At 42.5% G+C, this 121,896-nt stretch overlaps 4 protein-coding genes and 3 pseudogenes across 4 annotated transcripts; 3 read left to right on the top strand and 4 right to left on the bottom strand.

Annotated features, from left to right (window-relative positions):
• Positions 1 to 713: 713 nt before the first annotated feature.
• On the bottom strand, positions 714 to 1,325 carry LOC118643477 (annotated as a pseudogene).
• A 17,012-nt stretch (positions 1,326 to 18,337) lies between these two features.
• LOC118643973 lies at positions 18,338 to 18,730 on the bottom strand (annotated as a pseudogene).
• A 31,562-nt stretch (positions 18,731 to 50,292) lies between these two features.
• Positions 50,293 to 72,372, top strand: TMEM192 (transmembrane protein 192). The gene is made up of 6 exons (XM_036282277.1): positions 50,293 to 50,319; positions 55,967 to 56,116; positions 57,992 to 58,256; positions 62,710 to 62,844; positions 69,627 to 69,729; positions 70,046 to 72,372. Exons 1-6 carry the CDS (start codon positions 50,293 to 50,295, stop codon positions 70,182 to 70,184), a joined length of 819 nt encoding a protein of 272 aa, XP_036138170.1. The 3' UTR covers positions 70,185 to 72,372.
• On the bottom strand, positions 72,372 to 73,928 carry LOC118616126 (putative tripartite motif-containing protein 75). The gene has a single exon (XM_036241510.1). It carries the CDS (start codon positions 73,855 to 73,857, stop codon positions 72,457 to 72,459), a length of 1,401 nt encoding a protein of 466 aa, XP_036097403.1. The 5' UTR covers positions 73,858 to 73,928; the 3' UTR covers positions 72,372 to 72,456.
• Positions 73,929 to 91,589: 17,661 nt separating this feature from the next.
• LOC118616500 lies at positions 91,590 to 92,045 on the bottom strand (annotated as a pseudogene).
• Positions 92,046 to 97,677: 5,632 nt separating this feature from the next.
• On the top strand, positions 97,678 to 99,048 carry LOC118643581 (tripartite motif-containing protein 60-like). The gene has a single exon (XM_036281698.1). It carries the CDS (start codon positions 97,678 to 97,680, stop codon positions 99,046 to 99,048), a length of 1,371 nt encoding a protein of 456 aa, XP_036137591.1.
• A 9,696-nt stretch (positions 99,049 to 108,744) lies between these two features.
• Positions 108,745 to 110,121, top strand: LOC118643971 (tripartite motif-containing protein 60-like). The gene has a single exon (XM_036282276.1). The coding sequence runs from the start codon at positions 108,745 to 108,747 to the stop codon at positions 110,119 to 110,121; it is 1,377 nt and encodes a 458-aa protein (XP_036138169.1).
• The last annotated feature ends 11,775 nt before the right edge of the window (positions 110,122 to 121,896 follow it).

The raw sequence follows: 121,896 nt of genomic DNA, 5'->3' as shown, positions 1-121,896 counted from the left end.
CTCAGGTACGCCCAGAATAGTCTCTTGGCATGAAAAGGCCCTGGTGGCCTTTTTTAAAATTATTTATTGAGTTTAGAGAGAGAGGAAGTGGGGGGGATATCTAAGAGAGAACATCGATTGGCTGCCTCCTGCATACCCCCCCTGCCCCCCCGCTGGGGATTTGGCCCATAACCTGGGCATGTACCCTGACAGGGAATCGAACCGGCGACCTCTTGGTGCATGGGACAACGCTCAACCAGTGAGCCACACTGGCCGGGCTAGCCATACTTATTAAATAGGATAAAGTATCAGCTACTATGAGCATGAGCTGGGCTTAGCTTTAACCTGTCATTGTTTTATTTTAAATGTTTTTTGTTGATTTTTTTAGAGAGAGGAAGGAAGAGAGAGATAGGAACATTGATGGAGAGAGAAACATTGATCGGCTGTCTCCCTCATACCCCTCACTGGAGAATTGAGTCTGCAACCCAGGCATGTGCCCCAACTGGGAATTGAACCAGGACCTCTCAGTCCATGGGACGATGCTCAGTCCACTGAGCCACACTGGCCAAGCTAACCTGTCATTCTTAACAGGAAGTGTTCAGAGAAGTCCTGGGTTAGGAACTCGGGGGCTGGGGGATGAAGGTGTTCCAGCCTGAGATGAGAGGGCATGTTGAAGCAAAAGTCACAGATAGATCAAATGTGTCAGTGCCTTTGAGTGACATCCATTTTATCATGGAGAAAGCAGATCCTAGAAATGTAGAAGATCCTGGTGCCTTCTAGAATGCTCTGTTCCAACAAGTGAGCCCGGAGGCTTGGGCACAGTGCAGTATGCTGAGGTTCACTCCATTGCTTCAGCAGCCTCCTCATCACCACCATCTGAAAGATCCTCCTCACCTGGCTCCTCCTCTAGTAAACAGCTTGTGACAGACTCCTGGATAGCTTCCCGCTCTCCCTCATCAGTGCAGTTCTGCAACAAGATCAATAGCTGTCTCCTGTTGTTCTGAATCAGGAACTTCTGACATGTTCTAATTGTACCTCCCACATGCAAGGTGTTTAGAAAACACGGGTACCGGTGTCCTTTGTTCTCCAAGTACGTGATGAAGGGAAGAGCTGACCACACTAGCTGGTAGAATTCCTTTCGGCATCGAAGTAGCACTATTCCAGTATAGGCATTGAGGTATCGTACCGCGAAGCCGAGGGAGCAGGCGGGCGCCGAAAGTTCCGTGCATGCGGGCAATTGTGTCCCATACAAGGCCGCCAAGCACTCGGTCATCCAGACTCAGGCGGCAGCAGGGGTCGGCAGACACCACTTCGCAGAGCAGGTACCTGTGCTTGAACCGCACCATGGCGACCTCCCCCTGGTGGCCTTTTGATTTGTCATCTTTAGAGGCCGTGAAAACATACATCACTTACCAGAAAAGTCATCACTTTTTCACTCACCAGAAAAAAGAAAAAAAAGGGAACCGAAATTGCTGTGAGAACCGGCTTAGAACAGATAGTACAGAAAATTGGGGGCATCTGCTTTCCTGTCGCTGATTCCGTGAAGTGCAAAGAACAGAAAAGATTGGCAGAGATTCAGAAATGCTTAATAGGAGCGAGAACATAGGCACAGGCTTGCCTTCTCTAGACCAAGTCTCAACGTTCTTAATGCAGCAAACAGTGAGCACCGCTGTGTGCTGCTGAGCGCTGCAGGGAATGCACAGAGTAAATGAAACGCAGCTACCTTCAGGGGGTTCGTCACTTGACCATTGCCTTTGCGCTCCGGGATGTTGTAGCAACTAAAACACACTCTCCCTATTTCTTGCAATTAGGTCCACTTATTTGTTTTATTTTGTTTGGGTCTCTCACTGTTTCTACCACAAGTTTCTCCAGATATTTGACGAGTGGTAGACTTGATATTTTACTTCAAGTCTCTTACATCTGATTTCCCAGGAGAAGAAAAGGCAGATTAACAATATGTTATCTGTTGGGATCTTTTTTTTTCTTTATTGATCTCAGAGGGAGAGGAAAGGAGAGGGAGAGAGAGAGAGAGAAACATCGATGAGAGAGAACATCAAATGGCCACCTCCTGCACGCCCCACACTGGGGATCAGGCCCACAACCTGGGCATGTGTCCTGACCGGGAATCAAACTGGTGACCTCTTGGTGCATGGGTTGACGCTCAACCACTGAGCCACACCGGCTGGGCGATCTGTTGGGATCTTTGCAGTGACTCATTCCTCAGAGTTTCTGAATTCACAAGGGCTCACTAACAAGTAGAAAATACCTCTTTCTCCGAGCTATTAATTCCTCCTTTAGGTATAAACTATCTTTTTTTTTTTTTTTATCCTCACCCGAGGATATTTTTCCATTTTTTGTACAGATAGAGTGGGAGGGAGAGAGAGGAAGGGAGAGAGAGAGAAACATCGATGTGAAGGGACACATCGAGTGGCTGCCACCCACACGACCAACCAGGGCCGGGGACAAACTGCAACCGAAGTACATGCCTTTAGCGGGAACCGAACCCAGGTCTCTCCGGACTGCAGGCCGACGCTCCAACTGCTGAGCCAAACCGGCCAGGGCTAAACTATCTTTTTTAACACTTAATTTCATAATGAGTTCTCTTTCAGCATAATAATAATTGCAAAAGTTTTAAATCCATTCTTCTTGCTTTTAATTTATTGATTACTTAATTACACATCTGACTACTGTGGCTCTGTGACACCTAGCAACATCACACGAACAGGTTACAGTTGCATCTGTTACTATTCCACTGTCACTCAAAGAGGAAAAAGAGAAAAGCCTAACTCACCTGGCTTCTGGCCTACCACAGGTCCCAGAATTTCTTTCTTTCATTTTTTTGAATCATAGCATGGAGTATGCTCTGAGATAATCTTAAATAACCTTAAATAAATAATCTAGTGCTTGCATTCAAGGAACAGAGAGAAATAAAACAAGTAGATTCATGAAGGTCATTCATTGAAAAGAAGGAAGAAGGGACGACGCCAGGGCACACTTCATTGTTTTCCTGTTCTTTTCTTTCCAGCGAGAGAACACTGTTGCAGAACACCCTTCCCAGCCTGCACACACGGCAGCTGTGCTCTTCAGGGTGAGTCTCTCTCTCCCCAAGCTCGAGCAGGTCTTTGCTGAGAAGCAGCCCAAGCCCAGGACAGGGAAAGGATAGCAAGTGAAGGGGAGCAGAATATGTCATCCTCAAATATGCCGCTTTGGTATGTTGATTAATTTGAACTAAAGCTACGTGAGAAACAGCTGACGCAGGAAACATTCTGACCCTTCTTTGTCCCTCTGAAAGCAGGAGGAGAGAGGCATCCTTATCACCAGACACAGGGAACTTCGGCAGAGAAGGCTGTATACAACCTGTTACTTCCCCGATAATTTATTACCCCAAGCCCAAACCTCTTTGTTTGTCAAGTCTTCATAAATGTATTGTTTCTTTGTCTAAAAAGCATAAAGGCCTTCCTGCTTTGGTCACTTCTTTGAGTCTCATAGTTTTATGGGCTCTTATACATACAAAATTAAATTCATTTTTCTTCTGTTAATCTATCTATGTTAATTTATGTATTAGATCAGCCAAAGAACCTTGAAGGGAGGAAGGGAAAGTTTTGCTCTCCTATATAAGCCAGGACAAAGGAAACAAAAATAACATAATACTGTTGTTCTTTTCAATTCAGACAGAGTTCAGGAATCTCTAAAAATTTAGAGATGAAAGAAACTACTTTTAGTTAGAAAAAGCAAGGAAAGGGTAACCAAGGAGGTGGTTTTTTAATTGAACCTTGAAGGATGGGTAGGATTTCCATGGCAGAGATGATGGATGGGGAGAGATATAGCAACCTGCTTGTGCCATGGTGTCAGCTTGTAACTCCATCTCCCTGAGATCCAGTATCTTTTTCTATACAATGAGGATGTGAGGATCTAGAAGACCCCCCTCCCCCCACTCCTCTTTTTTTTTTTTTTTTAATTTTAATTCAGATAGAGTGGGAAGGAGAGAACAGGGAAGAGAGGGAAAGAAACATCAATGTGAAAGGGACACATCGAGTGGCTGCCACCCGCACGACCAACCAGGGCCGGGGACAAACTGCAACCGAGGTACATGCCCTTAGCAGGAAATGAACCCGGGACTCTCTGGTCCACAGGCCGACACTAACCACTGAGCCAAACCGGCCAGGGCGCCCCCACTCCTCTTACACAACACAGCCGGAGTTGAACTTTGGCCAATACAATATTTGCATGGCTCTTGACCAAGATCTTTCCCACTCACCTCTTTTATGCCCCTTTCTGTCTTTCTCAGTTTCCTCCATTTATGCTCTTTGAGTTAAAAATAAAATATATTTGTCAGTCATTGCCATTATGCTGCATATAAACCACCCCACAGTTTACTGGCTTATGACATTAACTCTCATGCTCACAGGTTTCTGGGGTAGCTGCTCCACCTTGGACTTTGCTGAGTGATTCTGCTCCACCCTCCAACCTTAGTAGGCTCTAGTTTGTTCTCACTGTCACTTCCAAAGAATGCTTTGGATCCTTACCTTTGTCTGCACCATCTCCCAACACCCTGCCTATGTGGAAAAGGATATAGGTACATGTTAATTAGCTAAATCAACCCCAAACCCACAAACATTTCCAGAATCTTGTTTCCTGTTGAATATTCTAGAAATTGCTAAAATCAAACCACAAGGAATTGTCGTCTGGACTGCCTTCCACAAGATTTATGTACATGATACAATTACCATTCTTTTCTTTTTTTTAAATCCTCACCCGAGGACATTTTTCCATTTATCATCAGATAGAGTGGAAGGGAGGGAGAGAGAAAGAGAAACATCGATGTGAGAGAGACGTATCAATTGGTCACCTCCCGCACAACCCCAACCAGGGCCTGGGATGAACTGGAACGCAGGTACGTGCCTCTGACTGGAATTGAACCTGCGACTCTTTGGTCCACGGGCTGATGCTCCAACTGCTGAGCCAAACCGACCGGGGTCCATTCTTGTGTTATAAAAGTAATGATGAGGATTTCAGGACTATCTCACTAAATAAACCTAGTATTTAAGAAGATGGGAAAATTCTAGCATGGCAAGATCATGACCTTTGTCCTTGCTCTAAAGAAAGTGTTTACTAAATAAATTATTACTGAAAGAAAATCCCGAGGAAACTATTACCCCTTCTTGAGAATTCCTTTCAAGCACTCTTCAAATTCTGTGGCAGCATTTATTAGCATGTGAATGATGAACAAATTAAAATGATATTTATTTGTTTGTTAAAACGAATCCAAAAGAAGCTCTCCTTGGAAGTTTGGTGGGAATTAGCCCATACTGTATTCCAAGAGAGCTTTAAAATACAAACTTGAAGATCTGGAAAAGAACTTTATAAATCAGGCTTGAATTCACTTGAGTCTTTCGGATAACTATTCTCATTTAGAGTTTTCAATATGTTAAGCACTTTCACACACCCACTGATGACTTTAAACAAAACGCTTTAGAAGGGATCGAAAATGAAGAATTACTTTGGTTATGTTAACCTAGATAAGTCAGCCCAGACAAAGCTCATTACACAGTGACCGAATTGTACCACACTGGGACCCACCTATAGCACCCTACCTGAAAAGAAAGGTCACAAGAAACACACAAAAAATATGAGCATTATCCTTCCAGGAGTGGTTCTGCTTATGTGTTAAAATGTCTTCCTCCGTGTGATACAGGTGGAATGTCCGGTTTGACCTTCAGAGAGTGCATTTCTCTAACAGTTCAGAGTCATTATTGTGTAGAGAATGGTCAAAATATGAAAACGCGTGTGTGCCTGCCATGCTATTTGCCTCCAAATAATATATGCTTTTGATTACTATTTGTATTTCCAGTTTCTAGCAGCAATAGACTTGTTACCTTAAAATGTTAAATCCCCATGCATTGTAGTGAACAGCATTTTTATTTATTTCTATACCTTCAATTTAATGATGATTTATTGTTAGCGATTTTGAGTTTCTTCACAAATTCAAAAATCAAGTAAATTTTTCCTAACTTTCTCCCTCTCTCACTTCCAGAGCTCTCGGACTCTTCATTTGTTTGGTTTGGTTTTGGTTTTAGTTTTGTTTCTTTCTTACTATCAAGTCTTCCCCTCTTTATTTTCCCGATCACCTTGAGACCCAATCAAAAACCTTAAACTTTTAGAAGTGCAACTTAGCAAGAGTCATATTTACCTGTTTCAGTGCTAAAAACACAATGCCAAAGATTTCAGCTTAACTCTGCCTTTAATCAAGCTAATCAAGTCACAGATTTACTCCTCCAAATTCACAGCTTGCACATCAACTAGACAAATATGGGGTGGGGGAGGAAACTGGAACACTCTGGGTACTGCATGATCCTCCCTGTCCCTCTGTCACCCCTTTTACCAAGAAAATTTTCTTAAGCTCTTAGATAAATGATCAGACTTTTAAAATCCTTCTTTCTTAACAGTAACTTTCAGTATTTGTTAGTGCTTCTCAATTCTTTTTAACCTATACACCTAATTTTTTACATTCTATCATTTTATTACAAAATTGTAGTGTTTCCCCAAGGTATAAAATTATAATACTGAATTCTTTCCCACTCACATAAACCTAGAGAGTGTCATCCATCCCTGAGTGAGGAGCGATGGGGACAGAGGTTGATTCTTGACTCTCCGACATGGTCCTCTTTGAATCACTGGTCCAGCTATACTGCTCCTTGGAATTTGTTAGCAAATCTGCCAAAATTTAACAACAACAACAAAAAAGTTCTAAAGAGAAAGTTGTTCTTGTTGTAGATATTCCAAATTGCATTAAACTAAGCGTTAGGCTATAAATAGTGAATTAATTGGTGCCTGGGTAAAATGTCCTGGGTTCTATGAGGGTCTACAGTTGGTACTAGAACCCTGAAGTAATCACTTTAGGTTTTGCAAGTAATCAAAACGAGCAGCCCACAATAATCCTTGTGCTTCAAATCGTGCTACATGGAATTTAGAAAACTGACTGGTTTTCTACTTTCAATTCCTTTTCCAAAATATCTGGATCTGCATTTCGGTTTTTATACTAAATTAGCTTATGCACATTCCTACAAAAATAATTTAGATCCAGAAGTTAGTGATTGATGAATGGATAAGGTTGAACAACATTGGAACTATATGGTAAGCTTGTCTTCTGTTAGTACTTCTCTGACCTTGGGAACATTTTTTTTCTTTCATTTTTATAAGTTTTTATTTAGCCAATCTGGTGACATGCCAAGGGGCAAAATGTTAAATGCTCCTGACCTTGAGAACTTTAGTGTTTCTAAGCTAAGGGTTTGTTTGTTTTTTAACCTGTCATGGCAAGACACTGAGATAGAATTTGTCTATGAATGTGAATCATTGAAAATATTAGTTTACACATGCTTTTCATCTATGGGACTGTATTTTTCCTTTTAGTTGTCAATATGAAATAAGTATCTCCATAGCATCTTCCCCTTCTTCTTAAAAATGGTTTATTAATATCTCATTAACCCTATGCCCCCCTGTGGAGTAAGGCAATGCCCTCGCCCCCCTCCCCCAAACTGGGCTGACCAAATCTTCTAGAAATAAAGAAGTTTGTCTGAAGTAAACAGTGTAACAGTGATACAACTAGAAATAGAATTAAAAACAGCAGAGTCTAAAATTTTTCAATCGAGTTATAGAATATAAAATTTGACTTAATGTACAGAGGTGAACAAACATAGGTTGACAGTTGTTTGTATGGAAAAGAATACAATAATTAATAAGTAATAAGAATAAACTCTATATTTCAGGTACTCACAACTGTAAACTTACTTTTGCCAACCCCTGTACATAGTGCCAAGGAAGCTTGCTTAAGACAAATGTTTCTTTAGAGTATGCCCATTGGCATCATTACATGAAAAAAATAACTCCTACATAAGTATATTTGAAAATGTATAAGAAATATAAAGCATACATTTATTGCTTTCTATGTTAAAGGGATCTTTTCTAATAGTTGCTGGTGTTCAGCAACTTTCAGGTCAGGGAATAGAAAACGAAATCTACTTCTAAATCTATTCCACTCCCTCTGGAAAATAATACCCTCTCGAAATATATTTGATAGTTCAATTACTAATGCTTGCTTCTTTGCCAGAAATATGTTTCTGCCAATGGTGTGCAATATTTGGCTTTTCTGATACTATTTTTTGGCCTCTGACTGCAAATATTTCCGTTTCCTTCATGGGAGTCAATGGTGCTTTACAATGATGCTTTTCCTGGCCTTGTAAGATATTATTTTCATATATATATGTATATATTACCATGGAATATGTGCAAATTCAAGAAATTTAAGATTCTGAATAATGAATGTAACTTTTGAGTATAAGTGTAATATTTTGGTGGTAGAATGTTTTAAAGGGATGCTTGGATGCCATGTGAACTTTTTGAGGCTGTGTTATTGGGTATGGAATTATCTGACTCTACACGAATCCTGTTGTTTCTAGTGTACTAAATCCCTCCTTAGACTTCCTCTAGGCAGTGAGCTTTTTTACATTTTTCTCTAGGACTGAGGGTGTTTTAGGGGAGAAATGTCCTTGACATGGTTGCTCCTCCCATCTCTGTGCCAGACGGCTAGCTAACACATGCATCTCCATGCTGAGAGGAGGGGCATGTAGGGTCATAAACAACATTCTCATGTGATAGAAAAGTGCAAAGAAGAAAATGAAAACATACCTAAAATCCCATCCCCAGAGAAAACATCTGACAGTGTGGTAATCATCCTTCAGACATTTTTCTATGCACACGTACACATTTGTAGACGAAAGCAATTTTACATAAATCAAATCTTACTGTACATGCTATTCTGAAACATGCTACTTTACAGTCAATTATTTGTCCCAGACATCTTTCCATTCCCTCAATACAGAGCTACTTTCTTGTTTTGCAAGCTACAGTGTATTCTATTGAATCCATGCACTGCAATTTACTTATCTAGGCTGTTTCTGAATTTCTACTATTATAAACAAAGCCACAATGAGCATCCTTCAATTACATCTGTTCTCATTTATTCATTTATTTCTTTTAGATAAATTCCTATATATGGGGTTTGGGATCATTTTATGCATATTGCCAAACTATCTTCTAGAAATATTGTACTAATTTACATTCCCACAAATAGGACATGAATGTATCCATTTCCTGACATATCTCCAACTCTGAATTTTATTAACCTTTTTAATACTTGTCAATTAGCCCTGGCCGGTTTGGCTCAGTGGTCCGAGCGTTGGCCTGTGGTCCAGAGAGACCTGGGTTCGGTTTCTGCTAAGGGCATGTACCTCGGTTGCAATTTGTCCCCAGCCCTGGTTGGGTCGTGCGGGTGGCAGCCACTTGATGTGTCCCTTTCACGTCGATGTTTCTCTCTCTCTCTCTTCCTCTCTCTCCTTCCCGCTCTGCCTGAATAAAAAATGGAAAAATGTCTTCGGGTGAGGATAAAAAAATATATATATATATAATACTTGTCAATTAGACCATAAAATGATATTTCATTGATATTTTATTTGGCTAGTCTTTGTTTTATATTAAGGTTAAACATCTATGCTTATTGATCATTTGAATTTCTTCCTTTTGTAAATTTTCTGTTTATATTCTTTTGCAATCTTTCATTAGTTTTTCCCACATGTATGTGTGTGGGTATGTATATTTTAATTTTTAGCCATTTATTATGAATCATGTTGCAAAACATTTTTCTAATTTCTCATCTTTCTCCCTTCTTTACAGTGTGAGTTATGAGTTCATTTTTTTTTTTTTTTTTTGGTTAGTTGTTTGCAACACAAAAGTTTAAAAAGTCAAACTTGTAAATCTTATCCTTTTGGGTTCCTGAATTATTGTGGCATAGTTTAAAAAGGCCTGCCATATCCCAAAGGGAAACATATTTATCTATTCTTTTTCTTCTAGTACTTCCAACATTTCATCTGTCACACTCATATCTGTTATCCATCTACAAGGTATTTACATGTAAGAGTTGAAATCTTGATCTATTTTGTTTTTTTTCCAGATGACTGACCTGTTGTCCCAAATCCTTACAGTATGAACTCTTTTGAAAACCATGTATTTGAAATGCTATCTTTATCCTGTAAATTAATATGCATGAATATTTCCAACATTAAAGTATTGTAGTTGGAGTTAGACCTCAATAAAGGTTGATCATTTTTTTCACATAGTATTGCTTGCTTAAGTTTTCTTACATATTTTACATTTTTGTTACTATTGAAATTGATGTGTCTGTCAGTATGTTTTATAACTAGGTATTTCCTGTCTATAAGCCAACTATTAATTTTATATATGTAGTTTTAAATAATCTGCAAAAATGATACTTTTGCTTCCTCTATTCCAACTCTTATTTGACTCCTTGGCTTAATATATTAGCACCACCTCTATTTTATTCTGGACTTTAATGAATTAAGGAAATATTCATCTAATTCTACTTTATTAAGTGTTTTCATTGGAAATGGATGTTAAATTTTATTAAATGCATTTTTGGCATCAATCAAGATGATCATACATTTTCTCTCCTTTGACTTAATATGATGAATTATTTTAATAGCTTTTTTTAAACTATACACTACAATTGCATTTCTGGACTAAATCCCACTTGGTCATGGAGTAGTAGTCTTTTAATGTTCATTGGATTCTGTTTAAGATATACAAGATTATTTTTTGCATATATAATTTAATAGTAAACAATGTTTCTTAAAAGTTCCACCATTTTTTCCCCAATATTTTTCTTTATTGATTTTCGAGAGAGAGGAAGGGAGAGGGACAGAGATAGAAACCTCAATGAAAAAGAACATCGATTGGCCACCTCCTACACACCCCCCCAGTGGGGATCAAGCCCACAACCTGGATATGTGCCCTGACCAGGAATTGAACCAGTGACCTCTCGGTGCATAGGATGACACTCAACCACTGAGCCACACTGGCTGGGCAGTCCCACCATTTTTTAGTCCCACTTCAAGTAGTAATTTTGAAGTTAATTAATTTGAGATATTACATGGTTATAAAATGAAAACATGATCACATGTGGATTCACTTCTAGAGAGTGAAATAGTCTATATGAATTTGCTTAAATAATAGTTTAATTACATTAAAATTTAAAACCATAAATATAGCCCTGGCCAGTTTGGCTCAGTGGTAAGAGCACTGGCCCACAGACCACAGAGTCTCAGGTTCAGTCCCTGGTTGGGTCATGTAGGGAGCAACCAATAAACATGTCTCTCGTACATTGCTGTTTCTCTCTCTCTCTCTCTCTCTCTCTCTCTCTCTTTATCCCCACCTCCCTGCCCCATCTAACAATCAATGGAAAAATATCCTCGGGTGAGGATTAAAAAATAAATAAACAGCCCTGGCCGGTTTGGCTCAGCGGTTAGAGCATTAGCCTGTGGTCCGGAGAGACCAGGGTTCGGTTCCTGCTAAGGGCATGTACCTCAGTTATAGTTTGTCCCTGGCCCTGGTTGGGTCGCGTGGGTGGCAGCCACTCGATGTGTCCTTTTCACATCGACATTTCTCTCTTTCTCTCCCTCCTGCTCTATCTGAACAAAAAATGGAAGAATGTCCTCAAGTGAGGATAAAAAATAAAAAATAAAAAAAATATAAAATATAAAATAATAAATAAATAAATAAATAAATAAACCTGCAAATATATACCCAAGAGAATTGAAACAATGGCCACACAAAAAAGTGTACACAAACATCCATAACATTATTCATAATAGCCAAAAACTGGAAACAACCCTAATGTTCACGAATTGGTGACTAGATGAACAAAATGTGTTATATCCATACAATGAAGTATTATTAAGAAATAAAAAGAAATGAAGTACTGATACATGCTACAACATAAACAGAAAATTTAAAAGCATTATGTTAAATATAAGAAGCCAATCACAAAAGACCACACATTGTATGATTCCATTTATATGAAATGTCCAGAATAGGCAAATCTAGAGACAGAAAATAGATTAGTAGTTACCAGGGACAAGGGGAAGTGGGGGACAAGAAGTGACTACTAATGGGTACAAAGTTTCTTGTTAGGATCATGAAAATATTCTGAAGTTAGTAGAGATTATGTTGAATATCACTGAATTGTATGCTTTAAAGGGCTACATTTCATTATGTGTATTATATCTCAATCAAGTTATTTACTTATTTTTATTTTTAAATATGTTTATATTGATTTTTTTAGAGAGAGAGGAAGGGAAAGACGGATAGAGACATTGATGTGAGAGAGAAACATTGATCAGCTGCCTCCTGCACACTCCCCACTGGGGATCAAGCCTGAAACCCAGGCATGTGCCCTCCCAGGACTTCTGAATCCATGGGACGATGCTCAATCCACGGAGCCACACCCATTGGGCTACTGATTTTTAAAAGAATTATATGAGGGGAAAGTACTGAAGCTAGAGCTAGGAAACAATTATTTACTTTTTTTTCTCATTCCAAAGACTAGCCTGTTAAAACTTTGCTTTGCTGTAAGAGGAACAAAGAACACCCTAAATCTCTTTAATGCAAACTGAGAAACTGTAAGCTAGCCAATCACCAACCATAAACCTGGACTAGTTTAATTTTAGATAGTTTCATTTTCCTGGTCTATAAAATTTTGCTAACAAAGGGCTTTACATTTTAGAAGATATGAATTTTAAACACATGCACACATACAGCTGACTTTCTGCTCTTACTACAGGGGTAGTGGCAAATCCACTGGGGGTGGGTTGGCAGGTGGACAGGTGGGTGGGAAGCATCCACAAAGGTAAAAAGGAGGGAGGAGTGTAGGAGAACCATGGCGCGTGTGTCAGAGAAGGGCTCCCTGATCCACAAACATTTTCTTTTTTCTTTTTTTTAAAGTTTTGGGTTTTTTGTTTGTTTGTTTGTTTGTTTTTATTTTTTTTTGTAATCCTCACCCGAGGACATTTTTCCATTTTTTGCACAGATAGAGTGGGAGGGAGAGAGAGGAACAGAGAGAGAGAGGGAAACATCGATGTGAAAGGGACACATCGAGTGGCTGCCACCCGCACGACCAACCAGGGCGGGGGATAAACTGCAACCGAGGTACATGCCCTTAGCGGGAACCAAACCCGGGTCTCTCCGGACCGCAGGCGGATGCTCTAACCGCTGAGCCAAACTGGCCAGGGCCACAAACATTTTCTACAGGTTTGATAGTCTTCTTGGACTATTCTCATACCCTAGACCGATCCTGAGGCAACTGATCCTCACTGCAACCCGTACAAGACCACATCAACTCATGTTAAGTCCCCAGTCAAGACCCATGTTATCCTTTCGCTGTTGTTGTTGTCTAAACAGTCATGTTGCTTTACACAATCAGTTAGTCCGGGTCTGATCTAGAGATCTTTCAGGAGAATGTAATCAAGTGTGTGTTTACTACTTCATTTCCAATCCAGTAGGGTGTGTTAATGAACACTGACTAATTTGGAAATTATGGTACTGTAGGGGACAGTACCACTGATTTCAATTCTCACACAGGAAAAATTCTACCACTGCATTTGCCCTCACCTGCAATCACTATAGATGCAGCCATCTGTCTTTGCAAAACTAGGATTTAATTTCTGAAATACCATTTTCAAGGGTTTTATTATTTACTAGTCGTTAGGGCTGGGTATCTTTGAGAAACAAATAGCACATGGAAAATGCTTGCTTTTTATTAACAGTACATTTCTGTACCACTAATGTTTCCACTACGCGTGGTAGCAGTAGTAGAATAACAAGGACGTGTCCTTGCCCAACACACTTGGAATCCATTATTTAAACCTAAACAAAAGAGAGAGATAGGATTCCTGAGTATCAACCTCTTATATAACAATTATCTCAAAGGGGGAAAATGTTATAAAATATTTCTTCAAGGCTTATGTTGCTCTTTATTCACTATTAGTGGGCAAAAATTTCAAGATTTTTTTTAATAGTGGCAGTTCCTCAAAAACGAAACTTAGAATAACCATACATCCCAGTAATCCCACTCCTAGATAGATACCTAAAATAACTGAAAACAGGAACTCAAAAATATACTTGTTTGCAAATGTTCATAGTAGTATTACTGACAGTACACAAAAGGGGGAAACCACCCACATCTCCATGTGAATGAATAAAAAAATGTGGTATATATATATATTTACAATAGAATAGTATTCATCTGGAACAAGGCATGCAATTCTAATGTACACTACAACACTGATGAAACTTGAAAATATGGCAGTAAGTAAAATAAGCCAGACACAAAAGAACAACTATTTTATAATTTCACTTTTATAAGGTTCCTAGAATAGGCAAAATCACAGTGACAGAAAGTAAAATCATGGTAGTCAGGAGCTGGAGGCAGAAGGGGGTGAGGTGTTCTTGTTTAATAGACACAGGGCTTCTGGTTGGAATGATGAAAAGGTTTTGAAAATGAATTGTGGTCATGGTTGCATAACATCGTGAATGTACTTAAAACCACTGAATTGTGCACTTAAAAATGGTTAAAATGGTAAATCTTATATTATATCTACGTTACCACAATAAAAAAATTGCAAGTGCACAGGAAAAACAGACAGGCAGACGCACACACACAGAGAGAGACAGAGACAGGGAGAAAGATTCAAAAGAATTAAGTGACCTACCTCAGGCTGCCTCACTAACTTGCTGGAGTTGGGACTCAGACCCCAGAGTAGGAATTTTCTGGACTGCCCCATGCCGTCTCCATCTTCTGGTTATCACAGTGTGAGAACTAAAACAAGGAAGAAAGATGCGTTCTTTGACCTTAGCTGGGAACAAGGACAACAGGACTCAACAAGGACTCAAAATTTTCTTTTTTTTAATCCTCACCTGAGGACACTTTTTGCATTCATCTTCAGATAGAGCGAGAGGGAGAGAGGAAGGAAGAGAGAGAAACATCCACATGAGAGACACATCGACTGGCTCTCACCCACATGACCCCAGCCAGGGCCGGGGACAAACTGCTACCGAGGTACGTGCCCTTAACGAAAACTGAACCCGGGTCTCTCTGGACCATGGGCCAATGCTCCAACCCCTGAGCCAAACCGACCAGAGTAAGGACTCAAAATGTTCAAGGCTCTGTGCATGACGGTGAATGGCCATGCAAGTGCCACAGATATTGACTTTGAGTTACTAACAGATTTTAGTGAATAGGCGAATTCACGAATTTGGAACCTGAGAATAATGAAAATGGATGTTTGTACAAAATTGTATTTTTAAGCCTGGCAGGTTTGGGAAGTGATGTCCCAAAGAAATGGGTACACATTTCGGGTAAAGCAGCCAATCTTACTCTGGTTATATTTCCAATGGACCTCAGCACACAAGGTAAACATACCAAACAATTTTTATACCTTTCATGCACATAAGAATCACCTGTGGCTGGCCAGGTGGCTCAGTTGGTTGAAGCATCATCTCGTACACCAAAAGATTGCAGGTTCAATTCTCCATGAGGGCACATACCTAGGTTGCGGGTTCGATCCCCAGGCAGGACACATATAGGAGGCAACCTATCAATGTCTCTCTCTCTCTCTCTCTCTCTCTCTCTCTCTCTCTCACACACACACACACACACACACACACTCATTCCCCCTCTCCCTTCCTGTCTATCTAAAAATCAATAAAAACATATTGTTGGGTGAGGATTAAAAAAGAGAAAGAGCCCTGGCCAGTTTTGCTCAGCAGTTAGAGCATCGGCCCACAATGACCCAGACAGACGCAGGTTTGGTTTCCGCTAAGGGCACGTACCTCGGTTGCAGTTTGTCCCCGGTCTAGTTGGGGTGGTGTGGGTGGCAGCCACTCGATGTGTCTCTCTCGTATTGATGTTTTTTTCTCTCTCTCTCTTCCTCCCTCTCTCCATCTTGTTCTATCTGAAGATGAATGCAAAAATGTCCTAGGGTGAGGATTAAGAAAAAAAGGGTCACCTGGGGAGTTTGTTAAATGCAGATCCTGGGTCTCGACAGAGGTTCAAGTGATCTAGGAATGAGCCAAGGAATCTTCATTTTTAACAGCAGTCTCAAGTGATTTCATTTTGAAAAGAAAATATGTAGGCATTCTAAATCTGGGTCTGCCTGCTGGTGATGCATTGCAGGCAGAGACCACCAGTAACACATGCATAAGTCACACAGATGTGGCTTCACTGGCTGGACTCATCGCAGCCACGGAGACCACACACCTCCGAGGAACTATGGGACATCTTATGAAGAAAGAGTCAGAAGGCCCTGGCTGGTTCGGCTCAGTGGTTAGAGCGCCAGCCTGCGGACCAGAGAGTCCTGGGTTCGGTTCCCACTAAGGGCACATACCTCTGCTGCAGTTTGTCCCCGGCCCGGGTTGGGGTCGTGTGGGTGAGAGCTAGTGGATGTGTCTCTCTCATGTCAATGTTTCTCTCTCTCTCTCCCCCTCTGGCTCTATCTGAAGATAAATGTAAAAATGTTCCCGGGTGAGGATAAAAAAAAAGAAAACAGAGTCAGAAGGAACTTTCTTTGGAAATTTGGCTTGTGTTGAACAAGATATTTGCCATGAATTAGGTGCTGTCGGGAAGTAGGAGCAATTCTACGATGGGGAATCTTTATAATTTTTATCTACAATACAGGAGGAATGAAGTGAGGCTAAAGCTGCAATTGGTAGAGAACCAGAAGTAACTCTGCTAGGACACAGGGCATTTGACCATTTCTATGATTTCACAGTGACCCTGTTTTTTGTTGAACTCAGACTCAGTTACAAAGCTGTCTTGGTTTTGTTTCCCTCCATCACCAGCACAGAGTGACCTCATCTAATACTGGTGCTTCAAGAGTGTTTACACTCAGCGGGAGAACATCACGGCCTAACTCCAAGTGCCATCAACTCTAAGGCCCGTTTGGCAGTACCAGGCCAGCTAACAGCTGTGAAGGGGTGCTTTTTTCTTTCTCACTTTTGGACATCAGATGTTTGTCCTGTTCCCTCCTGCTGCCATGGTCCTGTCACCCCCTCAACGCCCCCCCCTCCACACCTCTCCACCCCGCACTCCTCGCCGCCACTGAGCTTCCCGTGTTTGCCAGTGTTTTAGCAGATTCAAGCTCAGCACTGCAGACCCCGGGAGGAAAGGCCCGTGCTCACCATTTCTTTCACAGGTAGCTTGTGTAATACAGGCATAAAATGTCCCCTGCTCAGGTGGATACCAGCTGCTACATTTCCTGCTAACATTTACATACGATAAGTCAATGCTCCCCAAACACCCACAATAACAGTAAGGTGATGCTTTCAGTTCCTATCTCAAGGGAAGAAATTTTGTCTATTACATAATTCTTCGCATATCACAAATGTTTGGCAGATATGAAATGGGGTATGATAGTGAGCTCGGGGAGAAAAAAGAGGAAGTAGTAGTATTAAAAGGAGTCAGAGCCCAGCTGGTGAGGCTCAGTGGTTGAGCATTGACCCATGCACCAAGAGGTCACCAGTTCTATTCCCAGCCAGGGCACATGCCCAGGTTGTGGGCCCGATCCCCCAGTGGGGGGCATGCAGGACGCGGCCAATCAGTGTTCTTTCTCATTGATGTTTCTATCTCTCTCTCTCCCTCTCCCTTCCTCTCTTTCTAAAATCAATAAAGAAAAAAAATTAAAATAAAAAAAAAGGAGTCAGAGGTGTTTCATCTCCTTTAGGTCTGGCCGGTGTGGCTCAGTGGTTGAGCGTTGACCTATGCACTAAGAAGTCCTGGTTTTATTCCCAGTCAGGGCACATACCCGGGTTTCGGGTTCGATCCTCAGTAGGAGGCAGGCAGGAGGCAGCCGATGGATGGTTCTCTCTCACATCTATGTTTCTATCTCTCTCTCCCTCTCTCTTTAAAAACCAATAAAAATATATACTTAAAAAAAATCTCATTTTGAATTCTCATTTCCTAAAACATGTAGTTTAGACTTTTTAGAAATACAGAATCCACTACTTTTTTTAAAATCTTAAAATGGCCACATTAGATTTTCTTCTGGTTCTGGGTCTGCCTTGGACAGAATGACTGAAGCTGATGGGTTTGCTTGGCAATGCTAATGGTTGGTAAAACCTAGATCTTTGTAAATGGGAAGTGATGTTTACCATAAATATACTAATTCTCGCCAACTATAAATGCTTAACTTCTCAGAATGCTTTTTCTTGTTCAGAATTTAGGGAACAGAAATGATTTGCCCATTGAAAATATTGATTCTTATCATATATTTGGGCAACATTTCCCAGTATCCCATCAAAAACTAAATAAAATCTTCTGAATTATTTCTATAAACCAAGTCTCTGATAGTTCAAAATAATAAACTGAGGGTTTCAGTGCCTGAAGAAGAAAAAAATTTACTTTTTTTTTTACCCAAGCTCTGGCCAGTTTTATTGCAGGAAAATTTTCCATGATTTACTTCTCACCAGTCTGTCTTGGCATGCTTCTAGTGATATCAGAATCATCTGGATCAATGATAGCCAGTGTGGATACTCTGTACTGTTTTCCACCTGCTGTGCCCACTTCAGTATTATCGCCACTGTAGTGATGGACACCAGTCTCGGCCGACACCGCACAGTGCTGTTTCAGATTTCCTCAAGGCTGGACAGTGGCTGGCGAGGATGAGCAGTTTCGCTTTGTCTGATCATCCTGCAGAGTCAGCTTGTACCCCAGCATGTACTTTCCACTTTTCGTAACAAGTTGGAGCCTAGAGTTAATCAACTCCAGGGACTTTTTGCGGCCACCATCTTCCTGCCTTAGGTGGGGGACGGGCCCCAACCAAGAGCAGCTGCCAAGATGGCCAGGCATCAAGACAGGAAGGACTTCTCGCAATGAGAAAACCTACTTTTACCAAAAAAGAAAAAGTAAAGAATTGGGATGAAACTAGCCCAGGGGGAAAAGAGAAATCACATTAACTTGGCAAAAGAAGTAGCTTTGGATAATCTATTTATAGCAGCTCTTCAAATTCTAGGTAATCTTAGTTCCTCTCTGAAACAGTGCCCTCTTTCAAAAAGAAAAGAATTATATTTTCAGATGTAGAATACCTTGCTCTCCTTTACTATCTGTACCTCTTACTTTCCTTACATGTTGTCTGGAAACAGAAAATGTCTAAAAAGAGGAATATCATCAACATGCAGAGAATCTTCTAATTATTTTTTGAGGCTAGATTTATTTCTGTCTTGATAGTTACATGGAAGCACATGATTACTCTACAGATGATCCAAGTAAAATATGTGATTTAAGATCTTTACTGGTGTGTTGACAATATATACCATTTCAATAAAATAGTTTTATAAAAGGAAATTCAGATGAAGTAGACCACTGGTGGGCAAATATAAGTGTATTTTACTTTTGTATCAAAAGCCAAAGTGAGAGAATTGACTATTTACAACATTTAAAAATGAAGTGTGGTCAAGCCTGTGTGACTCAGTGGTTGAGCATTGACCCATGCAACTAAGAGATCGCTGGTTCGATTCCCGGTCAGGACTCATGCCCAGGTTGTGGGCCTGATCCCCAGTGGGAGTCATGCAGGAGGCGGCCAATCGATGTTCTCTCTCATTCATGTTTCTATTTCTCTCTCCCCTCTCACTTTCTCTCTCTCTAAAATCAATAAAGGCAAAAAAATGTTTAAAAATAAATAAATAAAAAATAAAAATGAAGTGTGCACCATATAATTATTTGCCAATTTTCTCCACAAGTAGAAGATTGGAAATATATTCCTTTCATTCCATTTTTCTTTTGTTCCATTTTAGAGATAGGTGTGCAGGAAAAGTAATAACTTTAGTCATCAAGCTTACTTTTTTTTTTTAATCCTCACCTGAGGATATTTTTCCACTTATCTTCAGATAGAGTGGGAGGGAAAGGGAGGGAAAGAAAAGGAGAGAAAGCGAAACATTCAAGTGAGAGGAACACGTCGATTGGTTGGTTCCGCAAGACCCTGAGCAGGGCTAAGGATGAACTGCAACCGAGATACATGCCCTTGGCTAGAATCGAACCCACGACTCATTGGTCCGTCAGCTGATGCTCTACCACTGAGCCAAACTGGCCAGGAGAAGCTTACATTTTAAGAGAAACACGATTAAAGAGAGTCTAGGTGGGTCTAGAAGTGAAGATGCACAGAGCTACCTAGGCTGGGGTACACAGAAGTAGGGTGTGTGGACACTTTAGAAAACATGGTCCTGTCTGGCTTCTGTCCAGTTTCCTAACCATACTTGGACTTGGTCTCTGTCCCTCTGAGCCTTCAAGGTCCTAAGCGTCTTAACTTTCATACAACAAACTAGAGTTCAGGTACTTTATTGTTAAAATATACATGGACTTGTGAATCTAAACTACAACCATTGTTTTCCCGGCATTAAAGCCAGGTGAATTGTTTATGTGATAATTAAAAATGGCAAAATCTCTGTTGAGTTGGTGAACAACAATCAAGAATACTACAAAAGGAAAACTATCTGAATTAGGAGAAGGAGAAGAATGAATAGCTGCTTCAGTTTCAGGAACGTATTGTTGGAGTTTATATATACATAGACAATTTATATATATGTAATTAAGCGATTTTTTCTTCAAGACATACATTTGCAACACTTTTTCGAGAGCAGACACGTTCTGAAATAGCACAATCACGAGAGTGGCATTTAGGTGCATTCTCTTGCAGGGTTAGCACACTGCAGTTTTATTCAGTCTGTTTGTGTGTTCAGTTGCCTTCTGTTATTATTTTTTATGCAAGAAATCCAGCCAGAGTTCAGTGAATTGGAGCAATTATGTTTGGCTTGCATTTCTTTAACTGAGAACAGAGTCTACAAATTGCAATGAAGTCTCCCCTTCGCCATACTTTCACTAAATCTACCTCAGACCACATGTACAGGCAGAATGGAGGGCTTGGGACATTGTTCTGATAACCAAGCCCCCCAAAACAACTTTGAGGGAAAAACACATTTTCTAAAATGCAATATGGTTACTAATTTACACTGATTGGTTTTAGGGGTGCATTTTATTCACCAGTTATTCATAAACAATTGCTCAGCACTTAGGTATTGAATATTCATGTGATTATATGTGGGTGGCGCTCGTTATGAAAATGAAAACAGTGGTAAGAACTACATGGAAAAGACTGAATCAAGTTGATCTCAGTCTTAATATTTGGAGAATGATTGTAATGGTAATTGAGTAGCAGGACCACTCATTTCATGAGACTACTAAATAGTATGGAAAGGCCAACATACTGCAGCCAGACTATAAAACAAACATTTTTGTGTTTCTGATTTTATTAAGTTCATGTGTTCAAGACTAGATATTCTCTTTTCTTTCTTTCTTCAGTTTTTAACTCTGATAGCTATACAGTAATGCTGGCTTCCCCTTTGCCTCTTCATACCAGTTTCCCCCTAGGGCTGACCCAACAGGCTACCCAGATTAGCTCCCAGGAGGCTCCAGAAAAACAGTTGTAGGTGGGCTCAGAAAATGCACAGAGCTTCTAATGGGTCAGAGTTCCTTCTCTGCAGTGATGTTGGCTTTATTTTTGTTTTTTCACTATTTCTTCTCAATAACTATTTTATTTCTAAAATACTACTTATACTCATGCTCATATACTTTACTGTCAGTTTTACCCCACAATTTAACTCCTCAATCTATCACCAATCCTAAATTTATTTATTTGACATAATTTTGTCTCCTTGTAAAAAAAAAAAATCTATTCCAGATCCTTTTATTTAACATTTTATTTAACTTTTTCTCTCTCCTTATCTTTTATTTAGATTGACTTGCCTATTCTGTCAATTTGACGGGGCAAAGAGATGCTCAGATAGCCAGTAAAACATTATTTGTGGATGTGTCTGTGAGTGTGCCTCTGGACGAGATTAGTATTTGAATCACTAGACTGAGTGAAGCAGATCACCATCACCAATGCAAATGGGCGTTGTCCAATCCATTGAGGATGTGAATAGGAAAAAAATGTAGAGGAAGGTTCAATCTGGTCTCTGCTTGAGCTAGGACACTTGTCTTCTCCTGCCCTCAGACATCAGTGCTTCTGAGACTTTCAGACTCAGACTGGGACATCACCTTCCCACATTCTCAGGCCTTCAGACTTGGGCTGATTACACCATCAGCTTTCCTGGTTCTCTGGCTTGCGGATGGCAGATTGTGGCACTTCTTGGCCTCCATAACCATGTAAGCACATTCCTATTTCATATACGTGTGTGTGTGTGTGCGTGTGTGTGTGTGTGTGTGCGTGTGTGTAATCTATCGATCTATTGGTTCTGTTTCTCTGGAGAACACTGCCTAATGTAACAGTGATGGTTACCTCTGGAAAGGGAGTTAAGAATGAGAATTGGGTGAATAGGAACTCCAGTATACTACTCTATAAACTTGTGTATTGTTTGGAACATTTGCAATGAGAATTTATCTGTGTATTATTTGCGCAATTTTAAAAAGAGAAAGAGTGGGGGGAACAAAACAACCCAGCATGGAACTGCTATGAAACCAGCAAAATTTTGACAGATGGTCTGTCAGAACTACTAGGGGGAAAAAAATGCAAGCATTGGGAAAATAACAAAGACGAAAATGTCAGGGAAATATCCTCAGTTAATTAACACTAAGAAAGAAAAAGAAGGGAGAGGTAGAACAATAATCTAAGCAATTAGAATCTAAAACTAAAGCAGGAGATCAAAGAGATCTGGAAAAGCTGCTAACCATGACCACAGCCCACTGCATCTGTGATTTATGAAGATCATTTTGTCAGAATGAGAGCATCACGGGTCTTTCTTACAGCTCTATTTCAGAAAGGCTGAGAGGCATCGTTTCATTTCAACACCCAAGAGGAAACAACCGTGAGCCAAGAAAGATTTAAATATCCACAGAGACAAGAGTTTTGCTTGCCAACTTTTAAGGAGCCAACATTACTTGTCATGATGAACCAAGATACTAAGCAGAGACCAGATTCTCAAGTAAAAGGCAGGGACCAAGCAAAGTGACAACTGCAATTCAGATGATTTTATTCAAGAGGATTTTTTTTAAGTCTTTAAAGTATTTAAATTAGAAAATTATTTGATACATGCTTCCTCAGTCAAAATCAGATCACATGGGCCCTGGCCAGTTTGGCTCAGCAGTTGGAGCATTGGCCTGTGGACCAGAGAGTCCCGGGTTCGGTTCCAACTAGGGGCATGTACAAAAAAAAAAAAAATCAGATCACATGGAGGGGAGAGTGCAGAAGCTTTCTGGATATCTAGCTATCCATGTCACTGAGCTCCCTTATTCTTGCATATTACCTAGCAGTTTATAAAACACTTCCTCGTGCATTCTCTCAGGGGTTTCACAACAAGAAGTCTAGGGCTAGTACTATTGATTTTATTTTATAAGTGAGGAAACAGCTCAAAGGAGTAGCTTCAACAAGGTCACCTATGTGAATGGCAGAGCTCGGATGCAAATCCACGACTGCTGACTCCAGTGCCCACCCCCCCAACATGATTGTGCAGGCAGATATCGCTAATGTATTTGATCTTCCCTTGAACAATGTCTGCGTGTTAGTACAGGAGAAAGACAGTAGGTAGTTTTGGATGGAGTAGAGGAACTGGGTGGCAAAATAATATAAAATAAGCTCAGGGAGCATGTAAAGATGGGAGAGAATGAGCAGTCTTGATTTGGAGGGCTTTTTATCTGTTATGATTAAGCATACCAAATGCCACTGGAGAACTTTGAAAGGGAAAAGCCATGATGAAAATGGTGTTTAAGGAAAACTGGAGAATTCAGCATGAGGAGAAATGAGAATATGGTGTATTAAAAACAATGAGAGTGGGCCTGTATAGCAAAAGATTATGAGAATCAGAAATATCAAGCACAGGAATATTCTTAAGGCTCTGGAAAGAAAAACCATTCGGATTGTGAATGAAGAATGAAGAACGAGTCAAAAGATACATAGGGAGATTTTATATTAAGTATACCAGAGTGACAGTGATGCTAGTAACTAGTGGAAATGTTGAGAGGGTGGGTAAAGATGACCCAGCCAATTACTGACATGTAAAACTTCAAGTGGCGATAATCAAGGGAAACTCCCATCTGTAATATTTTCAACAATAAAGATAACTTTTTTAAAAATCAAGAGAAACTCTTACAAGGAGTTGGTGATATAAATCTGGAAAAAGTGAGAAATGAGTGCTAGATCTCTATATCAGAAAGCCATTTATTTATTTAGGTGATCATGACGATCAGAGGATTAGGGAGTTGCCCAGGCATAAGAAACACTGGAGAGGTTCACCTTGGAGTAGCCAAAAAGGAACTCCAGCCAAGCAGGAGAGATCCAGCAGAAGTGGTGGTTTCAGGAGGCAGAGCGTCAGCCAAAGTAGGAGTGGTATGAATATCTTTGCATCATTCATGTCCGGTCGGTGTGGCTCAGTGGTTGAGCATCAACCCATGCATCAAGAGGTCGCTGGTTCAATTCCCGGTCAGGACACATGCCCGGGTTGTGGGCCAGATCCCCCGTGAGGGCATGCAGAAGGCAGCCAATCAATGTTCTGTCTCATCGATGTTTCTATCTCTCTCTCCCTCTCCCTTCCTCTATCTCTAAAATCAATAAAGAAAAAAAATTTTTTTTAATATGTTTGCATCATTCAAAATAGTTGCATGGCATTCTGTTGTTTTGCTAAGCCTTAATGTTCTTAGCTGTTTAATCATTTTATACTTGATATTTTGATTTTTTCTTTTTGATCTTTGTTTATTGAAACAATATCATAATGAACATACATGTATATACTTGTGTGTGTGTTGGGGATATATTCCCTTTTTAAAAACTTTTAAAATAAAACAAAATACTTGATACAAACAGCCTAATTTGCCTCCAAACAGTCTGTCAGTTTTCCTCCCATCAGCAGAGCCTGACGGTGCCCATTTCAGCACATCTGCCTCAACAATGAATAGTGATCATTTTCCTAAATGTACTGTCAAATTGCTGACCAAACCAACAGTTTTTCTTTATTTTTCATTTGTTACTATTTTTTAAATTTTATTATATATATATATATATATATATATATATATATATATATATATTTTTTTTTTCCCATTGATTTTCGCGAGAGAGAAAGGGAGAGAGAGATTGAAACATCCATGAGAGAGAACATCGATTGGTCAACTCCAGCGTGCCCCTACTGGGGATGGAGCCTACAACCTGGGCATACGCCCATCCAGGAATCGAACTTGGACCTCTCAGTCCATGGGGTCAATGCTCAAGCACTGAGCCACATCAGCCGGGCCAGTTATGTTATTATTAATGAAGTTGCACACTTATATATTTCTTACTGACCATTTGTTTTTCATAGAAATTTTAAATATCATTTTTTAAGGCAAAGTATGACAATCACAAAAGCCTATTTTCAAGGACTATTACTAGAATCTCAGAAAGAATACTTTCTTCTGTGAAATCTTAAGAGGACTTTGTTCTATTTCCTTTCAAGCTTATAGCTGGGTAACAGGAGCATTTGGCTTCAACTCCCAATAGCTCTTCATTATTTACCTGATGGGATGGAAAACTCTTGTGGACATGTGAGACTATGTCAGTAACAGAGCCTTTGTTATCTTCTGATCGCTGTTTTCTAGTCAGTCTGCAATGCAGTTCATCGAAAGGCTAAGTTGAATAGACTCTATATTGTATATTTTACTACTATGTATGATTAAGCACCACCACTTTCTCCATGAAATAAGACATTGGACATTGGAAGTCTTGACTGTAATTTTCAAGCAAGGCAGTAGGTATATTTCTTTTCCCAAGGCCAGTGATAGTAAGAGTAGGAAACTGTAGGAATTTCAAACAGAAACCATCCTACTCAGAGACCTAAAAATTGCTATAGTGAAAACCTATTTCATTGCCCAAATTACTCTTCTTCTGGGAGCTCTTTCCTGCTCTTCTTATTCCTGAAGTCTGTCTAAATTATCACCAACAGATTGGTTCTGCTGTGGACAATTGTCCAAACTGGGCCATTCCAGTCCTTGGGAATTGGAAAACTCTCTCAGCAGGTGGCTGGACCTATAAACTAATAAAATTTGAGATGTTTTGGCAGCCAGGTTTTCTGCTCCACAGAAACAAAGAAAGCTGGTCAGCTCGTAAAGATGGCAAATGAAAAACGGTAAAAACTATTTCCTTGGTTTGTTAGGATGCTGCAGGCTGGGTTCCAGTCCACGGCCATATATCCCTGCCTATATCTTTTTTAAAAAAAAAATATATATTTTTTTTTATTGATTTGAGAGAGAGAGGAAGGGAGAGGGGAGAGAGATAGAAGCATCGATGAGAGAGAACATCGATTGGCTGCCTCCTGCATGCCCCCCAATGGGGATTGGGCCCACAACCTGGGCATGTGCCCTGACCTGAAATCAAACCAGCAACCTTTTGGTGCATGGGTCAATGCTCAACCACTGAGCCACACCAGCCAGGCCCTGCCTATATCTTTATAATGCATTCTCTTTAATTTCTCCATCTCCCTCTCTCTCTCCCTGCCTCCCTCCTTTGTTTCTTCCTCCCTCTCTGCTCCATATCTATCTCCACCTCTCCTCTTAGTTCAAGTTAGGATTGGTTTCTACTGCCCTGCAGAGAAGAGAATTCTAAGTAATACAACCGCAATCCCTTGTTCTACCACCCTACCTGAAAATAGAGAACATACTAATTATTTTATTTTCATTTATTTTTTTCAAATATATTTTTAGCCCGGCCGGTGTGGCTCAGTGGTTGAGTGTTGATCCATGCACCAAGAGGTCACCGGTTCAATTCCTGGCTAGGGCACATGCCCAGATTGTGGGCCAAATCCCCAGTGGGTGGCTAATCAATTTTCTCTCTCATCAGTGTTTCTATCTCCCTCCCCCTATCCCTTTCTCTCTCTCTCTAAAAATCAATAAAGAAAAAAAAAGTTTTTTAAATATATATTTTTATCGATTTTTAGAGAGAGAGGAAGAGAGAGGGAAATAGAAATATCTATGACAGAGAAACATTGATGGGCTGCCTCCTGCACGCCTCTTACTGGGTATTGAGCCCACAACCTGGGCTTGTGCCCTGACTGGGAATTTAACTGGTGACCTCTTGGTGCAGGGGTCAATGCTCAGCCACGCCAGCCAGGCCATGCTAATTATTTTATTTTATGTATTCATTTATTTTTATTTAATTAATTTATTTATTTTTGTTACAGATATTTCTCTTCCCCCCACTGATTCCCGCCTCCCCCTCTCCCCGCCCTGTCCCCAGCTTTGTTCCCAGCTTTGTTGTCTATGTCCATTGTTCATGCACACATGCATATAAGTTCTGTGGTTTATCTCTCCCCCACCATCCCCTCTTCTGGGGATTGTCAGTCTGTAACCCACTTCCATGTCTGAGACTACCCCATTCCTCAGACTGTTATGTTCATTATATTCCATAAATAAGTGAGATCATATGCTACTTGTCTTTCTCTGTTTGGCTTGTTTCGCTTAGGATGACACTTTCCAGGTCCCTCCATGTCATCTCGAAGGAAAAGAGATCTTTCCTTTTTAAAGCTGCATAGTACTCCATTGTGTATATGTACCACTGCTTTTTTATCCATTCGTCTACTGATGAACATTTGGGCTGTTTCCAGATCTTAGCTATTGTAAACAGTGCTGCTATAAACATGGGGGTACATATATTCTTTCTGATTGGTGTTTCAGGCTTCTTAGGGTATATTCCTAGAAATGGAATCACTGGGTCAAATGGAAGTTCAATTTTTAATTTTTTAAGGTAACACCATATTGTTTTCCATAGTGGCTGCACCAGTCTGCATTCCCACCAGCAGTGTATTAGAGTCCCCTTTTCTCCTACCCTTGCCAACACTTGTTGTTTGATGATTTGTTGATGGCGACCATTCTGACAGGTGTGAGGTGATACCTCATTGTTGTTTTAATTTTCATCTCTCTGATGATTAGTGATGTTGAGCATTTCAGCTCTCCCATACAGTGGGTTGCCTTTCCATTTTGATGATTATATCTTTTACTGTGCAGAAGCTTTTGAGTTTGATGTAGTCCCAAGTGTTCATTTTCTCCTCTGTTTCTGTTGCCTTAGGTGATGTATCAGTGAAAATTCTGTTGCGTATGATGTCTGAAATTTTGTTGCCCACAGTTTCTTCTAGGATTTTTATTGATTCATGAGTCACATTTAAGTCTTTTCTCCATTTTGAGTTTATTCTTGTGTATGGGGTAAGTTGATGGTCTAGTTTCATGTTTTGCATGTGGCTGTCCAATTTCCCAACACCATTTATTAAAGAGGCTATCTTTACTCCACTGTATGCTCTTGCCACCTCTGTCAAATATTAATTGAGCATATTGCCTTGGGTACATTTCTGGGTTCTCTATTCTGTTCCACTGGTCTATATGCTTGTTCTTGTGCCAGTACAAGGCTGTTTTGATTTACAGTGGCTTTGTAGTATAACCTGAAATCTGATAATGTAATTTCTCCTACATTGTTCTTTTTTTTCAAGATTTCTGTGGCTCTTCTAGGTCTTTTTTGTTTCCATATGAACTTTTGAAGTATTTGTTCTAGTTCTATGAGGTATGCCGTTGGTATTTTGATGGGGATTGCATTGAATCTATAGATTGCTTTGGGTAATATGGACATTTTAATGATGTTAATTCTTCCAATCCATGAACAAGGTATGTGCTTCCACTTTTTATATCTTCCTCTATTTCTTTTTTCAACGACCTGTAGTTTTCTACGAATTGGTCCTTTATTTCTTTGGTTAAGTTTATTCCTAGGTATCTTAATTTTTTGCCGCAATGGTAAATGGGATTGTTTTCTTAGTTTCTCTTTCTGTGCGTTTATCATTGGTGTATAAGAATGCCATTGATTTCTTAACATTAATTTTGTATTCTGCTACTTTGCCAAATTCATTTATTAAGTCTAGTAAATTTTTGATGGAGTCTTTTATTTTTTCTTCCTGTCTGATTGCTGTGGCTAAGACTTCCAGTACTATGTTAAATAAGTGTGGTGAAAATGGTCATCCTTGCCTTATTCCTGTTCTTAAGGAAAACGCTTTTAGTTTCTGCCCATTGAGTATGATGTTGTCTGTAGGTCTTTCATATATGGCCTTTATTATGTCGACATATGATTCCTCTATTCCCGCATTGCTGAGCGTTTTTATCAGAAATGGATGCTGGATTTTGTCGAAGGCTTTTTCGGCATCTATTGATATGATCATGTGGTTTTTATTCTTCATTTTATTTATGTGGTGTATCACGTTTACTAATTTGTGAATATTGTACCAGCCTTGCATCCCTGGAATGAATCCCACTTGGTCATGGTGGATAATTTTTTTGGTGTATTGCTGGATCCGATTTGCTAGTAGTTTGTTCAGGATTTTGGCGTCTATGTTCATCAGGGATATTGGCCTGTACTTTTCTTTCTTTGTAATGTCTTTTTCTGGTTTTGGAATTAGAATTATGCTGGCCTCATATAATGAGTTTAGAAGTCTTCCTTCTTCTTGATTTTTTGAAGTTGTCTGAGAAGAATGGGTATTAGTTCTTTTTTGAAAGTTCGTTAAAATTCCCCGGTGAAGCCATCCGGGCCTGGGCTTTTGTTTGTTGGGAGAGTCTTGATTATATCTTCAATTTCTTTCGTTGTTATTGGTCTGTTCAAGTTTTCTATCTCTTTCTGGTTCAGTTTTGGGAGACTGTGTGTTTCTTGAAATTTGTCCATTTCGCTTAGATTGTCGAATTTGTTGCCATATAATTGTTCATTTTAATTGTTAACGATCTTTTGTATTTCTGTGGTGTCAGTTGTTACTTCTTCTCTTTCATTTCTGATTTCGTGTATTTGGGTTCTCTCTCTTTGTTTCTTGGTGAGTCTAGCTAAGGGTCCATCAATCTTGTTTATCTTTTTGAAAAACCAGCTCTTTGTTTCATTGATCCTTTGAATTGTTTTTTTAGTCTCTATGTCATTTATTTCTGCTCTGATCCTTACTATTTCCTTCCTTCTACTTGCTCTGGGGTTTTCTTTTTGTTTGCTCTCTAGTTCTTTAAGTTGTGAGGTTAGATAGTCTATTAGAGATTTTTCTTGTTTCTTGAGGTAGGCCTGTAGTGCTATGAACTTCCCTCTCAGAACTGCTTTTGCTGCATCCCATAGATTTTGTGTTGTTGTGTGTTCATTTTCATTGGTTTCCAGGAAGTTTTTAATTTCTTCCTTGATCTCCATGGTAACCCATTTGTTGTTTAATAACATGTATTTAGCTTCCATGTGTTCAAATGTCTTTGCATGTTCTTGTTGCAATTGATTTCTAGTTTCATGCCATTGTGATCTGAGAAGATGCTTGATATGATTTCAATCTTCTTGAATTTGTAGAGACTTAGTTTGTGTCCTATCATGTGGTCTATCTTTGAGAATGTCCCAGATGCACTTGAGAAGAATGTGAATTCTGTAGTTTTGGGGTGTAATTCTCTTTAGATATCTATTAAATCCATTTGGTCTAGTGCTTCATTTAGAGTCTCTATTTCCTTACTAATTTTTTTCTCTAGAGGATCTATCCAGTGATGTCAGCGGGGTGTTGAAGTCCCCTGCTATGATTGTATTGCTATCAATTTTTCCTTTGACGTCTTCCAGAAGATTATTAATATAATTTGGTGCTCCTATATTGGGTGCATATATGTTTACCAAGGTTATATATTCCTGTTGGATAGATCCTTTCAATATTACGTAGTGGTCTTCTTTGTCTCTAGTTATGACCTTCATTTTGAAATCTATTTTATCAGATATGAGAATTGCTACCCCAGCTTTTTTTTTCCTTTCCGTTTGCTTGGAAGATTTTTTTTCCATCCCTTTGCTTTCGACCTATGTGAGTCTTAGTTGTGACCTATGTGGGTCTCTTGTAAACAACATATAGATGAGTCATGCTTTCTTATCCAATCAGCTACTCTGTGTCTTGTTATTGGAGCATTCAATTCATTTACATTTAAGGTGATTATTGATATGTATTTATTTATTGCCATTTTTGTTTAGTGTGGTTATATTTTTCTTCCTATTTCTCCTGCTAATTACAGCAGTCCTTTTAACATTTCTTGTAGTGCTGGTTTGTTACTAATGTATTCCCTTAGCCTTTTTTTGTGTGTGTCTGGGAAGCTCTTTATTTGACCTTCTATTTTGAATGATAGCCTTGCTGGGTAGAGTAGTCTTGGATTCAGATCCTTGTTTTTCATGACCTTGATTACTTTATGCCCCTCCCTTCTGGCCTGTAGTGTTTCTGTTGAGAAGTCAGCTGAGAGCCTTATGGGGTTTCCCTTGTAGGTAACTTATTGCTTATCTCTTGCTGCTTTTAGGATTCTCTCTTTGTCCTTTATTTTTGGCATTTTGATTACCATGTGTCTTGGTGTGGGCCTTTTTGGGTTCTTCTTACTTGGGGCTCTCTGTGTTTCTTGAACTTGAATGCCTTCTTTCTTCACCAAATTAGGTAACTTTTCTGTCTATATTCTTCAAATATATTCTCTAACCCTTGCTCATTTCCTTCTTCTTCGGGGACTCCTATGATGCGAATATTATTCCGTTTCCAGTTGTCCCACAGTTCTTCCTGTTTTTTAACTGTTTTTTCCTTTTGGTTTTCTAATTGGTTGATTTTTTTCTACCCTGTCTTCTAATTCACTGATCCAGTTCTCAGCTTCCTCTACTCTGCTCTTTAGACCTTCCAATGTGTTCTTTATTTCTGATATGTCATTCTTCATTTCTTCTTGGTGGTTTTTAATTTCCATTTGGTTGATTTTCAACATTTCTATGTCTTTACTCATGGTGCTCATCTCTTTACACATGCTGTTGAGCTTCCTCAAGATCATGGCTCTGGATTCTAGTTCCGTTAACTTGTTTAACTGCACCTCATTTTGAATCTCATCTTTGGTAGAGGTCTCTTTCATTTGGCTTTTGTTTCTGTGTTTCACCATTTTGGCTATCACATTTGGAGCCTTCCAAATTTTCCCTGTGAGTGTTGGTGTTCTGCTATTTGTGGCTCCCTCTCATGGGTTTGGATGAGCCAGGGAGGACCCACATTAAACACTGTTAAACACAGCTGTTAAGTCTTACTTTCCTGGTTAGAGTTGCCAGCCCAGTAATGGTACAGTTATCCTCTAGTTTTTTGTCTGGAGGCTATCAGTAAGGTTACTTGAAGAGTTTTGGGATGTCAGTTGAATGAAAAACTCCCTCAGGTGCACAGAGTAAGGGTGGGGCAGATGCTGGTTGTTAATGGGCCTCAATTTGCATTTCAATGGCTACCCGGTGGGGTTGAATCTCCAAGGGAGGGGCTGCTGCCTCTCCCCAGAGCCTTGGGAAAGAGTAAGATGACCACCATCCTGAGTAGCAGCAACTCAGCAAAAGCTCTGAGCGCCCTCCAAATCCCGAGTGTCCCCACACAGTTCCAGTCCAGTCTGCCCTCCCTTGCCGGAGCCCAAGGTAAGTGGCTGTGGCTATTTTAGCCTCTGTCCTGGCTCTGCGCTGTGGAGCGGCTTGGGAGTTTAACCTGAGGGCGCTGCTCCCAGCTAAGGCCACTGCTGTCTTTGGGCTCCCAGCACCCCTCTGGTGCCTTCGCAATCCTACCAGGATCGAGTCAGTGTCCCTGGTTATATGGTCCTCCAAGCTGCTTTTTCCCGATGATTTGTCTTTATTTTAGTTGTAATTCCAGTTTGGTCCTGGGAGACAGTCTGTGTAGCTTCCATTCACTCCACTGCCATTTTGGACTCCCATGCTAATCATTTTAAACTGGTAAGGAAAGGATATAGTTTTCCCCTTCTGTCCTTGTCCCATCTGCTTGCTTTTGTTTAGCAGAGCAAAATTCTTGCAACTTATTTTCACAGTATTCTTGTAAATGTAATCAGTTTAGTTGTAAATGTGATCAAGTCAATTAGTAAATGAAATCAATTTGATTGTAGGAAGGTATTATTGTATGATTGCCTTGAGTATTCCTCTTACTCGAAAGAATTCTAAATCTTCTAAAGGACATTCCAATTAATTATTTGTTCAGGCACAGTCTATGACACAAAGTGGGCATGTTCTGAGACATACTCTTGAAAGATTTTCCTATTCAAAAATATTTTCCCATTTAGGGTGATGAAACATTCTGGAATTTGATAGTGGTGATAATTGTACAACCTTAGAAATATATTTTTAAAAATCACTGAATTATACACTTTAAATAGTGAACTTAATGGTATGTGAATTAAATCTCAACAAAAATTAATAACAACAAAGAAACAATAACAAACCTGGCCACAGTGGATGGCACATGTTTAAATTAGAATATGATGTGCCCGGCCGGTGTGGCTCAGTGGTTGAGCGTTGACCCACACACCAACAGATCGCTGGTTTGATTCCCATTCAGGGCACATGCCCAGGTTGTGGGCCAAATCCCCAGGGTGGGGGGCATGCAGGAGGCTGTCAATTGATATGCTCTCTCATTAATGTTTCTATCTTCTTCTTCCTTTCCCTTCCTCTCTCTCAAAAATTCAATAAAGAAAACAACTTTTTAAATAAATAAATTAAAAACTTAAAAAAAATAAATTAGAATATGATGTAATAAAATTAAAATTTTTAAAATATACATTTTCCTTTATTGATTTTAGAAAGAGGAAAGGAGAGAGATAGAAACATCGATGAGAGAGAACATTGATTGGCTGCCTCCTGCATGCCCCCCACTGGGGATTGGGCTCACAACCTGGGCATGTGTCCTGACCAGGAACCTAACCAGTGACCTCTTGGTGCATGAATTGACGCTCAACCACTGAGCCACACCAGCTGGGCAAGAAATTAAATTTCTTGATGATACAATACAGAAAAAAAAATCTCTCCCCAATTATTACGCTAACATTTCTCTAATTCTATTATAAGAGAAATTGCTCCTTTAGTTATGGAATTGTCACTTCTGGACAATCCTATTTATAAGCAGGTACATTTTTCAGAGCTATATGTATATTTAAAAAAAGAAAAAAAACACACCAGTTTTGCCCTGGCTGGTTTGGGTCAGCGGTTAGAATGTCAGCCTGTGGTCCAGCCTGTGGTTCCCGCTAAGGGCACGTACCTCGGTTGCAGTTTGTCCCCGGCCCTGGTTGGGTTGTGTGGGTGGCAACCACTCGATGTGTCTCTTTCACGTCGATGTTTCTCTCTCTTCCTCTCTCTCCCTCCCACTCTATCTGAACAACAACAACAAAAAACACCAGTATTGCCCAGCTGGTGTGGCTCAGTGGTTGTGCATCAGCCCATGCACCAAAAGGTCGCTGGTTCAATTCCTGGTCAGGGCACATGCCCAGGTTGTGGGCCTGATTCCCAGTGGGGGCATGCAGGAGGTGGCCAATCGATGTTCTCTCTCATCGAAGCTTCTATCTCTCTCCCCTCTCCCTTCCTCTCTCTCTAAAAATAAAATAAAATAAAGAAAAACAAACACCAGTATTGGCCATTCACTCCTTTAGTTAACTTATGCAGTGAGCTATAAGCTCTTATCAGGACCCTAGGAGAGATCACATAGTGGAAAGAATGCACTATTTTCAATGTGGACAGTTGATAGAGGAAGGCATTTTGGTGAGAAGGTGGGCAACAGTCAAGGAATGGACTATGTGATGCAGAGTTCTGAGCAACTAGAAGTTAGCATTAGTGTTTGGGGTCATGATAGAGCAATAGCGGATCAGACTGAGGAGTAGGCAGAAGGAAGAAGAGGAAAAAGGGGTGTAAAAAAGAACAGAAGTCCTCAGAGGGGCTTAGAAAAGTACTTAAGCCACATTTCACCTCCCTTATAATTGCCCAGAATGGATCCAGCCTGTTATCTTCCTTCCCAGAATTCGGTACTTTCTATGGAAATGATGTGAAAGACAAATCTGAGAATAAAACTAAATTATTAATGGTCCCTGAAACAAAATGGACTTTTATCTCTCTGACAACACCCTTGTTCTTTTTTACCTATTAACTGCTGATCACACAGCTTACATTTTGCTTTGTTGTCCAAGTGGTACAGGAACTTTTTGAATTCTTGCTATATTACAGAAAGACAGGATGGGGTTTTCTAAATGAGGTGTGATGGGTAAGTCTTAGTTACACGCACAACCTAGCACTGAAGTTTCCACCTTGTCAGGCACTATTTTTTTTCTTCTCAGTAGAGTTTTATTTTTTCAATATTTTTTATTTATTGATTTTAGAGAGAGAGGAATGGAGAGGGAGAGAGAGAAACATCGATGAGAGAGAACATCGATTGGCTGCCTCCTACATGCGTCCCACTAGAGATGGGGCCCACAACCTGGGCATGTGCCCTGACCTGGAATCGAACCAGCAACCTCTTGGTGCATGGGTCAACACGTAACCAGTGAGCCACACTGGCCAGGCTGTCAGACCCTATTTCAAAGATTCTTTCAGAAAAACACAATGAAAAATAATTTTTTGAAAACAGTTTTGCCCAGTCAGTAAATGGAACTAGCTACTGCTTGAGATAAATTATATTCCATGAAGACAATGCTGATGGTTAGGTCCTGAGATAGAGTTGTTCTAATAATAACATCTAAAATTTACTAAGTATTTACTGTGCACTAGGACTTGTTCCAAGCATTTTACACACACTAATTCATCCAAAGTTTTATCACAACCCTGTGAGGTAGGACTATTAGTATCTCCATTAAGAACATGAGGAAACTAAGGTTCCAGCATGGTGGTGGCAGCAGTAAAATAAATTACAGGAAGATCCCAAATTTAAAGTAAAATTCAAGGAAGCAGATGGGTTTTGTTAGTCATCCCTTCTCCCTAGAAATTCTCCTTTAAGTGTTAAAACTTGGAGGTTTGGGGTTCTGTCTCATCATATCAATTCTAAGGCATGTTACCTTAAATGCCTTGTGCAAATGCCCTAGAATCATCAGGATTCTGTATGAATGCTGTGAGTATAGATGTAGAATCTCCCGGACTTAAAGAGAACTCGGACACTTTGCTCTTCTTACCCAAGTGCCATGGGAAGGGCTTCTGCCTTATTCAGAGTGAGAGGGCAAGTCATTTGAGCATTTGAACAGAGAGGTGTCGTGGTTTTATCTTTGCTTTTCACAGATCACTCTGGTTAGTATGTAAAAAATAGACTGGGATGAGGACAAGGATTGAAACAGAGAAACTAATTAGAAAGCCACTGAAACAGTCCGGGTGCCAAGAAGTCATGGTCTAGGTTAGGGAGGTGGGAGAGGATGCAATAGGAAATAGATTTTAAAAAATAAATTTTATAACTAGAACAATTAAGACTTGCCAACAGCTTCATCGTGGCAAGTTTCTTTGCCTTAGAAACAGGTTGAAAGGCAGTTTTTCTGGCCTAATAATATGGAGAAATCCATGAGGAGAAGGGTAGAAAATCAAGAGTTCTTTTTTGGGATATTTTAAGTTTGATATGCCCTGTCGACATTAAGTGGCAATATGTAGATATTTAAATATATGAGTCTAATTTACAAGAAAGGCACCTAGATGTTTTGCCTTCCTCCTCCTACCATGATCTAAGGCAGATTTAACTCATAGCAATCTACAAATTATGGTGGACATTTATATATCCTCCCACTAGAAATAGTTTAATTTTAATAAGGGACAAAGTATTATGCCATTTTCTGGTGGCAAAATTTCAGACATTCATATTACTCCAATTTGGAGTGAATAAAAAGGGCATCTAGGTGCTGCTTGGGTCAACTCTCATTAGTAGGAATTTATAGTACTTTATAGTCGAGCCTCATGATAATCTCAATGTTCAAGAAGCAGACACTCTTATAGAAATGTCAATGAGTACCTTGACATTTACCACTTTGCAAAATAAATTTCCTAGCTTAAATATGTTCTCAGATTAAACAGATAGTTGGTAAAATTGTGCTTAAAATAAACTCATTTCCTTTTGCTCATTAAACATTAGTTATTTAATATGGATGAAGGAGAGAGGTAGCTAATATTTCACAGGCTGAAACTTTATCAGGAGATACATAAAGACACAAAATCACAGCACCAGATCAGAATATGTGACAAAAAGACAGCAAATACAAAATGTTTTCAAGTCAGGTTTCTTTACATGCAAAAAAGCCACAAATTTTCTTTGTAAAGTACACTTAAAATTAACTGTATTTCTCAATAGTGAAATGAAATTTCTGTAATTGGGTTTAAAGCTGCGGGATGGGGTTGGGCTGGGATGGGGAGGGAACTTTCTCCAAAATGGTCCAATAGAAAACACTGCTGGAACCACTCTTACTTTATTTTTATGTTATTGTTTGTTATTCCCAAAGGTTCTTCAAAATAAAAACCCTTATCTTGCCCTGTCCAATTTGGCTCAGCAGTTAGAGCATCGGCCTACAGATTGAAGGGTCATGGGTTTGATTTCTGGTCAAGGGCACGTACCTGGGTTGCATGTTTGATTCCTGGCCCTGGTCAGGCTCATGCAGGAGGCAACCAATTAATGTGTCTCTCTCACAGCGATGTTTCTCTTTCTCTTCCCCTCCCTCCCTTCTACTCTATCTAAAAATTAATGGAAAAATATCCTCAGGTGAGGATATAAAAAAAAAAAAATGATAAAATTAAATTTAAAAAAAAGCAAACACCCTTATTTTAGTATATCTTGCACTAAAATAAAAAAATAACTAATAACATAAAAATAATTTAGCGTTGTGTTTAACTATTATGTATAAGACAACACTTTATAAAATATACTACACTGTATTTGTCTAGTTGATCTCTACAACAACCTTTTGTTTTTTTTTGTTTTTTTATCCTCACCCGAGGACATTTTTCGATATTTTGTTCAGATAGAGTGGGAGGGAGAGAGAGAGAGAAACATCGACGTGAAAGTGACACATCGAGTGGTTGCCACCCACACGACCCAACCAGGGCCGGGGACAAACTGCAACCAAGGTACGCGCCCTTAGCGGGAACCGAACCTGGGTCTCTCCGGACCGCAGGCTGACGCTCTAACCGCTGAGCCAAACCGGCCAGGGCTCTACAACAACCTTTTGGAGCAAGTGTTATTAATATCCCCATTTGTAAATGAGAAAATTTGAGGCTCAAAAAAGTTAAATGATAAACCTGAGATTATATAATCAGTTGATGGTTTTAAGGTAGTCTATAGTTCAGTTCTTCAGATTCCATGTCATGCTGCTTTGCATTTTCCCTCCTCTCAGCCCACAATACCCATTCAAATTTGACCCAATTTTCTCTGCCTTGAAACATTAACTTTTCTATCAATAGAAGCCTTTCCCACAATGCACTGCCCTTGCCAAGATATTTATCCTTGACAGGGGTGAAAGGACAATCAAATGCTTTTATGAGCCTGACAGAAAAGGGGAGAACTTGTCTGTGTATGACATCGTCCCTCTTTCTCCCCTATTTTCTTCTTCTACCTACAAATGTTATCCAGATCTATAGTTTGAGAATATTTTCATTTATCTCATTGGACATGGTTAGTATAGCTGCTTTAAAGCCCTTGTTATTCCAACATCTAGATCATCTCATAGTTGACCTCTGTTGATTGTCTTTCCCTTGAGAATAGCTCTTATTTTCTTGGTTATTTGTATGTCAAGTATTGTATTATATCCTGGATATTGTGGATGTTATGTTCTAGAAACTCTGGATTCTATTATACTTCTCTGAAGATTGACAGTTTTGTTTTAGCACACAGCCAACTTGATTAGACTCAATGCAAATTTTCTCTCACCCGTAGTGGGTGGCAGCTCAAATCTTAGTTCTTTTCTTTTATCTTTAGCCTCACTGCTTGCAGTCTGACACCATGCATACATAGCTCAGGAGTCAGCTAGTATCTTGAACAAAGTTTACACCCTAAATTTTTTATTCCCTTCTCTATCTTTCCTCTCTAGGATTCCTGTGTCATCCTCTGACTGTACCTACTTGCATCCAAGCTTATTCTTCAGATCAGAAGGTTAGCTTACTTTCCATTGGCATTTTAGCTTCTCCGTGCCCAGCTATGGCCCTGGTCTACACTCAGGCAAAGCTGCAAATAAAAAGAAAAGCCACCCTGTCACATAGTTTGAATTCTTCTCCAAAAACTCTCTGGTTTTTCCAGTCTACGTGACCCTCAGGTGGTTGTCTTTTCCCCCCCAAGTTTATAATTGTTATCTGTAGGAGGTTTGATCTGTGAGCCACACCTGAAATAGAACTCTTCTTATAGACCTCTGTTTCAGTTATCTGTTGTAATTATAACTAACTACCCAAAACTTTGTGGTTTAAAATAACAACTATTTATTTGCTCACCATTCTGCAGTTTGGGCTGGACCTAACTGGGTGTTTCTTCTCCATGCAGTGTCAGATGTGGCCGTTTGGAGGCTTGATTGAGACTGAAGGTCCAGCTTCTCTCATATGCCTCACACCATTCCTCTCCTCTCTCCCCCTCCTTCCCGTATCTCTCTTTCTAACCTTCTTGGTTGTATTTATCCCACTCCCCGGCTTCCATTAGTCCCTTATTTTACACATTTCCCCTCATTTCTCTTCTACTGAATTCAACTCGACTACTATTTGTTGCATGTTCAATTCTGGGCTATACGTAATGGGTTACACCTTAGAATGTCTGAGGTTTAGTTGGGGAGGGTAACGCATAACCATGAAACTTCTAAAGCAAAAGAGCACATTTGTAACACCTTTATTCTACATCAGCCTTTCTGATTGATTTCATCACTCTTATTTAGTTGATGGAGCCATATACTTGAAATAGTCACCGAAATTGCTAAGGATGTCTAAAACATGCATCAAATATCCACAAGTCCTTCAGGCACCCAGATGTAGCATGAAAGCAATGAGGGAGAATAAATCATTCTAATAACAATCAGTTCAGCTCTCTTGTAGGAAAGAACTTCTGTTCCCTCAATAAGCTGAAGACAACCTGATGCAGAGAACCAAAAGTAATGATTCCTCTATTTTCATTATGCTGCTGTTAGCATGTCAAGTTCATTTAATCTCTCCCCAGAGAAAAAAATTAACCTCCCTAAAATTTACAGAGTCTATTTGAACATGATATCAGCTTGAAAATTAGAAGAAGAGCCCTGGCCAGTTTGGCTCAGCGGTTGAGCATTGGCCTGCGGACCAGAGAGTCCCGGGTTCGGTTCCCGCTAGGGGCACATACCACCAAGAAAAAAAGAAAAAGAAGAAAACACTGGAAATCAAAGTCTGCAGTGAAACATTTTTTTTTAACTTATCTTTATTGTTGAATGTATTACAGATGTCTCCCTTTATTTCCCCCATTGACCCTCTGCTCTCCAATGCCGTCCCTCTCCTGCCGTCCCCACACTATTGTTGGTGTCCACTGGTTATGCATAGATGCACAGACGTTCTTTGGTTTGTCTCATCCCCCTCCCTCCCTACTCACCTTTGAGGTTCATCAGTCTAACAACCAATTTGTACTTCTTAATTCCTTCATCTTTTTCGCCCATCACCCCAGGCCCTACCTATCTGGCAAGCAACAAAAAGTTCTCTGTATCTAGAAGTCTGTTTCTGTTCTGCTTGCTCATTTTGTTTGTAGATTCAGTTGTTGATAGCTATGTATTCATTGCCATTTATTGTTCATATTTCTGTTCTTCTTCAAGAAGACCCTTCAACATTTCATATAATACTGGTTTGGTGGTGATGAACTCCTTTAGCTTTTTTTTGTCTGGGAAACTCTTGATATGTCCAAAGATTCTAAATGATAGCTTTGCAGAATAGAGTAATCTTGGTAGTAGGTCGTTGCTTTTCATCACCTTGAATATCTCTTGCCACTCCTTTCTGGCCTGCAAAGTTTCTTTTGAGAAATCAGCTGACAGTCTAATGGGAGCTCCTTTGTAGGTTACACACTGTTTTTCTCTTGCTGCTTTTAAGATTCTCTCTTTGGCCTGGGCCCGTTTGGCTCAGTGGTTAGAGCGTTGGCCTGCGGACCAGAGAGTCCTGGGTTTGGTCCCTACTAATGACACATACCTCGGTTGCAGTTTGCCCCTGGCCCTAGTTCGGGTCGTGTGTGTGTCAACCAGTCGATGTGTCTCACATTGATGTTTCTTTCTCTCTCTCTTCCCCCCTCTCTTCCTCCCGCTCTATCTGAAGATAAATGCAAAAATGTCCTCGGGTGAGGATAAAAAAAAAGATTCTCTCTTTGTCTTTAACCTTTGGCATTTTGATGATGATGTGACTTGGTGTGGACCTCTTTGAGTTCTCTTGTTTGGGACTCTCTGCACTTCCTGGACTTGTATATCTGTTTCCTTCAACAAGTTAGGAAAGTTTTCTGTCATTACTATTTCAAATAGGTTTTTAATTTCTTGCTCTCTCTCTTCTCCTTCTGGCACCCCCATGATGCAAATGTTGGCATGTTGAAGTTATCCCTGAGGCTCCTTACACTATCCTCATTTATTTGGATTCTTTTTTCCTTTTGCTGTTCTGATTGGGTGTTTTTTGCTTCCTTATATTCCAAATCGATGGTTTGCTTCTTGGCTTTACCTACTCTACTATTGATTCTCCATAACTTATTCTTTATTTCAGTTAGTACATCCTTCATTTCTGACTGGTCCTTTTATATGTTGTTGATGTTCTCACTACATCACTACTGAAGCTCCTTCGAGTTCTCCTTAAGTTCCTTGAAGTTCTCACTATGTTCCTTGAGCATCTTTATAACTAGTGTTTTGAACTCTGCATATGATTGATTGCTTATCTCCATTTTGTTTAGTTCTTTCCTGGAGTTTTGTTCTTTTCTCTCATTTGGGACATGTTTCTTTGTCTCCTCATTTTGGCTGCTTCCCTGTGATTGTCTCTATGTATTAGGTAGAGTTGCTATGTCTTGTAGGCTTCGTAGAGTAACTTATTATAGTAGGTGCCCTGTAAGATCCAGTGGTACAGCCTTCCTGATCACCCCAGCTGAGCCCTCAAGGTGCACCCTTAGTGTGGACTGTATACCCTTCTGTTGTAACTGATTGCTGCTGGGTTGTCAATGGGAGGGATTGACTCAGGCGGATCAGCTGCAAGGACTGGCTGTGCTCACTGACCACTGGCCTCTGACTACTTTGGAGAATCAGCTGTGTAGGGGCTCAACACACAGAGCAAGACTTACTTCAGCAGGGTTCTGGTACCCACTGAGCCCACTTATTGAGTGTGTACTTGTGGAGGTGGTTGGATGGTGGTGTTTTGATGTGGTCTGAAGCTGTCCAGTGGGTGTGCTGTCTCTGGGGCAAGGTCAGCCCCTGCCTGTGTTCTATCTGGGCATAAGCTACAAAGTGATCTGCAGATGGCTGCTTCTTGTGCTGGGCTTGGAGGTACCCAGGAAAAGCCAAGTTGTGAACCAAGGCTGGCTGCTTCTAGTGCAAGGCCTGGGGCCACTTAACAAGAAGTATGAGGCTCGCTGAGACCAGATACTGCTTGTTTGAGAGATTTTAGGAAACTCTGAAGCAGGATCCAAGACAGGTCAATCCTATGGTAATGACTTTGGAAACAGCTTGGGTGGGCCTGAAAGTTGGGTAGGGCAGGGCCTCAGGGAATCACCAGGGTGGGGCAAACAGTGTGAGCCAGGTTGCTGGAGTCCCAGATATGGTGCACATCTGCCGGCCCCATGGGGTAAGGGCTCACCAAAGGACCAATGGCCTCTACCAGCATGTCTATTTGGAAGAAAGCAGCTCCTCCAGCTCTCACCCCAATGCCAAACAACTCAGTTCTTCCCCATATGTCTCTGGTGCCTTTCAAGCTGCCTCCCCAACACTGGAGCCTGGAAGGAGCAAGTCCGAGTAAGTCCGTGCGCGGGCCCCTTAAGAGGAACTGCCTGGGGCTCCAGCAGCCTCAGCCTCCCTCAGCCTCAGTTCCTGTTGGTTTTTACAGCCCGAAGTTATGGGGCTGTAAAATTCTCACTATGTGGACAGCAAAGTTATCTCATTAAATCACAGAACCTTATGAGATAAGTGATATTATGGTCATTTTATAGAAAAGGAAACCAAGGCTCAGATAAACCAAATGACTTGACCAAAGTCACACAGCCACAGCAAGGTATAAACCCAAGTATATGTGTTCCTCGCACTGGAACCCTGAGCTGGATGCCTGGTGTGGGACAGGGACCCTTCATTCCTTAGGGAGGACCTTCCCAGGCGAGCTATCCCTCCTGATTTTTATCCAACACACGTGGGTGTGGGACCAGCCCCTCCGCCTCCGCCCCTCCTACCAGTCTGGATGTGGCTGCTTCTTTAATCTCGTAGTTGTAGGACTTCCATTCAGCTCGATTTCAGGCAATTCTGAATGATGGCTGTTCTGTAGCTTAGTTGTCATTTTGATGTGGTTGTGGGAGGAGGCGATACCACATTTACCTACGCTGCCGTCTTGACCTGAAGTCCTGCAATGAAACAGTTTTATATGCTTTGCATTTAATTTAAAATCCTCAATCATCTAAGAGATCTAGAAAGGTAGTATTGAAGAAATCATTTTAAAAAAGAATGAATGGGCAACATTGATTTCTAGACTACACAGAAACTTTATTCAAGTTTCCTAATGTCGCAGTTTAAAAATAATTTCAGAAAACTGAATACGTTCTCTCCCATCAGAAACATCTGCATTTCCTTTTGTTGTGTGTGTGTGTGTACAGTGAAAAATCATGACTTTGGTGTCACATATACTTGAGTTTACACCTTCCTGAGGCTTTGTGACTTTGGTCAAGTCATCTGGTTTATCTGAGCCTTGGTTTCCTTTTCTGTAAAATGACCATAATATCACTTACCTCATAAAGGTATATGATTTAATGAGATAACTTTGCTGTCTACATAGTGGGAATTTAATAAATATTAATTTCCTTTTCCTGCTCTCCTCCTTGAGAAAGGGAAAATAAAGACACTCAATGTCTCTTCTCAAACTCAAAGTTACAGAATTTTGGTTGTTACCTGGCTTCACGTCCCTGCCGCCTGCACAAAGAGGGAGTACTCAGGTATACAGCCACAGCTTAATGAAGTACTTAAGAGTCTGACCTTAGCGATGATGATGATGATGATGATGATGATGATAGTTAGTTAAGGTCTCACTTTTTTTTAATTAATTTATTTTTGTTACAGATGTTTCTCCTTTTTTCCCCATTGACACCCTCCTCCTGATCCCTCCCCCCATCCCGTCCCCAGCTTTGTTGTCTATGTTCATCGGTTATGTGTACATGCATATAAGTTCTATGGTTTATCTCTTCCCTCACCCCCACCCCCTCTTCTGGAGATTGTCAGTCTGTACCCTACTTCCACATCTCTGGGTCTAAGGTCTCACATTTTTAAATTCTGTCTTTAGACATTCAGGTTTGTGAACCTTGGCACAATGCCTGAGGCTATTCAAACCATAGCCCACTTATTTAGCATCCACTAAAGAACCACTTCATACATGTCACTAAAAGGAAACATATCTATTTTTTAATGCTTAGCCAGAAACACTAGATATTTGTTCCTTTTGATGAGAAAGATTATGCCTCTGGGTTCCCTGTCTCCATCTTATTAATAGAGGAACAGCACTGCTCAGTGGACTAGATAAGAACTGCACCTCCAAATGCAAGTGTGTTCTGGGGGAACTTAAAACCCAATTGTTTAGCTATTATGAAACAAGTCAGTTCCTTTAAGCTTCTGGAAAGCTTGCGGTCCCAAAAGCACTGGGATGGGCACTCCATCCTGCCCAATGGTGTGGAAGTGAAATAGGAAGAGGTGATAAGGTGGAGATTTGCCAGGTAGATTTCTGAGTTTATTTGGAAGAAACACTTTCATGAGCTGCTTGGGGAAGAAAGTGGGACATCAAGGGCCTGCTCAAGCAACAAAAGATGTAAGCTGAATGGATATGCATGAAACAAGGAGAAACTTTTTTTTTTTTGATCCTGAGAAGGAGGGAAAACCAGAGGAGAGGAAAAGGGCTGAGTCAGTAGGACAACAGAAAGCCCTGCACTTCCCCGCAATCTCAGAAAATTCTGCAGCATTCACAAACACCTGGTGTAAAACACAGTGAAGGGAAAAAAGCAGAGGTCCCAGCTAACATCTGCCTTTCTTCTGAAAGCCTCATCTCCCTAGCTGACCCTGTCTTCCTTTGGAAGGGTGGGTGGCAGTAACAAGTCACAGCTCACTTCATCAGTCTCTCTGACTAGCCCCTTGCTTCTCAGTCTCTGCTTCTGTTACAGCACAATGTTATTGACTAAAAAGTACACCTCGGCCCTGGCCGGTTTGGCTCAGTGGTTGGAGGGTCGGCCTGCAGACCAGAGAGTTCTGGGTTCAGTTCCCGCTAGGGGCACGTACCAAAGAAAAAAAAAAGAGTACACCTCAAATTCTAGGCATCTGACTGTCCAACGGCACTGAAGCCAAGTTGTGAGACAGGTGTGTAACTTATCATTCAGTTTTTGGGAGAAATGAATTGGAATATCATTATGTGATTTTCCAAAACAACACTCTGAATTTAGCCTTGGTGCCATCTGAATTTCTGCCAAGGAAAAACATCTAATCAGGGTGATTGAGCAAAGTGCTTTTTGCCTGCAATGATGCTGCTGAACTTAATCAAAAAGCATTTATTAGATACTTAATTACATGCTGTGCGGGATGCCCTCGGAAAGAACTCTGTGTACCTGGCCCCTCCTCTCCAGCCCATTACAGTCTGGAGTGGTGGAGAGAGAGACCCAAGTGCCTCATTTGTGCCAAGTCCCCTGCAGGGATTCGACATGTGATTTAATACTTACAGTCACCTTAGGAGGTAAGTATCATTTTATAGATAAGAAAAGTGAGGCTTAGAGGGGTAAGTTGTAGAACCGGAATATTCCAGCTGCGTTTTCTCACTCCAAGTCTCTTTCCCTACACCACATTCCCTCTGGGAGGACAGGCTGACAAGGGAAAATGTGCTCAGAACAAAAGAACTTCTTAAAACAGTAAGACGACTTCCAAGCATTTGAGGATGGAAGGAGGAGCTATGTCCATGTAAGTCAGACAGCTTGGGATCAAAGAAAGTATGCCTTGTAGACATTCTGAAAAAGACTTCCTAATTCAGACCCCCAAATCTGATACAAAACACTTTGCTTATTATCTGAGGCTCGGGGTGATCCATTAAGCAGGGGCCTAAGGAGTGGTGACCCCTTTGTCTCCCCCCCTCTTTCCCCATTTAGAGATTCTGGGATTGCCCTTGGGGTTTAAAGCTTATATTTCAAACAGTGAATCTGCTGCAGACTCAGGGGCATTCTGGGAGTAAAGCTGCAAGGTTCGGGCAGGATTCACAGCAAACCTACCCAAATGAGACATCTGCTCAAATGAGATACCCACTGCTGTTAGCATCCTAACAATGTGCTCAAGACCTAGCCGAGGATCCTGCCATCCATGGAGCCATTTGCTCAGTGCTTGGTATAGCTCTGCCACTCACTGCCAGCATAGAATGCCTGTGTCTTTGGTGCCTCCCCTGCTCTGCCCCAGGCTCCTTATACTATTTACCTCCTGGTGCCCCCACCAGCCCTGTTGGTGTTTCACATACATTTTATTACCCATATCTTGATCTAGTTAACAAAAAGCATGTGTGACTGCCCAGTCCAACGCTCCTCACGTCTCATACATCTCTCCTCAACTTTGACAAGTGCGCTTTTCTGTTCTTCCTGCATCTCTCTCCTCTCCCCTCCTCCTTCCCACGTGTCTCCTTCTACCATAGCCTTCCTGCTCTATTTATCTCACCCCCACCCTCCATTAACATCTCATTTTTATACCTTTCCCCTCATTTGCTGCATGTCTGCTTCTGGGCTGTGATGGATTACACTTTAGAGTGTTTGAAGTTTAATTGGGGGAATAAGGAATACCCGTGAAACTCTTAGTGATGACAGGAAATAATTGTTACTGAGAGTCAGTCAGGAGAATGGTATGAACTAGGATCTGAACAGGTGAGAAAGGCTTTTGTCTTTGTGTAATCTTCTAAAGTGAGTACCTAGCTTAATCTTTGCTCATTTCTCAATTACTAAAGGATAAAGGTCAATTAAAAAATGTGAATAGTATGAAAAAATAAAATAATATTTTAAAAATTCAGGGTGGTTACAGCCCTGGCGTGGTAGCTGAGTTGGTTAGCATGTTGTCCCGATATGCTAAGGTTTCAGCTCCATCCCTAGGCAGGTCGCATGCAATAATCAACCAATAAATGCATAAATAACTGGAATAATAAATTCATGTTTCTCTCTCACTCTCTCTAAAAATCAATCAATAAATAAAAATTTTAAATTTTCTCTCTCTCTCTCTTTCTTTCTTTCTCTTTATTGTTGAAAGTATTGCAGATGCCCCCCCTTTAAAAATTATTTTTAAAAAGTAATGGATAAACTTTTGGTCAAGATGGCGGCATAGGTAAATGCAGTGCTCACCTCCTCCCACAACCACATCAAAATTACAACTAAACTACAGAATAACCATCATTTAGAATTGCCTGAAATTGAGCTGAATGGAAGTCCTACAACTATGAAATGAAAGAAACCAAATCAAGACCAGTAGGAGGGGCAGAGGTACGACGAGCTGGTCCCACACCCACGTGTGACAGATAAAAATCAGGGGTCACCTCGGCTGGGAAGGTCCTCCCTGAAGACTGAGGGGTCCCCGTCCCACACTCAGGGTTCTAGTGCCAGGAAAGAATCCCCATAACTTCTGGCTGGAAAACCCAGCGGGAACTGAGGCTGAGGGAAGCTGAGGCTTCTGGAGCCCCAGGCAGTTCCTCTTAAAGGGCTGCTCATGGACTTACTCGGACTCGCTCCCATCAGGCTTCAGCATGGGGGAGGCAGCTTAAAAGGTACCAGAGATATTCTGGAAGAACTGAGTTGTTTGGTATTGGGGTGAGAGCTGGAGAGGCAGCTTTCTCCCAGATTGACATGCTGGTGGAGGCCGTTGTTCCTTTGGTGAGCCCTTCCCCCACAGGGCCAGCAGATGTGCACCATATCTGGGACTCCAGCAACCTGGCTCACACAGTTTGCCCTGCCCAAATTTCAGGCCCACCCAAGCTGTTTCCAGTGCTTTTACCATAGGATTGGCCCGTCTTGGATCCTGCTTCAGAGTTTCCTAAATTCTCTCAAACAAGCAGCATCTGGCCTCAGTGAGCCCCACACCTCTTGCTAAATGGCCCCAGGGCCAGCATTAGAAGCAGCCAGCCTTGGTTCACAGCTTGGCTTTTCCTGGGCACCTCCAGGCCCAGCACAAGAATCAGCCAGATCACTTTGTAGCTTATGGCAGTGGCTGACCTTGCCCCAGAGCCAGCACACCCAGTGGACAGCTTCAGACCACATCGAAGCACCACTACCCAACCACCTTCACAAGTGACACACTCAATAAGTGGACTCAGTGGGTACTAGAGCCCTGCTGAAGTAAGTCTTGCTCTGTGTGGTGGGCCCCTACACAGCTGATTTTTTTTTTATCCTCACCCGAGGACATTTTTCTACTTTTTGTTCAGAGAGAGGAAGAGAGAGAGAAAGAGAGAGAGAAAGAGAGAGAGAGAAAGAAAGAAACATCAATGTGAAAGGGACACATCAAGTGGCTGTCACCCACACAGCCCAACCAGGGTCAGGGACAAACCGCAACCGAGGTACGTACCCTTAGCAGGAGCCGAACCTGGGTCTCTCTGGACCGCAGGTTGATGCTGTAACCACTGATCCAAACAGGCCAGGGCCTGATTCTTTAAAGTAGTCAGAGGTCAGTGGTCAGTGGACAAGCCAGTCCTTGCAGCTGATCAGCTGAGTAAAACCCTCCTATTGACAGGCCAACAGCAATCAATTACAACAGAAGGATATACAGTCCACACAAGGGGTGCACCTTGAGGTCCCAGCTGGGGTGATCAGGGAAACTCTGCCACTGGATCCTACAGGATACCTACAACAATAGGCCACACTATGAAGCCTAGGAGACATAGAAACTCTACCTAATACATAGAAACAAACACAGGGAGGCAGCCAAAATGAGGAGACAAAGAAATATGTCCCAAATGAAAGAACAGATCAAAACTCCAGGAAAAGAACTAAACAAAATGGAGATAAGCAATCAATCAAATGCAGAGTTCAAAACACTGCTTATTGATAAAGATACTCAAGAAACTTAGTAAGGACCTCAAGAGCATAAGCATGGACCAGTCAGAAATGAAGGATGTGCAGTCAGAAATGAAGGATGCACTAACTGAAATAAAGAATAATTTACAGGGTATCAACAGTATAGTAGGTATCAACAGTATAGTAGGTAAAGCTGAGAATCAAACCATCGATTTGGAATATAAAGAAGCAAAAAACACCCAATCAGAACAGCAAACAGAAAAAAGAATAAAACAAAACAAAACAATGAGGATAGTGTAAGGAGCCTCTGGGACAACTTTAAGCATACCAACATTTGCATCATGGGGGTGCCGGAAGGAGAGGAGAGAGAACAAGAAATTGAAAACCTATTTGAAAAAATAATGACAAAAATTCCCTAAGCTGTTGAATGAAACAGACATACTAGTCCAGGTAGCACAGAGTCCCAAACAAGATGAACTCAAAGTGATCCATACCAAGACACATCGTCATGCATGAACAGTCTTTACTGTAAGACTGTGCTAATTTTTATCTAGAACTTCTGTTGGTTTATTTTTATGTTTAAATCTCTGAACTATTAGGATTTTACTTTGGCTTAAGGAATGTGGGAGTGATCCAGCTTTATTTTCTTTCAAATGGCTAAATGGTTTTTCCAACATCATTTGCTAAATAATCGGTCAACTGGGGAGTACTTATAGAAGAAATATAAAGTTCAAGTTGAAAAAGGATAAAACGTTTTTACTCCTAGAAGTGTTATATAAGCAAAGACTCGGACCCAGGAGAGTCTCCTGAAAAAGAGTTTAGCCTACTTATTCAGAACTGATTCAGAGCCAGATTAGCGAGCTACTGATCAGCATCTGTGAGGCTGGCTTCTAATTTGGTCTCATTACTCACGCCCATTGGTGAAATCTGTAAATACGTCACGGAGATTCGAATCTTTATTTTGCTCCTGTCCCTCTGCTGATGTTTTCAGTTAAAAATGGGAACCCTAAAATTCTAACGCTTGTTCTACTTATGCATGGAGCCATGCCTGCAAACAAAAACTAAGGAAGACCGGAAAAAATTACCTTTTTTTTTAAAGCAACTGGCCGCCGAAAACAGTTAAAGTCTTGGACGTGGAATGAATCCTTTAATGCCCAAGTCTCTCGCCAATAGCGGACCTGAGCAGGGAGGGAGGAAAACCCCAGGAACCAAGATGCAACTGAGGCCCACTGGTCCAGGCTTCAGGGCAGGGCACGCCTTGCCTCTGCCTCGACCAATCGGAAGTAAGGAGGCGGGGCCCTGGGACGACCAGGGGCGGGGCGGGTGCCGGAGGGGGTGTGTCTAGAGTGGGGGCAGGCCTATCCCTGAAGGTGGAGAGTTCCGTGGGCCCACGGCGCCTGGAAACAGGTGGAGGGGCCCGGCCAGCCCGGGCCTCGGCCTACGCGTCGGGAAATGGCGGCGGGGGGCAGGCTGGAGGATGTGAGTGCACGATGGCGGGCGGCTGGCCCCGGAGTCCCCTTCTTCCTGTACTGGGCGCGCTGGGCGGAGACTGCGCGGGAAGCCACCCTCACCCTGGGCGCCTGGGCGGGAGGCGGTGCTTTCTGGCAGGGCTGGCCCCGGCGCGGGGCTGTGGGAGAAAGCACCGGGGTGGCGTGGGGTGCGGGACACTTCGGCAGCTCCGGTCTGACTTCCCCGGTCTCTGCCGGGGTGGGCTGCTGGGCGGTGGCTACGCGGGTGTGGGGGTCCCAGGCCGGCGCCCAGCCCCCAGCAGTGCGCATCTCTGATCCCGGAACTGAGAGCTTCACGTGATGTGCGCTGGCCTGACAGCCCGGCTCCGCGTTCCTGGGCGCTGGGCCCAGGACTCCGCTCTGTGGCCCCGAATCTGCCCTCGCGGGTCCCTTGCCTCGGCTTGGAGCGCTGTGGCCCTGGAGCGGCTGCCCCACTGCAGGCCAGCCGCCGGCCCTCGGGCAGACCTGTGGCCTTCATCGCCCGGAAACCGACATTGGAGAACAACAGTGTCGTGATGTTTTGAATCTAGGCATGGTAGCAATGAAAGGATTTTTAAGTCTCCTTTCTTAGATGGATCCAAATCAGATGACTGAAAAGCGAGTACCCTATTTTACGTTGTACGGAGTGATAGCATAATTGTAAAAAATCTTATTCTTAAGTCTATTAAAATATTTTTAGGAGAAATAATACTTGTGCCCAGAATTAACTGAGTTTCCCTATTGGCACAAAATAAAATGATTGCCTTGAAAAATGCAAAGTTGAGCGTGGCCAGTGTGGCTCGGTGGTTGAGCACTGTCCCATGCACGAAGAGGTCACCAGTTCAATTCCTGGTCAGGGCACATGCTCTGTTTGTGGGCCAAATCCCCAGTAGGGGGCATGCAGGAGGGGGCCAGTCAGTGTTCTCGCTCATGGATGTTTCTATCTCTCTGTCCCTCTCCCTTATTCTAAAATCAATAAAAGAAAACAACTTTTAAAGAAAAATGCAAAGTTGACAGTTACATTAAAACATTAATTTGGATTAATAAGTTAATAGAAATATTACTAAGATCCTATCACTGAATGAAGTGCATCAGACAAGATACATGAAACACAGTTCCAACCCTGCAAGAGCTTATTAGATTCTTAGGTTAATAGTGACCATAGTTAAATTATCTCGACAAATAAAGACTGAACGATTTCTAATAAGATTAAAAATTCCTCTTTTGTCCCCTGTGGAGAACATGGAACACTAACTGTAAAACCTGGAAGTAGATTTGAGACTTAAATGTTTAAAGAAAACTTGAGTGTTTCTAAAACTTTAAGGGGGAGATTCATGAACTGACAATGGATGGAAAAAAAATGAATAAGTAAAATGAGAAACAGAAAAATTCATGCAGTAAGTGCTTCTTGGTTGATGCTAAGCTACCCCAGGATCTGTAGCTTTTAGCTTTAGAATGAGTACAACCCTAGAAATCTGTTTCAGCAATAATTGCGTAGCTAAATCACTTTCAGTCTGAGTAAGTTGCCTGCTTTGGTATATTGTGGGTATAAAGTCTACCATTTAGTAAAAAGCTAAGAATTATTGTCCTGACCGGTGTGGCTCAATGGATAGAGCATGGGCATGGGCCTGTACACCAAAGGGTCGCAGGTTCGATTCCTGGTCAAGGGCACATACCTGGGTTGCTGGTTAGTTCCCCAGCCCCTATCCCTGTTGGGGCATGTGCAGGAGGCAACCAATTGATGTATCTTTGTCACATCGATGTTTCTCTTTCTACCTCCCTTCCACTCACTCTAAAAATCAATGGAAAAATATTCTTGGATGAGGATTAACAACAAAAAAAGATCTTTGAGAAAAAAAAACTAAAAATAATCTGTCATGTCATAGGCCCAGACACGTCAATGATGTAAGAGTCAAAGGCTTTTTGCCTGGCAGGTGTGGCTCAGTGGTTGAGCGTTGACCAATGCACCAAGAGGTCGCTGGTTCGATTCCTGGTCAGGGCACATGCCCAGGTTTGGGCCTGATCCCCAGTGGGGGGCATGCAGGATGCGGCCAGTCTATGTTCTCTCTCATCGATGTGTCCACCTCTCTCTCCCTCTCCCTTCCTCTTTCCCTAAAATCAATAAAGGGGAAAAAAAGACTCAAAGGCTTTTTAGTTAAGGTTAATTGTTTGCAAGCAGTGAAACCAACTCTGGCTATTTTAAGGAAGATAGGGATTTATTTGAAATAGGGTAGATGGCCTGGCCAGGTTTCACAGTGGTTAGAGCGTCATCCTGCAGACCAAAGACACCTGGATTCGGTTCTAGCCAAGGGCACGTACCTCGGTTGCAGTTCGTCCCCAGCCCTGCTTGGGGTTGTGCAGGTGGGAACACAATCGATGTGTCTCTCTCACTTCGATGTCCCTCTCCCTCCCACTGTATCTGAAGATAAATGTAAAGAAAAATGAAATAGGTCAGATGAACACCAAGGCCTCTGAAAGGACCCAACAAGGGCAATTCAAGTCCTTTCAGAGTCTGCCCTGGAATAAATCTGCGTTAACCATGGTCTCCCTCTGCTTTGCTGCTCACAGAGAGTTGGATTGCCCAGGTCTCTGGTTCCATGACCACCCTTAGGCCAGAGGAGGGTGAAGAATATTGAAAGAGCCCTGGCCGGTTTGGCTCAGCAGTTAGAGCGTCGGCCTGCGGTCCAGACAGACCCGGGTTTGGTTCCCGCGAAGGGCATGTACCTCGGTTGCAGTTTGTCCCTGACCCTGGTTGGGTCGTGCGGGTGGCAACCACTCGATGTGTCCCTTTCACGTCGATGTTTCTCTCTTTCTCCCTCCCACTCTATCTGAACAAAAAATGGAAAAATGTCCTTGGGTGAGGATTAAAAAAAAAAAAGAATACTGAAAGATGTTCCCATTGAGACAATGTAGAGGTAGGTGGTGAGTCCCCAAAGAAATTGGAATTATTGTCACAAAAGAAGAGGGAAGAGATGTGGCATGGGCAAAAACAACAGATACCTTCTACAGGTAGTAATATAGTTATTAATAGTGAAAATGCAGAAATTCTTTGTATTCGGGAGGCATCTTCTCTTCACCTTTTATGTGTATATTGTGAGTTAGAGAATAATGGGATGCTGTTTGTATGGTCTTACTATATTTCCTGTAGGATCCATTGGACAGTGTATTTGATATAGCCATCAAATACATTATATTTACTGAACATCTAATGGGTGACAGAGAGAAGAAGCTGTATTGTAGGCCCCAACCCCTTCAACAGAGAGACGAAGTAGCTTGCCCACAGCTAGGAAGCAGTAGAACTTATATTTGAACCCAGGCAGTTTGTCGTAGGAGCCTGCCTTTAACCACAGCACTTACTGCCTCTGGTCAGAGTTGATTGTCTCTACAGCTCTTGATAGTCTCTCCTGGTTATGATGATAGGGAAACTGCAGGGACAGGTTTGAAACCTTCATTCACTCAACACATGTTAGCTGAGTGTCACCATGAGTCACTGTTGGGCACTAGCATTACAAAAACATAGGAAGTAGGGAAGCAGTGGGTCTCATAAAGTCTACTGAGGGGAAGATAAGTAAGAAGACCATCTCAGGATAGTATGATAGAGGACGTCAGCACCAAATACTTGGGAAGATGTGGTGAGGGGTGGTATGATCCAGATGCTTGGCTGCCCAGGAAGGCTGCCTGTAGGAATTGCCCCAACTGAGCCTGGAAGGCTCCTGGACTAGCTAAGGGAAGAGTTTTGGAAGCTAGGACGTCTACTGACTGAGAAAGAGCTAGGGATAATGGAGTCTTAAAGAGAACAGAAATAATCAGAATCACACCATGAGTTCTGGCAAACTAAACAGGAAACTGTGTAGGCATTGAATTTAAAAATTGCAGAGCTGTGCCCTGGTCAGGTGTCCCAGTTGGTCAGAGTGACATCCCATACAACAAAAGGTTTTGGGTTCGATTCCCAGTGAGGGTCTTACCTAGGTTGTGGTTTTGGTCGCCAGTGGTCAGGGCACGTACAGGAGGCAACAAATCTACGTTTCTCTTTCTCTCTTCCTCCCTCTCTCTCTCAAATCAGTGGAAACATATCTTTGGATGAGGATTTAAAAAAATAATTTTAACTTTATTTATTTTTTTGGTACTTGCCCCTAGCGGGAATCGAACCTGGGACTCTCTGGTCTGCAGCTCAACACAACGCTCCAACTGCTGAGCCAAACTGACCAGGACTAAAAAAATAATTTTAAAAATTTCAGAGTAGAACTGAATGCCTTAGATTAGAAATCAAGGACCCCACCCCAGATCTGTATCATGCCCCAGATTACTGAATTATCTATATAATCCTAGTGCCCAACACACCATCCTCTACTCCTTCCAAAGTAAAAAACCCTTATCCTCTGTCTCCTAGTCCGATTCCGAGGCCTCCCTTTTGTGCATTAAGGCTTCATTTCCCTCTCATTCTAGTACACCTAGTTAACCTAAATTGTTGCATAATCCGTGCTATTCATTTGCTAATTTATTATTACTTTCTTATAGTATCCCATGCACTATATTCTGTTGTGTGTTATTTAGACTTGCATATACTTATCACTGACTCCCCCAATGGAAATGTAATCTCCTTTTGGACTGTGTCTTACGTTCTTCAGTCTTGGGCAAAGTGCCTAATATATAACAGTTTTCTGTAAGAATCTGAGATTGAGAGATTGTTGTGTACACCAGAGACCAGAAAGTACTGGTCCTGCCTGTCACGGCAGCACTGTTAAACATGGCTAACTAGATTTTAAGTTGCAGCTGAACTTTGCCGGCTACTTCAGTGACATCGCAAGTAGTTTTCATTGAGAGTTTGACTTCAAACTGAATTCTCCTCGAAGTCTATAATGGGGATCTGTTTCTAGTAGTACTCTAAAATATTCCTATCATAACTGAAAGTTTGTTTTAAGACTTCCCAATAGCCTTGGCCACTTTGGCTCTGTGGTAAGAGCATTGGCCCTTGGACCAAAGAGTTGAGGTTTTGATTCTGGTCAAGGGCACATGCCACGTACTCGTACCTCATACCTCGGTTGTGGTTTGGTCCTAGCCCTGGTCAGGGGTTGTGCAGGAGGCAACTAATCGATGTCTCTCTGTCTCTTCCACCTACTTTCCAAAATTTTATGGAACACAGAGACGTGGTTGAAGAATTGCAACTGTATGTAATTATTTCATCAATAATATAAATAATGTTAAATAAATCAATATCAAAGTTTTGAGGGCTTAAAGAAAATTATTTGTTTTAATCTCATTATGTATTGCCTTGTTTGAAGATAAATGAATTAAGACATCTACCTGTTTTACTAATTGTTATTTTCACCAATTTACATACAGAAGTTATCTAGAAGCTTATGGTATATTTTCAAAATTGGCTTTAGGTAGGGAGTATGGTTTTTTTTTGTTCTAACTTGTGTAATGCTTTTTATTTATTTTATTTTATTTGTAGAGACAGGCATTATAGGAGTGATTAATTTTCTTCACATTTTCTGCAATGCTCAGGTCTCATTTTTTAATTAGGGGAGAGAGAGAGAATGTGTAATGCTTTTTAAAGCTTTATAGTTTAGTAAATTTGTATTAGATGCATAATCCAGAAAGTGATAATCATAGCTTGCTTCCTTTTTTCTGCATAGCAGGGTTCCTTGGATCCATCCCAGAGTATTGAAGATGACCCTCTTCTGGACACCCAGCATCTTTCAAATTATTCATTGCATGCTAATTTTAGACCCAAATTTCATCCTCTTCCCACGGTCATCATAGCAAATCTTCTCCTGTTAATACATGTAAGTTGGCTGGGAGAAAGTGACCCATCTAGAGGTGATGTTCTTAAAAAATAAATAAATTCTTTGGAAGGCAGTTCGGCTATATTCATCAACATTTAAAATGTGCATACTTTTTCATTCATATCTCTGTTTCAAAGAATTTACTGTAGTATTTATTATCCATACTTGCAGTATTATCTAATTTCTTTCCAAATCAATGGGTAATACTGTACTTATTACTCTGCCTCAGTGTTGCTCAAACTTCAGCATGGATCAGTCTTCCTGGCAGGCTTGTTGAGCTACAGATTGCTCAGCCACACCCCCAGAGATTTTGATTCAGTCAGTAAGGGATGGGCTCTGGGAATTTGCATTTCTAACTCAATCCCTAGCGATCCTGATGCTGCTGGTCTGTAAACCAAACTTTGAAAACTACTCTGAAACTTATTTCTTTTAATCTTAACATATCATAGATATCCATCCAAACCAATACACAGAGACTGAATTAATTCTTTTATGGCTGAAAAACATTCTATTATATGGGCAGATGTAACTTAATTTATTTAAGCATTCTGTGGCTGGACAGTTTTGCAAATATGCAGAATACTGCATGAAATATTCGTATCCGCCCTGGCTGGTTTTGCTCAGCGGTTAGAGCATCGGCCCACGGACCAGAGAGTCCTGGGTTCGGTTCCCGCAAAGGGCACGTACCTCGGTTGGAGTTTGTCCCCGGCCCTGGTTGGGTTCGTGTGTGTGGCAGCCAGTCAATGTGTCTTTCTCACATCAATGTTTCTCTCTCTCGCTCTTCCTCCCTTTCTCCCTCCTGCTCTATCTGAAGATAAATGCAAAAATGTCCTCAGGTGAGGATAAAAAATTAAAAAAATATTCATATCCATGCATATTAGGTACTGGTGCTTTTCTTCCTGAGGGATACAGTCCTTAAGGTGGGATTTCTGGGTCAAGATAATTTCCAAATTATTTTTCACAGTAATTCTCAGACCGGTCAGCAATATATGAGAATGTCCATTTGCCTGTATTTTGGCATTAATCTTTAAAATTTTTGTCAATCTAATTGGATAGTTTGTGTTGTTCTCTTAACACTAAAAGTAGAAATAAACTTATTTTATTTATTTATTTACTTACTTATTTATTTATTATTTTCCCTTCTAACTCCTGGAACTTGAGAACATGCTACCTTGCATAGCGATAGGGATTCTGTAAAGGTGCTCAAGTTAAGGATCTTAAAATGGGGAGATTATTATGGATCGTATGGTGGGCCCAATGCAATCCAGTCTTTGTGAGAGGGAGACAGGAGGGTCAGAGACAGAAAAAGAGAAGTGACCATGGAAGTAGAGGACAGAAAGAGAGATTTGAAGATGTCACACTGCTGGCTCCAAAGAGAGAGGGAGAAGCAGGAGTCAGAGTATGCAGGCGGCCTCTCAGGCTGAGGAAGGCCCGGGAACGGGTTCTCTCCAGAGCCTCCAGAAGAGCGCAGACTCACACCTTGATTTTAGCCGGAGAACACCCATAGGAATGAATGCTTCAAACCATGATTTTTACTAGTTACTTTTACTAGTTACTCTTCGGTAAAAGAGAAGTGGGCAGGAAACTGTGTTTAACATTAAATACCCATTTCTATTAAGATCAGAGTTAGGGTGATTTTTTTTTTTTTCAGTGAGTGATATTATTTTTTCCTATTTGTGATTGTATTTGTTTTCCCAGTTATCTGCAAATTTTTCTTCAAATTTTGTTTGAAAAGTTTGTAAAAATATGTTTTTAAATTCATTTATAAAAATTAGACAGCATTAGTCATAGGCTCACAAGCATGTGCTGGGATGGTGATAATGTTTCTTCAATCCATATATTGAATATTAAACCTACTGCTTTCCTTTCCACCAGGTTGTATTTGTTATTTTAGCATTTGTAACAGGTGTGATCTGTTCTTACCCTAATCCAACTGAGGACAAGTGCCCAGGAAACTACACCAACCCACTGAAAGTTCAGACGGTCATAATCCTTGGAAAAGTCATTTTATGGATTCTGCATTTCCTTCTTGAACACTACATTCAGTATCACCACAGCAAAGTAAGAAACCGAGGCTATAACATGATCTACCGATCCACCAGGCATCTTAAAAGACTTGTTCTAATGATCCACTCCACAGGTAAGCCCAGTTGTCTCTTTCGGCTTGTCTGCAGCTTGGCTGCAGCTTGGCCGAGTAGCAAAAATGACAGCAGAAAGAAAATGTGAAAATTGATTTTACAATCAAATACAGCAGGCCCTTGAATAATGTCGTCTCATTCAACATCATTTTGTTAAAAGTTGATGAGCCCTGGCCAGTTTGGCTCAGCGGTTAGAGCGTTGGCCTGCGGTCCGGAGAGACCCGGGTTCGGTTCCCGCTAAGGGCACGTACTTCGGTTGCAGTTTGTCCCCGGCCCTGGTTGGTCGTGCGGGTGGCAGCCACTCGATGTGTCCCTTCATGTCGATGTTTCTCTCTCTCTCCCTTCCTCTCTCTCCCTCCCACTCTATCTGTACAAAAAATGGAAAAATATCCTCGGGTGAGGATAAAAAAAAAAAAAAAAAAAAAAAGTTGATGGGATGCCGTAGGAACTTAACTTTGGTTTTATCAATAGCCGATGGTCAGATTGGTTTCATTGCATGTGGTTTCTCTTCAAGTCATAGAAACCTACTCATGACGTTAAGTCAGAACTTACTATAGATTCTCTCATTTTTGTGAGACTAATATGTGTTGTGATGACTAAAATTTGGATTACCTAAATGTCGTGAAGCTTTTTTTTTTTCTTTATTGATTTTTTTAGAGAGAGAAGTGAGAGGAGGAGAAAGAGAGAAATATTGATGAAAGATAACATTGACTGGCCGCCTCCTGCACGCCCTCTACTGGGCATACCTCCTGTATTCGTGGGAGAGACCCAGTTTAACTGTGCAAAGCCCCAAGCCACCACCTTAAATACTATTTCCAGCAAAAGACAAAAAAAAGATGTTGGGGTTGGGAAGGCAGTTATGGGAGGTTACCAGGAAAAGCACAGTAAACAAGGGTAAGGTTGTTAAGCAGATTTAAGAAGGTGCCTTCTCCACTGGTAAGAGTTTCTTGAGATTTATTTTTTATTTATTTATTTATTTTTAAATGTATTTTTTTTTAATTTTTTTTTTTTTTTTTTTTTAAATCCTCACCCGAGGACACTTTTCCATTTTTTGTACAGATAGACTGGGAGGGAGAGAGAGGAAGAGAAAGGAAGAGAGAGAAACATCGACGCGAAAGGGACACATCGAGTGGCTGCCACCCGTACGACCAACCAGGGCCGGGGACAAACTGCAACCGAGGTACGCGCCCTTAGCGGGAACCGAACCCGGGTCTCTCTAGACCGCAGGCCGACGCTCTAACCGCTGAGCCAAACCGGCCAGGGCAGAGTTTCTTGAGATTTAGAGTCATCCTTATCTTCCTGGTAGAGAAGGAGACACTTTTTGAAATGGATAGCTTCTACTCAGTTTTCAGAGCTGTATCTTTAAAATAATCACCCTAAAATAATCCTTATGCCAAAGAGTTATATTTTGGGTGGCATTTTCTGCTCCCTTCATTATGAACACGATGTGCATGTATTTCTGTGTGAAATGTAGGATTTCCCCTCTTTTCTTTATTTATCTCAAGGAGATATAAATGCTGCTGCTATTTGATACTTATAAGAAGAAAGAATTGACCCTGCCGGTTTGGCTCAGCGGTTGGAGCATCAGCCCGCAGACCAGAGAGTCCCAGGTTCGGTTCCCATTAAGGGCACGTACCTCGGTTGCAATTTGTCCCTGGCCCTGGTTGGGGTTGTGTGGGTGGCAACCAGTCAATGTGTTTCTCTCTCTCTTCCTCCCTCTCTCCTTCCTTCTCTATCTGAAGATAAATGCAAAAAAATGTCCTTGGCTTAGGATAAAAAAAAAGAAGAGGGAATTGTTTTATTTTAAATGAAGCTTGGTATTTTTCTTGCAGTAAGAGAGACTTAGTAATAATTTGTATTATCCAAAACAAAAAGAGAAAAACAAATTAAGAAGGCATAATCAGAAAGTCCACGCAGGATTTAGAACGCCTGAGTGCCTGCTTTTCTTTACTGTTGTAGATGTTTGAAAGGCTTAATGAATTAAATTGAACTTCTTTAGGTAATTTTGCCTTAGTGTTATTAAAGTTTCTATCATTTTAAAAGACCTTCTTTGAATGTGAGTCCAGAATCTTTAAAAATTTTGAAACCAGATTAGAAATGAATATTTTTCGCCAGAAAAACAGCTCTAAAAATTCAATTTTTATTTTTCTTCTGTGTTCTGTTAGTACATTTCCTTAAGGGCAAACTGCCAGTGATGTTTTTAGTGGAAAATAGAGGGCTATGGTATAGCAGAAAAAGCAGCATTTTATACAGATGGCTTACTTGTACTCATCCAGAAGGGGGCGACATTTACTGCTTCTTCCTGAGAGGAGCTTGGTTTTATATATTCAATTTTTTGGTTTTTTTTATCCTCACTTATCTCCAGACAGATTAGGAGGGAGGAAAAGAGGGAGAGACAGAGACAGAGAGAGAAACATCAATGTGAGAGAGACACATTAACTGGTTGCCTCCGATGCGACCCTGCCAGGGCCGAGGACGAACCCAAACCGAGGTATGTGCCCTTAGCCAGAATCGAACCCGGGTCTCATTGGTCTGCGGGCCGACGCTCTAACCACTGAGCAAAACTGGCCAGGGCTATATGTTCAATTATTGATGTGTAGTATTCTCTCGGCCAGATGTCATTATCATCCTTTCCTGGGGGTGACAGAAACCTATTTTTTTGTTTGGTTTGTTTTATTTGTTTTTTTATCCTCACCCGAGGACATTTTTCCACTTTTTTATTTAGATAGAGTGGGAAGGAGAGAGAGGAAGAGAGAGAGAAACATTGACGTGAAAGGGACACATCAAGTGGCTGCCACCCACACGAACCAACCAGGGCCGGGGACCAACCACAATGGAAATACATGCCCTTAGCGGGAACCGAACCCGGGTCTCTCTGGACCGCAGGCCAACGCTCTAACTGCTGAGCCAAACTGGCCGGGGCCAGAAACCTATTTTTTAATTACTGAAAGATCTTATATGTTCTATGACCAAAATAATGATTGATTATAAGTGATTTCCTGGAAATAGTCAGTTTGAGGACACCAAAAGAGTATCTGACTTTACCTGTCCTCTGACTTTCAAATTCTTGTTAAACTTGTGACCCTTAATCATAATCTGTTTCTAAACAATTGGACCCTTAGTTTAATCACAAATAGCATCACTTGTATGTTGCTTGTATAAGGACTCAGAAAATGAAAGAATTGGGGGCAGGTATTTACCTTGTTTCTGTTTTTTTAAAAAATATTATTATATGAAATTTGTATTTATATTTTTTAAAATAGTTTTTATGGTTTTTTTAGAAAGAGAGGAAGACAGAGACAGAGAGAGAAACATCAATGTGAGAGAGATGCATCATTGGCTGCCTCCTGCACTCCCCCCACTGGGGATCCAGCCGGAAACCCAGGCATGTGCCCTGACCCGGAATCTAACCAGGACCTCCCAGTCCATGGGATGATGCTCAATCCACTGAGCCAGACCGGCCTGGGCTATTTCCCCAAATTTAAATAGGAGAAGTCTGGGGTCAGAGTGAGTTAATGGCTTTAGTTCATAAACAGTATCAAAAGGAATAAAAAAAATTTTTTTTAAATGAAAATAAAGCATAGCACTTTGAGGAAGGTACAGTTATCCCCTTTTTTCAGATAACAAAGTCGAGGAGCGGAGGTAGTCACTTGTCCAAGGTTAGCAGCGTGTCCCGGATTTCCATCCAGGTGTCCGGAGCATTGCAGCGCCCCTAACGGTGGTGCAGGTCTCCATGAGCACATTTGTGACCTGAATGGGTACTGGGGTCCGCAAGTGCCCATGGATCCCAGAAGAACTGGAATCTGGAGGTTTCTAAAATCTCCATCGTTTTTTTTTTATCCTCACCCGAGGATATTTTTCCATTTTTTTGTACAGATAGAGTGGGAGGGAGAGAGAGGAAGGGAGAGAGAGAGAGAAACATCGACGTGAAGGGACACATCGAGTGGCTGCCACCCGCACAACCAACCAGGGCCGGGAACAAACTGCAACCGAAGTACGTGCCCTTAGTGGGAACCGAACCCGGGTCTCTCTGGACCGCAGGTCGACGCTCTAACAGCTGAGCCAAACTGGCCAGGGCTGCATCGTTTTTTTAAACACACAAAGGACCCAAAGGAAAGTCACTGTTAATAATTCTATAAAGCAAAAAGTGATTCCTCTGTTGTTTTTTTGAGGACTCTCTGGTCCGCAGGCCGACCCTCCAACCGCTGAGCCAAACTGGCCAGGGTGATTCCTTTGTTTTAATACAGTCTAGTTTTCTATATATTTGTATTATGAGACATCAGTAACTCTTTGATGTTTTCTTTTTGTCCCCCCGCCCCCCAAAAAAAGATGAGCAGTGTTTTTGGTTTTTGCCTTGAACGTCCTTCACTGCTGGGCAGACTTGGTGTGGGAGGTGCAGGGCCTTGTGGTGTGAGCTGGGCTCTGGCGGACACTGGTTCTGTTCCTCCCTCTCAGGCAGCACAGCACTCCTCCTCATCCTGTGCATCCAGCATTCCTTCCCGGAGCCCAGCAGGCTGTACCTCGACCTCATCCTGGCCCTGCTGGCCCTGGAACTGTTCTGCTCCCTGACGTGTCTGCTCATCTACACAGGTGAGGAATACAAGCAGGCTGCTCTTACCAAGACCCGCTTGCAGCCAGCCCCTTATCTTGGCAACATGGAAGTTCTCTAAGATTTTACATGTAGCCCAGAACCTGCTGAGCACCGACACCTCTCATCTTTGACATGCAGACTTCTCTCATTTCAAACCAGCAGGAAGATAGCAGAGAGTCTCCTTTCTAAATTTGTGTCATCCACGAGTTTTTTGTCAACTAAAGTGAGGCCTTTCCATTATAAAACAACAAATCCAAAAAGTCCCACAAATGTTTGATTCTTCAAAGGCAATTGAAATGTAAATCTGACATTTAAAATGAAAAGTGACAGCCCTGGCCCGTATGGCTTAGCGGTTAGAGTGTCAGCCCTCGGGCTAAAGGGACTCGGGTTCAATTTCCAGTCAAGGGCATGTACCTGGGTTGCTGGCTCCATCACCAGCCATGGTTGGGGTCCTGTGGGAGGCAACTGATGGATGTGTCTCTCTCACATCAATGTTTTCTCTCTCTCCCTCCCTCCTTCCCACTCTCTAAAATCAGTGGGAAAAGATCCTCGGGTTAAAATTAACAAAAAAAATAATTATGCTGTGAATAAGGTAGGTAATGTTAAAAACAAAAAGACAAAAACCTAAGACCAATTAAGAGAAGGCAGAGGAAGCAGAAGTTCGAAGTATTCTGAGAGGAATTAATTTGGGGCACAATTATATTAGTTACATGATATCTAAACTTGAACAAAAAGAGAATTTTTCTTCATCATATACCATTGTCTTTGTAATTAGAATTGCTTGAATCTAAAGTCAGACTTATAAGCATATTTCATCTTTATTTACATTAATAAAAAATTTTTAATCCAAATATATTACTAAAAATCATCCTTTTATATCTCAAATTAACATGCTTCCTATATTAAGAAAACCTGGTGCTCTGACTGGTGTGGTTCAGTTGGTTGGGCATCATCCTGTGCACCAAAAGGTCGCTGGTTCAATTCCTGGTCAGGGCCCACGCCCAGGTTGCAGGCTTGTTCCCTGGTAGAGGGCGTGCAGGAGGCAGCTGATCGATGTTTTGCTCTCACATCTTTGTTTCTCTCTCTCCCTTTTTATTCCTCTCTCTTTAAAAATCAATAAAAAATAAATAAATAAAAACTGGTAATTGGTAATTCAGGCTTGCAAAATAGATGATTTACATAGGGAACGTTTATAATTATAGTCATCAGTTTACTCAGTACAGGGTTTCTGCAAATGCTGAATTTGTTTAGAAAGTTCTAATATAACTGTTTACCCTCCACATCCTCAATAATAGGCCTATTTTTTAAATTATATTATTCCTTTAAATGTACCATATGCTCTGAAAGATTTAGGGAATCGCTTCTAGAGACAGATGTTGCTTTTGTTCAGTGTCACAGAAAATTTAAGGATGGTTCCCTGATAAATGCATTTTTCTTGCTTCTCTATAATTTTTTGGTTTAAATTTTTTTTTTTGTTATTGATTTTAGAAAGAGACGAAGGGAGAGGGAGAGATAGAAACATCGATGAGAGAGAACATTTATTGGCTGCCTCTTGCATGTCCCCCACTGGGGACTGGGCCCACAACCTGGGCACGTGCCCTGACCAGCAACCATTTGGTGCATGGGTTGACACTCAGCCACTGAGCCACACTAGCCGGGTGCTTCTCTATAGTTTTAAAAGATAGCTAGTTTTGATCAGTGTTGACAGTAACTATTTGGACATGATTCTTTGATACTCTAATTCTGACCTAACCTTGACTAATTTATTTACATTGCAAGTAGTTAATTTCTAGAAACCAAGATGGACTCTTATGGAGCACTAATTTGCTTGACTGCCTTTATGAGGAAAATAAAACTTGAAATCATTGTGAGATACTAAATTTGATGCGTTCTCCATTTATTTATAAATAAGCAAAAGATTCAGTAAAGGCCATTCAATTATCAGCCTTCCAGTAGCCGGAAAAGTCCTCTAGTAATTATGTTTTATACATATAACTTTGATTTTTTATGGAGAGAGAGATAGAAACATCGATGTGAGAGAGAACCATCAATTGGCTGCCTCCTGCATGCCTCTGGGGCACAACCTGGGCATGTGCCCGTACCAGAAATCGAACCAGGACCTCTCAGTCCATAGGACAATGCTCAGGTCACTGAGCCACACCAGCTGGGCTCTATTAACTATTCTTGATTTTGCCTACATGATTGTATTTATAGGTAACACTGATCATTAATAACTTTCCTGTTAGTTTTTTAAGGGCATAAAGAAGAAAATCTGAAATCTTAGGGTGACATAAAAGGCTCTCCATGGTCCTGGCCAGTTTGGCTCAGCAGTTAGAGCATCAGCCTGCGGACCAGAGAGACCCGGGTTTTGTTCCCATTAAGGGCACATACCTTGGTTGCAGTTTGTCCTCGGCCCTGGTTGGGTCATGCGGGAGGCAGCCACTCGATGTGTCCCTTTCACGTCGATGTTTCTCTCTCTGTCTCTGCCTCTCTTTCCCTCCCACTTTATCTGAACAAAAAATGGAAAAATGTCCTCAGGTGAGGATTTAAAAAAAAAGGCTCTGCCCTGGCCGGTTTGGCTCAGCGGTTAGAGCGTCGGCCTGCGGTCCTGAGAGACCCGGGTTCGGTTCCCGCTAAGGGCGCGTACCTCGGTTGCAGTTTGTCCCTGGCCCTGGTCGGTTGTGCAGGTGGCAACCACTCGATGTGTCCCTTCACGTCGATGTTTCTCTCTCTCTCTCTGTTCCCCTCTCTCCCTCCCACTCTACCTGAACAAAAAGTGGAAGAATGTCCTCGGGTGAGGATAAAAAATAAATAAATAAATAAATAAATAAATAAATAAATAAATAAAGGCTCTTCATGAACGGGCTCCTACCCATTCCTGCTCTTCAGGGATGATGATGGGATCCTTTCAATGACTGCCATGTGCTGTCGGGATGAAATTCAACTGCCTTAGCATGGCACGCTAGCCGCTCACGTCTTCCCAGCCCATTTTTCCAGCCTCACCCATTGTGTCTTCACCCCTACTCGTTGGTAATAAGAGGTCATAGTTGAATGATATACAGTAGTACTATAACATAAGTCATTTTGCTTCAACAAATTTATATGGCCAATGACTGCTTGGTTCATTACCTTTGTAGGGCTTTTGTCTTACTCTGTGTGACCATTACTTTGGCGTGTGTGTGTGTTTTCCAGATAGAGTGGGAGGGAGAGAGGGAGGAAGAGAGAGAGAAACATCAATGTGACAGAGACACACCGACTGGTTGCCACCCACACAACCCCGGGGCTGGGGACAAACTAAACCTAGGTATGTGCCCTTAGCGGGAACTGAATCCGGGATTGTGGTCCACGGGCCAACTCTGTAACTGTTGAGCCAAACTGGCCAGGGCTTGTGACCAATACTTTGAATGTCCAACAATGAAACACACACAATACAGAACCTATTCCCTTAACCCTCCTGCACAATACTCCTGGAAGCGCTCACTGAGTTCTTTGTAAATATTTTTAATTTTTATTTATTTTTTTAATTTATTTTTGTTACAGATGTTTCTTTTTCCTCCATTGACATCCTCCCCATCCCCCCCACCCCATCCCCAGCTTTGTTGTCCATGCCCATCACTTATGTGTACATGCATATAAGTTCTGTGGTTTATCTCTCCCCCCCCACCCTTCTGAGGGTTGTCAGTCTGTACCCTACTTCCACGTCTCTGGGTCTATCCTGTTCCTCAGACTGTTATTTTTATTATAGTCCACAAATAAGTGAGATTATGTGATATTTGTCTTTTTTTGCTTGACTTGTTTCGCTTAGGATAATACTCTCCAGGTCCCTCCATGTCGTCTCAAAAGATAAGAGATCTTTCTTTCTTAGAGCTGCATAGTACTCCATTGTGTACATGTACCACTGCTTTTTTATCCATTTGTCTACTAATGGACACTTGGGCTGTTTCCAGATTTTAACTACTGTAAATAGTGCTGCTATAAACATGGGGGTACATATATTATTTCTGATTGGTGTTTCAGGCTTCTTAGGGTATATTCCTACAAGTGGGATCACTGGGTCAAATGGCAATTCAATTTTTAATTTTTTGAGGTAACACCATAGTGTTTTCCATAGTGGCTGCACCAGTCTGCATTCCCACCAGCAGTGTACTAGAGTCCCCTTTTCTCCACACCCTCGCCAACACTTGTTGCTTGATGATTTGTTGATGGCGGCCATTCTGACAGGTATGAGGTGATACCTCATTGTTGTTTTAATTTGTATCTCTCTGATGATTAGTGATGTTGAGCATGTCTTCACATGTCTCTTAGTCATTTGTATGTCCTGTTTGGAGAACGTAAATATTTTTAGTTCAAGCTGATCTACAGTGAGTTTCTCCAGGATTGCAGCATCCAAGCCCTTACTCTACCGAAAGTATCATCTTGACTACCCCTTTAAGTCAGAGGAGATGGAAAACTTAGGACACTAAGACATTACATTGTAAAATAGCTTGTTTTATGTTTCTGTGTTAAAGCTAATTGCCTCAATGTAAATTTTAAATATATGTATTTTTTTTTAGAAAACACACATATACCCTCCCTCTCTCCCCTTCTCAGGATCCTAAGGATTTGTTCCAGCTCTCCCTCACGTAAAACACCTCCAATCTGCTGGTCTGTGATTAATTTCCTGTTTCCGTCAAGATTCATTTTAACTCAAGCCCTACCCTCTTCCTCCTCTCTGAACCTCCCCCCACATGAATCCCACCACTGCTGAGTAAGGGGCTGCTTTCCAGGGGTGTCCTAGCCCCTGTGCAAGCTCTGGTTTATGGTCTTTTTTATAGTGTCTTGGTCTTTGGCTTATTTATATTTTTCCCTGGACTAGTAGCTCTTTTTATTTATTCATTTATTTATTTAATCCTCACCCAAGGACATTTTTCCATTTTTTGTTCAGGTAGAGTGGGAGGGAGAGAGAGGAAGAGAGAAATATCGATGTGAAAGGGACGCATCGAATGGCTGCCACCGGCACAACCTACCAGGGCCAGGGACAAACTGCAACCGAGGTACACGCCCTTAGCGGGAACCGAACCCGGGTCTCTCTGGACTGCAGGCCAACGCTCTAACCGCTGAGTGAAACCAGCCAGGGCTAGTAGCTCTTTTTATAGGGTAGTGTCCAGAGGGTTTGGAGCCCTGCTTCCTGGCTACTTGTCTAGCTTCCTGGGGCTGTACTTTACTTGACTGTAGAAAATAAGGGGTAATAAAAGCACCCACCTGGGGGGCTGGTTCTGAGAACTGAATGACTTCCATGTAAAACAGTTCACTTGTCACTTGATGTGTCTCTCTCACATCGATGTTTCTCTCTCTCTTCCTCCCTCTCTCCCTCCTGCTCTATCTGAAGATAAACGCAAAAGTATCCTCGGGTGAGGACAAAAAAAATTTTTTTAAACAGTTCACTTGTGTCTTGTTTTTAGTCCACAAAGAAATGATACCTGGCCCTGACCAGTTTGGCTCAGCAGTTAGACTGTTGGCTCATGGACCGAAGGGTCAGCAGTTCAATTCCCAGTCACAGGCATGTGCCTGGGTTGCAAGTTCCATCCCAACCCTGGTCAGGGTTGTGCGGGAGGCAACCAATCAATGTATCTCTTTCACATTAATCTGTCTCTCTGTCTCTACCTCTCTCCCTTCCACTCTATCTAAAAATCTATGGGAAAAGATCCTTGGGTGAGGATTAACAAATAATAATAATGAAAATAAAAAATATAAAAATAAAATTGAGCCTTGGCCAGTTTGGCTCAGAGGTTGAAGCATTAGCCTGCAGACTAGAGAGTCCTGGGTTCAGTTCCTGCTAGGGGCACGTACCAAAAAATAAATACAGTGATACCTCGGTTCTCGAACATAATTCATTCCAGGAGGACGGTCGAGAACCAAATTGTTTGAGAACCGAAGCAATGAAACCCAATAGGAAATAATGGAAACTAGATTAATTCGTTCCAAGCCCCAGAAAATGCCTATTTACTGGCCTAATTTGTATATAATATGTAGAAAAAAATAAGTCTCAACAAGAAATAAAAGTGTACAGTATGTCTAAGGGTTAAATTCAGTGTAAAGCGTGACTCTCTCCACAAAGCGTGACTCTCTCCACAAAGCGTGACTCTCTCTCTGCACTCACACTGATGACGCAAGCAAGGCGCGCTGGGCCGAATGAACGCCATTCGGCTCAACTCGGCTCATCGCGGAAGTTCGAGTTCCAAATATTTGTTTGGATTCCAAGACAAAAGTTTCTCGAATCTCCTGGTCGAATACCGATTTGGTCGAAATCCGAGGCGTTCGAGAACCGAGGTATCACTGTAAATAAAATAAAATTGAGCTCAGCCAGTGTGGTTCAGTGGATTGAGCATCATCCCATGGACCAAGAGGTCTGGGTTTAATTCCTGGTCAGGGCACATGCCTGGGGTTGCAGGTTCAATCCCCAGTAGGGGCGTGCAGGAGGTAGTTGATTGATGTTTCTTTCTCAAATAGATGTTTCTACATCTCCCATCCTCTCCCTCTAAAAAAAAAAAAAAAAAAAAATCAATAAAAATTGAAAAATAAAATAAAAATGATACCTGTTATTATCAGTAATAGCAATGATCACTGTGTTCCTATCGCTTAGTAAGGCTTGGCATATGGTAGACTTTCAAATGTTTGAGTACATCAATAAATGGACCAGTTTATTCTCTTTATGAGGCATTGTTATGCATTTTACCTTGAAGAAATGGAAATAGAAACATTTTTCTAGTTAGATAACCTGACAATGACTTTATTGTTTTAGGGAAGATTCGAAAATTTAATAAAGCCAAACCACAGCCTGATATACTTGAAGAGGAAAAAGTCTGTGCTTACCCCAGCAATATTACTTCAGAGACTGGATTCAGGTAAGCTTTGGGTGGGAAGTAAAAGTTGGGAGAAAGAGGATTCCCCCTGGAAATCTAGAAACCATCGTGGTTGGAGATCATGACTGCATCTGCGCCTTTAGAATTAGGTTTGATGCTACTTCCTTGGCTGTGGTGAAACCCAGTAGAATGGAAGAATCTTATTTTGGAATACTGCCCTGGCTTATAATATCTACGAGAAAGTATCCCATGTAACATGCTGTACTTTCACCAGTTTTCAACGGGTAGGGACCCATTTGCAGAGATTAATGAGTATTGGTGAATATGTGTAACCCATTAATATTTTGATTCTTTGCAGGACTATTTCAAGCCTAGAAGAAATTGTCGAAAAGCAAGGAGACATAATAGTATACCTGAAGCGACACAATGCGCTGCTGAGTAAGCGGCTGTTGGCTTTCACTTCCTCGGACCTAGGCTCTCACCCAAGTAGAGTGTGAGAGTTCAGTGTCAAGACAGCAGCTGCAGAGGGATCCAGACTAATGGAAGACTGAACGTCCAGCAAGCTGTCTTAGAAAATGGCAGCTTTTGCCAAATAACATTTTAGTTTTGGTTGGAAACCTGAATTTGGTTCTCACCTGTGTGGCTATTTGATAGGGCTTGTGGATCATGTGAAGGTGATTGGTAGAGCCTCGGTCACTCAAGAATGTTTGTTTTGCATTTTGGAATGACTTAACTGCCTGGTTTATCCTAGGATCAAAGGTAGAGTTGATCCAACACTTCTTTTCTTCTACAGGACATAAGAACCCTGTAATAATTTGGCTATTTATAGAGGGAGGCTTATGTGCCAATGATTTCAGAACAGGAATTTGATCAAGTAAGTTCTTCCCCCTTTTCAACTGCTGAGGGGAGTCATTTATGTTGTTTCTTCCGATGGAGCCTTATCTATATTTTATATGCTTGTGTGGTATTGAATGGCAGCTTGGCCCCTGTAGCTTTTATAAAAAGTTTTCTCACTATAGGATCAAATTCTTACTAAATGATTTACTATGAACACTCCTACAGTTTTCCATTCTTCAGAAATAAGACAAGATGACTTGGATCAGTGTTGCGCTGACCAGTTAGACATAACCATAGTGGCCCGTTCCACTACAGCACCTTCCACTTCAACAGTGTAGAAGACCTCAAACTTTATTTTTGCCCTTCAAGAACATGCCATGCATTTCAGTATTGACTATATACCTTCAGTGGATCAATAACCTCAGTGATAGGAAAGGCATCTTCTGTGGCTTTTTGTCTCAAAAGAGAAAAAGGACACCTCATTTAGCCTTGGATTATAAAAATGACGATGGGCATAAAAAGCCCTATGAACTGCTATACTGATATGAAACATCCAAATCTCCAGATAAAGGGAAGCATTTTTATGAGTAAATGGCATTCTACTGTAGTTTTCCTACTGTGCTCCTTTATCAGTTTGCTCTTGGCGCCTTAACAGGCTGCCTTAGAAAGACTTGGTTGAAAGATGAACGCAGGGAGGGGATATCTGTAATAATCTATGCTACTAATTTATTTTATTTATTCTTAAATTTTATTGTATTTAGCTGAACAATCAATATTTGGTTTAAAAACCCTTAACCTAGACATGACCATCTGGCAAAGGATGTAGTCATGTGGTTACACCCACTGTTACTTAAGAAGGGCAAACACCTGTTTGGCTACGGCCATTGTGGGGCACTCTGAGAGGTTTCTACTAAGGTGAAGGTGATGGTGTGTCATCTGCAGGCATAAGTGCCATTGAGTCCCCAAAATGATAAACTCACAGACTAAAGCCAAACTGTATTTTTAACATTCAAGTCATCCCTAAGTTTCCTGACCCCCCCCCCCACCTCAACCCCCCTTTTATTTCTTCCTTTTTATTAAGTATATCTCGAAACCATTGCCTTCTCTGGAAATCTGTCTCTGTTCTGGAAGAGTCTGTAAACTTTGCCATCAGCTGTTTTTGATTTCAAAAGAAAACAGTGATGGTAGATGTTTAATTCTTATTTATCTTTAAATTCAATTTGGAGCTAATCAGTTTCTAAGGTTTATGAGATGAACTTTGGTTTACAGAGAAAAAGGCACAGTTAAAACGTTAGCATACTCAGGTTCTATTATGTCAGCTAGGTGCCTGCCAACACTCTTTTTAAACTCAATAATGAACATTGCAAACAATAAAAGAAAATAAAACTAAGTACTGACCCAGCAAAACAGAAAAATGATCAAAGTAATTTCCCTGTTAAGTGTGCTATTAATCAGGCAAATACTGTGTTAGCATCATGGGTACAAAAATGACTGGCAGACCCGGGTTAGGAGCCTAAGAGGACCAGGGTTTCTGGGCCTGGCTCAGTGAAATGATGGAAGTGAGTCCAAAGTTTCTGTGGGAGCTCCAGGTCAGAGCACCTAGAGGGGAAGGTGGCTTTAGGAATTCCAGGCAAATCCATGAGTAAAGAAAGCAACGGAAGATCATGAGAACTGTAGAGCTTGAACCAAGTTTGTGGCAGGACGTGGGAGAAGAGGTGGACAGCCTCAGCTCCTGGAGGACTGCCGCTGTCTGTCCTGTGTTGTTGAAACATAATGAAACTTTCTTCTTGAGGGGAGCAACTGTGAGGGGGAGTTAGATCTACTGTCATATTAATACAATACTCATCGTTGTATTAATACCCACCTTCCATTAAAAAAGCAAACAAAAAAAGACAACTATTAAACTGGTCCAGTCTATTAGAAAGTGTTCATTCAGTCTGTTCCTGCGCAGATTCTGAGAGGTTTTGAATCGGGTCCTATGTAGAAGTAAGGCCTGAGAGGTCGATTGAAAGTGTCCGTGAAACTATAGATATGAGATTTGTCAGTCATGTTGTAAAATGAGATCTCGCCCATCTCATAGTCCAGGAAAATGCCAATGCTTCTAGGCTTCTCTGCTGCCAGGAAGCGGGCTGTGCCAGCTCTGGGCACGTCATAGCCAGCTCCCTGCCACTGAACCTTCCAGCAGCCCCGAGAGGCCGACGGGCTCCTCCTCGACCTTGTGGACAGAGAGTCTCTGCAAACCCCGACAGCCCACTTGGATTTCTCTCCCACGTCCACCTCCCAGAAGTGCCTGCCGGAGTGAAAATACGGAAAGCCCAGGACAACTGTGTTGACTGTAAATCTTTTTGGAAAATCAGGAACGTTTTGTTTTCTCTTTGTATATTTCACACATTTTTTATCCTCAGAGACAATCAAGTGAGGGTGTGCCGTTTCAGGGTCTAGAATTACATCTACTCTAAATGTCTTTGTGATTTTCTGCAAAGCAGAATACTGGAAAGGAAAACTGCAGCCGTCTCTCCTTAACTGAACGGCAAAGATCGATGGGCTGAACTGCTCCGAGTTCTTGTAGAAATCTTTCATTTGTAGCAGCAGTTCCACTTCCGGCAGCACGCTGCTCTCGATCGCCTTACTTAGTAGACCTTTGAGTGTGGAATTGTACTCTGAAAAGGCGGTTATATTAGCGCTGAGTTTCTTTTCAATAGCCTTTTCTTCATCAGCTAACCTTGACAGAACTACTTCTTGATCACGGTCTAAAAACCGCCTCAGGTGCTCAAATTCAGAGAGTAATTCCAGCCTTTGGTTTTCCACCTTCTCTCTCAGTTCTAAGGGTTTTTTGTTTTGAATGCTTATTAACCTCTGAACGTCTTCCACCTGCTTCTTCAGGGGCTCGATGTAACTGCCGAGCCTTTCCCTGTGATGAGCGGCAGCCTCCTCCACGGGCCTCACCTGGTGGCCCTGGTGGTCAGGGGGCTCAGTGCACAGGGGACACAACACCTCTAGGTCCTCCTCACAGAAGAGGGTCAGGACCTGGCTGTGCTTCTCACACAAGTGCCTCTCTTGCTGACGCTTCTTCTTGCTCCTGGTGATCTGGAGGAGCTTGGCAATGTCGACCATCCTTCCCAGCTGGGTGTTGCTCCTCAAGTGCCTGTCCTGGCACGGGTGACGGCACACAGGGCAAGGGAACCTGTCCTGTAGGTCAGCCCAGGACTGCTGGATGCAGGGGCGGCAGAAGTTGTGCCCGCATTCGATGGTGACAGGGTCTCTCAGGTCATCCAGACAGATGGGACAGTTGACCTCTGCCCGGAGTCCTGCCAGAGCTGCTTCAACCGCCATTGGGCCCTCAGTGAAGGACTGGACTGAGGTGGGCCTTCTTCAGGGAGCTGGGCTCTGCAGTGAGAAGTAGAGACACCCCAAAATCTCAGTTTTCACCTTGCTGGTAGCCTGTGCGTCCTGTGAGCCTGCCTTCTAGTTCCTCCTGCCAAGAGGAGCCCTTGCCCCAGCCTGCAGCCAGTCACAGCTCAGCTGGACAACCACTCCAGGTTTGGAAGTTCTGGGAAAACCAAGCCAAGCTAAGCAGCTGTCCTGGTCAGAACAGTCATTACCTCAAAATCAATAGTGGCTGTGGGTGAGAAGATATTTCTTCCTTAAAACGAACCAAACAAACAACAAAATCCTGGGTTTACTTCAAGTCCTGCCCACTACCACATTCCAGTCAAATACGGAGTACCCTCTCCTAGTCCCAGTCCTTCATTCTCACGCTTCTATCATGGTGCCCCATCTACTCTCACCCACTGGGCCCCACTGTCCACCACTGTCCACATCATCTATTTTCCATTCACCCCACCTGGGGCAAGGGCAGGGCACAGGCTCTGGGACAGATGGAGGTACCACACCCAATCTGCAACACAGCCTTGGTTCCCGAGCCGTGTAGCTTGGGAGAATTTGTTTTACATCCTGAAGGAGTTCAGAGTATGACACCCCCAATATGCCATTTTGGATGTTTATTATTTTGTGCTGAAAGTAATGAAGACCCAGTAGACCCAGGAAAACCCTTAAGCTCCTCCTTAGCTACCCCCAAAAGTATAAATGTCCCCATTTGTAGGTGGAATTAGCAATTATAAAGGACATTTACACTGGAAATGGGGCTTTTCTAGTGGGAGGAGAACTATTACCAGAGATAACTTTTTCACCTACAAGACTTATCTGCTTAATAGGACAACCTTTGTTTACCAAACGTTTCCTCTTCTTCCAGTGAATTGCTTTCCCCAACCCCAGAAGCCCCCGAGTCCTAGCCCCTTACTCACCTCAGGATGGTATAGCAATGTCAACTGGCCACCCGTGGAATCTCAAATCTGTGAAATTCCTGCATGTAAAAGAATAATTAAAATGCTTATTTTTCTCATTAATGTATTTTATGTCCATTTTAATTCTTAGACCAGCCACAGAACCTGGAATGGTAGAAGGACAATTTTTCCTCCCCTACAATCCCAAACTGTTAGAATCAGGTATATATGAATAATAATATCACTATAAAATTTTTTTCTTATGAGTATAAGTTAAGGAAATCCCCGTCAATTTTGAGGCTGGAAACACAGTATTTATGATGGCTCAGAATTCACACTTACCATATTTAGTTTGCTGTTTTTCATTCTTACTCCTCTACAGTATATTCTATAAGGAAATACAACTGTCCCTCTACCCTCCTAGGTTCTTAGTTATTGTAATAAAAAACAGTAACAAAAGAAAAACAAGTTTAATAACATGTATACCTCCTATATACATAGGAGAGACCCAGGACACAGAGTAAGTCCCCAAAATGGCCTAAACCATCACCTTATATGTCTTCAGCTAAAGACTAAAGGAGAGATGTTGGGGGTGGGGCAGTTATGGGAGGGTATAAAGCAAAGCAGAATAAACAAGGGAAAGATTGTTAGGCAGATTTAAGTGGGCGCCTTCTCCTTTGATAAAGAGTTCCTAGAGCTTTAGATTCTTCTTCCTGGTAGAGAGAAACACCCTACAAATAGATATTCCCTTATAAATGTAAATCTCCCTCACAAAGGGCAACTTCTACACTGTTTTAAGAGATTCCCCAGCATCAGCCTTTCAAAAATAATCAGCCCCAATTAATCCTTATGCCAAAGAGGCATCTTTTATGGTGGCATATTCCCTTCCCCTTCACAACACTTAAGTGCTACAGAAGCTTCATTTGTGAAATAGATGCAGACAATAATTAACATCTGTAACATACAAATGGAATATAAACAAAACCAGGAAAAACTATTTTCAGTATTTACTAGTAAAATATAATTTCTAAGTAAAGAATACCTACAATAATGTAAAACAAAAAACAACTTCCTGTGTAGAAAAAGTGGAGAGGCAGAAGTCATAAAAAAACGCAGAAACTTATTAATAATCTAAGAATGACAAATTTGCCCCTTTTGTATTGGTAAGACTGAAAAAAAGTTTTGACTTGGGGAGGTAGTGTTGTCCATACACCAAAAATCTCTTTCCTCTCTTCTTTTTTTCTCTTTCTTTTATTTCTCCCCCCTTCCTCTCTCTAAAATTGATTTAAAAAGAAAAAAAAAGGCCCCAAAAGAATTACTTATGGTAAACCTCAGGTCATCAAACTGAGAAGTAATTAAATTCAGCTTTCCCAGAAGTAGAATTTTAAACCAGCCAATCAGGAATCATCTGATCAGCACCGGTGAGGTCATCTGCTAGGACCCAGCTTTTGCAAGGGAAGAACCCTTGCAAAAACTGACCAGCTTTTTGGTCTATAACTTCCCGCTCCCTTCTACCTATAAAAGCCTTTCATTTTGTACAGCTCTTCCGAGCTTGCTTCTACCTGCAAGACTGAATGTTGCCTATTGAATTGTTGAATAAAGCCAATAATATCTTTAAAATTTACTCAGCTGTACCCCGCCAGTGTGGCCCAGTGGATTGACAGTCATCCCACGCACCGAGAAGTTGCTAGTTCGATTCCTGCTCAGGGCACATGCCCAGGGGGCGTGCAGGAGACAGTGGCTCAACTTTCTCTCACATCTGTGTTTCTGTCTCCCACTTCCTCTCTTCTGAAAAAAATAATAAAAATATATTTTAAAAAATAATAAAATTTACTCGGTTGAATTTTTTCTTTAACACACATATAATTTGAACAAATATTCAAAAATATATACAGAAAAAAAGACATACAAAGATGTTTTCTTCAACACTGGTTTAAACTTCAAAAAAATGCGAATATTGGGTATATTCATGTCAGTACTGACCAATTAAACTACATTACAAATGTCTTAAATATATTCTGTTCAAGAGGGAACAAGCAGAGTTTTTAAAATAATATATTTTCATTGATTTTTTATAGAGAAACATTCATGTGAGAGAAATATCGATCAGCTGCCTCCTGCACGCCCCCTACTGGGGATTGAGCCCAAAACCAAGGCATGTACCTCTACTGGGAATTGAACCAGGATCTCTCTGTGCATGGGACAAGGCTTATCCACTGAGCAACACCATCAGGGCCACAACAGATTTTAAAGAAAGGTGGTAGTGTCAGTGTAAGAAACGTTTAGCCTGGCCGGTTGCTCAGTGGTTAGAGCATTGGCCCGCGGACCAGAGTCCCGGGTTCGGTTTCCACCAAGGGCATGTACCTTGGTTGTCCCAGGCCCCGGTTAGCATCATGTGGGTGGCGACCACTTGATGTTTCTCTCTCTCTGTTCCTCCTCTCCCTCTCTCTCTATCTCAAGATAAGTGCAAAAGTGTCCTCGGGTAAGGATTAAAAACAAAAAACACAAAAAACGTTCAGCCTGGCTGGTGTGGCTCAGTGGATTGAGCTCGTCCCATGGACTGAGAAATCGCTGGCACATGCCCAGGTTGCGGGCTCGATCTCTGGGGGGGTGGGGGGGCGTGCAGGAGGCAGCCAAGCAATGTTTCTCTCTCACATTGATGTTTCTCTCTCTCTCCCTTCCTTTCTCTCTAAAAAAAAAAAATCAATAAAAATATATTTTTAAAAAATGTTTAAATCGGTGAATTTTGTGAGTTTATTTAAGCCAAACTGTGGACAAATGCAGGAAACAAAACCTTGAGGCCTTGAGATAATGCTCCAGAGAATGGCAGTTTTGCACCTTATTTTAGGCATTACAATCAAAAGAGAAGGCTTAAGAAATCCACTGGTGATAGATTAGGGAGGTGGGAGAAGCAAAACTGGGAATTCTCCGGGATTGGATAGAGAGTAAAGTGATAGACATACTTCTTTTACAAAAGTCGGTACACTTAAAAGTCAATGATTAACATGATAACGAAGAGGAGATTTGTGGTTTCCATGCTGGAGCATAGATTGTGCCCTGAGGGGTCTGGGAAAAAAGGAAGTTACCTCACTTTGCAAAGGTACGTTATCTTAGATGCAAAAAGACAATAAGCTCCATTAAGGTGAAAATTGACCTTTGTCAGGGAAGATGTCAGCCTAGGACATCACTACCTGCCAGGAACTGCTGTTATTTTAAAAGTTTACATTTCGAACCATCCTTTGTGGTTACTTTAGGTCTTTGAGTTTGCAAGGCTGTCAGGCAGGTCTTCCCAAGCTTGTCAGGTCAGCATGTGGCCCCTTTTGGTCCACAGTAGCACCACATGTACCAATACAGAAATGGGCACACAATACATTGTACACTGAAAAAAAGCAGATAGCCCTGGCTGGTTTGGCTCAGCGGTTAGAGCGTCGGCCTATGGTCCAGAGAGACCGGGGTTTGGTTCCCGCTAAGGGCACGTACCTTGGTTGCAGTTTATCCCTGGCCCTGGTTGGGTCATGTGGGAGGCAGCCACTCTATGTGTCCCTTTCACGTTGATGTTTCTCTATCTCTCTCTCCCTCCCACTCTGAACAAAAAATGGAAAAATGTCCTTGGGTGAAGATAAAAAAATAAAGAAAAAAAATCAATAAAGAAAAAATTTAAAAAGAAAAAAGCAGATAACTTCCCACTTCATTCCAGTCTCAGCCCCCTGGACCACAGGACTACAATAATCATGGAGCAGAATGCACCTGTGTTAAAACCAAGTGGGCTAACTAAAGTCTTATAGCTGCATGTTGCCCAGCTGGTGTGGCTCAGTGGTTGGGTGTCAACCCATGCACTGGGAGGTCCCGGTTCGCTTCCCGGTCAGGGCACATGCCCAGGTCGTGGGCCGGGAGCATGTAGGAGGCGGCCAGTTGGTGTTCTCTCTCATCAATGTTTCTCTCTCTCTCTCTCTCTCAGATCAATATAAAAAAAAAAAAAAAGCTCCATGTCAAGTGATGTTTCGCCAGATACGTTTTACACCCAATTTATAAAAAAACTTGTTTTATAGCCGTTTGAGTTTCAGACTTGTGGGCTCTGTAGGATGATCCTGGACCTGGGACTCGTGTCCACCAGGCCCCTGCCATTCCTGCCTGTTTACACAGGTATAGGACTGGAGGGTGCCCAGATTTCTCCAGGTCCTTCACCAAGACTCATGGCTGGTCCCTCATCTGGCACCGAGGACACTCCTGGCTGGCTTCAGCCTGTTTTTCCTTCACTTTCTCCACGTTGACCTACCTCTGGCCCCAGAGCTTTTTTGGGGCAGTGGGGCTTGGGGGGGTTAGAAACTTTTTATTTCAATTGTCCTCACACATTTCTCTAGGCAGCTTGCAAGTACCACTCTTTTTATTTTATTTTTTCAATTGAGATATAATTGACCACAGGGCATTTGATTTTGTTTTGTTTTGGTATGTGCCCCTAGCGGGAACCGAACCCAGGACTCCTGGTCCGCAGGCCAACGCTCCAACCGCTGAGCCAAACCGGCCAGGGCTGTGACCACAGGGCATTTGAACAGTGCTGACCTGGAGCCCAGCAAAGCCCACCGGCCCCAGCAGTCTCCTTCCTTAGCTCCTCTTCTTCCAGAGCACACATGTCCCACCCTCCAACACCCATTTTGAAGGTTCAGTATCACACACACAACTTCCATAAAACTTAGTCATTGGAGTCATTTTTTGAGGTCCAGATCTGCCTCCACACTAACCGTGGAGACACTGAGACTGTATCCTTCTTTCTTATAACTGAAACTTAAACATCCAGCTCAGGGCCTGGCACCTAACAGGAACTCATCAAATATTTGTTGCCTTTGATTCCTGGTGCTCCCTTATAAGCTCTGTGGCTTCGGATCTACCACTTAACCTCTCTGAGCCTTAGTCAGCCCTGTATAAGAAAGCAGACTTGTTAGATTAAGGAAGATCAAGGCCATACAGGGCCTGGGGGTCAGAGATAAGGGCCCCATAGATCTCATCCCTCATCCCCCGACCTACACAAGCCTCCCCTCACAGAGACATGCTGGAGTGCAGGGCCTAGTCACACAGATATTATTCCTCTATAGGACTGGGTGGCATCTGGGTATCTGCATTTTTAACAAACATTGCAAGCGATTCTGCACAAAGTTCTTTTTTTTTTTTTTCCTCACCCGAGGATATTTTTCCATTTTTTGTACAGATAGAGTGGGAGGGAGAGAGAGAGAGAGAGAAACATCGATGTGAAGGGACACATCGAGTGGCTGCCACCCGCACGACCAACCAGGGCCGGGGACAAACTGCAACCGAAGTACGTGCCCTTAGCGGGAACCGAACCCGGGTCTCTCCGGACCGCAGGCCGATGCTCTAACCGCTGAGCCAAACTGGCCAGGGCTGCACAAGGTTCTTTGAGGGATCAGGAACCATAATACATGGGATGTGTTTAGAAATAAACCAAACTCGTCTACGGCCATAACACTCTGAACGTGCCCGATCTCGTCTGAAATAAACCAAAACCGAGTTTGGAGTCTCTGGAGGGGCACAATCTCTCTGGGGCACCAAGTGCCTCCTCAGGAGGACAAGCCTCTTACCACGCTCCAGCCTCCTGCACCCACATCCTCCTACCTCCCTGCTTACCTGGGGCAAGGAGGCTCAGGGACAGATGCTCTCTCAGAGTAAGAAGACACAGACAAGATTTCACTAGAGTTCAGGTCAGAGGTATGGCTGGGAGAACTCCACCCCTCCACCCAGCAAAGACACAGCTTCTCCAGGAAATGGGAGTGGCGAGGGTGGGGGGAGGTTTCTCCAGTGATTACAGTAAGCACTTAAGTGTCCTTGGCCTTGATCTCAGAACTCTGGAGTCTCTTTATCCTAACCCTGTAGCACTGTTTCTGTTTTTATTTACAGTTTTTGCAATGAGTAAACTAAGGAACAGAGAAATTGAGAAATTAAAAAGGGATGTCAGCCCAGAGCCTGCCAGCCAGGTTACTGTTGGAAGATACTGACAGAAACTTACCACTGAGAGTGTCCATATGAAACAAGCAGTAGTTCATAGATGCCAACTGAATTTATAAGGATATTCTTGAGAGGGAAACTATTTTCTTTTTATCTCATACATAGAATTTTAAAGTGATTAAGTTGTTATATTAAGAAAGACTCTGGGAGGTTCATTATCCTATTATCTCTACTTTCTATAAACTTTTAAGTTAGCATAGCAAGGTTAAAACATTTTTAACAGCCTGGCTGGTGTGGCTCAGTGGTTGTGCATTGATTGACCCATGCACCAAGAGGCCGCCGGTTCGATTCCTGTTCGGGGCACATGCCCAGGCTGTGGGCCCAATCCCCAGTGGGGGACAGGGAGGAGGTGGCTGAACCATGTTCTCTCTCACTGATGTTTCTATCACTCTCTACCTCTCAGTCTAAAAATAATAAATAAAGAATATACACTTTATTGGTTGTAAGGATATGCATGTGGCAAACCTACTGATAAAATAAAGGCAATTATTAATAAAGATACTAGATGCCTGTATGAAAATTTTTTTTCCTTCATTGCTTTAGAGAAAGAGGATGGGAGAGGTAGAGAGATAAACATCGATGAGAGAGAACATAAATTGTCTGCCTCCTGCATTCCCCCTACTGGGCATTGGGCCCACAACCTGGGCATGTGCCCTGACCTGTAACTGAAACAGCCACCTCTTGGTTCATGGGTCAATGCTCAACCACTGAGCCACACCGGCCGGGCAGATACCACATCATTGTAAGGTAGCCAGGTGCCGCCGGTGGGAGGTGGGAAGAAACCAGAGAGCCAAACAGCCGAATAAGCAGAAATCAGGCTTTATTGGGTACACTCCGGGCGGGTTCACAGACTCGGGGGGTCGAGTCCGAGAAGCCGCACCCGATGCTGGGGTTTGTGATTTTTATATCTGCGCCTGTGGCAGAGGGAACTTGTTGTTAGGTTAGGTCCTGAGGGGCTACGCATGGGGGCCCCTGGAATGTGAGTCTATTGTCCCGGAGCGAACATTTCCTGGACTAGGACAGGAGAATGGGACAGGAGTTGATCTATGAGTTTGGGGCAAACAGTTCCTGAAACAGGGAGGGAGTTTAGGTTGGGTAAGCGAGGTAACGGCTGAGCAGTTTGCCTGGTGCCAGTTCCCAGGCTCTCGGACAATCATCTCATTTATTTGTGGAATATAGTGGACAAAATAAGCTGATGAACAAAATAGACCGAGAGACATAGAAAAAAGTACAGTTCAGTCCGACAAACCTTAGAGGAAGGGCACGGAGGGGGGTGGGGAAGGGGTGAGATAAACCAAAGAGCTCATAGGCATGTAAGCATAACCAACGGACATAAACAACAATGCTGGGGGGCAGTATAGGGAGGAGGGTGTCTATGGGGGAAAAAGGAGAAACATCTGTAACAAAAATAAATGAATAAAAAAAGAAAACAAAAGAAACTGGATGTCCCTCAAGGGTGAAGAAAAGGAGGGTGATGCAGTGTGGAGGTGTCCACTGGGGCTCTGAACTACTGTGCAATGTTGTATTTCTTCATCTAGGGGTTTTATATGTAGATATTAATTTTATTATTCTCCTTTAAATTGTAACTATATATATATATATTTTTTTATCCTCACCCGAGGACATTTTTCCACTTTTTTTTTGTACAGATAGAGTGGGAGGTAGGGAGAGGAAGAGAGAGAGAGAGAGAGAGAAACATCGACATGAAAGGGACACATCGAGTGGCTGCCACCCGCACGACCAACCAGGGCCGGGGACAAACTACAACCGAGGTACATGCCCTTAGCGGGAACCGAACCCGGGTCTCTCTGGACCACAGGCCGATGCTCTAACCGCTGAGCCAAACCGGCCAGGGCGTAACTATATGTTTTAATCTATTATTTTCCATTTAAAAGGTCTCACATTTATTACTGAATGTACCTACTATTGCAGAAAAAAAGTCAACAGAGAAAAATCAATCTTCCAATAATTTCCCAACTACAATGCCCAACTGTCCAGACAGTAGTGATTCTTTCAGTGATTCGGGTTGCAGGCAACTGGATACAGCATAAATCTGCAAACGTTCTCCTGTGTGACTCCTAGCCCCAGCTTGGCTCTTCCCCAATTCTCCTCTGGGAGTTGTACCTGATTGTGTTACCAGTTTTCTCTCAAATCCCCGGGGGAAAGGGCCGATTCTGCCTTTGTTCCTTGGCCAGGAACCTCTTGGTCCTGAAAGTCTTGTGCGACACGGCCAAGGAGAATCAACCTTGCACACCATGATGACGGAGAAAGAGAGCTTTAATCCATTTTTATATGTACCACTTCTTTTTATAACGTTACAACAATAATAAGTGCACCACACTCAAAACCGAAATAAGCATGTTTGTAAACCAGAAATAAAATAGAAATACGTTTAAATGTTAGAACCAGTGGCAACCAGTTAACCCAGTGAAGACCTGGAGTCAGAAATCTCCCCAGTAGTGGGAAGGAAATGGGAATCTTCTGCTGACTGAACTGTTCCAAATTAAAAAATATCTCATTTGGCCCTGGCCGGTTTGGCTCAGCGGTTGGAGTGTCGGCTTGCGGTCCAGAGAGACCCAGGTTCGGTTCCCACTAAGGGCGCGTACCTCGGTTGCAGTTTGCCCCTGGCCCCGGTTGGGTGGTGCGGGTGGCAACTACTCGATGTGTCCCTTTCACGGCGATGTTTTTCTCTTTCTCTCCTGAACAAAAAATGGTAAAATGTCCTCTGGTGAGGATAAAAAAAAAAGAGAGAGGAAAAAACAACAACTACCATTTGTCTTGTGGTCCCGCCCACTGCCACACCTGAAGCTGCCACTGATTTGTCTCCACCATCACAACCCACTAAACCCAAGTCATCTACAAGGATGCTGTATGAGACTGTGGCAAGTGTACGGATTTGAAACTAGATCACCAGTACCTGGGTCAGCTTCCAGGCTTAGTGACCTACCATCTGGGAAACCTGGGGAAAGTCACGTAACATTATCTTTAAGAGAATCTGGTAAACAAGAATAAAAATCACAACTCCAATCATTTCAATCTCGTGAGAAACCTGAGAAAAGGATTTGCACTATTTTATTTATACAGGTTATTTCTGATATCACTGAATTCATAATGCATCAAAGCTCACTTGTTTCTTTAAGCTTCTCAACTGTAGGATACATCCAACTACATCCAGACAAGTGGATGGGATTTGGACTAGATTGGATTACCTGTATAATAACTAAACCCTGCCCCAGTCTGGGTATTACATTAAAACTGGGTTGTGTGGGTAACCTACTTAAACACTCAAGAGTGCCTGTAAGCAAGCCGATGGCTGGATTTAGGAAGAGCAAATCCATACAGGATTTAAGGACTAGCACAGGAGGGCTCCCAGGTTCTGATCTCTCCACACCCGGCCTATCAACAACCCGCCCTGAGACATCCCTCAGACCAGAACCTTTCATTCCCGTACTTCAGGTTGGGATATAGTTTCTGTATTTAGCAGGCATTTGGATGACTTCAGACAAGACTCACTAAGGGACCCGTACCATAATAAAAGCCTGTGTCATAATAACCTGATCCAGGTTAGGATTCCTATGGGAAGGGAGGTCAAGGCCCTGCAAGCACATGGGCTCAGGAAGCCAAGGCTCCTGCCTCCTGCACCCACACCACCCCTCTCAGCTCACCTGAAACCAAGTGCCGTGGGTGCAGCTATGAGGGGTCTCTGAGGACACCTGCCATCACTTTCTCACACACAGATACTTACATTTTCGACCTCTCAAGGGTCAGATCTGAGGCAATATTTATATTTTTAGCGAGCATTTTGGCGGCTTACGAGGAGGCTCCGGGAGGGCCCATGAAACCATAATAAACCTCATACTTATTAAAGTAAGTTAAACCCGGCCCTGGACGGGCAGCTCAGTTGGTTAGAGCATCCGGATAACCAAGGTTGAGTTTCATCCCCAGTCAGGGCACATGCAAGAATCAAGCAAACAATGCATAAATAAGTGTAACAAGTTGATGTTTCTCTATTTCTCTCTCTCCCTTCCTCTCTATCTCTAGAATCAATAAAACAAAATAAATAAATAAATAAATAAATAACCAACCCTGGCTGGTTTGGCTCAGCAGTTAGAGCAATGGCCCATGGACCAAGTGTCTTGGGTCCGATTCCGACCAAGGGCACATACTTCGGTTGCAGTTAGGTCCTTGGCCCTGGTCAGGGTTGTGTGGGAGGCAACCAGTGGATGTGTCTTCTCTCACATCGATGTTTCCCTCTCTGTCACTCTCTCTCCCGTCTACTGTATCTGAACATCAATAGAAAAATATCCTCGGGTCAGAATTTAAAAAATAATAATAAATAAATAAATAAAGTAAGTAAGTAAGTAAGTCTAACCCCATAGGAAATATAGTCAATAATGTTGTAATAACTACGTATGGTGCCAGGGGAACTACATTGTGGGGGATTACTTTATAAGGTATATAAATAAAGACTACTATGTATACCTAAAACTTACAGTATTGAATGTCAACTGCAATTGAAAAATATAAATAAATAAAATAAACCAACCTTGTGTTTGGATTCCCTTTCGAGGTCTGATGTCTCCTCAGCTGGGTACGGAGCAGGTGCTCAGGAAGCCACCAGCCTTACCTCCTGCAGCCAAATGGTCCCATCTCTGGACTCATCTAAGCTTCAGGTCTTGGGTGGGTCTAAGTCTGGTCTCCCAGAGAGGTCCTTGAAGCCAGTCTGCTATCAGATTCTGTGGTCTGCAATGTGACCTTGACATATATTTATAAACTAGTCGGAGGGTGGAGCTGGGACCCAGGCCACACCTCCTGACACAGTTGGCTCCTCCCTGCAGAGCGAGGGTTGGGCAGGATGGGGTGAGAGGATGTTCAGAGATGCTGGTTGGTGAGGAGAGGCTCTGTGATTCAACCAGCCCAGTTTAAATTCATAGGCATAATCTCATTTGTAGGTTGTAAATCCTCACTTCATCCACTCAAAGCCATTTAATCCCATCTTCCCTGCTGAAGAAACAAGTCTGAGAGGATCAGTGAGGCCTGCTCCCTCTCTCACCCGGGAATGTGTAACTCTGGGCCCCCAATGTCACCTCTTCTTCAGGGTGCAGTCTCGGCACTGTGCATACGAGGAGTGGGGGACTTGGCCCTTCAGTTTTAGGGGTCAGCTTTAAGTCCATCCCTTGTTCCCTGCATCCTCACAACAAGCTGTAACGGGTTCCCCCGACTGCAGAATCCCCCCACCCCAGATAGGGGCCGTCTATACAGATCCACTATGGACCTGCCTGGCACACAGAACCCATAATTTGAAAAGTTTCTTCTCTTGGCAAACTCTTTTTTTCCTTACTGATTTGAGAGAGAAAGGGAGAGGGAGAGAGATAGAAACATTGGTAAGATGCTTGGCCACCTCCAGCATACCCCCACTGTGGAATCGGCCCACAACCTGAGCACGTGCCCTGACTGGGAGTCGAACGGGCTACCTCTGGGTGCATGTGTGGGCACTCAACCACTGAGCCACACCTGCCAGGCTCCTAGCAAACTCAGATTGTTCCAGGTCACAGTGTAATTCCCTCATTTGATTCTCCACCTTCAAAAGCAATTCAGGCTGTGTTTCTAACTCCTTTGCAGCCTGTTCAAACTGCTCTCCCTGGGGCTCAGTGGCCTTTGAGCCTCCCCTTGTGACTAGCCCGCAGCTTGCTCAGTGGGTCTCAGGGGCTGATCTTGGTGGTTAGAGGAGGAGACCCTACACTGGGGACACAACAGCTATGGGTCCTTCTGACAAAACAGGGCCAGAACCTCATGGGTTTTCTCTTCCTCCTCTTGGACGAAACCTGCTTAACAGTATCAATCATGTGACATATTTGGGTGTTCCTCTTGAATTTCCTGTCACGAGGGGGCCTAGGATACTGCGTATCCTGTTTCTGGATAACTCTGATACCGCCCCCCCCCCCCACTACATCCTGAGGCCATGGTGAGGTCCACTTGCCAGGTCACCCCATTCCCAGCCCTGGGCACTGGCTGTGGTCATCCTGCTGAGACTACACAAGAGTCTGAGGCTCTGACCCTTTCCAGAACCCTGCTCACCTGAGGCTGTGGGGTGCTCGGCCCTGGTCTGGGTGCTGCTGCAGGACCACCCACCTGGTACTGACAGCCCCTCCCTTCCCTGTGGAGCTCACTGGTTGTTCATGCAGAAGGTCAGAACCTTGCCTGGTTCCCCTTAAATTCCTGTAGGGAGTGAGTTTTCCTGGGGCCTTTATAGAGGTCAGGGGAACGAGGAAGCTCTGGCAGGGCACAGTGAGGGAAGTGTGGCAAAGCTGACTTGTGTAGAGAGAGGTTAACTGAAAGTTGAACTTATGGAAGCAGGGTGCACACTTTTCAAACATTCTGAGGTATTGCAGCATCCTGGGTAATCTCAAACCCAAAGTACTCTTTTCGGCTGCTCTAAGTGCAAAAGCCGATAAAACTCCATTGTCATCCCTGTGCTTTGTCTGGAGCTTCTTATAGATCAAGTCATCTCCTTATTGGCTCCTTCACTGAGCCCTCCACTCATCACGCTTCATTTTATTTGTTTTTGCAATGTATATTCATTTATTTTTTTTACAGATATTTCTCCTTTTTTCCCCTTGACACTCCCCCACCTCCCCCCTGCCCAAGCATTGTTGTCTATGTCCATTGGTTACGTATACATGCATATAAGTTCTTTGGTTTATCTCATCCATCCCTCCCACCCCCCTACTTTGGGGTTTGTCAGTCTGAACCATATCAGCAAACTTTAAGTACGCACTTAACAACTTAATCATTAGAATCCTGGAGGATGGAGACAACAGCCAGCATCCAACCCAGCACCTGACCATGCAGGGAGAAGAGACATTCAAGAGCAATGCAGATTTTGCCCTGTGTTAGTGTGGATGACTGACCATTTTATTCAGGAGAGAGGATAAGGCTTTTCTTCAAGAACACCAATTGCTGTTTTCCAGACCTGTGCATTGAAGGGTGTGTGGCACCATCTGCTGGAAAATGTTTGAACAATCACAGTGACAAATATGGTTATAAAACCTCACATAGGTCAAAAATGATGCAGAGATATTGGTCCTCTAGTAGCCACTGCAGCCCATGTCTAAGGTCACGCAGCTATAAAGTTTCTGGCTCTTGGTCAACCCTGGAAGTGGTCTGTGTACAAAGACATGTGTCACCCTCTCCCTTTTAACTACAAATGAGCAGACACATTTTCTTCAACTTCTCTCACCCCTTTTGTTCACTTAACATATGCTCTTAGAAATTTTCCTATATCAGTACAAATATTTCACTTTTTTTGGGTTAAATTTGAGCAAAAACATTATATTTAAGGTACAAAAAGAATGTCTTTAAAGAACCAGTAAGCTTCCCTGGCCAGTTTGGTTCAGTGGTTAGAGAGTCGGCCTGCGGTCCAGAGAGACCCGGGTTCGGTTCCTGCTAAGGGCACGTACGTACCTCGGTTGCAATTTGTCCCCGGCCCTGGTTGGTCATGTGGGTGGCAGCCACCTGATGTGTCCCTTTCACGTCGATGTTTCTCTCTCTCTCTTCCTCTTACTCCCTCCACTCCCACTCTATCTGAACAGAAAATGGAAAAATGTCCTCGGTTGAGGATTAAAAAAAAAAAAGTTGGCAGGAGTTTTCATTTAAAAAAAAAGAACCAGTAAGCTCGCCCAGGTCTGTGTGGCTGAATAGGTTGCGCTCCATTCTGTGCATTTGCAGGTTTGATTTTTGGTCAGGTCACTTACCTAGGTTGTGGCTCAGTTCCCAGTAGGGGGCGTGCTGAAACAGCCCATCAACGTTTTTCTTTCTCCCTGCAATCAATAAAAACATTTAAAAAATACCCTGGCTGGTGTGGCTTGGTGGTTAAGTGTTGGCCCATGCATTAAGAGGTCACCGGTTCGATTCCCACTCAGGGCACATGCCCAGGTTGTGGGCCTAATACCTAGTGGGGGCATGCAGGAGGTGGCCAATCGATGTTTCTATCTTCTTCTCTCTAAAGTCAATAAAGGAAAAAAAAATTTTTTAAATAAAGAGCAAGTAGGCTGTATTTTCTTCTGGGTCAGTGTTTCCTCTGGTATTTCCCCCTCTCATTTTCAAGTAAAAGCTACCATTTACTGAGTACTTGACTCTATCAGAGGTGCTCTGCTCTATGTTTTACTCAAGAATCCCAGGGGAACTTCTCAAGAATGCTGTATTGCAGAAAGAATTGTCTTCCACAGAGTGTTAGGGGAGACTTAGAATGAAGACCTTCTGGGGCCACAGGGATGGAATGTCGCTTCTTTGTGCTGCCACAACAGCTTCTTTTAAAATGCTTAGAGATCTGTACTTTTTGTTACTGTTTGACGTTTTAATTACCAATTGAAGAATCCTATCCCCTAAAATAATCAAACAAGAAGAAATTTGTGATTTATAAGACAATTTCCATGCAAGCAATTATTATCAAATGGAAAGATTAGAAACAGCCCCGGCTGGTTTGGCTCAGTGGTAGAGCATCGGCCCACGGACCAATGAGTTGCAGGTTTGATTCTGGCCAAGGGCAGGACCTTCAGTTGCGGTTTGTCCCAGCCCTAGTCAGGGTCTTGGAGGAGGCAATCAGTCCATGTGTCCCTGTCACTTTGATGTTTCTTTCTCTCCCTTTCTCCTCTTCTGTCTCCCTTCCTCGCTATCTGAAGATAAATAGCAAAATATCCTCAGGTGAGGATTAAAAAAAAAAAAAAGAAAGATTAGAAACAAGCCAGGTATAGGGTAGTCTTAAGGAGCCTGAGCAGTTATTTAGTAGCTAGGTGTTCTAGGGAAACTTACTTAAATCCTATGAACTTCAGTTTTTTCTTTTTTTTCCTTTATTGATTTTAGAGAGATAGGAAGGGAGAGGGAGAGAGAGAGAGAACATCAATTGTTCTCTCCTGCAAGCCCTCCACTGGGAATTTGGTCCATGACCTGGACATGTGCCCTGATGGGGAATTGAACCAGTAACCTCTCGGTGCAAGGGTCAACGCTCAACCACTGAGCCACACCAGCCCGGCCTTCAGTTTCTTTTTATGCAAAATAAATGTAAAACATGTCATGAAATGACTAAATCTGTAAATAATCTTTTTTTCTTTGTAAAAAGTTTTTATGAGTTTATTTGAGTCAAACTGAGGACATATGCTTGGGAGCGAGAACTCAAACACTCCACAGAATAACAGTTTTGCAGTTTCATTTATGCATTTGAAATTAAGAGAGAATGTAGGGAAAATTACTTGAGGTGGGATTGAAAGCAAGGTGGGGACTTCAAAGGTGTGTTAGCCTAGATGCACAGAAACAATGGACAGGGCTTGCTTAGGGCAAAGATAAGCCTTTTAGTAAAGCAATTATATGCCTGGGGCTTTACTACTTTCCATAACCTGCCCCAGTTAGGAGTTTATGATCAGATAACCCTGTGAAGTTAACTTTCCATAGAACCCCCTTTTTCCCTCCACAGACAAAAGTCACAGTGATGTTTATAATAGAAGAGGATATATATTATCTTAGTAACAGACACAAAATATTCTATAAGTGATACTAGCAATAAATCAGTGCCCCGCAACAAGCAAATGAGTAAGGAATTAGTAGATCCTAGCAGCTCAGAGTACAGCCTGACCAGTGTAGCCCAATTGGTTGAGCATCGTCCTATGCACCAGGAGGTCACTGGGGCTGAGTTTCAGGCTCTATCCCCAGTAGGAGTCGTGCAGGTGGCAGCCAATTGATATTTCCTTCTCTCCCTCTCCCTTCCTCTCTCTCTAAATCTCAATTTAAAATATTTTTTAAAAGAAATAAAATGATTTAAAGTAATACATAATATTCATTTCTCCAATTCTCCCAAAGCTATGCTGTCCCTCCCCACATTTTTGTTTTTCACGAGATTGACTTTTAGAAAGGCTTCATGTCAGTTGTATTTTCATTAGTGAGTGAGTTTGGGTGGTGCCAGACTGAGAGCTCAATGGTATAGTTCTCAACAGAGGTTCTAGTGAGTTCAGTAAGGTGATGATGAAAAAATGTCTTAACAGTGGAAGAAAGAAGCAACATAGTCATTGAGGATAATACCTTTTAGAAAACCCAAGAAGCCCAGCTGGTGTAGTCAGTAGTTGAGTGTTGACTCATGCACCAAGAGGTCACTGGTTCTATTTCCGGTCAGGGTACATGCCCAGGTATATTCATACGAGTAAAAAAAAAAAAGAGCCCTGGCCAGTTTGGCTCAGCAGTTAGAGCGTCAGCCTGCAGACCAGAGAGTTTCGGGTTTGGTTCTTGCTAGGGGCACGTACCAAAAAGAAAAAGAAATGTTTAAAGTGAATCTCTTTTTTTAATTAAGAGTTGACAGCCCAGCCAGTGTGTCTCAGTGGATTGAGCATCGTTCCATGTACTAAGAAATCCCAGTTCAAATCCCTGTCAGGGAAAATGCCCCAATTCTGGGCTTGATCCCTTTTAGGGGCGTGCAGGAGGCAGCCAATCGATGTATCTCTCTCACGGTGATGTTTCTATCTCTCTTTCCCTTCCTACTCTCTAAAAAATAAAAACATTAAAAAAAAAAAAAAAAAGACTTGACAATTTTATTTTCACATTTCACAATACAAATGAAAATGGCTGTTTTGGTCCCACTACTCCTCTCCAAAACTGTTCTCTTTGATAGGAAGAGGGAATAAAGCTTCCTTGTCATGCTGTTAGAAAACACCCAGAGTCCCAGCATCACTATCTCCTGGTGAGGTAGAACAAGTCACTGGTAGAGAGAGGTGCCCTTCTTCCTTATCTGTCTGGTCAAGTCATTCCTGACCGAATGGGCACCGTCATGGGACAGTGGAAGGTCTCTTCATTGGGGGCCCAGACATCATTGGCATGTGTCCTCCCACGAGCAGGTTCCATTGGCATCATCCTAGGAGGAGGACCCATTACTGGCATCATGGGAGGGTCCCCGATATGGGGTGCTGGCACCATACAGGGTGAGGAGGACTCCGAAGACTGGCAGAGGTGGGATCATTGCCCCTGCAGGAGGAGGAACAGAGAATGGAGTAGGAGATTTCTTTCCTGCTGAAATGCTGCGGTTGCTTTTTCAATCAGGCTCTGAGCCTGCTCTTCCATCCACTTCTCATAGCAGTCTTTCATGTTCTCTTCGTGTTTCCTACCACTGCAATGTGTCTGTTTCACAGATGGAGAGTCATGGGTGAGGTGTGTATTGCAGTCCTCATAATAATACTTGGGCATGTTGTTCTGTAGGCATTGGCCACTCCGTTCAGCCTAAAATGAATCTCATAAAATTGTATCAAAATGTAAAACAGCTAGAAATGAACCTAAGATTGAATATGCAAGAGTATTGGGATCCAATCATAAACATTGCAAAGTTTCTTCTTAAACTCAGTAAGAGATTAGAAAACCTTTGTAATGTAAAAGTATAATACACATGCATGGATGGTAAGATAATATAGCAAAGGTGTCGGTACTGTCCAACTTGGATTACAGATTCAATGTAATCGCCAATAAAATACCCAAGGACATTGCTTTAATAATAAAATATGATTATTTATTTTACTGTGTATATGTTCAGAGAATAAACAAGATAGGCGAATACATAATGGGAATCATTAATCTAGAGAACATCTTCAGAACACATCTATCATCTTTATACTATTTCACATTCCATTTTTTTCTTAAAGAAGGGATCACATTTAAAACAATGTGATGATACAGGATGAAAGCATGTGAAAAACATTGGCAGTTGTAGAATACCTATTTTGCTCCCATTTGGAGATATAAAAGGAGAATATTCTGTATACAAACATATATAAATATAAATCACATCAGTGTTTGGTTTTATATGTATAGACGATCTGGAAATTTCTTCAAAAAGTCATTCAATGGAAATTCCCCAAGAAAGGCAAAGAGAAGAGAAGGAGTCTCTGTGTAACCATTCCACAATGGGAGTCTTTACCGTAATACACAGGATATCATTCTGTGACCGTGAAGGGGATCTGGCCCTTTGGGGGTCTGCCAAGGGCCCACGGTAGTGTGTGGGTTCTTGACTTATGCAGGAAAAGTTTCATAACACAAGCCCAAATGACTATGAGGAAACATTTATTGAAGGAAAACAAGGAAGAGTTTGGCATAGAAAAAGCAAAAGGAGAGCCTAGGCTGGGCTGCCTTAGCTTTCTGGGAAGTCGGAGAAAAGTGGTGTGATCCTTGTTCCAGGCTCTAGTCAGAGTCCATGGACAGTGAGCCCTCTAAATGTGCGATGGGGGAGCATATGAATGGTTGGGCTGTCAATGAAAGAAATGTCACGTAGATAAACAGAGCCTGGATATGGAAATTCAAATTTACTGAGGAACTTACAAAGGTTAGAAGCACAAGGAGGATTTATTTAGTAACAAACAGCCCTGGTCAGTGTGGCTCCGTTGGTTGGATGTTGTCTTGGGCACTGAAGGGTTGCAGGTTTGATTCCCGGTAAGGACACATGTCCAGTTTTCTTTTTTGTTTCTTTTTAATCCACACCTGAGGAGATTTTTGTCTTTATCATCAGGTAGAGTGGGAGGGAGGGAGAAAAACATCCATGTGAGAGAGACACATCGACTGGTTGCCTCCTGCGTGACCCAACCAGGACCTGAGACGAACGTCAACCAAGGTATGTGCCCTTGACCGGAATTGAACCTGTGACTCACTGGTCTGAGGGCCGATGCTCTAATGGCTGAGCCACACCGGCCAGGGCCAGATGCCTGGTTTTCAAGCTCAATTCCTGGTGAGGGGTGTGCAGGAGGCAGCAGATCTGTGTGTTGCTCTCACATTGATGATTCTCTCTCTCCCTTTACTTTCCTCTCTCCTAAAAAAAAAAAAAAAATCAGTAAAAATATTTTAAAAACAACCAAAAAAACCCAAATAAATAAATGTATTAAATAGTCAAAGGATTCAGAACCCAGATCCCTGAAGGACTAGAGGGGAGACTCAGCGCAGGTGAAAGGAGGAGACTCAGAAGATGCCACCGGAGGGACAGACCGGGTGTCATCAGGCCAGTGACCTCCACACGGGGCCCACAGGGTGATAACGCCAAGCCGGCCACACATCCACCTTCTTTCCCCCTTTATAGATTTTAGAGAGAGAGGAAGTGAGAGGGAGAGAGAGAAACATCCACGAGAGAGAACATTGACGCCTCCTGCACGCCCCCCACTGGGGATCGGACCCAACACGGGCTTGTGCCCTGAGCGGAACGGAACCGGCGACCTCCTGGTGCACGAGTCACTCAACCACTGAGCGACACGGCCGGACCACACCCCGATCTTACCGGAGACCGGAAACTGGGGCTGTGCTGGGTCCTTTGACCTGGAAGGGGATGCCCCCCCCCCCCCCCGCCACTTTGAGAGGCAGGAAGGAGCCGGCAGCGCCCCCCAGGCCCTGAGGACCCAGCCCCCTCGGGCCTCAGCTCAGAGCCAAGGCCAAGGCCAGAGCCAGGTGAGCGCCGCCGGCCGGGAGCGGGGCTCGGGAAGGACCAGGCCCGGGGCTGGGGCTGGACGGAGCGGGGACAGGGCGGCGGGGCTGCGGCCGCGCGGGGCCTCCTCGGGTGGGGGAGGCGGTGGCGGGAAGGCCGGGCAGAGCGGCCTGGGCAGCGGGAGGGCCGGCGTGCTCCCGGGCTTCGGAACAGCTTTTCCGGGGGCAGAGGGGGTGCTGGGTGGGGACGGAGGGGACGGTCCTACTAGGTGCCCAGGGGACCTGACACTGTCGTGCCCGGACCACAGCGGGAGGAGCGGCGGGCAGGTCCCGGGGCGCCGGGGGGACCTGCTGTGTGCCAGGCCCTCTGCTCCTAGCTGTTCCTTTGCTTTCTCCTCGTCCCCCCTGTTTGAGGTGTTATGTGTGTGTGATGACTTCATTGAAGATTACACATCTACCGGTATTTTAGCAGGTACAGATGTTCCCTTTCTACTGCCACAAACTGTGGGATTTGTTTTGGGTTGCAAGGACTTCAGAGTGAATTTATACATTAAATGTTTTTTGACAGTGTTGAGAAAAATCAGCAGGCCAGCAATTAAACCACCTGAATAAGGACGATGCACCAACTAGCAAACCTCCCGTGAGCAGCAGACACTGACAGGGTGAATTTGAAATCATCTACCTAGAGACAGAGTCAGACCCACAGCACCTGATCCCACAAGACTGGCCCCACTGCAGAAGCCCATCCAAAGTCCAGGTTGTCACCTGTACTTCTGACCCACTCGCTATAAATCAGAGGTGCCCACGACCCCCTCTTTGGGTTCCATTAATTTGCTAGTGGGGCTCAGGGAACTCAAGAATTGACTTAGGTTGACCACCTTATTATAAAGGATACAGATGACAAGCCAGATGAGGTACAAAGAGACGGAGGGATCTGGAGATGTGTTGAGGCCAGGAGCTTCTGTCCCTGGGGAACCGGAGTGTGCCACCCTCCTGGCATTCGGACATGTTCCCCAACACAGAAACTCTTCAAATCTCCTGTTTTCACAAAACTTAATCTCTAGCCCCCACCTGCCTTCTCAGAATTCGGTGGGTGAGGCTGACCGTTCTCACCTTCTCATCAATCGGTCTTTCTGGTGACCAGGCTACTGTGTGTCCATCTTACCCCATGCTGTCGCATCACTGGTATAAACTCAGATGTACTCAAAGGTACTCTTAATAACTACTAAAATATACTCCTATCACTCAGGAAATTTCAAGGGTTTTGGAAGCTCTGTGCCAGGAATTAGAGAAAATACCAAGTGTATTTGTTGTTATACCACAGAGGAGAAATGGAACTACTATGCAGAAATTCTTAAGTTCTGTGCCACACATATTCTTATTGTTTAAAACCAGAGGTTCCAAGAGGTTTATTTAAATTTATGTTTATGCTGACACCATACTGAAAGGGAAGGTGAGTGTGATTTTTTCCCCCCACAGATCCCTGTAGGAATAGGGGATCAAGGAACCCATCCCCAATGACACAGGTAGTCTGAGATCAGATTTGGCATCCAAACCACATAACATAGAAGCAGATGGAATTTTAATGCCTTTGTTGTCTTTTCTCAGTCTCAATTTATTGCAGTTTGGGAGATTTGGTGTTTGTGGATGGGAAGTGGGAACGAAGAAGATGATGGATTTACAGTGGAAGAGAAAAGGGGCCAGTTTGAAACAACTGTGAGGAAGAAAAGGGATAGAATGGATCTGAGAGCTTTGAGATGAAGGGAAAGAGGTTTAGAGAAGGGAGTAGGAGAAACTGGCTAGACTAGAACAAGGAATCACAGAAATATAATTAAACAAAATTTTTATAATCAAAGACTATTTTAGGTACCCATAAAAGGAGAGACAATATTATAATGAACCCATATATGAAGAATCTAGGTCCTATAATTATACATTTTTGCCACTCCTTATCTATAGTCCCACTGACTTCTTGCCACTTTTTGTGAAACAAATCCAAAGGTAACATAGGATTTTACTTGTAAACTTTACACTATATATTTCTAAAAGAGACTTAATTACAAACTTCATTATCTCCACCTAGCATAATTGTCATTCATGTTGTTTACCCACAGATATCCAACTTCCAAATTAAATTTTGATCTAGTACTTCAAGATGAATTGAAATTAGGTTTATATATTGTAAATGGTTAATAAAGTATGTTCTTTACGTGTACTTTAATTTCTGCATGCTTCCTTCATCGGTTGTTTATTTTCTTTTTGCATTTGTGTCAAAAAACGTGGTTGAATTTTCAGTAGAGTTTATCATAGTCTAGATTATACTGATTGCTTAGTCAGTGTATTACTAATGGTTGATCAGAGAAACAGAGCCAATAGTAAGTATCTAGAAAGACATTTATTAAAAGGTATTGGCTCACAAGGTTATGGAGCCTGAGATGTCCCATGATCTGCAGTCTGCAAGCAGGAAACCCAGGAAAGATGGTGGTATAGTGGAAGGCCTGAGTGTCTGAGAACAGATGGTACAGATTCCAGTCTGGGTCTGAAGGGCTGAGAATCAGGAGTGTCCAGGATAGGAGGTGGATGTGTTAGATTATTCCATGCATAAGAGAATGAATTCAACATTCCCCTAGTTTTTGTTCTCTTCAGGCCCTCAGGGGTTTGCATGATGCCCACTAATGCTGGGGAGGGCCATCTGCTTTGCTCATCTACTGATTTAAATACTAATCTCTCCAAGAAATTTCCCCACAATAACACCCAGACTAGTGTTTCACCAGTGATCTGGGCATCCAGTGGCCCAATGAAGTTGACAGGTAAAATTAACCAGGTTCTCCTGCACATATCTCTCTATGCCTTAAATTTTCTGTAAGTAGGTAGTTGGAACTGTGTTTGATAACATTTTACTTCATTTTTCTGGCAAAACTTCATAGATGGTGTTATGTAATCCCTTCAACAGTTCTATGGTATCTGTCACTATTTTGTGATAGTTGAGGCCAATGATAAATTTGCCTAGAACAATTAATTCATTTGGAGTTGCAAAATAGATGATTTTCTTCATTTCTAACTCATTAATATTGTCATGGTAAATAATTTGGTTTACCGGAGGTACTTTTCATTCAAGGATGGAAGAATTAATTGCTGATTGAACTGTTGTTTAAATGACAATATTGTTCTGTTCACAGAAACCACATAGGGCTTGGATTGTGCTGGCTATTTTTTACCACAAGGAGTCCACAACCAATATAAAATTGGGAAAAAGGCATTAAATTCAGGAGAGGGAGACAGGAAAACTGGACAACAGCTGGCAGCTGGGACTCTTCTTGGAAGCTCCTACAACCTTCCACCGAGAGCGAGCAGACCTCAGCTTCTCACCTTTTCTAGCTCCTGGAGGATCACACCGACTGAAGAGAGACAGCTTCACGGCACAATGGACTCTGTGGCCTCCCTGGCTGAGCTCCAAGCAGAGGCCAGCTGCCCCGTCTGCCTGGATTACCTCACAGACCCGGTGACCATTGAGTGTGGGCACAACTTCTGCCGCTCCTGCATCCACCAGTGGTGGGAAGATCTACAGGACATCTTCCCCTGTCCTGTCTGCCTCCACCACTGCCCTGACAGGGACTTCAAGAGGAACACCCAGCTATGTCACATGACTGATATGGTTAAGCAGATTCCCACCACAGGGAGCCAGAGGAAACTGCAGGAAGAAAAACTGCTGTGTGAAAAGCACAATGAGGTTTTCACCCTTTTTTGTGACAGTGCCCTGGAGCTGTGGTGTCCCCAGTGCAAGATCTCAGACCACCAGGATCTGCCCCTGATACCCATTGAGGAAGCTGCAGCTAGTCACAGGAGGAAGCTCAAAAGCTACATTGAGCCCCTGATAGTGGAGTTTGAAGATGCTGAAACGGAATATGAAAACCACATTGCAAAAACTTTTGAAGTGCAGAGAAAGATGGAAAATTGGAGGAGAGAATTGTACTATGAATGTAAAGAACTTAAGCATTCTTTGGAAGTAGAGCATGATGAAATCAATGCCAGCCTACTTATAGAAGAGAAGGATGTTGAAGAAAAAATAACTGAAAATGGAAGGCAAATTTCAAACCATATGTTCACACTAAACAATCTGTTACGTGAAATAGTAGAGAAGTATTTGCAGACAGACCTGGATTTACTCACAGGTATTGAAAGTACCCACAACAGGTATGAGAACCTAGAGACCCCAGCAGTCTTCTCCTATGAATTAAAGAGGGCGAGTTTCACTCTCCCCCCACATTATTTTGGCCTGCATAAAATGATGAGCACATTTCAGGTAGATTTGTCACTGGATCCTGAAACTGCCCATCCAAGTCTCATTATCTCAAGAGACAGAAAAAGTGTGACATATAGGATACCAGATGGTCTTCATAATCCCCAGGCACTTTCGTCTTACCCAGCTGTCCTGAGCTCTGAGGGCTTTGCTGCTGGCAGGCATTTTTGGCAGGTAGAAGTAAAAGGCACAGGTGAATGGTCCTTAGGTGTGTGTAAAGAATCTGCCCTCCAAAATGCTCTTATGTCACCATCCCCAAGCCGTGGCAGCAGGCACATAGAGCTTTGCGCCAGTATATGCGGAACTTGCCCTAGAGGACATGTCATGCGGGTTGGCATTTTTCTGGACTATGAGTTGGGAGAGGTTTCATTTTATAATTTAAATAACAGGTCATACTTGTATGGATTCACTGATACATTTACAGAAAAACTTATGCCTTATTTCTCTAGTGCACCTTCTTCAAAATCTCTTACAATCAGTGTCAGAGATGAATGATGAACAACTTGGAGAAATTTTATATGTTGTTATTTTCTTGTTATTGGAAGAAATACTTTTTTGTTTATTTGTTTGTTAATCTTTTCCTAAGGATGTTTTTCCATTGATTTTAGATACAGTGGAAGGGAGGGAGGGAGGGGGCAGGAGGAGAGAGAGTGAGAGAGAAACATCAATGTGAGAGAGACTCATTGATTGGTTGCCTCATGCATGACCCAGATCATGACCAAGGATGGAACCTGCCACCAAGATACAAGCCCTTGACTGGGAATTAAACCCGAAACATAGCCCTGGCTGGTTTGTCTCAGTGATTAGAGCATCGGCCTGTGGTCCAGAGAGACCCGGGTTTGGTTTCCTCTAAGGGTATGTAGTTTGTCTCTGGCCTGGTTGGTTGTGGGAGTGGCAGCCACTCCATGTGTCACTTTCGCGTTGATGTTTCTCTTTCTCTTCCTCTCTCTCTGTCCCACTCTATCTGAACAAAAAACAAAAAAAATGTTCTTGGGCGAGGATAAAAAAAATAAATAAATAAACCCGAGACATTGCTGTCTGAGGGCCGATGCTCTAACTGCTGAGCCAGACTGGCCAGGGCCAGTCTTAACATTTGAAAGGAATTTGGGATGGGTTCACCTGGTCACCACTTTGGCATTGTGAGCAGGATTATCCAGATGTGAGGCACACCACCAGGGGCTTCTCCTCTGGCTGCTTTGTGTTATGCCATGTTCTGGTTCCCTAGGCAGCCGTGCCCTTTCAACTTTGTGCAGCATTTGCTAAGTTCTACCAGGGCTGTGTTATAGATTTAACTGACTTAAGTCAGTTTAATAAGGAACATATTCTGTTTACTTATTATTTTTCATATAAATTTTTGAGAATTCTGATTGTTTTACTTTTGTCTTGTGTTTTATAAAACCATTGTCATACACGGGTGAGCAAAAGTAGGTTTACAATAATGATGCAAATAATACAATAATTTATAAAAAATAATATAAGAATAAACTATTTTATGTACTAACCACTGTAAACCTACTTAAACAAAATTCTCACCTGATGATACGTTTATTGATATATAGAGAGAGGAAGGGAGAAAAAGAGAGAGAGGGAAACATCAATGTGAGAGAGAAACATCAATTGGTTGCCTCCAGTACTTGCCCTGACAGGGGATTAAACCTGAAACCTAGGTATGTGCCTTGACCAGGAATCGAATTGCAACCTTTTTGATGTGGGAGATGATGCTTTAACGAACTGAGCCACCCAACCCCTGTATAACGTCCTACTTTACAAACTTGTTTGAAATATTATGTGAAATTGACAACATTTTACAGCATGCTTCTCTTTGGAAGGCTGTATGTGTATTGTTTACAAGGTTTGGAAATAAAGTTTTACTTTGCATATCTCTGTATTATTAGTCTATTTCCATAATTTGCAAAGATGCTCAGCAGAGCATTCATTGAGGTAGGAGGGACCCCTGCATTGATCAGAGCAGCCATGCTAGGCTGTGGTAATCTCAGTTGCTTACTTAGCAAGACAAGTTAGTGCTTATTCTCGTAAAGTGCAGTGTAGGTCAGCAGGGGACTGCTCTAGTACCCACCCAGGAATCTAACTCCCTCAGGCATAGGTTGTCACAGACCAGGTCAGTACAACTAGAGAAAGGGAGCATTAAAGGGTCACACTGAGCCTTGAAGGCCAACACCAGGAAGAGACCCACATTTTCTCCTTACTTCATCTTCTGAAAGTAATTGCAAGACCCACCATGTCTGCAAGGGGTGAAGAAGAATGCATGCACTGTGAGAGGAAAGCCACTGTTTGCCATAATCCCTGAATCCTATTAGTCATTAGTAAAATGTACTTTAATGATGAGTGCTAGAATTAAAAGTCTGTAATTATAACTTGTAAAAAGATTAACATTGACATTTATAATAGTTTGACTTAATTCTATAGCAGTTGTTCAATAACTTCCCCCAATAAAGAAGATATTTAAGTAAAATAAGCCTTAAAACACTCTTTATTTGGTAGAAATATAAAAACTATTATTTTGAAATTTTGGCGATTCATTAGGAAATGAGTCATTGAGGCTAAAGTTATAGAGAGGGGGACGAATGGGAAAAAACTCAGTTGGGAGAGACTAGGAGATACTTTTTAATTAATATATTTTTTTTTGGATAAGAGGGCAAGGGGATCAATTAATTTTTAAATATTTTTTATTGAGTTTTTAGAGAGAGGAAGAGGGAGAGAGTGTAGAAACATGGGTGTGAGGCCTGGTTGGTGTGGCGCAATGGATTGAGTGTCGTCCCAGGGACTGAGAGGTCCCAGTTCGATTCCCAGTCAGGGCAGCTGTGGAGGTTGTGGGCTTGATTCTCACAGGGCATGTGCAGGAGGCAGCTGATAGGTGTTTCTCTCTCAAATCAATTCTATATCTCTCTCCCTTTCTCTTTCTCTGTAAAAAGAAAAAAAGAAAGAAAATCAATAAAAACATTAAAAAAAACAACATCAATGTGAGAAACATTGATCATCTGCCTCCTGCATGCCCCCTACTGGGGATCAAGCCCACAATCTGAGCATGTGCCCTGACTGGGAATTGAGCCAGGACCTCTCATGGGGATATGCTCAATTCACGGAGCCATAGCAGCCTGGCTAGGAGCTACTTCAAAAAAAAAAAAAAAGTTCTGAGGATTTATTTATTTATTTATTTATTTAATCCTCACTCAAGGACATTTTTTTTGTTTTGTTTTTTGTTTTTTTGTTCAGATAGAGTGGGAGGAAGAGAGAGAGAGAGAAACATGGACATGAAAGGGACACATCGAGTTGTTGCCTCCCGCATGACCCAACCAGGGCTGGGGACAAACTGCAACTGAGGTACGCGCCCTTAGCGGGAACCGAACCTGGGTCTCTCTGGACCGCAGGCCGATGCTCTAACCCCTGAGCCAAACCGGCCAGGGCCTGAGGATCTTTTTTAAAAAAAAATTTTTTTTTAATTGATTTGAGAGAGAGAGAAACATGAATCAGTTGCCTCCCATATGCACCCTGACCTGGAGTTAAACCTGCCCTACCCATCCTGACTTGGGATTGAACCTGCAACCTGGGCATGTGCCCAGACCAGGAATCAAACTGTTGACACTTTGGGGCATGGAATGATGCTCAAGGTACTGAGCCACACTGGCCAGGACTCTAGGAGCTATTTACAAAACTGATGAAAGCTAGCAGTAGCCTTAGGGTGTGTTTAGACCACAAACTCACACAGGCAATTCACACTTTACAATGTTCCAATATGGACAAAATTCAGTTGCCATGGTTACTTATAACCCAAGTACCCCACTGGTTTAAATATCAGTTAAATACAGTATATGAACTGTAATTATTTTTTTTAATAGATGAAAAGACATTATTATTTTACTATATGACATAATAATGAATATAATATATCTGATTGTATTTTTTTTTTTTTATCCTCACCCGAGGATATTTTTCCATTTTTTGTACAGATAGAGTGGGTGGGAGAGAGAAGAGGGGAGAGAGAGAGAGAAACATCGACGTGAAGGGTCACATCGAGTGGCTGCCACCCGCACAACCAACCAGGGCCGGGGACAAACTGCAACCGAAGTGCGTGCCCTTAGCGGGAACCGAACCCGCGTCTCTCTTGACCGCAGGCCGATGCTCTACCCGCTGAGTCAAATTGGCCAGGGCAATATATGTCTTCTCTAGGCCACCGAATTTGTAATGGTCTCACTGTTGGGCTGGTACATCCCATTTCTATAAGTAGTAAGGGTCAGAATACATAAATACTCTGTGGAGAAAAACACCATCCTGATGGAATAGCCTTAAAGAGATAATTGGTTCACATTGCTTGAAGCTTTTAGCATAGACAGTTTCCAGAATGTACGGGTATCTTGGTGTCCTCCTCACACTTTAAGCAACAGCAGTCTTACAACTGAGCTTATAACTGCAGTGAAACATTTTTTAGTGATTTCACTAGTCATGTGGCAGCAAAGTCACTTGAATACTATTCAGTCTTTATTTATGTCTCTTTGCCTAACAACTCTGTTCTTGGCAATGAGATATATAAGACTTAACTGGGATTCCTATTTGGCTTTGTAGGATATACTGTTTAATAGATTGTTAGCAATCTGTAATCCCTTTTAAAACAAAAGAGAGCCCTGACCTGTTTGGCTCAGCTGTTAGAGCGTCGGCCTGCGGTCTGGGAGAGACCTGGGTTCAGTTCCCGCTAAGGGCTCGTACCTCGGTTGCAGTTTGTCCCCAGCCCTGGTTGGGTGGTGTGGGTGGCGACCACTCGATGTGTCCCTCCCTTTCACGTCGATGTTTCTTTCCCTCTCTCTCCCTCCCACTTTATCTGAACAAAATATCGGGAAAAAAAAAAAAAAAAGGCTTTCTCACACATAATTTACAACACAGAGATTTATTTAAAAAAATAAAAATTAAAAATTAAATCAAAATAGATTTTTAGCATATAATAAATGTTTGGATATTAAGGAATGTGGGCCCTGGCCAGTATGGCTTAGAAGTTAGAGCGTCTGCCCACGGACCAGAGTCCCAGGTTCGGTTCCTGCTAAGGGCATGTACTTTGGTTGCAGTTTGTCCCCGGCCTCAGGTGGGGTTGTGTGGGTGGCAACCATTCAGTGTGTCTCAGTCACATCGATGTTTCGCTCTCTTTCTTCCCCCTCTCTCCTTCGCACTCTATCTGAAGATAGATGCCAAAATGTCCTCTGATGAGGATAAAAGAAAAAAGAATGTGAGTGGTATCAACCATGATTGAAAAGAAATTAAAAACAAAAAGAAACTGGGTAAAATTTTTGGCAATTAATATGAATACTAATTTCCCTAATAAACAATTCTCCCATAATAAATTGTGATACAGAATTTTAGAGTTCAAAGAATGCTTCTCAGTGAAAGTAACAACCAGGCTGGGATGTGAAGAAAGAATGCCAGTACTAGGGGTAAACGCTGGATTTGGGGCAAGGGGCTGCCATGGACAAAACCTGCCTGTGCAGGAGTCCTGTGGCAGACGGGGGATGTCCTGAGAGTGGAGGGAGGGGAGGACCGCCCAGGGCTGGAGACCACAGGAGGCCGAGACTGGTGGGCTCAGAGTTACACATGCCCAGGTGAGGAAAGAAACAGGCCTTCCTTAGCCTTTCAGACTTCATTTCCTTCATCAGCAAAGATGGGATTAAAGGGCATTGTGAAGGACCAGGGGGAATTTCAAAAGTACAAATGAGATCATGCGTATTAACAGTCCTCTACTGACTTGATAAAACTAAAGGAGATCAATTCTCCTCATCAGCCAGCACTTCTGAACATCCTCTACCCCCACCCTGGCGAGGGAGGAGCCAGAAGTCTTTGATGAGCAAAGTCCTAAGGGTTCCACCCCCTAGTGGTATATAAAAGCCAACTCACAACAGTAGCTCCACTCCTGGTACAAGACTGCCTTCGGAGACCCTTCCCGGAGACTCACTTCACAGACTCGCCCAAGGAAAGCTGGTACCAGGTGAGCTGGGAATCCAGAGGAAGTGGGCGGGGACCTGAGTGCACTGAGGGAGCCCTGGTTTGCTCTGAGGCTGCTCTAGCAGGGCGTGGTCCCCACAGGCAAGCGGGCCCTAACTGGGATTCAGGTTATTTATTTATTTATCCTCACCTGAGGCCATTTTTTTGCATTTATCTTCAGATAGAGTGGAAGGGAGAGAAGGAGGAAGAGAGAGAGACACATCGACTGGTTGCCACCCACACAATCCCAACTTGGACTGGGGACAAACTGCAACCAAGGCAGGTGTCCTTAGCGGGAACTGAACCTGGGACTCTCTGGTCCATGGACTGACACCAACTGCTGAGCCAAACCGGCCAGGGCTGCATTCAGGTTATTTTAAGATGCATGCTTTTATTATTGTTCAGGTCCCTATGTGAGCCTGTCCTAAGTCACATAAATGCTCGCTAAGACTACAGATGCCATGATCCCAACCTGAGCTAAGGGGTGATTAACATCTGTGTGTGAGAAAGCACCCAGAGGTGTTGGTCAGAAGGCTCGTGTGGAATAGCTTTCCAGAGTGTCTCGTGTGTGTAGTGTTAAATTCTTATTGTTGAAAACCAGAGGTTCCAAGGGGTTTATTTAAATTTCTGTGTATACTGACACCAAACTGAAAGAGAAACTGAATGTTGTTTTCCTTGTTCCATGTGTCTCTGAATGAATAAGGGATCAAAAAACCCATCCCCACTAACACAGGTAGTCTGAAATCAAACCTGGAATCCAACGCACATAAGAACAAGCAGATGGCACGTCACTGCCTGCCTTGGTCTCTCCTCATTCCCTCACTGGGAGATTTGCTGGGTGGGGATGGGAAGTGGGGACAGGGAAGGAGACGATGGATTTGGAGTGGGGAGAAAGGGGGCCAGTTTGAAACAACTCTGAGGAAGAAAATGGATGGAATGGATCTGAGAGCTGGGAGATGAAGGGAAAGAGATGAAATTTAAAGGGAGTAGGAGAAACTGGTTTGGCTAGATGAGAGCAGAGAGACACTGACATAGAATTTAAATGGTAAACATTTAAGGAAAAATATCTTTTCCAGTCAAAGAATATTTTATGTGTTCATAATAGGAGAGAGAACATTATAATGAACCCTGGTGTGAAAAACCCATGTGCTATTACTGTAAACTTCTTGCCACTCCTTATCTATAGTCCTACCAACTTCTTCCTACATTGGTCGATTGATTACCTTCCATTCTCCATGACTGGAGATTGAGCCCAAAACCTAGGTATATGCCCTGACCGAGAATCAATCCCATGACCCTTCAGTGCACAGGCTTATGCTCTAACCATTGACCAAAACCCACCAGGGCCCAACTGATTTTTTTTTTTTTTTATCCTCGCCCGTGGACATTTTTCTATTTTTTTGTTCAGATACAGCGGGAGGGAGAGAGAGGAAGAGAGAGAGAGAGAAAAATCGACGTGAAGGGACACATCGAGTGACTGCCACCCGCACGACCAACCAGGGCCGGGGACAAACTGCAACCGAAGTACGTGCCCTTAGCGGGAACCGAACCCGGGTCTCTCTGTACCGCAGGCTGACGCTCCAACCGCTGAGCCAAACCGGCCAGGGCCCAACTGAATTTTGATAAATATTTCCTAATGCAAAAGAATTAGAGGTATACTTAATAATTGATTAGTACGGCTTTTTTATGAAAGTATGTTTTTTTTTAATTGTTTTTATTTATTTTTAGAGAGAGAGAAAGGGAGAGAGAGAGCAAGAGATAGAAACATTGATTAGCTGCCTCCTACACACCCCCTCCTGGGGATCGAGCCCAAAACCCAGGCATATACCTGACTGGGAATCAAACCAGGGACCTCTCAACCCATGGGACGACACTAAATCCACTGAGCTACTGGCCGGGCTGATTAGTATGGCTTTCAAGTCTACTTTAATTCCTCCATGGGCTTTTTATTACATATTATATTGACTTTAAGTTACATTGGTTAATAAAATTATATAGGTTTAAGGTGTACAATTCTATAATACCTCATTTGTACATTGTATTGTGTTTCCACCACCCCAAGTCATGTCTCTATGCATCACTCCATGGGTTTTTAAAATTTTCTCTTTATATTTGTGTTGAAAAAATGTGGTCAAATTTTCAGTAGAGTTTATTATATTGTGGAAGGTACTGATTGCTTACTCAGTGTATTATCAGAGAAAAGCTCTAATGGTTTATCAGAGAAAGAACCAATAGTATGAATGTAGAATGAGATTTATTAGAAAGTATTGACTCACAAGGTTATGGAGCCTGAAGTGTCCCATGATCTGCCGTCTGCAAGCAGGAGACCCAGGAAAGACGGTGGTTAGTTGGAAGGCCTGAGAAGCTGAGAACACATGTTACAGATTTCAGTCTGGGTCTGAAGGGCTGAGAACCAAGAGTGTCCAGGATATGAGTTGGATGTTGTAGTTTCTTCCGCCCAGCAGAGAAGAAATTCAACATTCCTCTAGTTTTTGTTCTCTTCAGGTCCTCAGTGATTTGGATGACATCCACCAACATTGGGGAGGGCCATCTGTTTTGATCATCCACCATTATTTTTTCTCAATTAGTAATAATGACGCTTCAGATAAGACACATTGGCCACTTACTGCCACTTCTCAAAGCTCCCCCACCAATTTAAATACTGATATCTCCCACAAATCTCACAGTCTCACCCAGAACTAGTGTTTAACCAGCAATCTGGGCATCCAGTGGCCCAATGAATTTGACACATTAAATTAAACCGATCACCCTTCACAGGATTCATCAACCTTTGTTATTTCCTATAAATAGGTGGTTGGAAGTCTGATGAGATTTAGTTACATTTTTTCAGACAAAACTTAACCAAGTGTTATGTAGTCCTTTCAACAGTTCTATAATATCTGCTTGTCACTCCTGTTGTGATGGTTCAGGCCAATAAAAAATTTGCCTAAATCAATTAATTGATTTAGAATTACAAAATATATGATAATCTTAATTGCTAACTCCTTTTTTATTACATTTTATTTATTTATTTATTTATTTATTTATTTATTTATTTATTTATTTATTTATTTATTTTGTTGCTTTTAATCTTCACCCAAGGGCATTTTCCATTTATTTTTTATTTTATTTTATTTTTTGGTACGTGCCCCTAGCGGAAACCGAACCCGGAACTCTTTGGTCCGCAGGCCAAGACTCCAACAGCTGAGCCAAAGCGGCCAGGGCTCCATTTATTTTTGATAGTTTGGAAGGGAGGGGAGGTGGGAGAAAGAGAGAGAAACATTGATGTGAGAGAGAAACATCAATTGGTTGCCTCCCGCACAACCCCGACAAGGGATGGAGATCAAACCTGCAACTCAGGTACATGTCCTTGATTGGAAATCGAATCCATTGCCCTTTGGTTCAAGGGCTGACATGAACCAAACTGGCCAGAGGTGCTAGCTTTTCTTTAAATATAGTCATGGTAAGTAACTTGGTTTACCTAACATACTCTTCACATAGTGGAAGAAGGATTAACACTGATTGAACTGTTCTTTCTTTCTTTATTTTTTTAAAAGAAACTTGGTAGATTTATTTATTTATTTCTCACCTGAGATATTTTTCTACTTATTATCAGATAGAGTGGGAGGGAGGGAGAGAGAGACAGAGAGAAACATCGATGTGATAGAGCCACATTGACTGGTTGCCTCCTGCACGATCTGACCAGGGCTGAGACGAGGGCAGGTTGGAACTGCAACCAAGGAATGTGTCCTTGATTAGAATGAAACCCACGACTCATTGGTCTGTGGGCCAACAATACTCCAACCGCTGAGCCAAACCGGCCAGGGCTGAACTGTCCTTTACTTTTCCATTCATGTACTTTATTTTTATTTTTGTAGGTTTTCTTTTTCTTATGTCTAATTTTTTCTTTTTATTTTTCTGAACTGTCCTTTAAATGGTAATATCTTTTTGTCCACAGAAACCACATGTGACTTGGATTCTGCTGGTTCTTTGACCGCAAGTATCTTCATCACTGGAAGCAGGTGGCATTAAATACAGGAGAGGGTGACAGGAAGACTGGACATCATCTGGTGGCCAGGAATCTTCTTGCAAGCTCCTACCGCCTTCCATAGAGACCAAGGACTGAGCAGACCTCAGCTTCTCACTTTCCCTAGCTCCTGGGGAAACACTGACTGAAGAGTCTCTGCAGACAGACACCTTCACGGCACAATGGACCTTGAGGTCTCCCTGGCTGAGCTCCAAGCAGAGGCCAGCTGCCCCGTCTGCCTGGATTACCTCACAGACCCAGTGACCATTGAGTGTGGGCACAACTTCTGTGGCTCCTGCATCCACCAGCGGTGGGAAGGTCTACAGGACATCTTCCCCTGTCCTGTCTGCCTCCACCACTGCCCTGACAGGGACTTCAGGAGGAACCCCCAGCTACGTCACATGACTGAGATGGTTAAGCAGATTCCCACCATGAGGAAAAAGAGGAAAAGGCAAGAGAATCCCCTGTGTGAGCAGCACAAAGAGGATCTGATCCTGTTCTGTGAGAAGGACCTGGAGCTGTTGTGTCCTCAGTGCACGGACTCCTCCGACCACAGGGGTCACCCCCTGATGCCCATTGAGGAAGCTGCAGCCAGTCACAGGATGAAGCTCAAAAGCTACCTGGGGCCCCTGAGAGAGCAGATGGAAGATGCGGAAAAGGGGTTGAAAATGCAAATCTCCAAAGATTTTGACTTGAGATGGAAGATGGAAAATCGAAGGAGTGAATTGTATTCTGAAGCTGAAATATTTAAGCATTTCTGGGAAAAGGAGCAAGATGCAATTCATGTTAGTTTGCTAGCTGAAGAGAAAGGTATTCAAGAAAAAGTAACTGAAGGGAAAAACCAAATATGCAACCACAGTTCCATATTAAAAAGTCTCCTTAGTGAAATTATCAGTAAGTGTTTGCAGACAGACCTGGATTTACTCACAGGTGTTGAAAGTACCCACAACAGGTATGAGAACCTAGAGACCCCAGCAGTCTTCTCCTATGAATTAAAGAGGGCGAGTTTCACTCTCCCCCCACATTATTTTGGCCTGCATAACATGATGAGCACATTTCAGGTAGATTTGTCACTGGATCCTGAAACTGCCCATCCAAGTCTCAGTATCTCAAGAGATAGAAAAAGTGTGACATATAGGACAGTAGATGGTCTTCATGATCACCAGGCCTTTACTCCTTCCCCAGCTGTCCTGAGCTCCGAGGGCTTTGCTGCTGGCAGGCATTTCTGGCAGGTGGGAATAGGAGGCCTAGGTGCATGGTCCTTAGGTGTGTGTAAAGAATCTTTCCCGAGAAATGCTCTTATGTCACCAACCCCAAGAAATGGCTGCTGGCAAATTGAGCTCCTGACTAGTCCATTTGGCACATGGGATTCAGTAAACCTTAGACGGATTGGCATTTTTCTGGACTATGAGTTGGGAGAAGTTTCATTTTATGATTTGAAGAATAGATCACATTTGTATACATTCAGTGACAGTTTTGCAGAAAAGCTTATGCCTTATTTCTCTAGCACACCTTCTTCAAAATCACTTACTATGAGGATAGTCAGAGAAGAATGCTGAACCACCTTGTAAATTTGTATGATTTACGTTCTTCCTATGTTAATAGAGAGTACTTGTAATAAAAAATCCAAGTTTATTTTTGATGTTTGCTGATGTCTTTTTTTAAAAATATGTTTTTATTGTCCTGGCCAGTTTGGCTCAGTGGTTAGAGCGTCAGCCTGCGGACGGAAGGCTGGTGGGTTTGATTCCAGGTCAATGACACATACCTGGGTTGCAGGTTTGATCTTCAGCCTTACTGGGGGCTGTGCAGGAGGCAACCAAGGATGTGTTTCTCAAATTGATGTTTCTCTCTCTTTTCCTCCCTTCCTCGCTTCCACTCTAAAAAGCAATAGTAATGTATCCTTGAGTGAAGATTAACAAAAAATAAATTTAAAAAATGTTTTTATTGATTTTTGAGGAGAGAGAAAGGGAGAGGTAGAGAGATAAAGATCAATCAGCTGCTTCCAGTACACACCCATCTTGAGGATCAAACCCATAACTTGGGTACAACCTGGGTATATGCCCTGACAGGGAATTGAACTGGTGACCTTTCAGTGTATGGGGTGACACTCAACCAACTGGGCCACACTGGCCAGGGCTTTGCTGATGTCTTTTAACCCTCACCCCTCTGTCTTCAGCCTTTGTCCCCCATCCGATCAAGCCGTTAGGACAGGCTGAGTGCTCCTTCCCAGGCCGAGGGGCAGTTCTAATCCAGACCCTGCCTGCACAGGAACTGTCCCCTGAGAGCCTCCTCCACCCACCAAAAACCCCAAGCTAGTTGCTTTTGTCCCTTCTCTCCAGCTGGTTTGGGACCTGTACCCACCCCGCTCTCCACATAAAGCCTCATGAAGTGAGCAATACGCCATTTCATACCCCCTTGGTGTGTGTTTGTGGTGGTGATAAGGTTGACACCAGAAGCAAACTGAGTGGCTTGGGTTTTGCCTTTGTGGTGTGAACATAACAGTGTTGCTTAGAATGTCACATGATCCCAGATATTTTATTTAAAAATTTTTTTGCTTTATTGATTTTTAAAGAGAAAGGAAGGGAGAGAGAGAGAGAGAGAGAAACATCTGTGAGAGCGAACAAACATTGTTGTGTGCCTCCTGCCTGCCCTCCACCAGAGATTTGGCCCATAACCTGGGCATGTGCCCTGACGGATAATCGAACTGGCGACCTCTTGGTGCAGGGTCGACACTCAACCACTGAGCCATACTGAACAGGCTATTTTATTCTATTAAACAAAATATGTGTTTTCATGATCTCACTTATTTGTGGAATATAATGAACATAACAGTGCGAGAAATTGGGTAGACCCAGAGACGTGGAAGTAAGGTACAGTCTGACAACCCTCAAAAAAGGGGGAGGTGGGGGAGGGAAGAGATAAACCAGAGAACTTATATGCATGTACCCATAACCGATGGACACAGAAACAAAGTCGGGTATGCAGTAGAGGGGATGGGGAGGAGGGTGTCAATGGGGAAAAAAAGGAGAAACATCTGTAACAAAAATAAATTAATAAAAAATAAAAAAAATTAAATGTGTTTTTATTGATTTTTCTTTTAAATGGAAGGGAGAAATAGAAATATCATTGTGAGGGTGTGGGAGGGGTGGGAAGAGATAAGTCAAAGAACTTACACGCATATAAGCACAATCAATCCACAGGGACGATAGGCTGGGGAAGACAGGAGGGGGGGAGCTTGAAAGAAGGGTCCATGGGGAAAAATGGGGGCATCTGTAATACTTTCTACAATAAAAAAAAATTGCCCAGCCGGTGTAGCTCAATGATTGTGCGTCGACCCATGCACCAAGAGGACTCCAGTTCAATTCCCGGTCAGGACATATGCCCAGGTTGTGGGCCAAATCCCCAGTGGGGAACATGCAGGAGGCAGCCGATCAATGTTCTCCCTCATCAATGTTTCTATCTCTATGTACCTCTCCTTTCTTGTCTCTCTAAACCAATAAAGTAAAAAAAAAAATTTAAAAAGGTAAAAAGAAACATTGATGTGGGAATCACCGATCAGCTGCCTCCTGCACACCCCTACTGAATGTTGAGCCTGAAACCCAGACATGTTCTCTGCCTGGGATTCAAACCGGGACTTCTCAGTCCAAGGGACAATGCTCAATCCACCGAGTCACTCTGGTTAGGACAAGTTGATTTGTATTTTTCAAATTACAAGAGAACATTTATTTAGTAAATCATTAAGGTAGAAGAAGTAATTTAGAGAAGAAATGAGATTAGGAAACAAGTTATGGAGGCAAAGGAAGGGCCCTTGGAGTTTGGAAGTGAGGAAGCTCAAGGTGATGCACCCGAGGGGAGGGTGAAGGGAGAGGGGAGAGGAATCGCACCCGTGTGCCCCCAATGCAGTGTCCTCACAGTCCTAAGGGCTTTCAGGGTGGAGTTTAGGGGAGGTCCCAAGGGAAGATCTCAATAAAATATTCAGCAGCTTGCCAGGTGTGCCCTTTCAGGTTCTAGATCTCCCCTGATTGATTGGCTGGAGCCAGGGCTGGGGTGATTCTATGCAGCTGGGCCTGAAGTCAGCTGTGGTGTTGCTTGACTGGTTTTACAGCTTTTCTGGGCCTAGACCAGCCCACAGCCCTTACCCTGCTCCTGTCTTATTGAACTGCCTTCCCCAAAGGAACCCCTTGTACTATGTGAGGACATCCTGCATAGGAGGGGTGGCCTGTCCCCTCACATGGTCACAGTTTAATTCTTGGGATATTCTGTTCACAGGAAGCATGGTGTATTTGTGCTTGTTTTCTAATTGTCATAAGACAGGGGCTTTATCCTTTATTTTCTGAAAGTATTTATAACATTTTATTTGTGAGTCCCCTTTTCACCTGGGAAAGGCATGCAAATCTATGACAAATTCTTTGCAATTATACTATTTACACATGTTTAGAGAGAGAGGCCCAGGAGAGAGAGAGAAACATCAATGAGAGAGAACACTGATTGGCCACCTCCTGCATGCCCCCCACTGAGGATCAGGCCCACAACCTGGGCATGTGCCCTGACCGGGATTCCATAAAAGTATTACATCACTGGTCCTCCAACAAATAACTCTCTCTCTCTCTCTCTTTTTTTTACATTGAGGTGACAGTGACTATTTAAAAACAATACATGAAATAAATCTACATAGAAAACATGAAAAATATCTCCAGATATACTTAAAAATTTTTTAAATTGATTTTAGAGAAAGACGAAGGGAGAGGTAGAGAGAGAAATATGGATGTGAGAGAGAAACATGGACCAGTTGCCTCCCGTATGCACACTGACTGTGGATCAACCCACAACCTGGGTATGTGTCCTGACCAGGAATCGAACCTGCAATCTTTTTGGGGTATGAGGTGATGCTCCAACAGACCGAGCCACCCAACGCGTATATAACCTCCTATCTGCACATACTTGTTGTAACATTATGTGAAATGGGCCACATTTTAGAGCATGCTTCTCTTTGGAAGGCTGTATGTGTATTGTTCACAATGTATGGAAACAGTTTTACTTTGCATATCTCTGTATTATTCGTCTATTTCCATAATTTGCAAAGATGCTCAGCAGAGCTTTCATTGAGGTAGGAAGGACCCCTGCATTGATCAGAGTAGCCATGCTAGGCTGTGGTAATCTCAGTTGCTTACTTAGCAAGAAATGTTAGTGCTTATTCTTGTAAAGTGCAGTGTAGGTCAGCAGGGGACTGCTTTATTATCCACCCAAGAAACTAACTCTCTCACGTGTGGGTTGTCACAGCACCCGGTCAGTAGAACTTGAGAAAGAGGGAGCATTAAAGGGTCACACTGAGCCTGGAAGCCAACACCAAGAAGAGACACACATTTTCCCCTTACTTCATCTTCTGAAAGTAATTGCAAGGCCCACCATGTCTGCAAGGGGTGAAGAAGAATGCATGCACTGTGAGAGGAAAGCCACTGTTTGCCATAATCCCTGAATCCTATTAGACATTAGTGAAATGTACTTTAATGATGACTGCTAGATTCAAAGTCTTTAATTATAATCTGCAAAGAGATTATCATCAACATTTATAAGTTTGAGTTTATTCCATAGCCTTGTTCAATAACTTCCTCCAATAAAGAAGGTTAGTAAAATTAGCCTTAAAACACTACTTGTTTGGTAGAAATATAAAACACTATTGTTTTGAAATTTTGGTGATTGATTAGAAAATCAATCATAGAAACCAATGCCTAAAGGCAGTGGAGTGAATGTGGAAAAATCTGAATTGGGAAAGACCTCTGTGGATAAGTAGCCTAGGAGCTACTTTTAAGTAATTAATTAATATATAATTTGTTTCTATTGACATTTTAGAGAGAGAGAGGAAGGGAGAGAGATAGAAACATCGATGTGAGGCCCAGCTGGTGTGGCCCCATGGATTGAGTGTCTTCCCACAGCCTGAGAGGTGCCGGTTCTATACCCAGTCAGGGCACATGCGTAGGTTGTGGCTCCATCCACACTAGGGGGTGTGCAGTAGGCAGCTGATGGATGTTTCTCTCTCACTTCAATGTTTCTGCTCTCTCTTCCTCTCTCTCTCTCTCAAAAAAAAAAAAAAAATCAATAAAAACACATTTAAAAAATTAAAAACAAAACAAAACGTCATTGTGAGATAGAAACATCAATTTTCTGTTTCCTGCACGTCCCTGACTGGGGATCGAGGCCACAACCAGGCCATGTGCCTTGAATGAGAATTGAACTGGGATCTCTCAGTCCATGGGCCCATGCTCTATCCACTGAACTACACAGGCCAGGCTAGGAGCTACTTTTTCAAAAAATAGTTCTTTAAATATTTTTTAAAAATATAAATATTTATTGATTTGAGAGAGAGGATTGAGGGAAAGAGAGAGAAGCAGCAATCTCTTGCCTCGCGAATGTAGCCTGACCTGGGGTTGAACTGGACCTGCCAACTCTGACCTTGGGTTGAACCTGCCCTATCCCTCTGACCTGGGTTTGAATCTGCAATCTGGGCTTGTGCCCAGACCAGGAATCAAACTGACATCCTTCCTGGGCATGGGACAATGCTCAGCCAACTGAATCACATTGGCCAGGGTGCTGGGAGCTACTTAAAATACTGATGTGACCCTGAAAGCCAGCGGCAGCATTGGGGAGTATTTAGACCCGAAACTCACACAGGCAATTCACACTTGACAATGTTCCAATACGGACACAATTCAGTTGTCATGGTTACTTATATAGCCCAAGTATCCCATAGGTCTAAATTTCAGTTAAACATAGTACATTAACAGTAATTCTTTTCTTTTCTTCTTCTTTTTTTAATAGGTGAAAAGGCATTTTAGTATTATATTACTATATAACATAGTAGTGAATATAATAAAGTTGATTGCATTTTCTCATACAGTAAATGAGACAAAGGATGGTATTTTTTTTTGGGATACTGATATATATATATTTTTTTATCCTCACCCGCTTACATTTTTTCAATTTTTATTCAGACAGAGAGGGAGGGAGAGAGAGGAGAAGATAGAGAGAAACATCGACGTGAAAGGGACACATCAAGTGGCTGTCACCCGCACGACCGAACCAGGGCTGGGGACAAACTGCAGCCCAGTACATGCCCTTAGGGGGAACCGAACCAGGGTCTCTGTGGATCGCAGGCTGTTGCTCTAACCACTGAGCCAAACCGGCCAGGGCTGTTACCTAAAATCATAGTATCATCTGTCTTTTGGAGGACTCAGTATCTAACAATGTATATCTCACTGTCCATGAGGATACCAATTGTGCTTAATAGTAAAAAACATTTTGCTAAGTTGTTCTATCATGTGTCCTTGCTCAACATGTTCATCTTTTCCTTGTAATCTGGTTTCCAGTACTTGATCCTGTGTTTCTTCATAATGATGCACAGGATCTGGCTGAGGGATAGGTTTGGTGTGTTTCTATGAAATGTCCACAGAAGGATGGTAGGAACGACGACCATCGGATGTCAAAGCAAGTTCTACTTTGCAGTTATACTCATCTATTTTCATCCCTTGACAGCCGCCCAGCACTTGCCCGCCACCCTCCCCCCATTAACTGTAAATCTTAAAGTCAAACAGGTCCTGCTGGACCTCACCAGGTACATGACTTATAGAATCTGCTTTCCACACAACAGGAGCACATACTTCAGCTACTACATTCTAAGTTTTCAGTCACTATATAACATAGTGCATGTTTGGCTTAGCGGTTAGAGCGTCGGCCTGTGGTCCAGAGAGACCCAGGTTTGGTCCTGCTAAGGGCACGAACCTCGGTTGCAGTTTGTCCCCGGCCCTGGTTGGTCGTGTGGGTGGTAGCCACTCGATGTGTCCTTTTCACGTCAACATTTCTCTCTCTCTCTTCCTCTCTCTCCCTCCCACTCTATCTGAACAAAACAGGAAAAAATGTTCTCGGGTGAAGATAGAAAAAAAAAAAAAAGAATGTGGATGATGTCAACCATAATTGAAAAGAAATCAATAACCCAAGTGGACTGCTGGTGGGAATGCAGACTGGTGCAGCCTCTATGGAAAACAATATGGTGTTTCCTCAAAAAATAAATAATTGATCTGCCATTTGACCCAGTGATCCCCCTTCTAGGAATATAACCTAAGAAGCCTGAAACACCCATCACAAAGAATATATGTACCCCTATGTTCATAGCAGCACTATTTACAATAACTAAGATCTGGAAACAGTGTCCATCAATAGACGAGTGGATAAAAAAGCCGTGGTACATTTACACAATGGAATACTATGCAGCTGTAAGAAAGAGAGATCTCTTATCCTTTGAGATGACATGGAGGGACCTGGAAAGTATTATCCTAAGCAAAACAAGCCAAGCAGAGAAAGAGAAATATCACATGATCTCACTTACTTCTGGAATATAATGAACTAAACAAACAAAATAGACCCAGAGTCACAGAAATAGGGTACAGACTGACAATCCTCAGAAGAGGGAGAGGAGGAGGAGGGAAGGGATAAACCACAGGACTTACATGCATGTACGCATAACTGATGGACACAGACAACAACGATGGGGACTGGGTGGGGCAGGATGGGGAGAAAGGTGTCAATGAGGGGAAAAAGGAGAACCATCTGTAACAAAAATAAATTAATAAAGTAAAAGAGAAATAAAGAAAAACAGAAAGTGGTTAAAATTGTTGGTAATCATTTTGAATCAATTCTAATATTGCTAATAGACAATCTTCGCAATATAAATTGTGATACAGAATTTCAGAGTTCAAAGAATGCCTCTCATAGAAAGTAATAATTAGGCAGGGATTTGAGGAAAGAATGCCAGTACCAGGGGTGAATGAAGCATTTGGGGCAAGGGGCTGCCATGGACAAACCTGCCTGTGCAGGAGTCCTGTGGCAGACGGGGGATGTCCTGAGAGTGGACGGAGGGGAGGACCGCCCAGGGCTGGAGACCACAGGAGGCCGAGACTGGTGGGCTCAGAGTTACACATGCCCAGGTGAGGAAAGAAACAGGCCTTCCTTAGCCTTTCAGACTTCATTTCCTTCATCAGCAAAGATGGGATTAAAGGGTATTGAGAAGGACCAGGGGGAATTTCAAAAGTACAAATGAGATCATGCATATTAACAGTCCTCTGCTGACCTGATAAAGTTAGAGGAGGTCAATTCTCCTCATCAGCCAGCACTTCCTAACATCCTCTACCCCCACCCTGGCGAGGGAGGAGCCAGAAGTCTGCAGAGCAAAGTCCTAACAGTTCCACCCTCCTAGTGGTATATAAAAGCCAACTCACAGCAGTAACTCCACTCCTGGTACAAGACTGCCTTCACAGACCCTTCCCGGAGACTCACTTCACAGACTCGCCCATAGAAAGCTGCTACCAGGTGAGCTGGGAATCCAGAGGAAGTGGGCGGGGAACTGTGTGCACTGAGGGAGCCCTGGTTTGTTCTGAGGCTGCTCTAGCCGGGTGGGGTCCCCACAGGCAAGCGGGCCCTAACTCGGATTCAGGTTATTTATTTATTTATTTATCCTCACCCAAAAACATTTTTGCACTTTTCTTCAGATAGAGCAGGAGAGAGAGAGAGAGAGAGAGAGAAACATAGATGTGAGAGAGACACATCGAGTGGTCTCCACCCACACGACCCCAACTGGGGCCTGGGACAAACCACAACGGAGGTAGGTGCCCTTAGCAGAAATCGATCCTAGGACTCTGGTCTGCGGGCCTATGCTCTAACCACTGAGCCAAAACCAGCCAGGGCTGTATTCAGGTTATTTTAAAACGCATACTTTTATTATTGTCCGGGTCCCTTTTGAGCCTGTCCTAAGTCACCTAACTACTTGCTAAAACTACAGATGCCATGATCCCATCCTGACCTAACGGTGATTAACATCTGTGTGTGAGAAAGCACCCAGAGTGTTGGTCAGAGGCTTGTGCGGAATCGCTTTCCAGAGTGTATTGTGTGTCTAGAGTTCAATTCTCATTGTTTAAAACCAGAGATTCCAAGGGGTTTATCTAAATTTCTGTGTATACTGGCCGTGGCCGGTTTGGCTCAGCGGTTAGAGCATCGGCCTGAGGACCAGAGTTCAGGTTGGGTTCCCTCTGAGGGCACGTACCTCAGTTGCAGTTTGTCCCTGGCCCCACTTGGGGTAGTGTGGGTGGCAACCAGTCGATGTGTCTCTCCGACATCGATGTTTCTCTCTCTTCCGCCCTCTCTCCCTCCCGCTCTATCTGAGTATAAATGCAAAAATGTCCTCTGGTGAGGATAAAATAAATAAAGAAAGAAATTTCTGTGTATACTGACACCAAACTGAAACAGTAGCAGAATGCTGTTTTCCTTGTTCTGTGCGTCTCTTAAAGGATCGGGGGGGGAAACCCATCCCCTGCGACACAGGTACTCTGAAATCAAACCTGGACCCCAACCCCCATACCAACAAGCAGATGGTACTTTGATGCCTGCCTTGGTCTCTCCTTAATCTCGATTTCTCACAATTAGGCAGATTTTTTGAGTGGGGATGGGAAGTGGAGACAGGGAAGAAGATGATGGTTTTGGAGTCGGTGAGAAAAGGGGCCGGTTTGAAAGAGCTTTGAGGAAGGAAAGGGATGAGACGGATCTGAGAGCTTTGAGATGAAGGGAAAGAGAAGTTTAAAGGGAGTCGGAGAAACTGTGTTGGCTAGAAGAGAGCAGAGAGACAGTGACATAGATTTTAAAGGGTAAATATTTAAGGATATGTTTTCCTAAAATATCCTTTTTAATGCAAGGCTATTTTACGTATCCATAATAGGAGAGGGGACATTATAATGAACCCATGTGCTATAACTGTAAACTTTTTGCCATTCCTTTTCTATAGTCCTACCAACTTCTTCCCTTTTTTCTAATCCTTACCAGAGTGTACTTTTATTGATTTGAGAGAGAGAGAAAGAGAAAGAAGGAACATCGATGTCAGAAATATCAACCTATTGCCCTCCATACTCCCTGACTGGATATTGAGTCCAAAACCTAGGTATGTGCCCTGACGAAAAATCAAACCCATGACCCTTCGGTGCTCAGGCTGACACTCTAACCATTGAGCCACGCTGACCAGAGACCAATTGAATTTTGACGAAATATTTAGAAATAGGGAAAAAAATTAGCTTTATACATAATAATAGATTGTGTGGCTTTTTGCCCCCCCCAATACAGTTTTTTAAAAAAATGTGTTTGAATTTATTTTTATAGGGAGAGAAAGGGAGAGGGAGAGAGAGAGAGAGAGAGAAATCAATTGGCTGCCTTCTACATACCCCCTCCTTTGGATTGAGCCCAAAACCTGGGCATGGTCCCTGACCAGGCATCAAACCAGGGTGCTCTCAGCCCATGGGACAACGCTCTATCCACTGAGGCCCACTGGCCAGGCAGATTAATATGGATTTTCAATTTACTTTAATTCCTATCATCTCCCTCCATGGGCTTTTATTATATATTTTATTGAATTTATTTGATTTACATTGGTTAATGAAGTCATATAGATTTAAGGTGTACAATTCTACAACCCATTGTTTGCATTTTGTATTGTGTTGTTTTTTTTTTTATTTAATTTTTCCATTTTTTGACTAGATAGAGTAAGAGGGAAAGAGAGAGAGAAACATCGACGTGAAAGGGACACATCGAGTGTCTGCCACCCTCATGACCCAACCAGGGCCGGGGACAAATCGCAACCAAGGTACATGCTCTTAATAGGAACCAAACCAAGGTTTCTCAGGACGACAGGCTGACACTCTAACCGTTGAGCCAAATTGGCCAGGTCTTGTATCGTGTTTTCACCACCTCAAGTCATGTCTCTTTGCATCCCTCCATGGGTTTTTTAATTTTCTCTTTGCATTTGTGTGGAAGAATTGTGGGCAAATTTTCGGTGGAGTTTATTATACTCTGAATTTTACTGACTGCTTACTCAAGTGTTACTAATGGTTTATCAGAGAAAGAACCATTAGCATGTATCAAGAAAGCAATTGGTTAACAAGCATTGGCTCACAGGTTATGGAGGCTGTTTGTCCCACGATGTGCCGTCTGCAACCAGGAGACCCAGGAGAGACGGTGTGTAGTTGGGAGGCCGGCGAGGCTGAGATCAGAAGTACAGATTCCAGTCTGGGGCTGAAGGCTGAGACCAGGAGCGTCCAGGATAGGAGGTGGATGTGCTGGTTCATTCCCCCCAGCAGAGAGCGAAGGCAACATTCCCTAGTTTTAGTTCTCGTCCAGCACTCAGTGGTTGGGATGATACCCACCAACATTGATGAGGGCCATCTGCTTTGCTCATTGACCATTTTTTAAATGTTTTTTTCTAATTAGTAATGTTCCAGTCTCAGATTAACCTCATTGGCTACGATACTGCCCTTCTCAAAGCTCGTCCACCGATTTAAATACTAATGTGTCACAGAAATCTCCTCACAGTCATCCCCAGACCTAGTGTTTCACCGGTCATCTGGGCATCCAGTGGCCCAGTGAGGTTGACGCAGTGAATTAACCAGCGTATCCTTCCCACGTTTCCTCATCCCTTGTTATTTCCTGTAAATAGGTGGTTGGAATGCTGTTGTGGGCATTTAGTTATCTTTTCTGGCAAAACTTCACAAAATGTTATGTAGTTTCCTCAAGAATTGTATAATATGTTTTTGTCACTGCTTTTGTGATGTTTGAGGCTAATAATAAGTTTGCCTAATAAATTAATTCATTTAGAATTTCAAAATAGATGATAGTGTTAATTACTGATTTTTAATATTATCATTGTATTTATATAATTATTGGTTGATTTTTTTAATTTTAAAAATTGAGTTGAGAGAGACAGTAAGGAAGAGGGAGAGAGGGATAGAAACATCAATGAGAGAGAACCTGGACAGGCCGCCTCCTGCATGCCACCCCCTGGGGATGTGGCACACAACCTGGGCATGTGCCCAGACCAGGAAAGGTACAAGTGACCTCTTAGGGGTTGATGCTCAACCTCTGAGCCACACAGGCCGAGCTGTTGTTGGTTTTTTTGTTAATCCTCACCTAAGGGTATTTTTCCATTGATATTTATTCATTTATTATTTAATTTTTATCCTCACCCAAGGACATTTTCTGATATTTTGTTCAGATAGAGTGGCAGGGAGAAAGAGACAGAAACATTGACGTGAGAGATACACATCGAGTGGCTGCCACCCGCACAACCCAACAAGGGCTGGGACAAACTGCAACCCAGGTACGTGTCCTTAGCGGGAACCGAACCCGGGTCTCCAGATCGCAGGGCAACACTCAAACTGCTGAGCCAAACTGGCCAGGGCTTCATTGATGTTTGATAGAGTAGAAGGGACGAAGTAGGAGTATGAGAGAGAAAAAATCATCAATGTGAG

The sequence above is a fragment of the Molossus molossus genome, unplaced genomic scaffold, assembly GCF_014108415.1.
Source record: "Molossus molossus isolate mMolMol1 unplaced genomic scaffold, mMolMol1.p scaffold_m16_p_4, whole genome shotgun sequence".
NCBI lineage: Eukaryota > Metazoa > Chordata > Mammalia > Chiroptera > Molossidae > Molossus > Molossus molossus.
The sequence above is the reverse complement of the archived record's forward strand: the minus strand, read 5'-3'. Positions and strand labels throughout refer to the sequence as shown.

Coding starts and splice junctions, on each gene's coding strand:
- TMEM192 (XM_036282277.1), top strand. CDS start 50,293: ATGGCGGCGGGGGGCAGGCTGGAGGAT. Junction 50,320..55,966: donor CGGGGGGCAGGCTGGAGGAT/GTGAGTGCACGA, acceptor TTTTCTGCATAG/CAGGGTTCCTTGGATCCATC. Junction 56,117..57,991: donor ATCTTCTCCTGTTAATACAT/GTAAGTTGGCTG, acceptor CCTTTCCACCAG/GTTGTATTTGTTATTTTAGC.
- LOC118643581 (XM_036281698.1), top strand. CDS start 97,678: ATGGACTCTGTGGCCTCCCTGGCTGAGCTCCAAGCAGAGGCCAGCTGC.
- LOC118616126 (XM_036241510.1), bottom strand. CDS start 73,857: ATGGCGGTTGAAGCAGCTCTGGCAGGACTCCGGGCAGAGGTCAACTGT.
- LOC118643971 (XM_036282276.1), top strand. CDS start 108,745: ATGGACCTTGAGGTCTCCCTGGCTGAGCTCCAAGCAGAGGCCAGCTGC.